The 144,179-nt window shown below is 42.1% G+C and overlaps 1 protein-coding gene and 1 long non-coding RNA gene across 6 annotated transcripts; one reads left to right on the top strand and one right to left on the bottom strand.

Moving 5' to 3' along the window:
- Nucleotides 1–26,875: 26,875 nt before the first annotated feature.
- On the bottom strand, nt 26,876–108,729 carry LOC134629522 (uncharacterized). 2 transcript variants are annotated; one of them, XR_010094065.1, is made up of 4 exons: nt 108,524–108,729; nt 107,429–107,497; nt 45,002–45,135; nt 26,876–27,354 (listed from the first exon to the last, which is right to left on the bottom strand). It is a non-coding gene; the product is annotated as an uncharacterized LOC134629522 (long non-coding RNA). The 2 variants fall into 2 exon arrangements; XR_010094066.1 differs by lacking the exons at nt 26,876–27,354; nt 45,002–45,135 and adding an exon at nt 84,729–84,995.
- On the top strand, nt 63,933–119,147 carry LOC134629521 (axin-2-like). Of its 4 annotated transcripts, XM_063476909.1 has the most exons (12): nt 63,933–63,950; nt 84,631–84,688; nt 104,205–105,148; nt 107,696–107,836; nt 110,511–110,613; nt 112,390–112,530; nt 113,137–113,558; nt 113,644–113,793; nt 113,880–114,113; nt 114,249–114,353; nt 114,730–114,855; nt 117,370–119,147. In XM_063476909.1, exons 3-12 carry the CDS (start codon nt 104,316–104,318, stop codon nt 117,494–117,496), a joined length of 2,382 nt encoding a protein of 793 aa, XP_063332979.1. In that variant the 5' UTR covers nt 63,933–63,950; nt 84,631–84,688; nt 104,205–104,315; the 3' UTR covers nt 117,497–119,147. The 4 variants fall into 4 exon arrangements, with proteins under 4 accessions (XP_063332979.1, XP_063332976.1, XP_063332977.1 ...); XM_063476906.1 differs by lacking the exons at nt 63,933–63,950; nt 84,631–84,688 and adding an exon at nt 102,540–102,801; XM_063476907.1 differs by lacking the exons at nt 63,933–63,950; nt 84,631–84,688 and adding an exon at nt 102,989–103,122.
- The last annotated feature ends 25,032 nt before the right edge of the window (nt 119,148–144,179 follow it).

Genomic DNA, 144,179 nt, shown 5'->3' with positions numbered 1-144,179 from the left:
AAAAACGTTCCGCTTCAAACTGTCTCACTCACTGAGTCGGTCTGCCTGAAGGCTACCCGGCATGCAATTCTGAAACAAAGAGGCCCCTTTTTGATTTCTACACAGCGTGACCTTTTTTGATTGGGTGAGATTGGTTGGCATGGAAATCAATACTGTGTTGTGCATTTGATGCAGCCTTATCTCTTCTCCACACTGTCTGCAGGTAGAGGCAAGGGAGGTTTGCGTTTGTGTTGTTGTGAGTGTGTCTGCGGGTATATGTGAGCTTAACACTAACAGTATCTCCCAGCGTGTAGAACATAACAATAGTACTACTTGGCAAAGTAAATTACTTTTGTGTAGCCGACAAAAAGAACAAAAAAGAAAAAAGAAAAAAAGCAGTTTGAAATGAGAGCGAGCAAACTGAAAGCGAGAGAAGTCAGTTCAGTTTTTCTGTGATTCTGGACACATGCTTGCACATTTGGTTGAGTGGTTCCAGCCCTCCCATTCACAGCTGTTTCCACCGGCTGAAGTCGTGACTTTATGTCCAACTTTGCATCTGCTCCTCTGGGTCCTGGAAATCAGTATAATCTTTCATTCAAAAACTCATTCATTTGTCTTTATGAAGAAAACCGAGACACGTTCTGTGACTTTGGGGTTCATATTCCTAGACAAACTACATTGACTAGAGTCACTATTGATTAAAATAGTTCAAATCACAACTATTTGGATTAATTAGTGACTTCTGTTTTGTCAGCACAGAAAAAAAGGATCATAAAAAGGATTTCAAGCGTTCTTAAAGGTACAGTGTGCAAAAAAGAAGCCGGTATTAGTGAAACATTTTCTGAAGTGGTTCCAACATTGTTTATTTGGACACTTAGCTCGAAATTCTAATATGATGTGAAAATGTAATCAAACTGTTGTCAGAGGGAAGCATGCATGTGTGTGGTTTTTTTTTTTTTTTTTTTTTTGGACGATCGAGCCTAACATAAGATGGCATAATGTTAGCTTACACCTAGCTGCTATCATTTGGCCAGCTCATTGTCAGCTATCACATGTCTAATTTGCAAACAATAAGTAATTGCAATAAGAATATATAAGCATGTTTATGCACATTTCTATGTTAGAGCCCTGATATCATCTCACACTTCAACAATGGGGAAGGAAACTTGGGCTTGCAGACTAGAGGGTCCAGGAATAATGGTAGTTGACACTGATTACAAAGTCAATCTCAGCATCAATGATTTCACAGCTTCCATATATCCATTTCTTAAATCTCATCACACCATTTGACTTTCACTTTGTTTTCTTTTTTTTTTTTTTTTAGCTTCCTCGTGGTTTCAGGGTATCTGTAAGCCACTTTGCGCCCCACCTTTAACCCGTGTCCACCTTCCATGCTGTGACTTAATCATATTCCTGTTTCTATCAGGCTCCAACTTAAATTTACTTACTTAAATTTACTCAAAAAAGAAAATGACAAATTTATAAATTGAGTGCAAATTGTTTCAGTTTTTCAGATTAAAATCCAATTTTTAAGTCTATTTTATACGTTTTTCATTACAGTATACAGTTACCATTAAAACATTGCAGCAGGTACAGGTAAATAAATGAAATAAAAATTTATTTTTTCATCATAACAGCATGTTAAGTGAACCTTATTTCAAGACATTATTTTTAGTTACTGGCTACCAATGTTCCCTCTAATTTTACATGTGTCTGAGCGAACACACAAACTCCCTGAGCGGTCCTTTGGACCACTGTGAGCAACAGCAGACGTGTGCACTGTGGTCACGCCAGCGTCGAATCCATCCAAGTTACATAGTTTATTAAAATAATCAAATTACAGCATTTACATTTATGTTAGACTACTTTTAATTAACTGCTTTAACCCACTAACAATGAAAATCATTACCTGTGTAGTATGTTAACACTATTGGAAGTAAAAATAACTTGAACTCCAATTTTGAAAACACAACTTTCCTTCTTTTCTTTGTTTTTTTATAAAGCTCTGACTTGTATTATGAGTATTAGTCTGTGGTCTGGGACAGAGTCCTGTAACTCTGTCTGCAAAATACAGTATATAATGACCAATGTTGGGCAATTAATTATATAGTTACTTTGTGGAGGTATGGTACAGTCGAGCTGTAACTTTCCATTCCGACTTTACTCATCTCCAAACTACAACTGGGCACATTGCGCCAAAAAACAGCAGAACCCCTCCTCCCGACGTGGGTGTGAGTGGAGCCCTCTGGTGGGCCACCACACATGCCCCCTCCCCGAACACCCAGTAGAACCGTCCACTAGTCCAAAGCCCGTGGCTTAAGCAAACGGCCAGAACGGCTGAACCGGGGAGGTGGAGAACTGGCTGTGGGCCCACTAGCTCGGGCCGAACCTGCCATAGGTTCCTTGATCACCGGCGGGCACGGTGCGCTCTCTGAGGAAGGGGCAGAATCCAACAGTCTGGCTGTAGATAAATAAATAAATAATAAATAAATTTTTATTTATATAGCACCTTTCAAGACAGAATCACAAAGTGCTGCACATAAGATTAAAAGTCATAAAAAGATTTAAAAAGAGAAAATAAAACAGGCAAATAATTAACCAAAAGCAGTTTTAAAAAGGTAAGTTTTGAGTTGTTTTTTAAAAACAGCTACTGAGTCCACAGTTCTTAATGCTTGGGGGAGAGAGTTCCACAGTCTCAGGGCCACATTGGCAAAAGCTCTATCACCCTTAGTCCTCCTCTTAGTATTTTTTATAGCAAGTAAGCCCTGATCAGATGACCTCAAAGACCTGCTAGGGACATAGGGCTGTAGCAGATCAAAGATGTAGGCTGGTGCCAGTCCGTGCACAGCTCTGTAGGTCAAGACCAGGATCTTAAAATCAACTCTAAATTTAACAGGAAGCCAGTGTAACTGAGATAACAACGGTGTCACATGCGAGTACTTGGAGGATTTTGTCAAAAGCCTCGCTGCAGCGTTTTGCACAACCTGCAGACGATCCAGAGAACCTTTGCTAAGACACATAAACAGCGAATTACAATAATCCAACCGTGACGAAATAAATGCATGTATAGCAATCTCCAGTTCAGAGCGAGATAAAATCGGGCTTAGCCTAGCCACATTTCTTAAATGATAAAAACAAGACCGAACCAGAGAATAGATGGGCGGCCGCGGCGAGGGGCCCGGGCCGTCACCAATGGATCATCCTGCAGAACGTGCGCAGGTTTAAGCCGGTCAACTGAAACTACTCCTGCCGACCCCCGAAGTCCAAAATGAAGTGCTTGTGGCCCGGCTTAATAACTCTTTATGGGCCGTCATAAAGCGGATGCAAGGGGGGTTGATGAGCATCGTGCCTGACAAAAACAAACTGAGAGGAGTCCAGCCATTTCAGAACAAAAACGTCAGCCAGGCAGTAGTGCACAGGGCCCGGAACAGAAAAGGGACCCCCCAGGGGGTGGGAAGACAGCACAGAGGTATCGAAACATGGGGGGGGGGGACTCTCAGGCAGAAACTCCCCAGGTACACGGAGGGGTGACCAAGGACCAGCTCAGCTGGAGAAACCCCGAGATCCTCCTTTACTGCGCTGCGCAATCCCAATAAAACCCAGGGAAGACAGTCAACCCAAGTGCCACCCATCAAAGAAGCCCGGAGCGCTGCCTTGAGTGACCGGTGAAACCGCTCGCACATGCCGTTAGCCTGTGGGTGGTACACCGTGGTGCGGTGGACCTTGACCCCCCAGGCCGTCAGCCATGGCAGACCAAAGCTCCGAAACGAACTGGGGGCCCCTGTCCGAGGTAATGTCAGCGGGGGAACCAAAGCACGAAACCCCATGTCGACACGAAAGCCCTGGCCACCGCCTCCGCCATCGTGGAGGCCAGGGGGATCGTCTCCAGCCACCTGGTTGTGCGATCCACCACAGTCAAAAGGTGTGTGAAACCCTGAGGCTGTGGAAGAGGGCCAACCAGATCGACATGCACATGGTTGAAACGCCGACCAGGGACGTGGAAGGGTTCGAGGGGCGCCTGCGTGTGTCTGTGGATCTTTGAACGTTAGCATGGAAAACATGCTGCAGCCGAGTCCTTCACCGATTTCCGCAGGCCCGGCCAAACTAACCTGGCACTGACCAGCTTGACTGAAGCACATACGCCCGGATGAGAGAGGGCGTGGACGGAGTCGAAAACGCGATGGTGCCACGAAAGGGGGACGACCGGTCGTCCGCGACCGGTAGAAACGTCACACAGCAAACACAGACCCCCCTCCCACACCGGCGTGTCCTCCAACACAAGGCCTGTCTGCGCGGAACGAAGCGCAAGGACGTCTGGGTCGGCGCGCTGCTCAGCAGCCATGGTGGCGTAGTTGACGCCGACATACACGGGAGAAACTAAAACGCTTGACAGACAGTCAGCAACCCGGTTGGACTTACCAGCCACGCGCTGAATGTCCGTCGTAAACTCCGAAATGGCTGCTTGCTGGCGCGCGCTCCAAGAGTCGGAAATCTTGGACACAGCGAAGGTCAAAAGCTTGTGGTCGACATACACGGTGAAACTGCGACCCTCGAGAAAAAAATGAAAATGCCGCGAGGTGCAGAGCCAACAAACCTCTATCAAAAATGCTGTACTTGCGTTTGGCGTCACGGAGCGTGTGTCTGAAAAAGGCGAGCGGCTGCCAGACGCCGGAGACGCGCTATTCCAACACAGCGCCCACTGCGACATCCAACGCGTCAGTGGTCAATGCGATCTCCACTGACGGAAACGGGTGGGCCAGCAGGGCGGCATCGGCCAGTGCTTACTTCGCTGCGGTAAACGCTTGGACACGTTCTGGGGACCAGTCAACAGGATCTTTAGCAGTCTTACCTTTTAAAGCTGCGTAGAGCGGCTGCAAAAGGTGGGCAGCTCTGGGGAGAAAACGATTATGAAAATTGATCATTCCCAAGAACTCCTGCAACGCCTTAACCGAGGCGGGACACGGAAAAGTCGCGACAGCCTGGACCCTGTCCGGCAACGGAACCACACCGTCAGTGGAAATGCGGTGCCCCAGGAAATCCAGGACCGGTAATCCGAACTGACATTTAGACGGGTTGATGATCAGCCCATGCTCCACCAAACGCTGAAAAACCTGGCGCAGATGAGACTCATGCTGGCTCATCAAACAGCTGGCCACCAGTATATCGTCCAGGCAGACGAAGTCAAATGGCAGGCCGCGCAAAACAGAGTCCATCAGGCGCTGAAAAGTCTGCGCAGCACCTTTCAGCCCGAACGGCATGCGTAGAAACTCAAACAAACCGAAGGGAGTGATGACGGCAGTCTTAGGAACGTCCTCGGCACGCACCGGAACCTGTTGATACCCCCGCACCAGGTCAATTTTCGAAAACACTGATGTACCAGCGAGGTGGGCGGAAAAGTCCTGAATGTGTGGAATGGGGTGACGGTCATTCTCAGTAACGTTATTTAAACACCGAAAATCCCCGCACGGACGCCACCGTCCGTCCGATTTGGGCACCATGTAAAGTGGAGAAGCCCAGGCGCTGTTCGAGCGCTGCACAATGCCCAGGCGCTCCATAGCCGCGAACTCCTCTCGAGCGACGGCCAGCTTCACGGGGTCGAGGCGGCGCGTGAACACCGGGGGCCCGACTGTGGGAATGTAATGTTCAAGCCCGTGCTTCGTTACCATGCTGGAGAAATTAGGAACGGACAGCGATGGAAACTCCAACAACTAACGGTGGAACACATCCCCGGAGGCCACTAAATTAGCCCGAATGATGGGGTCGGCAGGGGAGCGAAGAGAACGACAGGGTATCGATCAAATGTCTGTGAGCGACATCGACTAACAGTCCATGAGCGCAGAGAAAATCGGCGCCCAAGATAGGCACAGAGCTGGCAGCAACGACAAAGTTCCACTGTAAATCCCGACCATAGAAGCTAACAGTCACCAACCTTTCTCCAAACGATGCAATAGGAGAGCCATTAGCTGCTATTAGCCGCGGCCCGTTGTCAGGCACTAACCTGTCTGCTGCGGCCAGCGGAATTAGGCTCTTCTGCGAGCCGGAGTCCAGCAGAAAACACCTCCCGGAGCATGAGTCTTCAATGAAGAGCAGCCTCTCTGTATCGCTAACAACCACGGCCGCTACGGCGCTGGCAGCCCCGTCTTCCTGGGCTGGAAAAGAGCAGGGTGGAAGGCAGCGACGCGCTCTGGCGCCAAAACGCTGATAATAGAAGCAGAAGTGTTTCCAGTGGTGTCGTCATGTAGCTATTCCTGCCGTCAGCGCCAGATCGGCCGCTCCGGGGAAGGCAGATGGAGGTGCTGTCGGCGGGTCCACAGCTAGGGTTTGGAAGGTGGGGGAAGCCAGAAGGATGCGGTCCGCTTCTTCCGCCAGGGAGCGGTAATCCCTCGCTGCCAGAAACGGGGAGTTGGCGATGCCGGTCCTCACGGCCACAGGCAGCTGTCGGAGGAAGAGATGGATGAAGAGGAATCCCCCAGCAAGGACAACATGCTCTCCATCAGTTCAAGAGCCGTGCCCCCACCCAGGCCCGAGAGGGAGAGAAGCTTCTCGGCTCGCTCTGCATCGGAGAGGGTGTATTGCCGCAGCAGCAGCTCCTTCAGGGCGACATATTTCCCGTGTGCGAGTGGGTCCCGGAGGATGGTCATTGCATGGCGGGTGGCTAGCGGTTCGAGCGAGGCCACCACATGATGAAACTTCATGTCGTCAGCCGAGATGCCGTGAAGAGTGAACCGAGCATCCACGTGCACAAACCACGATGGGGCATTGTGGAGCCAAAAGTCCGGCAACTGAAGCGCCACGGCGGGAGGCAGAGGGCTCACCGGTGCATCCACGGTGAGGCCAGTGTCATCCATGGCCTGCGACATGTCCAAATCTAGGATCACCAATGTGGAGGTATGGTACAGACGACACAGGAGCTGTAACTTTCCATTCCGATTTTATTCATCTCAAAACTACAACTGGGCACATTACGCCAAAAAACAGTAGAACCCCTCCTCCTGACCTGGGTGTGAGTGGAGCCCTCTGGTGGGCCACCACAACTTCTTCAAAAAGTAACTGAGTTATGCAAACAACAAAGTTTTTTGCAGCTGTTTACCTAAAAATGCAGCCAAGGCGTTTTTTTAAATAAACATTTCAAACTATTCACAGAACAATCAGGTGTTCTGCATCAAATTTGATGCCTCACAAATTATTTGTGCCACTCCAAAAAACAATTTCTGTCCACTATAAAGGAGAACATCACAGTTTGATACCTGCAGGTGTGACAACACGAGATGTATCACTCCTGTAACACCTGTAACACCGCTCACAGGCGGAGAGTGCTTTTGAGTGTCTTCCCGCAGTAAATATAAACAACGATAGTATTCAGGAAGAAAACTAAACATTGCAGATATTTTTATCATAACTCTGGTTTTACGTGGCCTATCAACACAATTTAAAAACTGGTATAAAGTCCACATTTTTTCCGTCAATTGTTCCGTCTGTCCTGCTCACATCTCCAATGGTTGTACGTGTTGTCAGTAACGTGGCTTCACTCCACATCAGCCACGCCGCTTTGCTAGCTAAAACACCGGTATCGGCACATAAGGACGCTGTCATAGCCTGTCAACGACGTTGATTAGCTGCGTATATACTCAATAATGTCAATCGCATTATTGGCTGGACTATGGGATAAGGTGGTATCATTCTAATCCCATACGGGAGCAGCCAGTCACTTACTGACTAACACTGCAAAACAGAATTGTTAAAGTATTAATTTTAATTTCAATTCAGCTTAGACTTTTTTTTGTGCGCAACACAGATTTTCTGTGCACAGAGACCGTGCCAGCAGTGCGCAATTGCGCACACGCGCAGCTTAGAGGGAACATTGCTGGCTACCATGAAATAATGCCAGGCTCAGAAAAAAATATCTGTAAGAAAAGGCAAATTCAGTTACAGTGTATCTTCTTTCTGAATTCATTGTGTTGTTAAGCCTGCTGTTTAATAAAAAATAAAATAAAAATAATGTATTTTGTGAATCTCATTTAATTTCCTTCATGTTTTTTAGACCAGCCCTGAAACCAAATCACACAAAGCCTGGACAACAACCCTCTTTGAAAGTAAGTGATCATACATATCGTCTTTCATATGAGGACAAATATAGCTTCTTTGTGTTCTATCTCTTCTTTGTCTTCAGATGATATGTGAACATTAAAAAACATCTCAGTAGGTGATGCTAAGCTCACTGTTTCCTGTATGTTCAATCAGCTGGCTGCTGAAATTGACCTAGTGTTATGGTTGAACTACACATCCTGGCTGGATGTTCTTTCTGTGGTGGCATCTTTTTTTGCTCCCACTTACACACAGTTCACTTGGTCAAAGTCAAAGACCAGAAAAAAAGAATCCTAGATGAGAAAAAAAGTAGATTAAAAACTTCACAGACTTATGTTCTTGTTAAATGTGCTCCCCATAAGAGTCTAAGCACCATGAAAAATGCTTTTATGTTCCAACTATGCCTTCAAGTGCACTGATGATATAGAAATCGCACTAATGTATGGTATATTTCTGAGTCGCCATTATGTGATTTTTGATTTTTTTCCTCCTTTGGGATATCTACTAAAACCCCACGTAATCAAAAGCAATCTGCAGTCTTTCAGAAGATTTTTCAAAGACTTTTCTTAAAAAGAACTGAGCTGCAGACGGATGCTTATTGTTGCAGTTCAAAGCTCAACTGTAATTTTCACATTGCAATTTGACAGTATAATATATTAGTTCAGGGGGTTGGGTAAAAGACAAGGTGTTATGTGAAGGAACTCGTGCAAATCATGATAATCTACTAAAAACATATTTCTGCATACCAAAACATGATACTACATAAGGATAAAAGTAATGTTTTGGCAAATCCTGCCTGAATCCTGCCTACGGGGTGACTTTAACAGCCTCAACACTCTTTTTGTGCATATCAATAGCCACAGCAACCAGCTGTTTCTTACTGCACACCTCCAAAAGGCGCATCTGAAACCATTTAAATCAAAAGCAGTCACAGTTTCCACACTGCATTATATGCATTCCAGCATGGCCTTTCACTCCATGCTGCGTAGCCTCGCTCGGCGGGGGAGCGCGGCATAAAGTGGGCATGCAGCAACACAAATATGCGGCCCACTGCGTGATTCCCTCAGGAACACTGAAGGAGGGAGAGACACACATAGACAGACAGAGAGCGAGCGAGAGAGAAAGAGACAAAGGAGAGAAAGCGTAACAACCTCTAAGTTTCTTTGCTCCAGCTTCTCAGGTTAAAACCTTTTCCCTGCCTCAGATAAGAACCTTTCTCTTCCTTTGAACGCTTTGTCTTCTGGCCAGATCGAGGAGAAAAAAGAGAAGAAAGAGTAGCGCTGTCTTACTGGCACACCCCTGTGGTGGGTGCTCGTACAAAAAGGCAATGGTTCATGCTAGCCTGTGGAGGCGAGCTTCATTTATAACATGGCGTAATGGGCAATTAAATGTACGTGAGATTTATTATTATTAAGACCACTATTCTATGCACAGGAATAACCACTGTGTATCATTTGACTTATATCATGGACACTTACAAACATTATGTATGATCATCATGTAAGAATCATTGATGATCTAGAGTTTAGTCGTATCTACCGGTAAAATGACAAACAGCAACAAACTGAAAATCACTTCATAACCTCTTCTTCTCTTTAGAAAAATAGTCTTCTCTACATCCAGTGTTACACTTCTACATTCTGTGCTTCTTTAGAAAAATGTAAAATTACACAGAAACATCCTCCTGTGCTTATGAAACGATGAGAATCTTGTCACGCATTTGTTATAACATATGAATATAATACTTTATTTCTCTGGAAGTCACAACATGATGATCACATTATTGCTGATCCTGTGGCCACCAAAGTGGCTAACCTCCACCACTTAGCTGCAGCTAACAATAACCATTTTGAATAGAATTGGTGACAAAGGCTGATCCTTTTGGAGTCCAGCTCTCACTGGGAACAGCAACCCCATACTCTGAAACACCCCCCACAGGATGTTCGAAAGGATGTGACTGAATGCCTTTCTGAAAAAAATCCATATAGACTGGTTGGGCAAATGTCCACTACCCTCACACAACCTCAAGATGACAAAGAGCTGGTCCAGCGTTCCACATCGCTTCTTCTGGATTCGAGGTTGAACTAAGAGATAAACTCTCCTCTTCAGCACCCTGACCTTCCTGGGGAGGCTGAAGGGTGAGTGCCCACTAAGATTTGAGAGCACCCTCCAGTTGTCCTTCTTGAAAAGAGGGACTGAAGGACAGTCTGCCAATCAAAAGGTATTGTCCCCAAGTTTTACGCAGTGCTGCAGAGGCATGTAAACCAAGACTAATCAGATTGATGTGGAAACCCAGTTTGATCTTGATGGATTTCCCAGGTCAAATTTATAAGTGCAGGTTGTTTATCTTGCAGGTCATGTATCATTTCAAAACCTGCCCTTCAGGCAGTTTTTCCAGGACATATTTAGTGGTGACTTGAACAAAATTTTACTGTGGATACCAATTTGGTGTCTGTTAGGTTATACATTGGTGAAATACGCTGAACACATGAAAAAAAATCTAATGAAGAACGTAAAACATGAACGTTGGCTCTTGGCATCGACTTTTCCTCATCGACGTATTGATGGAAAAGGACGCCATGTGAGTATGTCGAAGATGCCAGTGGTTGTGACTAAAACTCCTACATTTGATACTCTCCAGTAATAGTAGCATGTATACGTCAAACGTGCTGGGGGATAAATTTACCCAGTGTGGCGCCTGAATAAAACACGTTAAATCATCATTTATATAATTAAAGGGAACATCTTCAGCCTACGCTGTCTTTACGTGAAGCCTTTGTGAATTCACGAATGCATAAAAAAAGCATGTTGCCTGTCTTCTGAGCACCTCTCACTTTAAAGAAAAGGAGTGTGGCTTTGTTCGTTAAACTGATATTAATTTCTCTAATGAGAAGTTAATTTGTCGGTGGAAAATGTTGAGAATAAAACCCCTCAGCTTTAGTATAAAGACAAGGCAGTTAAACGAGCTGTCACTGACATAAGTGATCACAGTAGGTTTGCTATTTTTAGTTTTTGATCACAAGACACTGAAGATCTGCTTGACCCATATCATCTCTGTTGCCTCAACATTGTGCAATCGTCTGAGCTTTGAACGTTAAAGAGCCATGTTATCTGAGAAATGGGGAGAGGTCTAACCACAAAACGAGAGTGGCCACAGACTGAGAGGTCATCCTTGGCTTTTCAACCTAAAAAAAATCGTATTACCTCTCCAGGCTAAGTTTAGGCCAGCAAATGACTCCAGTTGTTGCCTCCCCCTGGGGCTAAGGCATCCCATCTTCACCCCTGGTGGTCTGCAGTCATCTCATCTTTCATAGAGCACAAGTGGCAGGAAGTATCCACGGGGATCAACAGATGCAGGGGGAAAACCCGCAAAATGGCTTCCTCCCGAGCTGCCCATGTGGCCTGAGTGATTGTAAACCTTTGATTCTGCAAACAACATACAACACACTATGCTGTACCATGTGTACTTTCTTGAGAAATGTCTCATAGATAAGCAGATACAGGTGGGGTGAACGAACCGCGAGGGCGAAATTCCAAACATTTAAGCATGTGAATCAGCGTCGGTGTTTACGGGTGTGTAGAAAAGTTAGATTGCTTATTCACTTGGAGGAAACTTTTTTTCTTTCTGTAGAGCAGACGGTGAAATGATTTTAGAAAATGGACAGTGGAGAGAGCGAGAGAAACCTGCTGAATGCCAGAGTAAATAAAAAAAGTAAATAAATCGCTGGATAATGTGAAGCAATTGTAGGGGTGTGCATAATCAGGGATTTGGAGGCTGCTCACTCTGCTGCTCATCTTCTGACTACAAAACCAGGCCCGGCCACCCCTCCGATCCCCCCTCCCCCTTTCTCTCTTTCTCACTCTCTCCAGCCAGCGATAATCTGTTCCAGTACACTTGCCATGAAATGAGCGATGCAGGACTTGTAATGCACTGGACAGGCAAAGCCTAACAGATAACATAAGCCCCTTCGCTGCCCCCCCCTTCTCAAATCATCCGCCTCACCCCCCTCTCGCCATTACCAGCCCTCATCCCCCTTCCACTGGTAAATCGAGGCCCCTCAGCTGTAAACAAGAAGAAGAAGATTTGGTTCATTACAAGGGGAGTTGTTTTCTCCCCCCCGACTATTCATCTGATATGTAATATCTGTGGCGAGCTGTCTCGTCGCCTTATGCTTGCGTCATATTTCATCTTGACTCCCGTGACCTTTGCTGTCAGGCAGAAGATGCGAGCCAGTTGTTATGTTTTTGTTCTGCTCTGCTGTTTATCGTTGTGATTGTCGTTTGGCTAATGTATGCATGCATATATACACGTGGGCCTTGAAAGCAAAAGCCTTGCAGAGCTGACAGTGGTAGTGTGTAGTCTCACGGGGTGGAAGAAAGAAGCCTGTTTTGATGGCGATGAATATATAACTTTTTTTCTTTTTACTCTGCTTGAGCTGTCTGCCTTTTCTCCTTTTTCTTCTTCTTTCCTTTATTTTCTTTTGATCTGGCTTCGGTTTGAATGTCGTTCCATCTGGATGAGTTCACTCTGGATAAGTCTTGCTCCACAAATTCTTCAATAATTTTCCATATATTCCATATGTTCATGTGCTTTACTTTAAACCACATACTTTTCACTCCCACTTGCTCACCATGATAAGCAACACAGTTGTACCTGGAGGAAAAACTGCTTCCAACAAAGAACAACTGAGATGCTTTTATTTCGACACTGTATGGTTAAAATAAAAGGAGAGCTTTAATATGTTGCAGGCGCTATAATATGAGGCAAGAAAGACGGAAAAGATCTCTTCAATGCCCTTTTAAATTTGTTGTATAATACCCAAAGGTATTCACCCCTCCAAAGAAAATAAACCAAGCTCCACAGTACTTCATTTGGAATTAGTGTAAACATAGATCAAAAACTTTATGAGGGCAGGGAGTATATTCATCTCAACAGTTACATCCGAATGTTGTTGGGGACCTCCCTGGCAGCATGTTTGACAGGAACCAGCAAACAGCCTCGGCCGTGATCGATAGACTTCTTCCCAGCTGCCTCGTGGTTTTGGAGGTTCGGAAAATCCGCCACGAAGCAGGGCCCTCCCATCTCGTCTGTCCCAAACATTGTCCGGGTGGCTCCTGCTTCCATGCTCCTCGCTCGCTGGAATGCCGGCACTCTGAGGATGACAGGGTTTCCTAAGATCCGACCAGGACCTCTCTAATTTGGGCATCCACTCTTCCCACTTCCTCTGACCAGAAACCATTTTAAATTGGTGGCCACGTAGGAACTGGCATTCCCCTTTTTCCTCCTTTCTTAATGGTTTGTTCAATTCTGTGGCTCTTTTATTTCTATCTGTCTCCTTCCACCTCTGTCTTGGCTATGACTAGAAAGTACGTTTATTTCTGCTCTGTATTATTGTCCGTCACAATGAAATCGTGGGCTTCCTTTACAATCACAAAACCCCACCACCATCATCAGCGGCACTCCACATACACACAGGTACTATCAGTGACAGGCACGGCACAACAGCAGCAATGTGTTAGCGATCCCCCAGCCGTGTGCACGTACAAGCAGGTTGTTTCTGCCAGTGAGCGCTGCGAGAGTGACAGACCACCCACCTGCTCTGGCTCTCCCTATTGATGTCAGTTTGGCGTCAGTAGGAGGGCAGCTAATGGGATTTCACTATCAGCACCTCAGTGTAGCCACCATGTCAGCTCGCCCTCCTCCGTAGAGCTATGCACAGTCAAGCAAGGTAAAACTGCTCAGCTTGGAATTCTAAAAACTCACTGTGAAAGGCATAAGACGTTGGGCCCAACATAATACAATTTTTTTTAAGCAGGCACTGCAAAGAAAACCGAGTAACAAGCAACGCAGGTACTAAAAAGTAAACCAATCTGTAAACGAATTATCAGCTTACCACAGTTTGTGGGAGACTGTGGTAGACATCCAGCTGGTTTCCATTTTGGTTGCGAAAATACTGCTGTGCTGTTAGATGCAAAGGTACGTGCAAGATATTAAGATATGGTGTCAGATATGACACAACCGGCCACAGCAGAATCAGACGTAGAAAGGTCACTGTCCCCTCCTAATGAGCAATTAAGTTGTCACTGGGAAATTGGAAACATGGCAGTGAACTCAGAAGGTTGTCAGCCAAGAGCAACGCCCGTTTTGGATACTTTTATGTTTGTTTCACTCGTTTGCTTTTGCAGTGTTTGCTTTAGCCACCAAAGCTACTTAATGTTTAGAAAAAAGACCAAAGAAATATGCAACATCATATTACTATTAACGGGACGTGTTGAAAAGAAACTCAGTGTCACTCAATGCGTGCAAGTTTGAAGCTTAGTAATCCTCAATATGCTTTAATTATTGTTGCCTTAAACTCGATGTATCTCGCACTAGTGCCAAAGGACACCTTGTGCTTCACTTTGACAGATCCTTTTACAAAACTTCATGACAGAGAACGAGGACAGAAAGTTTTTGCACGATGCTCGTGCCTAATTTCCACCATGAAAACTGTGCGTGTATCATTGAGATGCCAGTGGCTTCGACAAAGCCCAAACCATAATCTAACCAAGTACTTTCTGGTTCCTAAACATAACCGAGCAATGAGTAAAAGGAAAAATAAAAAGCAAACAAAAACAAAGTGCAAACCACAAAGACCCCAAAGGGGTTATGAAACAGTCTCCTCCGCTCAAGTACAATCTTTGTCCATCTTTAATAGACCACCTTTTTCCTGCAATTTCTGACATTGTTTAAGCAGGTAAATGGCCCCTTGTGCGTAAGCATGACACCAGCAGACACAAGCAGCTTCGACAAAACAGCAATATATGACGTCCTTTAAATGAGAACAGGCTGTGATTCCTATTGTAGTAATAGTGTTTATATACTGTATATCAGTGGCATGCCATGAGGCAAGAAGTGACAAACAAAACAAACAGAAACATCTTCCACTACTTACCAATTTAACAAGCTGCCTGTCTCACTCTGCATGGACATTATCCTCTTCTGCAGTCCTTCCTGGCTGAAGAATTGTAAAATATAAATACATTAATAGAGTGAAATAAATATAATATAAATATTTATATTTATTAAAATAGAAATAAATATAAAATTTTCAAATAATACTTTTAGCAAAAGATGCACAAAAAACTATGAAAATACCTCATTACACATAAAACTGTATTACTGCAAATTTGGGCATAAACATGGTGGCCTGAGTGGCCCAAACAGACTGCAACTTAAGAAAACACCAGCAATAAGAAAAAAAAAGCACACAAAACACAACGGAAATAGGAAAAACGACAACGGAAATAGGAAAAAACAAAACAGAAATAGGAAAAACGACAACGGAAATAGGAAAAAGAAAACAGAAATAGGAAAAAACACAAGGGCAGTGTTTCTGGGGAGACAATAACCCGACAGACCAGTTGCAGGAAACAAAATATGCCAAGAATTGCGCTGGGAGACACTTAAAAGAAGTGGAGGATCTATCGGTTTTTGTGAGGAAAGAAAAGATGAGAGATAAGTGTGTTAGCCTAACTATTAGCCTAAAAATCCATCATCAGTATTATATGAATCATGATAAAACACGCCTACCATGTTTTGGGTTCCTGCAACTGGTCCGTCGGGTTATTGTCTCCCCAGAAACTCTTCCCTTGTGTTTTTTCCTATTTCCGTTGTCGTTTTTCCTATTTCCGTTCTGCTTGTGTGCTTTTGCAGTGTTTTTCTTATTGCTGGTGTTTTCTTAAGTTGCAGTCCATTTGGCCTCTCAGGGCCACCGTAAAGCATCAAAAGCGAAACAAATTATTATGCAGAAAAACGTTCCACAAAGTATTAAATTGATTAATTTTACTGCTACATGTATTTTAAGGTTGAGCACATTTAAATTAAATTATATTTTGTTTGATGTTCACCATAATCTTTTATAAATCATATGTTTGCAATGGCTGTGCTGTGAGGTACACCTATCTCTGACAGAAAAACATGTTGTTCATGAGTTCAGAAATAAAGGCCTATATCTGGATTTTTTTTAAAGATATTAAAATATATTCATAAGAATATGGTGCTTTTAAATGACTGGGCAGTGTGTGACGTGTTTAACTGTCAATATCTACAGGGGACATTAAAATATGAATGAAAAATTCAGTTGGCATGCTGACAAAGAAGCTGGTTAAACATATTACAGACAGTCTCATAGATGCTAACCTGAAAGTGCTAATGAGCCTGAACCGTGCCTGTTTTATTGGACCAGATGTGGGTAGAGCTGCTCCCTCTATAATCATCACAATTTTCCTTTTTAATGTACTAAAGAAGTTATTAATTTTTTGGCACTCCACCTTCTCTGCATCACACCAGTTTGTCAAAGTGGTTAGCAAGAGGAAGTACATCAACTTGCTAACGCTACCTGTGTTTCCATACAAAGCACAGTTTGTAACTGATCTCAGAACAGTGAAAGCTGAGCCAGCAGCAGCAGCTTGCCTCACAAGTTGGTCTTCCATCATTTTACCGTCAAAACCCAGCAGTTTATCTACAATGCACATGCACAAACAGCTGCTAGCCTCTCAGCTTGCACAGCACAAGTTATCGTTGTTAACAAGAGATGGACATGCCCGTAGAACAGGAGCAGCTACAATTTTTAGTGAGTAGAAAACAAACACAGGTTTTTAGCAAAAATAGTTAACTGCAACCACAGGATGGCTCTAATATAAAGAGTTGATACAAATGGGGGAGGCGCTTTATGAAAGCACTGTGTGAGATGAAAGGAGAGAGATTGATTTACTTTGGCACGTTTTAATGAATATTTATTTTTAGATCTGACATGGCAAGCACTGCTTGCCTTGCTTGCCCTGATGGGATGCCACTGCTGTAATGCTAATATTGCTATTATTACAAAGGCAGAAACAAAGTGGTCTGAGAAATTAAGTGAGAAGAAATGTAGGTGAAATGAAAATAAATGTACTTTTGTCTCGCTGTGAAATTAGTAAAATAGTGGAATTAATGAAACTTGCAGTCTAACCCAACAGCTGCCAGTGAATGGCTGAAATCACCCAGTTATACAAAGAGTAGAATATATAATTCTAAAGCTTCCAAATAGTCAAAAATCCACAAGCTGAAGTTTTGTGAATGGTGACTAATCAGTTCAAGGTGTTAAAAAGTGTGTCAGAACTGAGCGAGTGTGGAAGCAGTGAGTACCTCATTACTGAATCTAGTCACTACTTCTTCACCTGGCACTGTCATAACAGCACTGCACTTTTAAAGCCTCGCCTCACCCTCTCTCTTTCTAACAGTATTTTACTTTGTTCTTCTCTCTCTCTCTCTCTCTCTCTCTCTCTCTCTCTCTGTCTCTCTCTCTCTCTCTCTGTGTCGTTCGAAGTTTACAACTGTTTTCTGAAAGTTCACACTTCTAGTTTGGTGGCAGCCTTGCACATTATTTTCTTCCTCCTTTTTTCTTCTTCATCTTCCTTGTGTGTTGCTCCACATCAGAGATCCAGAGAGGGGCCTTTTGTGTCTGACTTTGCCCCAAAGGCAGTCGTCTTGCAAGGCAGATTAATAATTACAGAGTACACAGCATCGGGGAAAACAATTTCAACATCTTTGATGTTAAACATGAGAGAAACCAAAATTACAAAGAAAAAAGGATGACGAGGAAAGGTCTTGAAAGATGGTCTTTCTTTCTGTCTCCCTCTCTTTTGGCAGTATTTCCTGTTATTGTTGCTTTCCACTGTTTCGCTGTGCATCAAAAACATTAAGCAGGACTTAAAAGAGAGAGGCAACTGCCCCTGGAGGGCCACATTTGAGAAGGAGAATGGCAACTATTCTGTATGACAATGTCATAAAGATGAGAAGCTATATATAATGTTTCATAGGATTTGGTCCATCTGTTTTATGTCTTGGCACTTCAGCAAGATGTTGTTTGTTTAGTGTGGCATTAGGATAAATAGAAACCATGACCAAATATAGGAGGACAGAGCTGTCATGGCCCTGAGTTATGATTATGGGCTGTAATTGAAAGGTTGAGTGTATTCTTTCCTTTGCTTCACTATAAAACTCCTTTTAAGTGAAAAAGCCACTGATCATTGGAATGACAATTTACAGTGTCTCCTGTCTTATACTTTAGAAAACCATTTTTTTTTTTGCCTTGCGTATTGCAGAATATGCACCCTAACAAACATGGCTGATTACTATGCGCTTTTAATAACAATATTAAATGAATAATAACAAATCAAAAACACAACTGTAATTTAAAGATAATTCCAGAGAGATGGAGAGAGTCTCTTCAGACAAAAGATTCTTTATTCTGGGCTGATTGAAGTCTTGTAGTGGATTCAGAAAATATTCAGACTAAGCTGCAACCCCCAGGGCTGAAAATAAAGCCAATGCTCAAGTGTTAAAACCTGCATTTCCTTAAATGGCCACTTGAGGCTGCTCTAATAGCAAGTCAGTCCCATATACTCCCATGTTAAAATGTCCAACTTTACAGCACAAATAAACAGAGTCTGGTATAAAAAAGGTTTGTGTCTCTATAGCTATTTGCTGTGTAACAACTGCACAAGGGCTCACGTTGTTTGTAAATCATCCACTTAAATTGTATTAAGGGGTAACATGATACATCATTGCAGTAGCAATAGTAGGCGTCACCTCAGCTAATTTGAAATAGTCAGCTGGACCTCTTTTACCTGTTTATAGTATTTGTGTCTTTTGGTTCCCTTTAATGCATTATTCTAACAAATATGACTTGTGCAGTGCAACCAGAATTCCAAATCTGTGCTTCAATAGTGAAATGCAGTTGTCTGATGCTGACTGATAGCATCCCTCTTTCTCAGCCAAATATGCACACCACACTTCTCGCTAGAAAAATTCATGATGAAAGTTCATAAACATTATAACATACTGAAAGTATTGTCTCAAATGTGTCATTTAATTTAATTTCAATTCAGTTAAGATCAATTTAGTTTTATTTATATAATGCCAAATCACGATAACCTAGCAATCATGTGACCCCTGATGAGCAAGCACTTGGCGACAGTGGGAAGGAAAAACTCCCTTTGAACAGTAAGCATATAAACATGTAAATGAGTGAAGAAGAACTACTCAGTACACCATAGGAGCACCCAACAGTGTGAGCTTATTGCAATAGAACTAAGAGATGGTTCAGAGTCACCTGATCCAGCCCCAAGTATAAGCTTCATCAAAAAAGAAAGTTTTGAGCCTAATCTTAAAAGTAGAGAGGGTGTCTGTCTCCTGAATCCAAGCTGGGAGCTGGTTCCACTGAAGCATTGTCGGAAAGCTGAAGCCTCTGCCTCCCTTTCTATTTTTAAATACCCCAAAGACGAGAGGCAAACCTACAGTCTATGAGTGGCATGCTCTATTTGGACAATAAGGTAAATTTTGGTTTTTAAAATCTTCATTTCAATTCAGTTCAATGCAATTTTATTTATACAGCACCAAATCACAGCAATAGGAACTAACAAGGCACTTTATATTGTAAGATAGACCCTACAGTAATACATACAGAGAAAAATCCAACAATCATATGACCCCCTATGAGCAAGCACTTTGGCGACAGTGGGAAGGAAAAACTCCCTTTTAACAGGAAGAAACCTCCAGCAGAACCAGGCTCAGGGAGGGGCGGGGCCAACTGCTGCGACCGGTTGGGGCGAGAGAAGGAAGTCAGGACAAAAGACATACTGTGGAAGAGAGACAGAGATAAATAACAAGTATGATTCAATGCAGAGAGGTCTATTAACACTTGGTGAGTGAGAAGGATGACTGAAGAAGAAATACTCAATGCATCGTGGGAATCCCCCAGGAGCCTACACCTATTGCAGCATAACTACGGGAGGATTCAGGGTCACCTGATCCATCCAGATATCATAGGTCCTAATTATTCAAACCCATCTGATAACATAGAATCACAGTAGTCCAATCTAGAAACATCAATAGCACAGCATTAATGTCTGTTAATTTACTGTAATTTTGCAGAAATTACAGTTAATGTTTTCTGCATTTGGATCATTTATTCTTTTAAGACTGATCATCTGAGGCTCTGTCAGACAATTGTGAACTCACACCTTCAGGTCTCTGCATAAGTGGGTTTTAAATCTGAGCTCTGGCTGGGTCATTCGAATACAGTCAGAGACTTGATTGCCCTCCAGTGTTGTCTTGGCAGTGTGCTTCATATATTGTTGAGTCCTGATGGCTCCAAATGTCTTTCATTTCACAATTGTTGAGGTCACTGTGGTCCCACTCAGAGCTTTAGAAATGGTTTTGTACTCTTGCCCCGATCCACGCCTAACCACAATTGTACTGCAGAGATCTACAGAGAGTTCCTTGAAATTTATGGCTTGGTTTTGTTCTGACATGCAGAGTGAAAATAATTCTAAATCATGTCTATTGGAGTCACTTTGTTAAGGTGGCCTTAATCAAGAGACACAGCCCAAAGATAATATAGGCGTACACTTTATTGTTTTCAGAGTTATAAACCAAATCTTATTCACAGTAGTCGACACATTCAATGGAGTCTTTCATGTGGGAGAAGCAGCAGTGCTGACATTATCAGTGTTAAACCTGCCTCTCCACTTCAGATATTCTACAGACACTGCATTCAGTGTGACAGGTGTCAGTATGGAAAGACTTCTCTTTTCTTTCCATACTTTTCTTTCTCCCCCCCCCAAAAAAACCACTGCTAGTTTTACACTGTGTGCTTTAACTGTGACAAGTGGAGCTGAGGCGTCAAAGCTAAGATGACACAGAGGAGAAGCCACATCGTGCCTGAATCGTGACAGCGAGCGCCCACTTCGACGGATGCCGGCACGCAACGGCAGATGTACAGTCATCTGGAGTGTCGGTGACAGTTATAATGCATCTTCTTTTTATTTACTGTACTTGTTTATATCTGTAAATACAACAAAATAAATATTCTGGAACATCCTGCCACATGGAGTCCATCTGATGACCACAGTTGAGGTGAAAGGGTTCATCACAGACTCAGTGAACCTCTGATAGTCATAAACACAGACTGTAAGTTTGTAGATGCTTCAGTCACTCAGGTTGGTTTCCAATGCTTTTTATATCACTAACATAAAATAAACAAAATCTGTATTGGGATTTCAATTTAATGGTGGACCTTCACTTGAAATAAAATTATAATGATGCTAGAATTAGGATAATATAGATACTTATTAAACCTGAAAACCTTCTAGTTAAGAGAAACGTGTTAGTTTTATGGGTTAATGAATGATGCAGCTTTAGTACTGAACATTATGAGTGCTTAAAAGTTGCACTTAGAAAATGACATATCATGCAGAGGAGGCAGTGCAGAATAATAGGAATAAAAATGCAAGTAAACCGCTTGCTAGCACCCTTAGAGCACTGATGTTAAAGAGCAGTGCTGATGGGAAGGAGCTGAGTTTATGAGCAGTGTGGGCAGCTGTTCGCTCAGCAGGTACGAGCAGCAGTGAAACCACATGCAGCAGGTGTGTGAGTGCCGGGCAGTAAGGGAGCTGATGAGCAGCAGCAGGTGGGGAAGAAAAAGTTCCAGGTTTTAACTTTTAACACAATAATCTCTTGCATTTTGAGCACTTCTGTCTTCCCATCGACGGATGATAAGTCAAGGTTCAAAGCTCAGCTAAATTAATCTGTAATACCCTGCTGGTATGCACAACAGAGCCACACCATATGAAGATGTGCGCATTCAAAATTCAGTAATTTCAAGTCACAACAAATACACAGCTTTTTTTTCCACATTCTAAATTTTTATTAGGGCACCCGCTGTGATGCAACTCGGTCATTAATATTTAATTTTGAATATTTTCTTTAGACTAATTTGAGATGGAGTTAACCAAATAGATTTTTTTTCCAGTCCGTATAAAACCAGAAAGGCTTGCTGGGATGTTTTTGGAACCATTTTTATTTATTTAAATAGTTGATTGAATTTTCTGAAAAATATGACATGCTGTGCATTAGGTTGCACCAACAGACCATCAATTCAACCTTTACTCCAGTTTTTGGTGAAGTGCTGATATTTTACTTTATTCATTACCTGATAATATAGTATTCCATCCACACTCATGTCCTTTGTCACACCTGGAACCAAAAATCTGAGATTGAAACAGGCCAAAAATGCTAAAGTCTACAAACCAATGCATAACATCATAGTAGCTCTGTCGATCTTATAACTACAGTTTTTGGTGAAGAGATGGATAAACAGATTGTGAATGTTTATGATAGAAGTTAACTTTAATGTAGTTCAAAATATCCAATGCTATCTGACAGAAGTGCATTAGAGAGTCCTTGTTACCCACTGATATAGAAAACAATGATCTTTTCCACACCATTGTTCATAGTTTTATTTTCTTTAGACTGGTATCTGCTGATTCATGTGCACATGGCAGGTTAAAAAAAGTCCACATCTGGGGGATGAAGGGGATGGTAGTTGAGTGAATCATGAGCTTGTAATGCTGACCCTAGAAAGCAATATTTGAGTCATACATGTGATGCATTTTTATGCTTCACTTGTATTATTTTCATATGTTTGAAATGGATGGATATATGTTAAATATGTTCATTTAAATTCATGCTGAATTATGATTAAATACTGTTTGGCTGAACAGAATGCGCTTTCTGCGATTTCCTTACCTGGATGGCTCAGCCTGCATCAAGACACCGCTTGGTTTGGTTTAGAAGAAGGCTGCGATTTGAGTCAACATACCACAACTTACACTTCTTTCAAAGCCCTGTTGTCTCGGTTGCTATGGTGTCTGGTTGTCTTGACAAAATATATGTCAAAATACTGGTCCAGATTGACCACAAAAATTTCATCCTATAGTTGAAAGATTTAAGGCGAACACAGGGAAACTCCTTTTTTTAGCAGTCACGTAGGGACAAACCATTCAATTACATCATTCTGCTCAATCATGATAGGACAAACGAGTGAAAAATACAGTGCGTAGATACAGAAACACTTCCACTTGTGAAAGTTGACATAAACAAGTCAACTTCCAGGTTTTTTTTTTTGTTTTTTTTTTTGGGGGGGGGGGGGGGTGTTCAGATATAATGGGGGCAATGAAAAATGTGTCAGCAGCATTAGTCACACTCTAACTGCTCTGAAGATCAAACTGAGGCAGCACTGATTGCAAGCTTGACATCCATTTCCAAAGACATGGGTTTGCGATTGTGAAATTCCTGGTTTTCCCTGTAATGGCTGAAAAAGACATTCTCCAAAAATCCCATAGCAATTCTAATGTGTGTGTGTGTGTGTGTCGGGGGTTGGGGGGTGGGGTTAATGTCATCTCGTCAGGTGTGTGAAAACATCAGCGGATATATATGCAGAAAAGCTTTATTTCAACCTAGTGAGAGGGGATGACAGTGAGAGCAACAATGTCTTCTTCCTCAAATCCTGAAAAAAATGTGGATAAAAAAGAAAAAGGGAGGAAAAAAAGCTATAATTGGGAAACAAACAACAGGGATGCAGCTGCATTTAATTTCCTGAAGCATGCTGTTTCTATCACAAGGTCTTTTCAGATGCACCAAGTGAGCTGAGGTTGGGAATGGCCATGAATCTAAACCAGCCTTTCCCACTACACTTGGCTTAATGAGGGCTGCATGCAGGAATGTTGGTTCTCACCCCACACCTTTTTCCCTGAAGGCTTTTGCAGATTGATAAGGTAGAACCAATCCTCTTTTAAATCATTTTTCCATCCGTTGTGGCCAAAATTGAAAGTTTATCCACAAATTAATCTCAATCATTAGCCAAATCATAAACAGTTTTAATTTCTTCCACTGGAGCCGATGATCTAGCGTGGCAAACTGGAGCCAAATTTTTAGTCTGCAAAATGAGAAAAGTATCCTACTGACATGTCAAAACTTCCCCAAATTAGTTCCCAATCCAAAAAAAAAAAAAAAAAGTGGGACAGTGCATTTTCCATCCTTAAGCCTTCTGAAATGATCTGTTCCATCTGGCTGCAAAGAAGGGATTGTTTTTGTATGACCAGATGAAATTGCAAACATCCCGGCATAATTATTTCAAAAAGCATCCTGTTTTGAATAACATTGTGCTATGAAGGAAACTGAAAGCTGGTAAACAACAACATGCTCCTCACATGGTCCAGCTTTTCCCGTTAGGGGCCTTTATATCAAGTCCAGACAGCTCTCTTTATGAGATCACTGAGAACGCCTTGTTCAGCTCTTGATGGTGAAAAAGGGATATCATCAGTTATGGAGACTGTTGAGAACGGTTGTGTGTATCGAATGTCCCTGTCCCTCATTAGCTGGTGTCCTTATTAAGAGTCTCCTTGCTATAACCCAGAGAAGCCCAAAGACAGTCTTCCATGTCACCTCCCCCTCCCCATCCCTCGCACATTCCCTCTGTTTCTCTGACATGCCCTTTGAACTCCCCCCAGTCTCCAGCTCCACAGCAACGCTTTGATAGAGGCTTCCTCTTTTCTCTTCTCAAGGTGAAGTGCTGGCTACATACGCGAGTGTGTGCTTTTAAGCCTGAGATGGCCAAAACATGCATTTGGGCCCAATTATGAATCGTTACCTCTCTCATTATTGTGATGATGAGAAGTTGATCCTGTTTTCTTTTGTTTCCAGTGCACATTTTACGTTGTCAAATGAAAACAATGCTCTGGTTGGGGTGGGGGGGGGGGGGGGGGGGGGGGGGGGGGGTCTGGAGAGCCTGGAGCCTATTTAGCAGAATAATAGAAGCAGCTTTTTCCACCTTAATACATCATGACTTTTCCCAATTTTAACAAAACTCTATTAAATCGATAATTTACAAAGATTTTTACAACATTTTCTTTTCAAAGAAGAGAGTAATGGTAGGGTGGAGTGGGTGGAGACAATAGCAGTATGAGTCAAAGGGAAGATTTACAAGATGGGAGTGAGACCTGCTATGATTTATAGTTTGGAGATCATAGACTAAAACAAAAGGACAGGAGGCAGAGCTGGAGATGTTAAGGTTTTCATTGGAATGACCAAGATGGACAAGATTAGACATTCAGAGGAACGGAACAGCTCAGGTTGTGTGGTCTGAAGACAAAGTTAGAGATGCAAGGCTGACAAAGAAGAGGCAAATGGATACATTGGAAAAATGAATAATAATGAATATGTGGCTTAAAGGAGGAAAAGAGGAAGATCACATAGAAGGTTCCTGGATTTATTGAAGGACACACAGAGAGTTGGTGTGACAGAGGAGGCTGCTAGGGCAAGTGTGAGAGGAGACGGCAGATGATCCACTATGGCGACAGATATTAAATTGAAAGAAGAGTACAGAAGAACATTAATTTTCATATGGGAGCTAGATCTATAGAGCATTGTGTCCAGGTCATTGGGGGGGGGGGGCAGTCTAAGCAGCAGCACAACTCTTGGGCCTTCCCTAGGGTGTCCTTCCAGTTGCACATTCCTTAAACACCTCCACTAGGAAAAATCCTACTTAGATGCCCAAACCACATAAACTCGACAACTCAACACTCAAGTCCGAGAAGTTCCCGAATGACCAAACTCTTCACTGTATCTCTTAAGGAGAATCGAGACATCTTTCAGAAGAAGCTCATTCTTTCATTCAAAGACCACCACTCGTGGCTGTGGGTGACAGTAGGAACTTACACTGACCTGTAAATCGACAGCTCTCCTCGTCTCCACAAATCAGTACAACATCTGCAACGCTGCAGATGCTACACCAGCCTATCTGCCTGTCTATCTCCCGCTCTTTTCTTCCCTGACTTGTGAGCAAGAGCCTGAAATATTTGAACTCATCTGTTTGGGGAAGCAACTGATTCCCAGTCAAGAGTGGACAGCCTTCTCTTATGTTCATGGAATAAAAAGGTCCTAATTATACTATTTAGACCTGCAGATAAAACCAAAGCTAAATAGACTGTATAAAAGAGAGTCAGGCTACGCCCGCATGTACACGGGTATTTTTGAAAACACAGCTTTTTCCACGCTTTTGAGCCTTTCGTCCACACGTAAACAGCATTTTGGATGACTAAAAACAGAGATTTTTTTAAATACTCCTGCCAGGGTGGAGATTTTTGAAAACTCTGTTTTGGCGTTTACGTGTGTGCGATTTAGTCACACAACGTCAAAGGTGTGCGCCTTTTTTGACGTCACGCTGTGCGCCACGTTATTGTCTGCATGAGATGAATTTCTACAATGGCGAATATACACAAAATACTTTTCCTGTTAATCTTGCTATCTGCAGTTTTTACACACTTACATATACACACGTAGTTACTGTCCCTCCATATGGAAAGACTGCTTCTATGCGCCATCTTTGTTTACTCTTTCCCTCCCAGGCTTCAAGGCTTCTGATTGGCCAAAATTTCTTCACAGTTAGGATTATATCGCCACCTGTTGCTTTGGCATGTTCTTGACAGCGTTTTTTGTGTTTACATGTGGATGGGATGTTTTTTTAAATGAAAACGGATAATCTCTGTTTACAAAAATACCCATGTACGTGTGGACGTAGCCTTAGAATTTGAGCTCTGTTACGTCCCCCCCCCGAGGGCAGGAGGGAAAAACACAGCAACTCAGGAAACTCGGTAAAGGTGTTAAGAAAACAAGCTCTTAATCAATAATGACTTGAACCTGAGATTGTTTAGCTTTGTTCCCAACTGCTGACAGGCTGTTGATTATGTTTTGTTAGCTTTATTGTATTTTAACTGTTTGTGTGGGTTTTGTTGAAGTGTTCCAAGTGTTCAGTACCACCGCAGAAAACAAAAGATTCATACCACTTACAGCTGCAAACACACATTTCATGTGCGTGACAGGAAGAAGCCAGCCTATCGGGGCATGTATATTTCCAGGAAATGTTACAGTATGAATGATGTTGATAAAAATGTATGCTCTTCCGCACATATTTTATGCTTTCACATGAGCTAAAACATTAGCTCTTTCAACAACCACCTTGCGCCCATGTCTGCATTTGTACTTGTGAGGCAGAAATGCCAGCCTCATGTCAGTGCAGCAGAAATAGGTCAAGCATCCACACACGCACAGTCACACACTCACGTACACACAGATAGAGGAATTACTCATTCCCTTTCATGGCCTTTGTAGATGGAGGAAGTGGATACCAATGCAAAAAGATCAAAATCCCTCCGTGCGAGAAACAAGTGTCCTCCTCCCAGCAGCCGAGCAGGAGGGAGGAAGAGTCGCTCAACAGGTTTGTGTCACTCCTCTAACACTGCAGCTTTTCACCGCGTGTCCTTGGTTGCTCCATCCTGCCAGGTATCTGTTTTTGGATCCTTTCTTCATGGAAATGTCTGTGCTATCCGCACATCAGTTTGAAGCTGCCTTTCCTCTTCCTGCGTCTGTGGAAAACACAATCAAAGAGAAAAATCAATGTATCCTCAAGCAATAAAAAAGTCAATAGCTTTCATAGAATCTAAATTTAGTGCGGAGTGATGTAGTGATTCTCTGTTCCGCCCGCCTGAAATTTGCGATCCATTTTTCTACACGCATTTATTTATCAATCATTATTTTATGTTGTTGAACTGTATGAATCATACTTTTATTAACTTTATTTCATTTTGGCAAATAGAAGAAGAATGCATAGGTCTGGGTTTATGTCTGGGAGCTAGAATTGGAGGTGATGCCGCTGATGGTAATGTGACAATATCAATTTCCAGAGGAGACTTAATGCCTGCACCAATTATGGTCTTATGAATTTACCCAGGTTCATTAGACGAGCTATATTACATCCTGGACTTATCTAATATTAATATCGCCTAATCTTGATTAATAATCTTACCTCATTTTCTCTATGATTGAAATATATCATGCAGATGACTCTGTAATGATTCGGTGTAATGTAGAAAGTAGCTCTATTATTTGGGAAAATTGCTTCTTTTGATGGAAAAACTCCTTATTAAAATCCAGTTCTAACTATTACCTCAGTGCCCCCCCCCCCCCCCCCCCCGGGATAAAATTCATCAACCGATGAACAGTCATATTTTTGGTACCCATTGGCCAAATAATGCCATCTCCTACCATTTGCAGCCTGCAGATGCTTTTCTAACCATCAAATGTCGCATGTCTGATAGAATAACATTTATCGGTTCTATCACACCACAGACTTGGGGAGAAAAGGAGGAAAAACATTCAGCAACTTTAAAATGAAAAAGTCTTTTTGATGGGAAGAGCTCCAGCGAGGGTAGTATCTTTCCAAATGATACTTCAGATCTGAAGCCAGTTTATAATTTCTTAGCAATAAGTGTGTCAAATTCTTGAATTTCAGCCAAGTTAAGTTCAGGGCTGTGTAAATCTGCGCAGCTTTTTGGGTCATGTCCATACTCACAGCCACACGTCGTCATATATCCTTGCTTTTATTCTTTTAATAATTTTAAATGGATTACCAGAATGGAATGTAGTAAATACATTCAGATTTTAAGTGAATAATGCATCTTATCCCATCCCTGACGCTCACTGCAGCGCTCATCATGCTTCAGTTCAGTATGCGGCAAACATGAACTTCACATAGTGAAGAAATACAATTATGTTTAAACCCCTTTCTCACCCTAGGGTTTCAAATATTGTCATTCTGTCACATGTTGCTGGCCTTCTACTCATGATAAAATTGTTGAAATGTTTAGCTATGTTTATTTTTTTGACTGCGCCACAGAGAGATGTAGGGTAAAAAAATGACTGTAGTTACTGTTGTTACGTAATCTAACGGTCCAATGCATTCTATTCTGTCAAGGGTGTCATTTGCCATCACTCCCTCGATGCACGAACTGCACCAATATTGGAAAATATAACAATTTAAAGCTGGAAGGGTGGCACACGCCAAAGGTTTGTTTGCCTCGTAGTTTGTGTCCCATCCCAATTGGGAGTTCTTGATTGAGTTCTTTTTTGATTTGTGTAAGTACAATCAACTACTTGGCTGGGTTAACCCTAAACGTTGAGTGAGTTTAAATGTGATACCAAGAAGCCCTTTACAAGGACACTTTTTGTGTGTCATACCAGGAGCTTTGACAAAACAGGTTTTACAAGCAGGCATGAAATACCTGCACTGCTGGATACCAGTAGATGTAAGCCATTTTTTTTCTCTTTTTTTTTGGTGAACTGACCCTTTAACCCATGTTTTTAGTACAAACACAGCTCCTCTGATCTTCCTTAGCTTCGTGGTCAAAATGTCAAGAATAACAATTTTTACAGCCTAAATGTGCAGGCTGTCCTAAACTTTGCTGCTTTGTCTTAATAAAGTTCCAAGTTGCAGTCATTTGTGGTCCCTCGCTGCTAATAGCATCCCCTTAAATGAGCTCCCATTTCCTCATCTCATCTGAGCCCAGCATGACCCACAGATAGGCTCTTGTAAATTCTCCCCCCATCTGGCTCCTTTTAAGTCTATGTCAGACTATCCATAATCGCTGTCAAAATGGCATTCCGTCACCGCTGCTTGTTATGAGGTAGCACAGAGCAGGAGGCTGAGACATACCAGAGTCAGAACAGTCTAGCGAGTTTGCCAGCCCCCTTCATGTAACATGAGGAAATGAGTTTGTGTCAGGACTATTTTGGAGTTGCTTTGAAGTCTTATTTTACCCCCTTTGCCTCCAGGGGGACAGCACAGAAAGCAAAGGGGGGCTGGGTGGTACAATGTGGGGAAATTTACTGAAATGCCCTGATAACCCAAAAGGCAGTGCAGTCTTGATCTTGTGCCTGGGTGGTCAAATCACATATGCATCACCCCATCAAACCTGTCATCTTTGTCGCTGTGTCGCATGTTTGTGCTGCAAGATTTCATCTTTTTATGCCTGCTGTTGTACTCGTGTTCCTTTCTGCATGCATAAACATATCCTTAGGAGAAACTTTCATTATCCCGAGGCCTTCTTTTCCCTGTCTTTTATTTATGCTTTTTTTTTTTTTTTTTTTACATTTTCTGCTCATCAAGTCTATTGTAATTCATGTATGCCTTCAAGCCTAGAACTGAACAAACATATATGTTGTAGCGCAACAAAAACTCACATTGTTTGTAGAGTTTTTTGGCCCAGTTTGCTGTTCAGATGCATTCTATGTTGTATCCAACTCCTTTGGTACAATAATTGATAAAGACAAATGCAACAGACAAGGAAAAAAATTAAGACACATCACAATACCACCACGGAAAAAGACGTATTGTTATTATCATATTGTACAAATTCATAGATCAATAAGCAGCAGTGTGTCTGTCGATATGAGCCGGGAGGGACGGACTCCTCGGTGAAGAGAGGGGGAGGGGAATGATCCTTAGGCAGGTTGAACAATGATTTTTATTCACTCTCTGGCAAACACAAATATGTACACACGCTGGGGAATATCTTAAAATTGGTTTGTGTGCTGAGGCATATATATATAAAAGAAAAAAGCCCAGAAGTGGGCAGTTGGCAGCGCCTTGACCTTGAACAGCAGTTTTTAGCTCAGTGATGGGAGCCCATCTCAGAAGTCCCGTTTGCTACTAAACGGCAGCAGTAACAAGAGTGAAAACCTGCAGAACAATAATATTAACACAACGTTCATTCACACATGCGCACATGCACGCACACATCCACATGTACACATGCTTCCCACCCCCTGTTGCGTCCAGAGCGATGGTCCTGGAGTGGGACAGCGAGGAGGGCATCCCGCAGTGCTGTTTGAGCGTCCCTGCCAGCGCCAGACAACTTCACTATCGCTGCCCTAGCAGGGGGCGATAATCACATCAAGCTCCCCTGACAAGAGGCATTGAATTCAGCTTCGGTCCCCTTAAGAGTCTGGCATCCAGCAGTCTCTCGTGAACATGCTGCTGACGTTACATTGAGAAGGTTTGTGTTTTCATTTTTTCACTTTGTGGCATTGCTCTATTTTTTACTCTTTTTTTGTGCTGCTGCCGCTGAAATGCATTTAGCAGTATTTGGGATTCCATGTCACTGGGGCAACAACATTTAGCATTTAGCAGTATCGAGTGTTACCGCATTGGAGAAGTGTTATTGTATTGGTGCCTTCTGTTCGTCACGGTGAATGCCATACAATACATAGCTTATGTACCAAGGAATATTTATGAAAAGTTTCCATGGGAAAATTATTGCGTTATTATGCATGTCATTCAAATTTTCTATAGATTGTATCCTGGAATTGGTCCCAAAATGCTTAGATTGCTCTGTTAGCGACTTGATGAAAAGACCGAGAGCCATTAAGATGCTGATATAGATTTACATTCAGGCTCAAACCCATGCTGGGCGGTGGTAGGGGAAAAAAAGGATACTATCTCTTTAAGAGGTTTCCGTAATCTCCCAAACCACACTTGATCAACGTACGCTAGCTCCTCTGGTTAGCAGAGGAGCTATTTTCTTTTCCAGTTGTTGGCTTTTAGGGTTTTGTTGTTTGTTTGTTTGTTTGTTTTTTATTAAATGAGTTTGTGGCAGCAAATGTGTTGCATGCACGGACCGGTATCTCCGCCCTTACAAGGGTTGTGAATAGTTGTGTTTACATTTCATCAGCACCCTGATACTTTATCATACGGCTAAGTTGGCAAAATGTTATCCACTCAACGAGACTTAAACACCAAGGACTGATCCGGGGCATCCTTTTATCTTAAGAAATCTACAAAAACAGATGAGAGCCACACTGGACTGTTTTAAGCAGATTTGTGGGCCTACAGAGTTCCCCTGCTACCCAGGGAGCCTGGCTTCCAGCAGCTCTGCCCCATTCATCACCTGCTTTCAATGGCCACCACCAAGCAGCCTCTGGCTAGAAGGCCAGGTAGGGTGCTGGGTGGTGTACAATGTTTGGGGGATTAGCAATCAAAGGCGAACGGAGGCTAGGGCTCTCTGTCCTGGCTCGCCATTCATTCCTAGCAGGGGAGGAGAACTCCAGCAGCGGCCAAGGTCATCGTCTCCAGCTCGGCAGGAGGTAACTGGGAGAGAACCCTGGGAACCATTCGTCTGCTTGGTGCTAATCGCAGGCTAGCAGGCTAGCAGCACAGCGGGTGTCTCACCCGCCAAACATTCATCTGTTTGTGCTCTTGGTAGCATGGCTGACAACAAGATAATGCCTTGCTTTTACTTTCCTCTCACTTTCCCCCTCTTTTCTCTCTTCTTTCTGTCTTTTGTTGATGTCTTTTGCTCTGTTCCAGCCTGATTCTCTGAGATTGGTTCACTTTCTTTGAACTTAACTGTATGCTGAGTTAGCAGAACGATGAAGTGGTACAATAGTCTTTTTAGTCTGGCATAAGTTGGCCTCAAATTTTCATGGGAATGATGTGGGCGACAAGTATTGGGATACAAGGATAAAGGCCATTTGAGAATAGAAAGTAAAATGTCTTTCTCAAAAGTTTGTGTCAAGTTTCCATGGTTTCCAAAAAACTGTCTAAACTTCAGTTCCCTTTGTAATTTTGCCTTTGTGTGTGGATGGGAAATCATAATATGGGGAGCAGGCTTAAGACTGAAAAGAAAAGCAAACTTTTTCATTGGTTAGAGTTAGAAGCTTCACTTTGGGTTTGCCATCCATTTTCTCAATGTCATGTGACAGAATAGTGATTATACTCATCGTTTTAAGCTGATTTGGCATCCTGTGGTGCGAGACATTGGTCTGAGAAACCCTGATGGGACAGCTGGTTGTAGACTGACAGACTGTGGCAGCACAGTGGCCCATGCATTCTCCAAGATCGCATGCTACACAGATTAGCTTAACCCGCTAGGTCTGGGAAGGGGGAAGCGAGCGGCGGTGAGGTAACGATGATGTAAAATGAATCGCTGTCGCGTACCAGGCGTTCGGAGGTAAGAGAGCAGCCGTGCCCCGCCACCCCACCCTTCCACAAACACACCCCTGTTGGGATATTGGCAAGTTGTCATGACGACAGGGATGTTCTGCTGATGAAGTCTCGCTGAGCGCTGTCCAATCAGATCGTGGAGCTACAACCGCAGCGTGAACAGGGGAGGACGCACCTATTCCAGTTGCACAATGCTGAGAAAGGACAGGCGAAACCTTGGACCACCAGCGGGAAATTGGCAATCCGGGGGAGGCAGTCAATGGGCCGCCATGGTTCGAAAATACACAAACAGTGGGGGTCGTGGATACAGGGGCTGCCAGGTAGGGGGTCTCCATCATGTCTGATGCTTTTAGAGTCGTGATTCTTTTCTGCCATTAATACAAAGTATTAATGCATTATTTATTTTTACTGCCGGTATGCCATGTTCAACATTGCCATTAGCACGGTTAACATGATGTTTCAGGTTGTTGGATGGAGCTATCGGATTGCTCTAGGTGCACTTTAGCAAATTGGCAAATCACTCCTGCAGGTGGTTTTTACAAAATTTCCACAGCCACAAGAACCGTTTCAAAAAGCAAGGCAAATTTTGTGAAGGGGGGAAATGTCATGTAGCATTAACTTTAATGCAATTTTGTATTCATTTCACTGCGGGATGTGGACCAAGAGTAGAAGAGGCTAATATGCAGAAACTGCAGGTTGCAAAGTGGACGAAAAACTCTCCCGGTGTTAGTTTGATCCAGGCCTTTTATTTCAAACTGCGGGGAGGATTTTTCCTTTCATTTTTTTCATTTCTCTTTCTTTTTTTGCTGGCAGACCAAAGGAGAAGCTGAAGCTGTTTGTAGCTCTGTGAAAGATGGAGGGCTTGGTGGGGGCGCACTCTGGTTTTTTCCAAGCACTGCAGGTAGCCATTACGGACATCATCTCTTTAGCTTGTTATTCAAAAACCTGCAGAAACTAGAGCCGTTCACAAATAATATTGCTTTTCTTTGGAATATTGTCCTGTCCGTAAGATGGCAATAATTAGGATTTATTTTTTAGCAGTTCATTTGAGAACCAAACCTTATCTGCCCTCTCATTACCCCTCCCTCGCCCAGCTCCAGTCCCTCTATCGCAGAGTCTCTGTGGGACGCCATTTGACAGACTGACCCCCAGTAGTGCCTGTGTTTGACTCTTCAAACTTGAGAATTAAATGAAAGTTGTCAGCATGGCAAAAAGCACCTTTATTAGCTCCTGGCTGGATATCAGCATAGTTGACTCTTTAAAATGTTCACTTTAGTTCAGCAGTTTTACAAATGACGGCTCAACAGCGTGATGCAGCGGGACAGTTTTGGGTTTGTTGTGTGGAAATGTCTGGGAAAGTGCTGGCATCTCATTTCTAAAGAACACTTGATAATGTAAAACTGGGAGGACGACAAAGTATTTCCTATTCATTGTTTTAAACTGCACAAGTTGCTTGTTTGAAAATTATGAAGTGGGTCCAACTAACTGTGGGTACAATTGTTGGTTAATTTTCCATGTGTGGCTTTTTCAGCCATCAATGGTGGGACAAAGCAGTGGATACAACGGTTTCTCTTTTTTCGTTGTTTTTGATAAATAGTAGGTTTTATTACATAGTAATTTTGACTCAGCTCTTTTCTTGAGGAGAAAGTATAAAATCTTTTGTAACCAGAACCACATTTAGGGGAATTCAAAGTCAGAGGCTAAGAATGTTGGCTCTACTCAGATTAATGCCAGGCTTTAAGTAAAACACAGAGGTTACATCACTTTTTCCTCCAGGCCACTATTTCTAATCCAGCCCAACCGAGTGGCCAAACCTTCACCTTATAGTATTCTTTATGGGGCCTGGTCTGTCCATTTAGAATGAGCTTTTGAAGCATTTTGGCCGAAGCAGACCCGGCCTCATAATGGGAAACTGGATCCAGGCAAAGATCTAAACTACAAACTGATTACTGTACTATTATGTCATTTAAGATGATAATCAGCACTGCTAAAGGCATGGGGAAAACACTATTTACTTGTTTAACCTTCATGCAACCCCAAGCCAACTGCAATCCAAACAACGTGTTACTAAGATGGAGATAATGGGATCAACTGCAGATTGTAAACTCGAGCATTAACACAGCGACGGCTTGAAAAATAACTTCACAATGTCATCGTTATTTTTATCAAAAGTTGCCCAGTATCATTGTTAATGCTTTCATTTAGAATAGAATAATCCTGTAGATAAGTATGCAATATCATTTAGGCTTTATAATATCCAAGCTTAACATTTCCTATTAGCCTCCCTCTGTGCTCTAAAGCATCTTAGTGTGTGTCTCTGCTGAAGAAATAGTCAGTTACACATGAAACCAGCTGACCCAGTGAAATGTTGCTTATTCACGCTCACTTCCGAGTTGGAGAGAAGGGATTTTCCCATTGCTCTGGAATTACACACCACAAAAGTTCTGGAGAGTCTGCAGACAATGATGTCAGATTGTTGCGGGCCGAGAGGGCTTTTGGTCGGAAAGCCACTGAAGTGAGATGATTGCTGTTCTTGTGATGCAGATTAGTAACATTTTAGTGACTGGGGTTAGATGTGGTGAGCTTTGCACCGTCCTGTTTTCTTTCTGACCTTGAGGCCTGGGGAGATGTTAACAACTCTGTATTGTCTGAAAAGATTTATCGATTCATTTCAAATGTTATTAGTGTTTATTCGATTTTTGTTTTGGCTATTAAAACTCTGTTTTTCAGAAGAGCTCAAGTACCATAAAAGCTGGCTTGATTAAGTTGTCAAAGAAGCCACAAAGGCCCTTGGGAAACCCAAAGCAACCTGCTTGCAATTCATTTATGGCATCATGTAATTAACTGCTAATGTCCACCACTAAATCACATTTTGAAACATCTCAAAAAAGAGGAATAAAAAGCTAATGTTTCACAGGGTTGAAGTCGATTGCTAGAGACATATGTGTCAGTAAATGTCATCTTGATGCTGATTGGACCACCCAGAGGTTGCCCATTTAAAGCCATGCGGTTTCCATTGAAGAAGTTCCAGGACTGCGCCCCAAAGGCTGTTCCCCCTACACACCAACCCCACAGATCCAGATCCTGTGATCTGTGGCTGGGGTCCCCTTCCGCAAATTACTGTGTTTGAAAAGAACCCGAGCATGGACAAAAGAGAAACAAGGCCTTCAGACTGCTTGAGAGGAAACGTCATTCCCTACCAGTCAGCCTGCATTCTTCCCAAGAGTGAACCAGAAGTAGAACCAACCATCTGACGACAGCCATCCAGCAGACACTTCACAGCTCACTCAGACCCCAGGCTGGAAATTTCTCTGATGACCAAGTGAAGATGGGGGGAAGTGGTTGTGGAAATTAATTGCCTATCACTTGTCAGTGCAGTGCAGAAAAACAAGCTCTGTGCAACCGTCCTTCTGAAAATCTGTCAGCCAAGGACAATGAATGCATCCCTTTTCTTCCCCACCTTCCTACATCTGATTTAATAGAGAGAGACGTGGAGCACAGACAGAGCTGTGAGGGAGTGTACTGTAGCAATGTGGTCAGGTTGTAAACACACAGACATGAAGAGGAAGAGCAGGATTACAAACAGGTTTGATCTCCTCGGGGCTGTCCAGAACGGCTGACAGAGGAGGAGGGGAAAGTGGGGGGGGGGAGCGCTGGAGCGGCGATTCGGGCTCCTTTTATTCACTTCTCGTCCATCAACTACTTCTTTCTTGCCGGCAGCGTTGTCATTTGGGCTGTCCAGATATAACTGAAAGTCCGGCATTGAAAGAAACACTACAATGAAGCGAGAGACAAGCAAACAGGCAGACAAATGTACCTGCAGGCTGAAGTCTTGGAAAACAGCTGAGGCCCACCAATTTGTTAACAGCACAATTTTCAATAGAGTCATAACATTGCTCCCCCCACCCATCCCAATCTCCCTCTGTTTCTCTTTCTCCATTGTTCATTATTTTAAAGCACAGAGAGAGAGGCTGCGTTAACTTCTTCATCCAGAATGGTCAGTGGCGAGACCAAACTGCCAAACAAATCGAATTAAATTCCTCTTTAACGCTTCCTTTCCAAATGAATCAAACACTTGTTTTAATTCCAGTGAAATTGACTTCCATTTATCTTTATCCATTTGTAGTATTGTCCTCTTTGTTCATATCCTCATTGGTGTAGGAATGAGCAGAAATAGGCAGATCACGAGATAATGATGGTGGGCCTTTCTTCTGCTGATGAGGTCCAATCTGAGGATGACACGGTCTAAAGATGAAGAACCATCCTCCGGAGCCAATTTAGACAGGAGAATTAAAGGTCTTACGTAGCTAGAAAGTGAATCACGTCCTCCGAGGTAATGTGTGACATCTAATATCATTTGTGGCTAAAAGGCAGACATCTCGTCTAAAAAGAATAATTTTACATCTGCGGGAGAAATGTGACCCATCAGTTAAATCTTGTCTCCTTTAAAGAAGTTGTAAAGGGGAAAAAAGGATAATTTGGTGGTTTTATATAGTTTAACTCTATTTTCTTTATTGGCTGTGAATCACTTTTGCATTTTCAGCTCTCTGCAATACAAGTCTAAATGCTGTTCAGATATATTGAATAAAACATTTAATAATTTCAACTCACAGGTTCCTCAAAAAACATGCAAACTTTGATTTAAAGTTCAATAATATTATATTAATTAGATCCCTAGACACAGCTCTTTAGATGTAATACAAGTCCAAATGGCTTCTGGTAATGTAACAGAAGGTATTTTATTTTACTAGTTCTGAGTCATGTGACTGTATGTGTTGCACATGCAGAGGGGAAATCTGGTTCTTATAAAACAAAAAGAAAAAAGAAAAATTGAGCTCGTGATAGGTTTATGTATGTAAGCGCAGCCGTGATGGATCTGCAAAGACGGAGGAGAAGGAAATGACAAACGATAATGTCCTGCCAGTCAGTGCAGACACACAAACTCGTGGAAATGTACACACAAACACATGGGCATACACACGCACACATCAAATGGAGCTGGAACATCTGCCATACACCGGACCAGTGGTTTAGTTAAAAGATGAGGAGGGGTCTGGTGAATGCGCTGCTATTCATTTATCTCGCATTGCTGCCCATTGGTTTTAATTATGGTTGGCTCTTTCAAGTTAGAAATAGGCATGCTTCAAAAACAGAGATGTCCTTTTTGGTTTTTTGCCATTGTTTCTGTTGGGACTTTGTGCACTGGGGCATGGGAGCAGGGGGATATATGTGTGTGTGTGTGTGTGTGTCTGCATGCGTGAAATCTTTCTTTCTGTCTGCCTCCCTGTTCCTCCATCTGTCTATTTGCATGTGTACACACACTTTTGTAATTGATGAGCATTTCTTTGTGTGCGTGTTAGCATGTGCTCTGCCATGTATGTGTAGAATCGCTCTGTCTTATTTTCCCAGCACAGCTGCAACAGGACTGGATTGATGTGTAACCCAAGCCGGCACTTTAAAGGGCGAGAGGCCTGGACAGACGTGGTCTTGCTAGTATACCAGATGGGGCTTTATGATGAAAAGAGCATAATCCCCATCCAGGCGTCACTTCCATCACTTGTGCTCCACAAAGCCATTCAATTTATTGCAAGAAATAATCTTTTTTTCCAACAGTCCCAAACAGAGCAGAGGTTTTTTTTTTAAATGTTTCTCTTGCATTCACGCTATTTCTGTCTTTATCTTCCCTTTCTCACATCCCTCTGTTTCTCTATCTCTTCATATCTCTCCCATCTCCCTCTTATTCCCCCTCTACCCACTCACCCTTTGCTCTTGAAGACTTGCAAATGTGGCATTAGCTAATATTCAGAGAGCCAGGCAAGCGATCCCTTTTTATCCGCCAGGGCTCTACTGATTGAGCTACAGTGTGTGCATTGGAAATGAGTGCAGCGCCAATGCTGGCAAGCCCCATGCCTCTGATTGGTATTCAATATACATGTCACTGCAGGACATGCTAGTTTGGTTTTATGGGTTTACTTTAGCTTTTGCTCTCCCTTGCGCATCTTCCTCTAACTCCAACTATTAAAAATGTTTTTCTTTACCACTGCCACATACATAGACGACAGCAAATCAGACAAAGGGGCAATTAATAGTCCAAGCCAGTCTTGTACCGTAAATGTGGCCGGTATTTTGTAGCAGGACTGTCAGCCAGTCCACTAAATTTGGATTTATCTTCTCCCCTCACTGCTGAGTAAAAGGCTACATTTTTGCTCTTCATCTAGTGAAAACTTTATTACACAGCATAACACAGAATGTGGGTCTCTATTCCCCGGTGTATTTAATTCATGTCTCCCTCTCATTATTTCAGAAATAAATGTAATCATCACCCATAGTAATTGTTATTCACATGGTGCACTTTTGTAGACTTTCTGTTAATAACATACCTTAATATAGTAAACACAATAACATAGTATTTAAAGAGCATATATTATATTAATAATCAACTCCTTTTTTTATTAGACTCTGCTAGAGGAGCTTTGCATGAGTCACTGCACAAAAATAATCCTTATTTCACAAATAATGGGACTTGCTGTCATCCTCGGTCTGAAATAGGACAATTTAGGTCTTCTTCCTTCTTTTAATCCAACTGTCTTCTGATTGGCTGCCCCTCCTACACAAAAAAGTTTAACAGCAGGTGGGTGGGGCTCCAGTGCTCCTGTAGAAAACCTGAGCAGTCTGAAGCCTGAGCTTTAAGCTGATGTTATTTGAAGCTTAAAGTTCACTTCACATTAAACCCATGTTTAATATGAATATCCACCTTCGTAACGGTGCATATATATTATATATGAATTTGGTGTTGGCTCTCTCTGCAGTATAGTATCACTTCCTGTTCCTTTTAAATGGCACAGTGTAGCCCACTTAAATAAAAACTTAGATAATGGCTTATTTCATAATTTAATTTTCATATGTTTTTTCTCCAAAGCACACTCTTTGGTGAATAACCTGCTAATTATATTCACAGTATTCATTTACTGTGTCTAGGGATTCGCTAACTTAGCTTAATTAGTAGTTGACTCGTTAGCAGCATGGCCTCTTTACCTGTCCCTCATGCACTTTCCTGCTTAGTGTGTCAAGTGTTTAGCTACTCCTCGGTCTCATGTAGTTTAATTATTATTAATCTCTGTCTCTCTTACATAGTATGTCTTTTGTGCTGCCCCCACCCCCAACGCCCAACCAGTCACAATTTGCTCTTCCTGTTAAAAGGGAGTTTTTCCTTCCTATTGTTGCCAAGTGCTTGCTCAAATGGGGTTGTTTCATTGTTGGGGGAATATGATGGAAAATTATATATGGGTTATATATAATTAAGTGGTTATATATAACTAAGTGTGTGTCAGCAGTGTCTCACTTTGTTAAATCACAAATTTCTTTTGGGTTTTTTTCTTAAGTCATAATACATACTCAACAGATTTTCACTTATCCTTTCAATCGCATGTTTTCCTCATCCTAATTTTTCCCCACAAACACAGGGGAACTGAAGATTTCTTTCTGTCTCAGTCTTACATCACACTTACAGAATGTATCAGGGATTGGGCTTCCATTTACACGAGCTGTAGTGTGCACAAAAAATGACATGGCAGAAGTAGCACGGCTTAAAGACAAGTTATCTATGATATCCTCTCTGGGACTTATGCAGTGATGTACAGCAGAGCACCTGTGCGTCAGTAGTGGATTTGCCACTGTGATTTCAAGGGACTTTTAATCACTTCAAAAAGGGAGGCATATGAGGGGTGGTGCATAAATACATAAATATAATCTATCTGCACGGAGCGTTGAGAAGCACGCAATCAGTAAAACTCAAGGAAACACTGGAGTCTGTCCCATGTGACGTTGCTGTATGATCGGAAAAGTTATCAGAAATCTTAATAAGATATTTATGTGATGAGAGCACAGCATGTCTTAGTTTTGTGGGCCAGCAGACTGTTGAACACATGGATCTGTTTCCAGATCAAACTTCCTCTTGTACTCTAGGAGAGAGAAAAAGAGAACAGGGCGGTGTTGGTGGTGAGTCAATATTCCACTCCAGCCCAAGACACAATCTTTCCTCTCCTGCTCAAGTCTAAGGGCCTATCTGTTGGTTCTTTCTTGTGGGCCTTGTTCCAGATTTGCCTTGGCCCTGGTCCAGGTGTGGGAAGTGAAGTGTAAACAGTTTACAGATCTGCTGTGGCTGGGGAGGGCCGAGGGCTTTAGCTGAGAGGAATGTAACCTGAACACCACTTCACAGGGAAGCAGCGCTGCAAGATGGAGCATTCGTGCATATTGTGTCGGGACCTAACAGGAAACTGACCGAGCGGTTCAAGGGAGAGTCGGCCGGTGAGAGTGGCTGCTGACGTCAGTGAACATGTGGGGGGGGGTTTCTGGCAGCAGTAAGGGGGCTGCTTGGCTTTTACCCCAAAAGCTATCTTGGTACAGCCAACATTTAGATTGATTGTAGCGAGTTGGGGTTTTTTTTGCCATGCTTGATATTTTAGTGGAGAGTAGGAAGTAGAACGGGGTTACATAATTTCAAGAATTCAAAGCCTCATGCACAAAAATCCCTTGATGTTGAATTTTTGTGATAAAACTTCCACCATAATAACTTTGGCCTCTTAGAAAAGCAGGTTTGGGATCAACGTTGAGTTTAGTTAAACTTAATGCAAAACCTTGTGAAACATTTAGGCTGATTGTGGATCAAAGCAATCCTCCTACATGGTACTGCAATTAGTGCTGGACTTCTGTAAAGTTAAGGGATTCAAAAGAGACAAAAACCAACCTGTACAAACCTGAAACAGCTGTCACTACTGTGGGACAAGCAACATTTATCCTACAGGTATCTCAGTCATGTCTTTTATTAACCTGTTCGTACGCTGGAAACTACTTCTCAAGAGTTATGGGTTACACTGAACTAAACTTCATATGTTGGTGAATGCACCTTTGTGTGTTTCAGCACATCCTGCTTTAGGTGTGGAAGCAGCAGTTCTGTCTGATTATCTGGCTACCACTAACCCTATTTTGTTTCACTTCATTCATTCAGTCTGACACGTGTTCATGTTGGGAGGGAATTTCCTTTAATTTAACTCACCAGTGAGTCAAAATTTTAGACTTGTTTTTCTACAGGTCACCCTTGCAACAATTAGCGCAGACGTAACCGAGATCACGTCTCCATGTTCGCTGCCATTCTTCTATTGAGAGTTTTTGAGAATGTGTCTTGGCAGTGAAATAGAAAGATAACATCAATATCCAACAGATCTCTATCTCTGACAGTTAAAGTGCACCACACACTTGTAGCATCCACTTTTAAACTCTTGACTTTAGGATCTTTGTTTGTGCCATCCCTCTCTCTTTTTCCCCTTTTTGCTTCTTGGTGAAACTCTTTCTCTATAGACTGTCAGCTGTCAAACACTATAAACTCTATTAACACATATATGCATATGGATATGAATCTGCAGGATAGCAAAAACATGTTTTTTGATTGCATGCAGGTAAACAGTCAAGTCAATTTTAGTAGAATATTATTATGATTATTATTAGTAGTAGTAAACTGAAAAAGGAAGTCTTGATATCAGTTTACTCCACAGCGAGCTTCAAAAGACTGGCTGTAGGCTGGAGATGATAAACTGAGTGTCAAATGAGAAAAAATGTCCACATACATCACTATTAAGAGATTCCACTGAATTATATGTATAGAAAGCTAAAGGGATGACTTTGGCTATCAAATATTAACAAAAATGATTCGATATTGTTTTGATATGGTTTAATTAATGACAAGTTGGTTGTAAATTTCAAAACTCATAGAAATAGTTTCTGTACAAACTGTCTTCAGATGATTGTACTTCATCGACTACATTTATTCTGTGTGTTTATGCACACACACACACACACCAGTGTGTCCAGCATCATGCATGCTTAAAATCACCTGGTGTGTCATGATGTGGATGTGCCGTTTCTGTTGTCTGAGAATGAATGCGGCAGAGCCTGCTGTTGCTGTTGCACTAAACCTCAGCACAGGAAAATGAGGTGCTGGCAACAAAGAGCTTTGAGGAAGTAGACACATATCTCCAAGGACACATACCACCCAGCAGATCAAAGGACCTAGAGGACGCGTTTGATGGGGAAACCACACTGGTTTTCAAAGCATTGTAGTCCTGAATCTCACTAGCTCGCCAAGGCCCATGATAGAAATTCTAATACGTCCGCCTGTCAGTTAATTGAAGCCCCATTCTGTCCCTCGGGGGAAAGCAGTCTGGTCTTTGGAGAGCATCTTTGTCCTGCTGCATGGCCATCATTAATTATTATTCCTCGATCACCTCCTCAATGACACAGTTTATTGTTTGAGTGTGTTTTTTTCTGTCTTGTCACCATTCTCTTGTCTTGGGAGAAAACACTGATGTTTGACAGAGAAAAAGATCACAGCTATCCACATATTCACTCATATCATATCAGCCTACCTTTGGGGAAGTTGTGTGTTTGCTGAGGAGATGCTTGGTTGTCAGTGTTGTAACATTTGATCATGGGAAAGCGGGGGGGATTCGGAGTCTGTATCATTGTTAGTCTGCATAAAAGCAGAATATATGGTAGAGGACATGAGAAGGACATGAGAAGAAAATCAGCTAGAAGTTTGAAAGTCACTGTATTTAGCAAAGCGTTTTTTCTTTTTTGTGTGTGCATATTTTACTCTCGATAGAAGAGTAGATACTTGCTTCCAAAGAGCAGCCCTGTCAGTCTACAGACATGTCCCTTCTTCTGCACAGACAAGCAATGTTCCAGACAGACAGGAAGTCAGCCCTGCCTGTGTGCACAGTTCTTAGCGAGGAGGAAGTGATGAGCGATGGCAGCCAATCTGAGCTCATCCCCGTCTCGACATCTGGCAGATGTGCTGTGTGGTGTAAAGTATACATTTGATCTTATCAGAATATACTCGTCTAAGGATATCATGCTATCAAGATCAGGGTTATCTTGTCCAGAACTGTGTTTGACAACCACAAACCATGTATGTTTTTCAGCTTGACGTGGATGCGTTCCTAGTGAGCAGGGATGACGATGCGTTCTGCTGACAGTACTGACAAATTATTTCTCATAACCTTGGCGAATGGTATTAAGTTGCAATGATATCATAGCATGTCTGCAGCTGTGTCTGCCTGGAGCTCTCACAGGATGCTCTGTATATATATATATATATATATATGTATGACATATATGACACTCCAGTTATAGACACTGGCTCTCGCTTTGGGGGTCTAAAGAGCACTTGGAACTCTTGATCAGATCACCGTGGTTTATTGCTATGGCACACAGTGTTTCTATAGTTTCCCTCTTTGTCTTTGTGACCTCCTATCTCCAGACCAAATGACCAGTTAGGGCCTTGAAAGGGAAATTGCATGCATTCCTCCATAATCGTAAGAGGTATTTACATATGCTCTCTAAATAATTATGTGGTCCAGCCGGGAGCATCCAATGAATTTTTCACAAAAGCACTTTCTGTTATTTACATTCCTAAAATGTAATGTGGTTTACTTATGCAGCTGGACGGGCCAAATCAAAGCATTCGTTCCCTGGGACCAAGTGCAGGCAGAAGGAGAGGGAGAAAGAAAAAGAGAGAGAGAGACAGAGACAGGAGGGGGGCTGAGGAGAAAAAGTTCAAAGCGTGCAAGGTCAAGCTTGAGGGTCATTCTCTCAGTGCCTTTTCACAGCCTGCGTGAATACATAACCGGCAATTGACTTTCTAATCGGGAGGGACCTCATAAAATATGCGGTTTAATAATAACGATTATCATGGGCCCTTTTTTGTTTCCACCTTGTGTTTTAGTCTAGAAGCATCTAAAGTGAGCTGCATATGAAATAATGATGGAGCAACTGCTGGTGCTGGATTCCTTTTGGCTGCATGTTACGCTCCCGAAATACAAAATGACAGCCGACCATTTCCCTCTTGCCCGCATTCATAAAAGCCTCTCCCTTCTGGATTTTTCCTCTGATTGGATCAAAGCTTTGACCTGTGTTGCCAGGTGGCCTTTCCTGATCCCACTGGTGCCTCCAGAGTGGAGACCTTTGCGGGGGCACCTGGGAATTACTTGAACGGCGGCGTAGTCGGCGGCTGTCACCAAGCTCTTGTCTGTTTGATGTCACCTCTGACACCAGCCTCTGTAGCGATCACCAGGGAGATCTGACGCCCTTGCTGGGCTGTGAATAATAGAATACATCTACCTGTCTCAGACCACCGTTGTCACCTGTGCTCTCCTATGATGAAATGTTCCCATGCTTACCTTTGTGGATGATGTGTTCTTCCTGTCCGTTTCAGGGTACAAAGCGAGGTGATGGTGGCGAGCCATGGGAAGGAGCTGTCAACAAGGTGGCTTAGCTAGCAGTGCCCAGTGTTCCCATAACGGCCAAGGAGTGCCTGAAGAGGAGAGTGGAGAGTCAAACATGGCAAAGGATGACAACGGAGAACCGGGGGAATGGACGACTTCGCTCTCTGAGCAGACTCACTGGACTTCAGTCAACAGTGAGAGACACCAAGTGATGTTCAGTGTGCTCTCCTTTCCCATTTGTTCAATCACCAATCTCCCCCAACAACGTGAAACTCATCACAAATTTGTGTTTGCATTTTTTAGTGTAAGCATTTGGCTCTTTTTTTGTCTTAAATGTTTTTTTCCCTCTTTTCTGAACAAGTGTCTGTGTTTTTATTTCATAGTTATTCCTCAACAGTCTCCTTTCCATGAACCGTTTCTTTCCAATCACCTGTAATCAATGACAGCTCCCCCGTCTCGTCCTCTGGCCTGTCAGGCTTACCCCAACAAGACTGTGTAAGAGGTCAACACTTTAACATGTGAATCTGTGAGGTAGTTGAGGGTCGACAAGTGCCGATGCAAGTATGGATAAACGAACAGATAGATGGATGAGGATGCGGTGTTTATAGTGGGTGATCGAGCAGCCGTGAGAAAGCTAGAGCTGCGGTTTGGCCTGACCTGTTGCTGTTTCGGAAGAGTCTGTCACTCTTCGCATTAACTGACCAAGGCAGCACTCCTGCCAGTTGGCTGACGAGGGGATGTTTGATTTTTCTGAGATTGCGTCAAAATAAGGCGAATTTAGGGAGGGTTTTCCCCCAGCTCGTGATATCGGTCAGTACAAATATGCCACAGATGCACGTACAGTAAATCAGCACACAGGAAGTAATATTCATGGTAGCGTGGCTGCGGTGGTTTTCATCAAAGCCACTGTCCTCATGGAGCACACGTGTGTGTCAAGCATCATCTGCTGTGGATTAGCGAGGTCTGGGAATGTCTGTGGGTTGATCTGGCCCCCATCATTTTGTCACCATATGTCACTTGTTATTCCCTTTCTAATAAATTTGACATATTTTGTATCGTATGTATAACCCGTCACATATGGATTTCAGCTTGTTTGCAAATTCTTTCTGCATAACATTCTGAACTTTATATGCACATCGCTGTCAACATTAAGCTCAATGTCAGCATTTAAAAACAGGATTCAGCAGTCTGCTGTCAGGGCAGAGGTGCATTCCCAGTGAAGGCGCCGTACAATGCATCAGGGCTTCCTCACTTCTGTGCCTTTTCTTTCTTTACAAAATTGTCTTTCTCTCCACCACCCGTTTTTTCCATTTAATTTTTTGTCCTACTCTTCCTCCTGCTCATTCTAGCTATCTCTCCTACTCCCTCCTTCTACCCCCTCTTCCTAGCCTCTCTCTAAGCTGTTTGGAGATACATTCCTCACTCCTTGAATGCACACAGAAATGCTGGGTGCCCTGGCGTCAGCACTTCTTAAAATGGGCTGCTGCCACTGCTGCTCCAGCTCAAGAGAGAGAGAGTGAGATGAGAGCAAAAGGAAAATCCAGTAAATCGGCCAAACTCAGGAAAGTACTTTCATTAAAACAAGTTTCTTTGAGAAGGTGGAGGTTGATATGGAGCAGCCTTATCAGAAGTGATCAGGCCCAATGGCTGCAAAGTGCTACAAGCTTTAGAAAATAAGGATGCATTTCATGTGTACACATATGCAGGGTGGAGACTTTATTTGGCTGCAGGAATCTGCATCACTGAGCTGAGTAGTAAGCGCCTGTCTCAACTCTGTATTTCTCTGCTTGTTACCAGTTTCACTGAGAAACGGTTTCAGTCTGTGTGTGAACTGTGTGTGTGTGTGTGTGTGTGTGTGTGTGTGTGTGTGTGTGTGTGTGTGTGTGTGTGTGTGTGTCTACCACCTGCTAAGCCATTATCCCTATAGATCTCCTATTATCCAGTCCACACACGATGAGATTTATTTCTCACCCTGGTCAGTCTCCATGAGAGGTAATTACTAAGCAAGGAAACACGGGACTTCCTGGAAGAAGCTTATCAGAATCCAGACAGCATCCTCTTTCTTAAATGTGACTGCCAAGCTAGGACTGATAACACAGAGCTACACTATCCCTCTCTTTTTACATATTAACCACAGTTTCCTTCTTTTTCTTTTCTGGCTTTTTTTTTATGCCACGATTAATAATTTTAGATTAACTGGGTAATATGAAAGATGAAGCAGGGGTAATTCTGTTCTTTTCGTTTCTCCTGAATACTAGTAATTATCTTAGCATCACATCATCTAACAGTGCTGTAGAGTTTTAGCAGTTTTAAACAACAGAACCAGGCTCAGGGAGGGGCCAGGTTTCTTCCTGAGTCTTTCCTTCTCAGTGTTGCCAAGTGTTTGCTCCTAGGAGGTCGTCTGACTGTTTGATTGTTGGGACTTTCTCTGTATTATTGGTATAGGATTGAACTAAATTGAATTGAACCCGATGAATGGTATCCAGTGAACAAGACACACCAGTCAGTCAGATTTCAAGAATATTTGTGGTTTATTGCAGCATACGTCTTTTCACAGTGTTGACCATACTGATCGCTGGGGAAAAATGTGTATTCCGCAATCAGTTGGCAAGAGGTGGCAAGATTTTGTTGGCAGTCACTAGCATGGAACTGGGCAAAAAGAGGTACACACACACCTCCCTGCGATTGAAATAGGTAGTCATCTTATTACAATTTAAACCTGTAAAAATTTAGCTCTATATAGTGTAAGGAGCTTGGAAAGAAAAGCAGCTGGACTTCGGTAAGTTGAAGACGTTTCACCTTTCATCCGAGAAGCTTCTTCAGTTTTAAGGTCAAACATGGAGCTTCTTAGACTACGATGACCTGGATGACTGAGAACCTTGACAGACTTAGCTCTATATAGTTATAAAAATGAAGAAACTGGTCATACAAACTAAAACGTGCAGTCATTTTGTGGCTTTTGTGTCAGATTGTAAATATGTGTATTCATGCCAGTGAGGCGGCCATTGTAACATGAGAATCTCTGGGGGCTGACTTGCTTATGGAGCCAACCACAGGTGGCCAATCAAAGAGCTGCTTTTTTCACTTCGGTCTTGGCTCCAGGGTCTTTACCTTACAATATAAAGCACCTTGTTGTGATTTGTAGCTATATGAATAAAACTGAATTGAACTGAGTTGAATCGTTCACCCTTGCCACTTAGTTATAACTCACATAGTACATCACTAAAACTACAAAAACACAGCCTTTAATAAACTAAAAGTATTTGTTAATACGCAAGCCAGAAGTCTCTCTACTTATTTCACCATAGGGCAGAAGCATCAGGCCTTCTATTTTGCCTCTCTTCTTGAATCTGTTTCAGCACTTTGTTATCTGATAACTCCCTTGGGATGTACATTATCACCTAACAGACTGAAACTAGGAAGAAATTTATCAATCAATATCATGCTGTGGTTTTGGTAATCCCTGGCTATGTGTAATAGGTTGCTGAAATCCACTTTTTAACACGCTGACTCAGTCAGTCGAACAGACCCACCAGGCTCTTTCTGCTGCTCCTCCCTCTGCTCTGCCCTTGATCAACCCAGGGTGGTGAATGCACATGGGGACCACCCTTAGATTAAAGGAACCTATTGCTCCCTTGATCAGTGGGAATGAACTCTAAACATACTCAAACACACAGAGAGAACAACATATGTGCATGATTACATGTACACAAAACACGATGGAATGTCATATGGCAGTATAATATCAACCGAATTTGATGACACACAGGAATACACACAATTTTAAATAGCAACTCTTCACCGAGTACGTATATACATGTGCATAAAGTCACAGTTAGATGCTCATATTTCAAGGAGAGACGCCATGAAAACGTAAAATAGGAGACAGAGACAAGCACAGAGTGAGATCCCTCATTAAAATCAGTTGCAAACTATGGTGTGGTGCGCGCTGGTTTCACAGGCCGCTGGTGGTAGCTGGGTGTAAGCTGAAACCTTGATGTTGTGATGCTGCTGTCGTCAGAGGGCTGCAATGTGCCGGCCAGATGAGGTTTGCCATTAAGTCCCTATCACCATGTACAGTACAACTCCCAAAAGACCTTCTGAGCAGTCTCCTGTCAATCTGTCTCTGCTTTCTCCTCCTCACTCCCTCTCTTGGTTGTTGCCATGGGGTGCGGTAGTGCAATGGCGGGCATCTGAAGGCTGGTGCAGAGAGACGTGGGGTTAAAGATGGAACGGCAAGAGAAAGGGGAATGGGCCAGGCGAGAAAGATAAGGATGAAGGGCAGGGAGAAGGGACAGAAAATAAGATGGAGACTGAGAGAGATGAGAAGAAGGAAAAGGGGGTAAGGAAAACCAAAGAGAGGGGATGGTGGGTGTTTCTCCTTTTATTTTTGCTTCCTTAGAAAATAGCTTTGGACTCTGTGCTTGGCTGATAGCACTGCTACTGGCACACGAACACACATAACACATGCATACACAAACACAAACTCCTTTTGCTTGTTCTGCATGGCAATCACCATGGTAACACAATGTACAGAACACAATCGGGCTGGGATATTTTTAAGTTTCAAAGGAATGGAAACAACAATAGGGATGACAAAGGGAGGAAAAGATGAGAACTACAGAGAGTGAGAGAGCGAGGGAGAGAGAGAATGAGGGTTAAGCCAATCTAAGTGCAAGCAGATGGATACACGAGTGTGTGTTAGGGTGTGTGCGTGTCCAAGGTCACAGCCCAGAACCATCTGTATAGCAAAAGGCGAGAATAAGAGATGGTGCATAACAGGCAGCGCCTAAACACGTTACAACGTCAATGCAGGCAAATTACAATCTCATTTACCAAACAAAGAAAAGTAAACAAAGAATTTCTGCATAGCATCAAAAAAACTTTTATGAGCTGAGTGAACTGCAGGTAGTGCTAGCTAGTGAGCATACAGAACTGTCCTGCATTGATATGTTGTACTGTTGTATGTATTGTCTGGCGTGTCTGTTGTACAACATTGTGCTGTACTGTGAGACCAGACTGACCCTGTAACATCAACTGTGTCATACTGTGTCAATAGGATTTCCTTAATATTAATCTTAACCCTCTATATGTCTTTCTGTGTTTAAGATAAACAAATTGTGTTTTTTTAATTATCAGAAGTTTCATAAACACTCCAGTAGAATTTTCTGACTGTTATTTCATAGTTTAGGCTTTACAGGGCTAATACTTGAGGTAGCATCATGGATCACGTTAGCTGATTGAGGAATTTCTAAAGTAACCAACCTGCATTTTGCCATACACAGTATAAAATCTGTACATAGCCACCATGACTTTAGCCAATGCACATTATCCTTCTTTTGACACTGAAAAGGCTGAATAATTTATTTATTATGACCCAAAATGAGTGACTGAGACTATAAATGCATCAGGAAATTGTTTACAAAGGTCAGAGGTAGGAATTAAATTTCCCACAGACTTCCCATAGAAGTCTTAAAGCACTTTTACATGAGCCTTACTGTTCAGACACAAATTACTCCCACCTTTTATACTGTGTGTGGCTTTTACTAGCAACAATGGATATTCTATCTGTCTGTCTCTTTTTGCCTGGTGGGAGGCAACCCATCTTCGTCATGGTCTGATGGCAGTCATTCTCAGACAGGCTAGAGAAGGTCGACAAATTGTTGCTATCTAATAAAGTTAACGCAGACAGATTGTTAACACACTACAATCAATCTGAATCAGTCTGCACTGATGAGCGCAACTAATCTGCAACGATTTAAAAGACTTTTTTTCTCTTTTCTTTGTATACAGGGAAGAATGAGGGTGGTAGGACACATGCTCGTAATCTTGCGCGTGTGTTTATGGGTGTATTTGTGTATGTGTGTTCTCCCTAACAAGAATTCATCCCTCCTGTACAGCTGTAGATTTAGCAAGGACAGCTGAGTTCGTTTCAGAAGTTGAAGCAGGTCACAGGTCAGACACTGGAGTAGGTGGCCTCTTGTAGTCAGACCACCATCCAACAGTTGCCAAATAAATCAGTCTTGCTGAGTAGTTTGGCGAGCTTGACATACCTCCCTCCCTCGCACTCTCTCTTTCTGTCTGTGTCTTCTTCATGCTCTCTTTCTTTTACACACACATGCACGCACACTTATATCCAAACCAACAGCAGTCCATAAAGCCACATCTGTCCTAGTCGTCCCCACTGGACTTAAACAACACAGACACCTTGAAAATCCTTTCCCTTCACTGATGCTCACATTGACTTCTCAGCATCGGTCCGGCGTCATTTTCTTGTTGTTGTTTTTTGCCTTTTAAATTTCTTATGGCAAGATAAATCATGATAGTTTATTTATTTGTACGTCATTGTACATATCAGAATGTAATCGAGCTGCTCTGACTTGTACAGGGGGGCTTTGTGCACCACTCGTACTGGCTGATATACTTGTACAAGTATGTAAGTATGCATGCATGCAAATATGTGCACACGTGCTTTACACAGTTCAACTGCCGCCACCAGCACTTAGATCAGACTGCACTGCGTTCAAACTTGCACTGACGTAATGCTTTCCTCATCTACGTGCAGCTGTTCATCACACTTATCGAGGTGCAATGTTGATTTAGAGAATAGAGGAACAATGGGTAGGACAACAGAGGCATGGCTAATGAGAGTGTGACGATCTAGATAGCCTGCAATAGCCTTAAACAGAGCAACATCTTCTGTCTAATCAACAGCTAGAGTTTGCATCAAGTCAGGCTTTTAAGTTATTCTATGTTTATCCCTAAAGATGTTTTTGACACATATTCTGAAATAAGATTTCTTCAGTGGGAGTATAATTTACAGTGTGACTAGCACAGTTTGTGATGAGCCAGTCTCAGACCATCTGTCAGGTAGATTTAGGTGTGCTTCTCTGGTCTGGATTCAGATTCAGTAAGGATTTTTTTAGGTGAAGCCCTTCCAGATTTAATGGGCTGTCAAACCACATATGGAGCAGTAAATGTATTTACTCATCCTCGTGACATAGATGAAGCTGGAACCTTGGTGGCCCAGAAAAACCCTTTTCTCTTGAGACCTCTTAATTCTCTTTAGCGTTCTTCTTAATTTGGAACAGTTTTGGTTATTAAGTGATTTCTGTATTTGTGACTTTTCTCGTGTTGAACTTGGCTTAGCTCATTTGCAAAGGATGATGTGATATCATTCAGTGCACCAGTCAGGACAGAGTGAAATTTGAGTAAACATCTGATGACAGTTGTGGCCTGTTTGCTAATGTTGCCAGCACTATCAATCACATGTAACCAAATCACACAGCCCTCACGAGTCAAATCAAAGAAGTTTGGGAATGCAAAAGTCTCAAACAGGAACAGACAACCAGTTACTCTTATTTCAACATCTACAGTCAAATTAAAATCACTAATAAGGCACAGGGAGAACATTCAGACTGCATACAGAAATGTCCCCGGTAACCAAGAGGTTCAAAAAGAGAACCTCTGGCTGTGAGACAGTGCTAACCAATCCAGCAGACCATTTCTTAGGTTTAAAGTTGGCCACTTGCAACCAGAGATTGGGAAACTATCAGTAGTTTAGGATAACAATAAAAATAATAACATGACTCCTCTGACCTAAATCTTCAACTCAACAATAAGTAGAGCATGAAACAAGGAGACGATAAAAAAAGAGGAAAACTAAAATTACTTGATGAAGGGAAAACATGCAAAAAACTGTCTGCAATTCCAGCAAAGAAGAAAGTCTATAGAGAAACATCCTTGTTATCATACCGTGTCATATGAAGTATATATTGGAGTATCTGCTGAGGTGCATCGCAGCCTAGCGTTGTCATCTTACAGGCACGCATTAAAGTTGATGTCTCAAACATGTTTATTAGATCCATGTTGCAACTTTTGTTTGCAGATTTTGCATTGCTGAAATCTCAGAATGTGTAGGTGCGTTAAATACTAATCTAGGTTTTAAAAGTTATGAATTTGTGGCGGTCAGTATGCTTTGAACAATGTGTTCGTTGAATGATATCTTCCTGTCCAGCAACAAATATTCCCGGATTGGGTGAGAATTTGTGTGAGTATAACGTGATGAGTTTTGTAGTCAAACAAGTCAAACACTCTTACTTTACTCAGTGATAGAACTGAGCATATAAACTAGTCTAACATTAGAAATGTCCTCAAAAACTACATTTTACACAAGATAATAAAAAGTGCCAGAGTGAAAATAGCAATGCATACATGCAAACTGCAGTTCACGAGAGCCTGTAAGCAGCTTAGTGTCCACTCATGTGCCCTCATGATGCACTTAAGTTGATGACTCCTTCTGGAGATCTGGGTCGTAATGACAGAAACAAGACACAGAAGTCCTCATAGGTCTTCAGGTCTTCACAGGATCAAGCCAATGACTTCTATCAGCGTCGTGTTTTGTGGTAATGATCCAAACTGGAGACGACAGACCGGCGTTGTGTGCCGCTGCAGATAGGGCAGGTTGAGCTCCGTGTGTATGAGTTTCACCATGACGATATGCCTCAAAAGATAATTTGATGATCTGTGTGTTTTGCTGCCAGGTTATCCCACCACCTCCACCATCTCCTCCCAACCCCTCCTACTCTGATTCCTTTACAGCCGCAGTAACTTATTAATTTCTGTCAGCTGGTTTTCCCTGCCATTTAGAGATACTACCAAATCACATTATGTCTGTCATGGATTATGTGTACAGGCAATACATCTCCTTGAAGAAGAAAGGAGGAAAAAAAAAGATCAAAGATGTTCTTACAATCACCTCTAAGTGGATACAGGAGGTGGAAGTGTTTTCATGCATGTGCGTGTTTGCAGCCCACGTGTGTTTTATGGGGAATGCAGATAGTCGACAGAAAGGCTTTACATTTTGCTGACTACATACATCGATTTTCTTCATTTATTACAAACTTTGAGGAATATTAATCATCGGCTGGGGATTGTGTTGAGTGCAGTTTGGAATATTTAAAGGTCACTCATGCAAGAGCTGCTGAAGGAATGAAATAAGAGATGCTCATATAAGTGAGTCAAATAATAACAACAAAATCTGAGAGGCCACAGAGCCATATTCCCATATTTACCCATATTTGGGTGTGTGTGTGTGTGTGTGTGTGTGTGTGTGTGTGTGTGTGTGTGTGTGTGTGTGTGTGTGTGTGTGTGTGGTAGAGGATTTGAAGCTGTCACTTTGTAATTACCTCAGCAAATACAGGCTTGGAGAGAGTTGACTGAAGTCTTCCAGTTGGACAGCCCTGGGAGAAAATGAGAAGTGACAGGCCACATAACACAGCGTGGGACGTAAATAACTTTTACCCCCCTTTCTCTCTCTTCCTCGCTCTCTCTTCGTCATAGAAACATGGATGATACTTCAAGGATTTTGAAAGAGAGAGAGGGAGAGAGAGGGAGAGATGAGCCGAAATGAGAGAATATCCCTCTCTTTCATCTTTTGAAAAAATCTCTGACATCCTCTCTCACTTGCTTTGATGAAAGTCTTTGGGTTTTTTTTTTGGTGTTTTATCCTCTTACATGAGGTGTATGTATTATAGCCTGCGTGCTCCAGTGTGTGACGCATACACACACACACACGCGCACGCAAACACACACGCATTCACACTGGCACACACCGATATCATTTTCTCACCAGAATGTGTGTAGGTGGCATGAGGAATTGTGTTTTGTGTGCGCGTGTGTGCGCGTGTGTTTGAAGGACTTTTCTCAGAGCCTGTCGGCATTGGAGGGCCTGAATTTTTCATTCGGCGTCCTCGTCAAGTACAAAAAGTCCAGGGTTTTGTGTTCTACCCAGCAGCCGCTTGCCTTCATTTCTGTTGTCCAGGACTTCCTTCACTGTCCTGTGTTCTTTAAGCTTCAGGCAGGTTGTTACTGAGACAGAAACACTGTTGTTACAGTGCATGCATGTGTATCAATCACTGCCGTGTATGTGTCAGTGTGTGTCCTGCATTGATCACTGAAGAAGCACTTCCACATTGGCAGAGACTGACGATATGTCTCCGAGCAACTTCAACCCCCGTATATGTACATTGACAGTATACACACACACACACACACACACACACACACACACACACACACACACACACACACACACTCACACATATTCACACAAATACATAGTATACATCCTTTTATGCTTTACCATCCTGCTTCTGGCTCTTTATCATCAGTGTCTTTCTGCTGTTTCTTTCTTCTCTCCCGCCCTCTTTGCACCTCCACCACTCTGCCTGGCTCTAGTCCAGCTATAGATTGTTAATTGCGGTTTGTACGTGATGCACGGTCTCGCCTCCAAATACTACAGCGGTGTTCTTTGGCAGACATCAAAGTGTCGGTGTTTCATTCCATGGGGATTAGTGATGGTAGTGTGTGATAATGCCCCTGCCTGCTCGCTGAATTAAACGCCCATGGCTGGGTGCAGGTACCAGGAATCTAATGAACACGCAATCTTACAGGCAGTCATACACACTACGTACGCTAAAACAATGGGAGAAACACGCAGGTTAGGCAGATACACGTGGTAAAACCACTGTGAGAATCAGAGCCTCATTACGGAAAAATACATACATTAAACTGTGAACTAAACATCACGTCTTCCATCTGACGGGGAAAAAAGCTTTTTATTAGCCAATCTGTCCACAAAGATCCACAGTACATGTCCTTCATTCATCTCTCATCTTTCACCCTGTGGCAAACTGGATTTTTAAACGTCTCATTTTTGATCATTCCCCCATACTCATGATCGACTGTGGTTTTCTCTCTCACTGTCTGTTTTTCTCATCCTCTTTCTCTCTTTCTCACCAGCAAAGTTAATAAAAAAAAGAATTAGTAATAACATAACAAGATAGATAAAAAGCGCAGTCTCTATAGCAACTCTCACCATGATTTGTACAAAGGACAAATGACAAGTGTTTAAAGGGCTGCGGGGCGTTTTAATGTTCAGTTTATGTTTTCTCTCGTCGACTAAGAAGGTCTCGGGAGACCGCAGGAAAAACAGCCATGAAAGAGAAATTACAGAGACAGACCGAGGGAGAGGCCGAGGGAGGGAGAGTGATAGAAATACGTCCTTGGTGATCAATGCATGTGCTATTGTCTGTTCTGTTTCTTTGCCTGCAAGGACGAAAGCAGAGGAGAGGAGGCAAGTGATGCATACGAACAGGGTTTTAAGGGGCTTATAATAAATTCCTGACCAGACCACAAAAAGAAGTAACTGCACTGCTGCTAGTGTTTAGGTGTGTCTCTGTGTCAGGACATGTTTCATACTGTATGTATGAAAACGTTGCTAGACTTTGTCGCTGCTATTCAGGTCTTTTAATTGAATAGACAACCACACTCACAGGAGATTTAACAGGCGACTCACAGGTAAACCATGCAAGTACCAGGCTGGAACCCCTTTTGTATTTGGAATCTCCTGTTCCACAGCATCCCAAAAGATCTATTGGATTAAAATCTGGGGACTGTGGAGGTCCTTTGAGCACAATGAACTCATAGTCATGTTCAAGTAACCAGTTTGAGATGATTTGAAGGGTACACAGTGATCATGAAGGGATGAACATGGTCAGTGACAGTATTCAGGTAGGTTGTGGAGTTTCAGCAATGCTCAGTTGCTACTAAGGGGCCCAAAATGAGCCAAGAAAATATCCCTGACGCCATTGCAACACCACTAAATCCACTCGTGAGACTGGACCAGGAGTTTTAATCTTCTGTTTTCTGATTTTGGTGAGCGTGTGAGGATTGTAGCCTCAGTCTCATGTTCTTAGCTGAAAAGGTTTTATGTGCTGTGCATTCAGAGATGCTCTTACTCCTACCTTGGTTGTAAAGAGTGGTTATTTGAGTTACCATTGCTTTCCTATCAGCTCAAAGCAGTGTGGCCATTCTCCTTGATCGAGAAGGCTCTTCTGCCCAGAGAACTGCTGCTCACTTGATATTTTCGCTTAATGAGACGATTCTCCAAAAGAGGGAAACCTCAGAAATGGTCACGTGGGAAAAATCCCAGTAGCTCAACTAGGCCAACCCGTTTGGCACCAACAACCCCGCCACATACAAAATTTCTTAAATCACATTTCTCCCATAACCTGATGCTCAGTTTGAACTTGAGCAGGTCATCTTGACCAGTGGTCCCCAACCTTTTTTGCGCCACGGACTGGTTTATGTCCGACAATATTTTCAGGCCAGGCTTTAAGGCAGGGGTCCCCAATCCAAGTTTCAGATCTCACCCTGGGTCAACACACCTGAATCACATGATTAGTTCATTACCAGGCCTCTGGAGAACTTCAAGACATGTTGAGAAGGTAATTTATCCATTTAAATCAGCTGTGATGGATCAAGGACGCATCTAAAACCTGCAGGGACACCGGCCCTCGTGGACTGGGATTGGGGACCCCTGCTTTAAGGTGTCGCGGTAAATAAATACAACAAAATAAAACCAGTACCAGTACCAAACAAACCAAACCAAAAAAAAAAATTCATTCATAACAAACGGGAAAAGACCCAGGGAAACAGAGTTAATGATAAAAACAATAAAAATAACGATAAAAAGCGATAAAAACCCTGAAAACCATAAATTTCACACCAGAGCCTCAACTCTCGCAGCCCTGTACCAAACGACTCACGGTCCATGGCCCGGGGGTTGGGGACCACTGATCCTGATTATGTCTACATTCCTAAATGCCATGTGATTAGCTGATTAGCCAATAATGAGCAGCAGAACAGGTATATAATAAATAATAAATAATAAATACTTTCAGGATCTGTAAAAAAAATCATAACATAATGGTAAAAATTTGCAATTCTATAATGTCTAATTTGCCATAGTTGTAGTACCAAAAATTAATTAAGATAAGATAAAGATAAGATAAAACTTTATTAATCCCTCGGGTGGGTTCCTCTGGGAAATTCGGTAGCTGATTAGCTGATTTTGGCAGGGTTGTGTATGAGACACACACCAATATTCATGAAGTGAGCCAAATAATAACTGACAATGAGCTGATGAAGAAGAAAGAAATATGAGCACTTCCTGATTAGTTTAAATTCAACCTCCATACTGCTGAAATTTGCCTGGAAGACAAATTAACGATAATTTGTCATAAATACTACTTAGTTTGGTGTTCAATTTCAGCTTTAACCTGCTGCACTTGCTGTAGTTGTATTATTATCAGTATTAGATACTCACGTTTGGTGTTATAGTTCAGTTCATGTCAGACATTAGTACCTATATATCAGCCTATGTCAGAATTTGCAGTAGGTGTATTGCAGTTTTTATACAGAAATGTATAGTAGAGGAATTATTCCCTGAAAAATAGATAAATAAATAAAAAATAAGCCTCGAGCCCTAAAGGCTAAGATGGAGTTGGTGTGAAAGTGTAAACTGCATCACTTATGTGATTATTTCTGTTCTTCACGGGTTTTAAAATGTGTGTTTCTTACTGACAACACTTTAATCCTCTCCTCTGTTTATTATTGTGACATCCTCATCAGCAGTCTGACATGCTTCTTCAGTGTACAGGCTGTCATTCACACTTGCTTTCTGCTTTCCTCACACTGTAAATATCTGTAAATATACTATAGATATGTGTTGAGGTTCAAGACCAAAGCAAAAGAGGCAGACAGACAAATAGACAGAGACAGAAACACCTCAACAGGACAGAAAAATGACCTTTATTTGTCCTTATGAACTGGTTTAACAGCACGTGGTGGTAAAAGAAAGAAAGGCACAGATAAGGATGGCAACAACAAGGGGAAGAGGGGAGTCTGTGCCAGATAGCGAAAGAGGCAAAGATAAAAAAAAAAAAAGGGCATGCAGGAAAAAGAAAACACACCAAAAAATGAGAGAGAGAGCCTTAGCAGCCAGACAAACAGCTCTCTCCACCTTTAATCACCTCCTGCAGGTCAGCTTCTGCCTCGCCTTGACTTGCCACAATCTTCCAACTAACACTGAGCCAAGCCATCAAACAGCTATCTCTTCTTTTGCCTCCCCTTCTCTCTTTTCTCTTCTTTCTCTTTACACAGACAGAAAAGCAGAAAAGACCTTGATGTTTTTCCAATAATTGGCAGCAGAGGTTGACTTTTTTTCCCTCTACTCCCCTCCCTCTTTTTCTGTTTATCTTTTTCTTCTTTTTTTTTGCTCTTCCTCTTCCTTTAGAGATGAATAGTTGGCCCGGGATCAAAGGCAGACCCCAACCAGCCACTCTGACCACCACAAAGGGGCGTTGGGCGCTGGCTTGGGGCCAGGTGCTACACATGGCCACATAGCCAGGGACAAGCCGTGCAGATGGGGCCCGCAGAGCCCTTGTCGCCTCCACCCCCTCTGCTGCATACGAGAGGTCAGCGGCTAAAGTATCAGAGCGTGCGCTTCCTGTAAGACGATCTAGCCTCGTGCAACTGATTCCATTTTGTTCCCATCTGTCTTTGTCTTATATTCGTGTTTCAGTTTGTCAGTTTGTTTACTTCCTGCAACTGCTATGCCTTTGTTTCCTTCCTCACCTATCGTGCACTCTTCTTCTCTGACTCTGTTTTTCTTTGCTGTTCCAGAGTATGGATCTGAAAGAAACTGTCTGGCTGTACAACGGGAACAGAACCAGCAGAGGTAAACATTTTTGCCCTTGTGGACAGAAACATGTTTAAATGTTAAAGAAGACCCGACTTGAGTTTAGTCGAACACTTCCCCTTACTCTCAGCAGTCCTTGTTTAAATATATAAGTCCTGCAGCCAAGTCCGATGCAGCCGCAGCCAGTACAAATAAATTCTTGTGGAGGACACAAAATGTGGGACAGATAAAACAAATGAACAAGCCCTTGTAGTCCAAATATATATGCAACACCCAGCTTGCTTTTCAACTCCTTCAACTGACACGTTTGCAGAACTTGTCTGAGAATGGCCAAGATGATGTTACTGAGTCAGAGCAGGGCTATAGTCCACGTGTTTTACACGCAAATTCTTATTTTCTGTTTTTCAACAAGTCACGCGTGCCACTGTGCACATCTCTACACATTTATATCTGTGTTACATCTGAGCCAGTTGCGATATGCTGAGATAGAACACAGTGTGTGACCATCATATTGTTTCGACAATCCAGTTCTTCCCTTAATTATATTTTGTAAGCTGCACATGGGAATCAAGCAGCTGGCCTACTTAACTTGTGTATTTCTGTTTAGATATCTCAGTGTATCATTACTTAAAATAGTAAAATACTATTATCTGGAATTTCTAGAGCAGAAAAGTTCAACAGAAAACTATGTGACCAGAAGTGAGTGAATTTATGATTTTAGTAAATATTACATGGTGCAATCTTTAACTTGGTTATGGTTTGGGGAATGTACAAGTGTCTGAAACAGCGAAAACATCCAGGACATAAAAGAGCTGACATGAATTTATAGGGGTGAAAAAAAGACAACTGCAGTGTTTTTCCATACTCTGCATGCTGTCATCTGTGGATCCCCGGCTTCAGCCATATGTTTAAGATTAGATGTACTCTTTTGTTGGAGGAGAACACAGTCAACAAAGTTCTGCTGCCTCTCCCTCTGGTCATGAATCAACTGGGCTCTGTCCACACTCTCTCCTTATGGTCTTAATTCTATTAAACACAATGATAACACATTTACAGTATGATGATGATGATCGCATGAATAATGTTCCTCTTAATATTCTTGGGCATGTGTGTTTGTTATGGGGATGTTTGTGTTTAAACTTTGAGAGAAGAACTGGAAAAATTAGAATGACTGGACTGTTTTGTTGATACTTATTGTGCGTATGTATGTGCTTTCACCCCCACACCCTGTGCTACCTGTTCTGTTTGATATGAATAATGAAGAGTAATTACATATTACAAAAGTTGTAGTGAATGATCCAGTGATTAAAAACGTATTTATTTGAATTCTTGGCCACTTGGGGGCAGCAGATTAAATTGATAATCCAGCACTGACATATTATCTGTTATTATTTCATTTGTTTAACTGAAAATGGGAATTCAATCATCAGTAACTTGTTACCTTTCCTTTGTTCTTGAAGTGAGAAGAACATACAGAATATACAGTATGTTCATAATTTGTAAACAACAGAGATTTGCAAACAGCAAAGACAGCATTAGTTCTTACCATGCTTCAGAGCTCTGTTTTGTCCCTAGTAGTTTAAAAGAAATACACTGGATCTTTAGCTGCCAAATGCTTCACTCTGTTAACTAGCTAGATAACAAACTTTATCTGTTTGCCATTAGAAGCAGGCCAGGTAGTGTTCGCCTGGTTTGTAATGCAAACAGCTGTCTGATGGTGCTGAATGTGGGTCACAAAAACAAGAACAGTTCGGACTAAAAGATCCAGCCTTTAAAACTAACAGGATGGTAGAAAGAATTGAAGTTAGTTATATGTTTGTGGATCCCTATGATCGGCCCATTTTCTTGAAACCAGCTCAAATGAAACATCCAAGATATCAAACCAGAAGCCTACCTCACTATAGCCACTTTCTTTATGTGTCGTCATATCTGTATTTCTATTGTACTTTAATGATATGTTCCCAGATATGCCACTTAGACAGCTAACGCCTCAATAAGACCTTATAGCCTTTTATTGTCTTAGTAAGTGTGCAACTCTTGATTTGTATGCTTTTAGCAAAGTTACTAATGTCACTAGCTGGCAGAGCACTGCTGGTTAAATAGACCTATTCTAGCTGTTGCTCAACCTCAACCAACCCTTGTCCAACAAGAATAGCCTTTTCACTGCTATTCTTTAGTGATATTAAATATAATCACTTCTATTTAAACTATATTATGAACTCAGCCAAAATTGGATTTTAAAAAATCTGCCTGTGATATGAGCCACATCCCTCATATCACAGGCAGAATCTATTAAATTCAGGTACTGACCCAGATCACTTTCTAAAAACAAAAACCATGATGTCTTTCCATAAGACTACTCACAGACTAACGATCTAAATTTTACAAAATTGCATTTGGAAGGTGAAATACTGGCAAATTCAGAATTTGTGTGGTTTCATGCATTCAGCTTACTTTCTCTACAGTTGGGGCAGCCATGATAGTGGTTAGCACTGCTGCCTCACAACAAGAAGATTCCTGGTTTGAACCTCCTCGCCAGCTGTAGCCTTTCTGTGGGGTTTGTATGCGCTCTCTATGTCTCTGATGATGTCGTCGACTGCCTTTAGTCTCCAACAAGTAAGGCGTGCTTGTTAGGTTAATTGATGATTCTAAATTTGGTATTTAGTGCAACTTATCCAAGGTGTGTCATCTCTTTCATACAATATCAGCTAGAATAGACTCCAGAAGAAAGAAAAAATGATCATTGCAGTTTGAATCAAAATTGCAAATGCAGTCTCCTAAATACATGAAATATAGCTACTGTTATGAACACCAAGGAATAACTAAATCTAATATGGTCAAAATAATGTGCTACAGAGTATTTTGGAAAGATCAAACTAGAAAGTACTTTTGGCTACTCCTTTATCCACACAGGGTCACCAGAGCAGGGCTCTGTATGTTTGATTTGGCAGATTTTTACACCAGATTCCTTTCCTGACACAAGCCTGAGGGATTTTTAGACCTCCTCCCAGGACTGAATGAGGGATATTTTGCTTTTTAGGCAAATATGTAAAACAGCAAACTATGAAGCCACTTTTCACAATAAGAATAACACATTTTAAAGGACTTTTTAAAGTACTGCTACATGAGTAGGCTCACAGTATAGCTTAGAAAATGTTAACCCCTGCAGCGCAGAGGTAAATAAAGTTAATTAAATGAAACAACATGGCAGACTTAATATAGAAAAAGCAGTTAGTTCCAACTCAGATAATGGCCCACTTAGCACAGAGAGCTTACTAATTAAAAGAGCAGAAAAATTATAATGCAGTTACCTAAATAGGGTCAACTGGTTGGTTGTTTAGCTTCAGTGGTAACTTCTCAGCTGTTAGACAATTATGAGCAAAGAAGGCTGATGTTGTTTTTCTGTAATAATGGGCATTATTTTCACTTTTATGTGTTCCTCCTACAGAGAAAATAGGCCTGATCTCTCCCTTTGTGGTTGCTCCAACTGCTCACTTCTACCACCCACACAACACATTTTCCCAGGCAACAATGTTCCTCCAAAGTTTACACACAATAAATAACGATATGCCCAAAGCAGTTAGCAGTGGCCCCGCTCTCCGTTTCCTGGCTGGAGTTGAAATGAAATGGTAATTTTGACTTGAGGAGGATTTCAAAGGGATGGCCTCTACTTTTCATCTTGGTGCATACCACGAGCTCGCCGACACATTCACGCTGGGATTTGAGGAAAAAAAGAAGAAGAGAAAAAAAGGCCGAATTTTAAGTTTTTCTATGAACTTCCTTCTTTCTTTTTACTGCCATCTCCCCACAGAAAAAGAGATGTAACATTGTTGAGATCTCTCCCCCAGATGGACAGCATTTATATAAACAACCACCCCCGGTTCACAGAACGTTTGATTGATGTGTCATTGTCCAAAGATTGTTTCCAGGCATTTGAATAGATAATTCAGAGTATTTGATGTAGACATTTTTCTTCAAAGAGCCAAAGGTCAGATGTGGGGGTAGAGCAAGGGTGTCCTCCATCTCCCATGCTATTTTTGCATCCAAGGCTCCAACTAGCTTGTCTGCTTCTCACAGGGGAGATTGACTGACACTTGAATCATTCTTCTGCTTAAGATTACAATGTGGCTTCCAAAACTCAGTCGAAAAGAAATCTGCCTGCAAACTAATGCAAATACCTTTGTCTGAAACAGCAGATCGTAACACTGTTTGAATGTTTCTTGTGTCTCTTTGTTTTCTAGTTCAGCCTACAGTCAGATAGACTGGAGCGAGACCAAAGATACAGTGGATGGATTGGGGAAGAACTCCATTATCTCAGCAGCAAGGAATAAGAAATGGAATTAAAACAGCCGAAACAAGGTTTGTCACACCTCAGCAGTGCTGGCTCCTTTCTTCCAGAGGGTACTACACTATACAAAATGGGCTATGGCCATTTTCTCATATGAACTTAAGAAGATATCAGGAGAATGACATTTTAAAAAAAAAAAAAAAAAATCCTTAGTTGTTCTTTCTTATTTGTAGCACACAGCAGGAGATAGTCTGCTTCAGCCACTGTTGCATTATTGGAAATACTCTGTGTGGATCTGGCAAAGAAACCACTTGAAAGGAACTTGCAGGAGGTAGCACCAGACTGTTCTCTGTACTGTTAGCATATCAACTCAGCCCTACACGACACAGACTTTGTGTTAGGGGGCTGGCATGTTAAAGTCTGGCCAATGTCCAATCCAGCAGTTGCAGTCTCGCATGCACCTCTGTTGGATAATGCCTAGAAAAACATCCAGAACTGCAATATTGCAATAGGTGTGTAGAAAAAATCAAAACCATCTCCAAATTGTTCCGTGTCTTATCGCTTTCCTCACAGTCTTAATTATGTTCACCCAGCATTGACAGCAATATCGATGGGACGCTTTTTTGGTGTTGGCAGTCACATTCCAAAGTCAGTGAGCCTTGAAAAAAGTTTCCAGATGACAAATGCTGTGTGTGAAAAAAAGGAAAATAAATACACAGTGGTGTCTTCATTATCTCCAAGCTCCACGGCCCATGAAAGAGGCCAGGGTTAATTGCTGTTGATTAGACGTCAGTATGCATGGCTGAGTGAGCATGCAGATCTCACTGAGAGGGCCACAGAGGGAGAAGAGGAAAGGATGAGGTCACTCACACACATAGCGATATGAGATCAGTGTCAAGTGTTCCTCTGTTGTGGGTTTAGGTGACTGGGAAGCAGATTAGGAATATAAATGAGGCAATGTATTTTATAAGTCTTTGGGTGTGGTTACTGTAGCTGCGTTTGCTGATGGCTTTGGTTCTTAAATTTGTTTATTATTTTGCTGTATTATTCATCCATCCAGCTATTTGCCATTAAATTTGTGTGGCTCTCAATATTGTCCAGACAACAAACATAGAAGTGTTTGTTGGGAAAACACATTTATATATTTATCTAATAATATCTGAAATTAGTCGGAAATGTATTAAATTAATTATTCATCACAACTCATATGAATTTTAAGGAAATATCTATGTGGGTGTGCAAACTGCTGTCTTCAGCCATCTTTGAGTTCTAGTTAATCAGTGTGCTGCTACCTTTTCATATAAAAACTGTTAATTAAAGGGAATCTATTCTCATATCTGCTCATTAATACGCTCATTTCCAACTCCACATCTTCATTCTTGAGCTCTTCAACAAGTCAGTTAAATATGATCATTTAATATCTTATAGTGGTCATTGATTCAGCCACTACGTTTATCCCCCTTTTGGAATAAGCAGTTTTATGTTATACTGTTGCAAACAGAAGATTTGAACAGCAGGTGAGCTGTCTCAACTCTGCACTTTTAGGAATTGCTGAGTTTTCACGGGACAGTCCAGCAGATGGCCTCAGGTCTGACTCTAGAATTCTCTGATATACCGAGGAGTACAGGGCCAACTCAGTCACCGCACTGTGCCCGTGTCCTATTGCCCAAACCATTACTCTTCCACCACCATGCTCGACTCTAAGAAGGAGGATGTTTGTGCTGATGTGCCAAACAGCTCTACTTTGGTCCTATCTATATAAAAGACATTATTCCAGAAATCTTGTGGTTTGTTCAGCAACTTTGTAAACCTAAGCCGTATAGCCACGTTCATTTTTAGTGAAGCTGCTTTCTCCTGATAACCCTTCCAGACAGGACATACGTGTTCGTCTTTACCTGGTTGTCTGAGGCCTGCAGACTTTAAGGAGTAGCTCTTGTGTTTTTTGCAGTTTTTCTGAGCATAGCATGTTCTGATGTTCTATTATTGTGGCATTGTGTTAACACACACTTGGATGGTCCAGACAAGCAAACTGCTAAAGTTTCAGCTTTCTTAGAGGTGGTGACATTTGCTGTTGATCAGTTATTAAAGTGAACCTGGCTGCTACTTCTTCTTTTGATTCCGACATTAAGCATTTTATCGTGCTTATATTTGCATATGTAGCTATAACTATACTGTATAAGCAAAATACAAAATAAGAAAATGTAGTAAAGGTCATTTTAAAGAAGTAAGACATTTTGCTTGGTGACCTTTTAGAGTATCAGCACTTATGGGTTTGATTTTAGCCTCAAATTAGTCAAAAAAAACAAACTTCCCTCCAAAAGTTACCTGAATGTTCTTATTTTAGTCAATCAACAATATTCCAAGAGGGAAGCTTTAATACAGTTAGTTATAGTATTCCCACCATGGATTGACCATAAACCTTTGAGAAATAAAATTTCCATAACTCTAACCTATATAAAATGTTAACATCCTGACCTAATATGCTAAGCATTGCTTTCAATATACTATTGTGCGTGTAAAAGATTAGCATATTAGCATGATGTTAACATTTTGCCCAAAGTATGAGTGTGTTTAAACACAGCCACACGGCGCGGCTAGCATGGCTTTGGATTAAAGTTGAGCATTGAGTAAAGGTTCCTACTCTTGTGCAATGTAAACCGCCATCAAAAAGACTTGCGGGCTCTTGCTAGTATGTCTTCATAACGATGTCTGTCTCCTTTTGTGTGTAAAAGATAAACAAGCCCTTAGGTCAACCCTGGGTTATATTTGCTTTTCATGCTTGATTTTATCGCTCTGTTGCATTCGTAGCCAAAATAATAACCACAGTAGAGGTGATTTAGACAGAAGCAGGAATGACAAGCAGACAGTGGAGGGCAGGACGTTGTAACCTTCACACCGTTCAAGAGAGCGAGAGCTTGCTTTGTTTAAATTTCCCAGATCAAAGGCTGCAATGCAAATTCCTGCAGCTTCCACGCTGCCATTTGATGTTTCAGGGAGCCAAATTATTGTGGTGATTACAGTAGCTGTACACAACCGGTGGAGCAGGCCAAACAAGGGGCCTTGTTGTGACTCTCAATTAGTGGTGTGACATCTCAGCACCCAACGTCTGAGAAGCGCCTAACAATAAGAGAGGCTGTTTGGGCTGATAAAGTGATTTGGCTTGGTGCGGCCCTTTCATCTGCACCGACAGTGGGGTATTTGAGGCTTCTGGGTATTCTCCCTGCACATCCTCACACCTCCCTTTATTGTGACAATAGCGCCACTGTGTTCAGCGTTTCAAAGAGGCTATAGACCTACTTACTCTGTGAGCAACTTATGTCTGTTGTCACTTAGAAGAGTTTTAATGATTTCGAGGCATCTATAAAAATAAATTATAGATGATAAACTAAAATAAAGGCCTGCAGGGAAGCATTAATTAAAGAATACAGGATCGCATGTATTATTTTATAAACCTCTCTTTCAGAACATGCATTAGATACCACACCATTAGCAGAGGACCATTCAGCGTTCTCTGAATAACCGCAGACACACACAGCCTTCTATGAAGTTGTCGATGTTTTTTTGTTTGCGTGTTATTGAAAGCCACAGTGAGTTGAAAGGATAACTTTGCCTGTGGGAAGGACAGAGCACCCGAGGATCAGGTTCAGCTATATTTCTGATAACACTTTGCATTCTGCAGACACCAATGACAGCTCTGATGCCTCGCGTTTGATTGTCTCTTTCATGTTCTCCTCCTGCCGTCGGTGTAAGCAGCAGCACTGGAGGTGGAGGTGAAGCGATGGCAAGCGATGGAGGGAAGATTGAGATGTGTTTCTGCCAGTGTGAGGGACAGAGGCACTGGAAGGATGTTGGTTTTTATTCTTTTCATGGATGTAACAGCGAAATAATCCAAATAACCCTCGCGGAAAAGCTATGTACAAAAGGATTAAGACGGGAATCTTTCAGTGCGAGGTAGTACTGTACAGTGATGGGAATAACACCGTTACAAGTAACGGCATTACTTTTTTCAGTAACGAGTAATCTAACTAATTACTATTTCTATCGTTACAACGCCGTTACCGTTACTAACAAGAAAATGCGGTGCGGTCGCGTTACTATTTTTCAACAAACAGACGGTTAAAGCTGTGTTCAGCTTACTGAACCTTATATCAGTTGCACAGAAGTAGCTGTAAGTAATCTGGGCGCTACAGCTTTAAGCAGCAGCGCGCGCTCTTGCGGGTGGCAATCACTTTCTGCCCGACGATCACTTTTTTGCACAACACCTGGAGCTAAGGGGGCAAAACAATCGCATGAGTGCTGCTGTTTGGCTGAGGAAGAATAAAGTAGTCGTGGTAAGCCAATCACACGACCACTTCAAGATGACAAAGCAACAAGGTGATATATACCAGTTTTTAATTGTGTTAATAGGCCACGTAAAACCAGAGTCATGATAAACAATATATACACGTGTTTTTTCCTGAATATTTTCATCACGTTTGCTGTCTAAGGACAGCGCTAGCAAGCACTCTCTGCTTATGACCAAGAAATAAAAAAACAAAACAAAAAACAGCCCTTTCATGTTGGTGGAAAAATGCACCATGTCGACCAATCAAAAAATGATATGGCAACATGACATTTGGTTGTTTAGGAAGAGGGGGAAGTTTTAGCAGTGATGACGAGAGAGAGAGCGAGAAAGCAGAAAAAGAGAGAGAGAGAGAGTTTTGAGATGTTGAGAGATTTGTGACGTTTAGCGTGTTTGGAGTGTGTAGTTAGTGTTGTCTTGTGTAGTTAGTGAGTAGTGTTGTGGATAGTTTTGTGTTGTGTCAGAACAATGAGGTGACTGCTGTCTCCAGGTAGAAAACACATAATTTGTGTGGCATCTTATTGAATGCAGAACACCCGATTGTTCTGTAAATAGTTTGAAATGGTTATAAAAAAAGAGTAAAAGGTAAATAGCTGCAAATAACCTGTTGTTTGCAAAACTTGTGCATATGATTTTAAAATTCACAATTTATACTTGCATTTAAAGTTATGAAATATGATTCAATGAACATGTTTGTGGTTGTTACAGTAAAAATATAACTTTTTCTACTCGGATTTTATGTTTTTTGTCTGATTTTAGATCAATTGTGTTAATACAGTATGTCAAAATGAAAACACAACTGTAAATTCAGACACGTGAGGTTGTGCTGAAAAGAATGATACCAAACAAGGCAAAGTAAATAGTTTAAAGGTGAAACGTAGAGGGAAAATCAAAGGTGGTTAAAATGGCCAATTATACCCTGGACCCCAGAGGCTTAAACTTTTTTTTTTTTTTAAGTAACGCAATAGTTACTTTTCAAGTAATTAATTACTTTTAGAATCTGGTAACTCAGTTACTAACTCAGTTACTTTTTTGAAGAAGTAACTAGTAAGTATAATTAATTACTTTTTAAAGTAACTTGCCCAACACTGGTACTGTATGTGCAGGAGTAGACTTGGCTCACTGTTTCTCGTGGTGCTTCCGACACATGCTCCCTGTGGAAAGCCTGGAATAATAGGATGAGACTAGTGATAGTTTAGTTCATCCTCATTCTCAAGGCTTCAAATAAGGCAGTTTTATCAAGTTTTATTGTGGAGAAAAAAATGCCTGATCCCTATAAACTAATTGTATTACTACTATTACTAAATTTGGTTGCCATGTCCCCAGAGAGCCAATCAACAGCTGAAAATGAACCAAACATGTTGTGCTGACGTAAACATACAGGAGAGGTTCACAGCCGTATAAGAAGCAGTGCTATGAAACACTTGGCAGAAACAAGCTTCTTAAATCATATTTTAGGGCCAAGTTGCTAAACATAGAAAGACATTTTCTACGATTTCAGTTCTATTTGTGCATTTTTTATGTTTCACTGATCCTTGAAATGAAACGTGTGGTCGTTTATTTAGATACAGGTGTCAAAATTACATTTACTTTTGATCCATGTTTAGTGGTGAGCCTTCCTTCTAGAAGACCTCCTGGCTGCTATACCTGCCATTTACTCCACAGTACTTCTGCAGCCTCTTAATATGACCTCCACTGTTCTTTAAAAGGGGGCCATTTTCATGTGTCAGTCAAATATTTTCATGGAAATTGCATCAACTCACCTTGCGTGCAGTATTTGATGCTCTGGGATAAAAACACACGTTTGTTTCCTATGTTTTTCCTCTTTTAGTATAATCGTATCCTTTAAAAGCACATAAACACTGTGATTGTAAGAAAAGGAATTATAATCAGAGGCCGTCGAAGCTCAAAGAATCACAATTTTGCAGGCTGTCTGAGACCTGCAGTGTTCCTTTCCTATCGTCCCATACGCAGGACATTATGCTGACCTGGAAATTCGTATTCACCACTGTGAGAAAGAAACCCCCGAAACGCTCCTTCTTTCTAAAAGAAACATATAACAGTATTAGATCTAGTTTAATTACACAGGGGCTTGCGGATGGGCCCCTCATCTCTCTCGGCGGTGAAAATGCTTAACGTTTGTTGTTGGTTCAAGGCTCTGTAAAGGATGTGCTGGCATGTGTAGGGTTCTGGCAGAGAGGAAACTTGCGGTGGGGGGGTGAACTGTTATTGTTTGAAAAGCGTGTAAGCGGCCTTCACAATACCGCATCCACGGAAATGAAGCAAAGACAGAGCGCGAGGGAGAGAAAAAGGCAGAGAGAGAGCAAGAAAGAAAAAAAAAGTCTTGCGAAGCTTTGACTGACGACTTAACAGGCGAAACCGAATTTGTCTTTTGCCGGGAGATGTCAGATGCCTTGCCAGTGAGAGAGAGAGAGATGGAAAGAGAAAGACAGAGAGAGAGAGACCAAAAACACACCACAGAATCTCTCCTGCGTCTTTTTCACCCTCTTCTTTCTCCTCCGGTTTAAGACGGCTCGGTGAATGCAACAACATCAAAGGCCTAGCACTCAGAATGTACATTGTTGTTCCAGTAACCACATGAAACAGAAAGAGAGAGAGATGGAGAAAGGCTCAGAGAGATGGAGCAAGTTTTTTTTTCCTCTTTCTTCCCTTGTACATAAATAGGGAGCTATGGAGGGAATCGGTTTAGAAACGGTGGAAGATTAACTCTTTTATCTCTTCATTTCAAACGTCCTCCGTATCCACATCCTCCACATGCTAACCACCGTCAGGATCGTCATGCCTGACCAACACCACTACAAAGGAGAGGTGTCTTCTGTATTAGGACACGTATAACTCCTCCTCAAACAGAGCTGATGAGAGCAGAAATAGAGCCGAGGAGGAGGTTTGTACAGCTTCATTCCTGACTCATTGTCATTAAGAAAGCCCTCTGTAATCGGAGCTAAACTTAGAAAGGAGCAGGCTCTTTCTCTGCCGCAGACATTCCACATGTGTATGAAAGAGGAACATAACGAAACAGTCCCGAGTTTGAGCCTCAACGTAACGTAACAGGCTTTATTCCTGCCTGGCCTTATCTTTACACAGAGACCACCCAGGAGCAACAAGTCAGTTCTCACCTTTAGTCTGTGTGTGTGTGTGTCTGTGTGTGAGGTTTGTACTTTATAAGTGTACAGCTGTGTCTGTATACAAGTCCTATGCTTTTATGTGTGTGTGTTTGTGTGTCTGTGAATGAATGTGTTTTCTGTGTGTGTGTGTGTGTGTGTGTGTGTGTGTGTGTGTGTGTGTGTGTGTGTGTGTGTGTGTGTGTGTGTGTGTGTGTGCGCACTTCTACCTCCCACCATCTGGGCCCTGTTTGGAGAGATTTTCTGTAAAAATCACAGTCACGCCGTGGCAGGATTACCACTGTGAAAAGCAGCACCTGGAAGAAACTCAGTGCTCCTGCTCCTTTCCCTCAGATGCTCAAAGAAGTTTCTGGCTTCCCAGCTTGAGGCGCAGGATTTGTTTTTGACCTACATGGGCGTCCTAGGCCTCGTGTTCCCTTCCAAAAAGCAAAAAAAAAGAAAAGAGCAAAGAACACATCTGAAATTCACACTAGGCTACATTCAGCAAGGTTACAGTATCACCGCATTACAGTAGATAAACAACTGCATGTGTGTGTGTGACTGTGGATGTGCGTTTGCACCATAGAAATATATATATTTCAGTTTTTTTATAATTGCGAGCCAGGACATGGATGATTATCCACAGTGAGATGTAAGCCTGTGAATGAAAGAGTTCAATAATCCCAGATGGAAATTGAGTCGGAGCATCTTCACTGAAGATTTCCCATTAGAAAGAATCTTAGTCCAGGATTAGCCACAATTAAAACTGTTTTGATGTTCCCACACATACACACAAACGGGCCTTTCATATTTGCGGTGCCATATAGAGACGAATCAATTGCCTGAATACAAGAAGAAGTATTCGAGTGAAGAGACACGTAGCAGCTAGGTTGGATGTTCGCTTTTATTTCTACGCCATGCCATCCAGAAAACAGTTCTATAAATGCTCCTGTAACTGGAGTGAGACGTCCAAATTTTTTGATGGCTTCACTTAGCAGGTCTTAGATGCTATAAAGGAAATAACTCATTTTAAAAAGTCTCCAGAACTCCTCGAGCTACAAATACTGCAGATAAACTGTTTTTTCATTTCTTTCAGATTCTTATTTTTGCTGATTGGTGCAGAGGAATTACAGTTGTTCTTTATATCTCATTGCACACTTAAATCAGTTTTGCTTTTTTTTTATCTACAAAATGTAAAGCCATCATATAGAAACATTGATGATGAATATTTGGCAAAGTCCCTTGAAAAGCAAGTCTCACAACTTGACAGTCATCATCTGTGGAATCTGGGCATTTATCTTGAAATCTCTATCTAAATAAATCTGGTGATAGACATCATTTTAATTTCAGTGGGCACAGCGACATTGAATCTCCTGTCAGATCTGATAACATTTCAAAGGTTTCTGTCACTTTTACCTAAGAATCTGGTCTTTAAGTGATGGCATATGAACCCTGCTTCTGGGTCCAAACTACTCTGGATTTATTAAGGCTATTGTGTTTTTAACATATTTTAATGCTCTGTATCCTGAACAAGCCCCTGAAAGTCAGTGATCACTGTCCGCCTCTATCAGATTTTATTACTACTGTTCATTTTAAAGCTCAGTTTTTAAAACCTTACGATGTAACCACAGCCCAGCACATGCAGCAGTATATTAATGACTTGTGGATGGATTATCTCAGTTGTTCTCCTGACTGAAGTTTGGTCCATTTACAGCATCCTGCCATGCAACTGCATTTGTCCCTAACCGTCGGGAATCCACTTTTATCAGGTGGAAAAAAGTTAGCGTTCATCCTTCAGCTTCACTGTGTTTATATTATGCTAACATAGCTGTGTCGCTAGCCATCACATAGCACATCATTATATACCAGCCAGACTAGCGTGACCAACCGTCCTCTTTCCCCCAGACATGTCCACTTTTGATGTTCTGTCCGAGGCGTCCAGGGGGATTTTCGAGATTGATGAAAATGTCCAGGTTTTCCTACATAGGACTCATATGTGTGATGTCATCCCCGAGCTGCTGCTTTGTGAGTTGTTGTTCTGTACTCAGACAGGACAGACAGCGCGCAGCAGCGTGCCTGATGATGTTTAAAAGATGCCAAAGCGCAACTGCAGCTTTTCAGACGAACTGCAAAAGAAATTTCCCTCGTACCGTCCCGATACGGGTAATTTTTCTTATACAGATGAGGCCTAATTTCTGTACCATTGTTTAATTCCAGAGGTTTTTCAAGTTATTTTTTTTGCCCTTGTTGACTTGTTAAAGCTTATATGACATTTTTTGTTTCACCATACATTAACCGCACAGAGAAGGCATCGTTTAAATATGTTAACATTTTCTTTAAGCAAACAGTATTTTTAAAGTTCTTCATGTGTCCTCTTTTTTGGAAATCAAAATATGGTCACCCTAAGCTTGCCAAACTTCAGTAACACTACAAACCTCACTGCTGTTTAGTTTTCTGTCTTCGTTTATGTCGGAAGCAAAAGCAGAGCTATACGTTTTAATTTTTTCAGAGCGTGGTATATGCTTGGGTGGAAATTAGCGAGCTAACTTCCTGCTAACTTCTAACTCTGCTAAAATCTGTTTTCATGGATGCCTGGATGTTAAATGACTGTGAAACTCTTCCAGAGGTGCGCCTGTGTGCATGCTTCAGGGGAACAAAGAGTTAGTGTATTTTCGTTTTGACCATTTTCTTCTTGATGGTCTTAACGACCATTGTTAGCATTTCAGAATTTTGAGTGCGTGCCTTATCATGTCCTCCATATTAAATGATATAGTAAATACATGGATACACAACATAATGAGCCAAGATCTACTTTTAACTGGTACAGTATTTGTCTGTCCCATCCAGTTCTATATCCAAAATCACGACTTTATGTAACTGCTGTTAAAGTTTCCTTACAGGTTGTGTATTAATATGACTTGTTTTGTCTACTGCTCTGTGCAGACCTTCTTGCTGATCTCGTTGTCATCATTGTCAGCCCAGCGTGGCTATGTGGCCCTTAAGCCCTCATACAACAATAGATGCGCAGGGGGAAAGTTGTTGGCTTAAAGAAGACCCCAGTCCAAATGTGTGTGCAAATATTGTAGCATTACTGCATATAGCAGACAAAGCTGTGTCTCTAATTACTAAGACAATTAAGTGTGAGCATGAAGCCGAGGAGAGGAACTGCGGTTTAGGGTGAGTGGGTGGTTGGATGTGTCTTCTTTTCCCAGACCCAGTTCAACTAATATGAGGAGTTAGCCATGAAAACAAGTGTCAGAGCGACAACAGATTGTTTCATCCCACAGCATGACTGTGGAGGCAACCAGTAGAGTGAAGTCTCAACATAAAGACAAGCTTGTCTAAATGTTTTTGCTCAGTTCCACAGTGTTTCCTCCTCCAACAACAGCAGCTCTAAAAATACACATTCGAATGCACCTCAAAACACACTCTGATGCCTTTCTTGGTAGTTTCCCCTTCTTCTTCCCTGCAGCAGTAGAGACCAGATGCATAATTACACATTTTAAATGATCAAAACTGTGCAGTCTGGTGAGTCTACTAAATACAGCCAGTGTTTCATAATGCCAAGGAACTCATATTAGGAAGACTTTTTTTTATTAATTGTGAATATCACTTCACCAAATGCAGTAATATCCTGACTTTGAGTCCCCCTCAGACTGGACTTGTGTTATTTTACAGAAATAACCTGCGACACAGACCCAAAAAAGAAAAGGAAACTGATCATTGTGGTGACTGTGTACAATGTTAGTAATTGGTATTAAAGATCATTTGTGCTAAATCCAAATTAAATACCCAATATTCTCCACAATTGGCTGTTTTTCATGGTTATTTGCTGGTGGAAAGAAAAAGAAGTGTGACAGTAATTTGTATAACAGCACTCAGAAATATCAAAACATTTTTGTCATCACACAAGTGCCCAAATAGCAATTAGCTTATGCAAACTGCTGATTGAAGCTTGGTCCACCTACTGACTCCTGTTGCCTAGGTAACGCTCTAACGCTAAGGGTGCAACCCTCCACAACAGTCCCAGTTTCTCATATGACCCCTTGGGTAAATTAATTGCCCAGCCCTGATGGAGCCCTGTGATGTATTTACCACCCCCTCAAATGTAGCCTCTCCTGTAATTGGCAGTGCTTCAATTGCCCACCTTGAAGTTGAGAAAAGTTTCAAAACTTCACATCGCCAGCGGTTATTTCTCCTGTTGCTGCTTGAAGTCTCTGAATGTCATTGATTTTCTATGGTCTCTGGGCCCACGTCGCTTCTGGTTGCTTGATGTGTGGACACCCCCTTTAGCTTGCCTCGTGTGTGGTGTCACACGTCAAGCATGCCCGCCACAAAGAATTGAAACTCATAGATGTGCACCCTCCAAAAGCTCTGGATGTTTAATAACACACAGCCAACATTATTACTATTTCGTGTTTTTTCCTTTTTTACTAGCACCATACTGCTCCGTAGAAGCTTTTTCAAAATCAGAACGCAAGATTTTAACAAAGGCTGACACAAAAATTTGTCTAAGCCTGAGTTTTGCATAACCCTCGATGACATCACTACGACACAGTTTGAGTAAAGAGAGTAAAGAGAAATGCAGGGAAGAAATGGTATTGTAATGAGGAGTGGAATCGCCATTTTAAATGTCAGAAATAAATCTTTGATTTTTGAATACGTTTACGTATTTATGTTTTTTAAATTGTACTCTTTTAAAAAAAGGTTTTGAAAATCTATTTTGGGGGATTGAAAAAGGTTTTTGAACTGAGGTTTTGAACATGCAGTTAGTGGGGATAGGCTAATTGGTAACTCTAAGGCTACGTCTACGCTAACCAGGATAAGTTTGAAACGCTCAGCGTCCACACTATCGTTTTTCATCGTTTTCATCCACACTGAAAACACTATGTTCCTCTACTGCGCATGCGTGAAACGTAAGATCATTTACCTGCATCATTTCCATCTGCCGTTTATTTACTTTACGGCTCTTTGAAACGTCGCAGCAAAATGTCGAGGAAAAGTGCCGAGTTTTATCTGGAGCTATCTGGAGCATGTACAAACTGATATTCATCTTTAATAGGGCTGTCAAAATTGAGAGCAAACAAAACAACTGCTGTACAATGCCGTCCACCATCTTAGTTGAATTGGTCACATGACTGCATGACTAATATGCGTCATCATTTTCGATAGCCTCCGTTTTCGCAGTCCACACTGCGACGCGAAAACAGCGTCTTCAAACTTATCCACTTTGGAGAGCGTTTTCAAAAAGCTCAGTTTTCCTTGACCAAAAACGTGTGGACGGAAGGCCAAAACGGAGAGAAAAACTTCTTCACACATTAACACCTTCACACCTATGGGCACTTAATTGCCCATAGGTGTGAATCTGAGTGCGAATGGTTGTCTGTCTATATGTCAGCCCTGCAACAGAGGGGCGACCTGTGGAGGATGTACCCTGCCTCTTGCCCTAAGACAGCTGGGATAGGCTCCAGCTCCCCAGCGACCCTGGAAAGGATAAGTGGAAGAGAATGGATGGGATGGATGGGTTTTCATTTTAAATTAAATAATAAATTACTTTAGTAATGTTTAAATAAATATAATAATTAAGAATGAATTTACTGCTTTAATACATTATTGAAGCACAAAATGCACGTGGCTCTTTTGGTCCTCCAAACTTTGGAGTCCAAATCTAAGGCGAGGCTCCTAACAGAGGGATTTCAAATGCTTTTTATGCTCCTCAGGAGTATCTGGCACTTTTATTTCACCCCTGCTCTGCCTTTGGTTTAAAGTCTATAAAGCTATAAAATGAAACTCTCAGAATCATGATGTAATAGGATTATGAGCTCATTCTGCCTCCTAGAACCAGCTGAATTTGCATTATTAAAGATTTGGCTATAGATTATATAGTGAAGAAATATTTGAGTATAGTGACTGTTGCTCTACTCCTCTGAAGTGAAGAGGGTGGGATATACTATTGAAAGCTGTGCTCTGAGATAATATGCACAAATATCAGAGCACACACGATTGCTTTATCAAATGGCATCACTGCACTGCTGTAGTTAAAGTTCTTCTGGTCTGGGACTGCACGCATGACTGTTTTCTTTATTCAGAGAGTGTGTTTCTTTCAGCAGTACCAGGAACACTCACACAAAAAACACTCTCTCCATTCACATTCTGCACCCCCTCGACCCCACAGCCCCGTGTCACTGTTTACCATTTTGCTGTCCGCCCTCTCTCTTGACCCCACCACCCTCTGCTTGGTGTCTGGCAGCATCAGCGTCTGATGTTCCTGACATCATCTGTCACAATGACTCCGCTGCCACCTCCAGCTCTACTGTCCATTGTCCGCCTGACAGTGAGCGGCCTTGTTCAGGCCGAGGACGGCGCTGGTGCGGCACGCTCCCTCTGTAAATGATAAAAGAGAGCGAGGGAGTTGAGCTGAAAGCGCAGGCCTTGTTTGGCCGAGCGCGCTGGATGCACGATGGTGAGCTGATCGGAAGGCGCCTCTCTCCCCTGACAGTAACTTCTCTGATCAGTCAGATAAAAAAGAAGAAAGAATTTGTTTGATGTTGCGATTTGAATAAATACCATGATGTTAATCGTTTTACAGTGTTAATCACATTTGGTGATAACACATCTGTGGTTTGTGTGTGTGTGTGACTACATTTGTGCCAGCATGAGCACATCAAATCCGTAAATATGAGAGAGGTTATATGCATCAGCTTCAATCTGATGGTTACATTTTTTGACACTCTTTGTCTCTTTTGAGTAATAAAAGTACATTACTAAGTCACATGTGATTGAGATCCATGTATAGGCTTGGAATTGTCTGAAAAGTTTGCATTCAAGAGGCCAGTATGGTGCATCTCTGTCAATATTCACTGATGATTGAATCTTAACCAGCTGATTTTGAAGCATACAGTTTGAAACGTGCAGATGAACAGCTTAGTATGTGTTTCCTGGAATTCCGCAGGGATCCACATCTGGAATTGATTTTTTTCTTTCACTTTTACTGCACTATGAAAACTCGGGAGTCTGAGCTGAAAGTCGAAATGAGCAGCGGCAACTCAGATGTTGTGATTTTACCCAGACCCTCTGACTGTCAGGTAGCCTGGAGAGAAGCTTCAAGGTGGTAAACTTGTAAGCATCTGGCTAAGCCTCTAAACAGCTCTGAAAAAGTAAAGGAAAAGAATGTTTCTGAGCCCCAGCTGAGTGTTTTTAAACCAGATGTCTTGTCCCTCTTTCATGATCTGTTCTATTAGATATCGATGTTTGATATATTTGACCTGACGTGTCCATTTGATCATGCGTTACACCTTAACCGGCTGAGACAGTTTGGGGTCTTTTGTAATGTAAATTCGACATCCTATGGCCCATGTCCTTTGAAGGATGGAAGAGACTCAGACAGACCTAGACGGAGAATTTTCTCAGGAATTCACTGTAGGTGTCACACAGACAAAGCGTGCCCCCCTCCCTCGTCAAAAAAAAAAAAGAAGAATCCTGCTTTCTGCCACACCATATGGAGAATTGTCCCAATTTCTTTTCCTTTAAATCAAATGCAGCACTTCTCAAGTCAGACCTTTTGTAGCAGATACCACATGCGATTTGGGCTCTTGTGTGGCGACGCAAACTTTGTGACTTTTTGATATCTTGGTGAGTGCTGTCTGACAAGTTTCTGTCACTCACGCTCTCTCCTTTCTCTCTCCCAACCAGCAAGCATATTTTCTACACCATCGATTGATTAGCATACATCAAGCCCCTGTCGTCATAGAAAAACTTCATTTGAATCTTCAGTACTTTCCCTGTGTCTTTCAAGCAGCAGCTGTCAGCCACATCAACACTAGACATGCTCTGCGCCAGACAAAGTTAAATTGAAGCACACTCTAACACTATATATAGATAAAATGTCACTTCTTTCAAGAGACAAGGCACCTTCGAAGTCGTCAATACAGACTGCTTTATCACGGGCAAAATAACTTTGAAAGCGGAGAAGAGAGAAAAGATGAAACGATTATTCTCTCTTCCCACTTTGTGCTTGAAAGAGGGAAAAGGCGCGATTATTCTAAAGTGGGTAGAAGCGTTTAAGGGGCTTGCTTTTTGATCTGCCTGTCCATCAACGAAAACGAAGAGCACCTCCTGATGCTTCTGATCGTTAGGTGTCCTCAAAGTGTCTCAAAGTCTCTTTGTTATGGCTGAGTGCGTCGATTAAAGGGAGGAATATCATTTATTCATTTTGCCATTGAGCAAAAGAAAGAAAGGATTCAAGAGCTTAGCGTTCATTTTCGTCAAACTCTTGAGGTGCGGTGATGAAGTCAGCTTTCTTTTCAGAGACGAGCGGAGTTGAGGTAAAAAGATGTGGAGCGAAAGTTTTTGCTCGGCAAATTTTGAAAAGCCCCACTGATCTTTGAGATAAAGTAAATGGTGTTCAAACTTTATTAAACTTTTCTTTTAGCGGCACGCTGCAGGATGACACATCTGAGGAGGATTGTGTCTAACAAGGTGTAACTGACGGTTGTGGCTAATGCATAAACATATGCCCATCACCCCGCCCACACAATCTCTCTCCTTCTATTATGTCTGTATCCGTCTCATGCTGCACACGCGTACACAAAGGCACATGCCGACCGAGGAAATATCGGAAGATTAAGTATATGTTTATTGGGATGTGTCAAATGGATTTCAGGCATGTGGGTACACAGAGTGTGCTAGGGTGTGTCTGGTTCGTCTTTTCACCAGAAGACAATGCTATATTCATCTTTGCTCCATTTTTCAGTTGTGGTATCTGATTTTTAACATGCCTCTCGGTCTGGAAGTCCCTTCCATTCCTACTGTTTCGTTCTTTTTCTTCATTTCTTCTTTTTTTTTTTCAAATGCTCAATCCTGTTGCGAGGTATTTCTTAGAAGTTGAAAAGTTCTTTTCAAGCCCAAAGTTTTTGCCGTCTTCACTTTTCAACTGGCAAGATGAATATCGGTGGGACAAAGCGTAGAAAGGAAAGGCTTTTGACAAGACTTCTGAAGGCCCATGAGCTCGTCCTGTCTCTCCCTTTTGCAGTTTTCCCATAACTGGCTTTCTCGCACGGCTGCTAAAAAGACACAGAATCAAATGCAAACTGAGAAGTCGCAGTCTTTTAAGATACATCAGTGAGGCCCTTGTGGAGATGCTGCTCTGCTTAGGTTTTTCACAAGTTTTGAAAAATGAGAAATTGGTGCATTCTCTCTTGTGATATCAGAGTGGCTGACAGTAAGTTCATGTTCTGTACGTGCAGGAAGACAATGCAATGAATACATGACCTGGAGCAAAACCGAGTGCTGAGGTGCAACCTGGATTTATATGTCAGCTCTTTTAAGTGAAACAACAATTTTGCTGTCATGAAATCACAGAAGCAGTGCTTACTTTAAATGAAACAGACCTTTCCCTCATTCATAGGACTGTGTGTGATACGAGAGCAATGAATCAGCGCACTTATCACGTAAAGCAACATAAGTACCCGACACTTTATTTTCTTTTCTGACAGCCGTGCGTTGCTCTATGCAGCTTGTGCTGTCTGGTCAATCTGTGTTAGATATTTGAAGTCTAAACACTCAATTTTTTGTGTTCACAGAAGATGGGTGTGGGTGGGTTGGGGTGGATTGGGGGACTGTGGTTTAACACTTTCAAGAATCACTTTGTGGGGCGACATCGCCGGGCAGCCTCGAGAAAAACCTGAAATAGCTGAAACTAGACCTCTGTGCAAATAATCACCCTGGGCCTCTGTAAACCATCATGTTTATGCATTGTAAATTGTGAAAAGGAATGCTTTAACATTGTGTGGCGTATGTATTTCAAGGCTTTGAACATTGGATGGTATCCGAATTTCACCCACACAACCACAGGCTTTTGCTCTTGCCTTTGACTGAAATATCATTCAGATTCCAAAGAGACTAAAAAGAGCTAGTTTTTTTTTTTTTTTTTTTTTTGAGGCTGCCTAAAGAATGTGTCTGAAATTATTCCCAAGCTGCTTTCATGCATTTAGCTACCACTGCTGCAGGGTCAGAAACCCTCCACGGGCTTCTCGGTATTCTAAGTTTTGCTTTGGTGACCATGCATTTTTGAAATTACACAACATGCTTGGGAAGATTTGTGCCTCTGCTTCAAAAATGTTCTGAATCCAGAGAAGACATAATCTTTCAATCCACCAGTTCCATTAAACTAGACTTACATAGTGAGAACGAGGTGCTCGTATATACACACACAATGAGATATATTTAGATACTAAGAAAGGTTGCAGTCATTGCACCGGTCATCTACGTCCTACCTGTAAATCACTTAATTTGCAACACACCTTTTCTAATGTATGTTTTGGAATCCTCATGGACACTTTTTGGAAACAGAAACCTAAATGTCTGTCAACCAGTGATTGAGAGATTTATAGGTTTTATCTTCATAACTTCTCTTAAAACTTAGATTAATTGGTATTTAAGCAAAGTAGAGCAAAGTAGATTGAACCGATAAACCTTATTCTTTTTAAAAATAATACATTTAACATCTTCTCTGACTAAATATGTCCATATTTTGAAACATTTTTGTTTTATTTACAACATTTTACACCCTTTAGTAACCGTCTTGGCTAATGTCTGATAATACCACCAGATTCGCTGTGTTGGAGTTTACAGTGCCCCACCTGTCTCGTTTTGATTTCTGAGGCCAAAGGAAAGCCGCCTCTTCACTTGTTAAATACTCCGCTACATTCAAGTCAAGTCAAGTGGCTTTATTGTCATTTCAACCATGAGCAGTGGTACAGTACACAGTGAAACGAGACAACGTTCCTCCAAGACCATGGTGCTACATATAACAGACAATCAACACAGGACTACATAAAATGCAAGTGTGAAAAAATTGCAAAAAAACAAAACAAAAACAGTGCAATACCAGACAGAACAGAACGATACAGAAACAAGACAGTGCGATAGAAAAGTGCAACAATGACTAGCTAGTTGTCCGGTTTGATTGGGTGTCATTTGGTTTCAGTGGTCATAAAAACAGTTAAGGTGAACTGAGAGATGGTACAAAAAGGTCATTGGTGTTACCCTATGAAAATGACCTAAATTTTCATCTAATTAGTAATGCATTTATTTAATTTTTTTTTTTATTATGATAAGTTTTTTCATCAATATGCCACAGATGGTATGAGCCATAAACTCTTCCGAAGTAATATGAGCCTAGTTGATCACATGGTGATATTGTATTTAAGGCCCAGAAATCCAGGCTTTTAGCTCTGACAAAATAAAGGCTTTTACACAGTGAACATATAAAGCTTTTGCAAATATTTTGTGCATCAAATATGTTTGTGGCTTACCTACTCTTAATACAGCCATTCACGCCAACTGCATAAGTTTGCTGGACAAATGAATTTAGTTATTTATTTTGCTCCAAGCTCAATTTTGTTTTTGTTTTTTTAATGCGAATAAACAGATCTGTCCAATCAGATCACTACATTTGGCAACAAGTGGGCTCATAGCTCAGAATGTGCGCTGGTATGCACTGAATATACAATGATGTGGACCGAGTAAAATAATGCTATTTTACCTCAGACTCAAAGCTAGACACTGCTCTGGGTCAGTCGGCACTCTGAAATTATTCCTCTGCCTCAGATATGGTCCCATCTCTGCTAACAAGCGTTCAAACTGCCCCAATGACATCTTGAAAAATGTATGAAAGTGTTCGTGATACAGCTTCAACTCCTGGATCAAAGCATTAAATTCTCCCTGCTGGTGAACTTCTCATGAGATGAACCCAGAGTCTCAGTTTATTACTTTTCTTGTTTAGAAGCATTAGGATCAGATCTTCATCACTTGATGTTGACATCATTTTGTTCACATTTTTTTAGGATGAATTTTTCACAAAACGCAATCTTCTCTCTGTTTATATACATTTCAGGACAAGTATGTGTCTGAAAAATGTGAGTTTTGTTTCGTTTTTTTCCCAATGTGCTTGGCGAGTAATGTAATGGTGTCTAAATCTGCACGTATGTGGGTATTTTTTAATGGAAATTTCCACTTTTCAGTTTTCTGCAAGAAAAAATGTGAAGCATTGTTAAGAGCATGCCAAATCAACAGCAAAACCCTAGGCGTGTAGCAATTTTAGCTCCTAGCTTTTTCTGATTAACTTGATACCAAAATGATACTCTTTAAACCTGGTGGACAGAATTTCTGTTAAATCTGTTCTGTTAGATCTGTTAAAGTATTAGTTAATATCAAAAGTGCCTATTGATTGGTGCATGTTGGCATGGTCTATTGAGTCCATGACTGTGTGCTGTCTGCACATTGTCCTCAATTTCCATTTGTCACAACAGGCGACTGTTCACGAGAACAACACTGTCAGTTCTGGAAATAATCATTTGTTCACAGTTACCTTTAACTGCTATGTTCTCACATTGACTTAATTACACATAATGCAGTCTGTACTTATATGCTTGGAGGTTAAAGTCCATTTAGTGTCAGATCCAACTGATTCATACATTTCACATTTATAGCTCCACGGGATAATGCATGTCAGACTGTTATAGCACAAACCCTGGCAAAATATATTCTGTTAAAATCATGAATTTGTACATCTTGCGAAAAGTATGCTCAGCACTGTCCCAGTTTAATTTTAGTTGATTCAACTGCGTTCTGCTGTCGAGGAAAAAATGGCCGAAGCCACAAGTGCTTTTGTTACTTTGTCTTTTTGCTTTATTTTATTAACTATAATGCTCTAAGTAAATACTCACCATTCAGACAGACACCAGAGAATGTACTGAACTTTTGTTCGCGTTAGATCTTAAAACGCAGTCATGCCTGTACTGCTTTGATCTCGTCACACTGATAGATGTACACATTCATGCATTCCCATGAATGCACATGTATACACTTACACACGCCCAGGTGAAATCCTCTTTTTTGTGAAACAGCAAAGAGATTTATATCAGGCAGAAAAGCACGTAGCGACTTTTTGGAACTTTGAAGCTCGAAAGGGGCACCGAAAGGAAATATGATAAGTTATGTCTGTGGAATGTCTCTGCAACAATGTGCAAACATTTTGAACTCTCACCTCATTTGCTGGCTGCTGAACTCTTTTTGTAATCGCTCGGGTATTCCTGTGCATTTGATAACATGAATCTAGATTTTCTTTAAACCCTCAAGTCTGTATAGTATCACAGATTATCCCACAGCTCAGTGGCTTACAGAAGCATCTACACAAGGCCTTCTATATGGGACTACCTTTGATACAACATGCTGTAAGCAAAAGAGCATTTTTAATTTGTTGTTTACTGTGTTTGTTTTTTATAGGTGTTGGCTAAAATTTGGGGGAAGACGTCATAAGAACTGAGCTTAAATGCTTCAATAGGTAAGTCCATGTCTATGGCTTTAAAATGCACTCTGGGATTTTAAGTTGTTGTCACATTAAGATGCCACTGGCATTCAGTCTTTGAGCCAGTTAATTTGCATCATGAACCCTTTTAAAAGGTTTATTTTTGAAAAATGAATAATCATCCACGTTATATGCATCTGTAGTCACGCTGACAAATGAATCCCATTCACTTACCCTTCTTCTCGCCAAACTGCACATAACTGTTTAACCCACTTGATTTCAAGTTTGGAACTACAGTCATTCTTCTTTGTGCGGCTGGTTTGCAGTGAAGGGACGACGTGAACTGAAGGGGGGGAGAGAAAGATGGTGGATGACTCAAAACCTTGAGTTTTATAATCAGCATTTTCACAAATTCTAACACAGAAGAATTTGACATATACTTTTTTGAAGACTACCACATTCCCCTGTTGTTGTGTCATAGTGCTTCATGTCAAGCTACAAACTTTAAGTATTGTACAAACTGAACATTTCAAGGTTTTTATCTTGATATATGAGTCCACTTTATCTTATGTTGGATATTGTTGGGTATTATCATATTTTTAATTGTATCTATTGCTTAATTGGGAAAAGTTGGTAAAAACCATTATAAGAAATCCACTTGTTCATACAATAGACTAGTGATGGGAATTCCGGCTCTTTTTAGAGAACCGGCTCTTTCGGCTCGGCTCACTAAAAGGAGCCGGCTCTTTCGGCTCCCAACCACTCTTCAAGTTGTTTTGTTGCTTTAATTAATGTATTATCAACAACAATATAAAATTATGCACAAAAGGAATTACTAATGTTAAAAAAACGTGGTTTTATTTATATATGTTTATATATAAATATATACAGTGGCCCCTAGAGACAAAGCACGTGCAAACTCCAAAGCATGTACAAACTAAAACACATTGCTAGCGTTAACTGATCTTCCAAAACAGAGCTACCCTAGATCACTTAAATTACACAATTGAAAGCATATGTGTATTGTTCATATATATTCAAATATTTTTTTTAAAAAATGTTCATTTACCTGTTACCACACACCAAATCCGGTCGTTGGTACTTCCTGGCTTGTGTAGCCACTAAGTAACAAAAGGTCAACACTGCCCCTAGCATCCTGGAGCACTTCTGTTGTTTTTTGGAATTTGTATGTGGTTCGGAATTTGTACATGCATCGGAATTTGTTCGTGCTTCTGAGTTTTTACGTGTTTTGGAGTTTGTAAATATACTTTTATTTACATAAAATGTAATAAATAAATCGTATAATAAAAAAAACAACTATTTACATTTCAACTTTTAACTATTTAAATTTTTAGCTTTTTCCTTTTAAACAAAATTAAAGTGAAACAACACAAAACACTGCAAACCACAACACAATTAAATATGAATTAAAATATGAAAACAAAAAGAAGATGCACATTCTCTGTCATATGGGCCTGCATGAATAAACTTCCTGAATTCTTTATCATCCGCAACTGAAAATAGTTGTGGATGATTACTATACCTTTCTAATGTGACAATGTTGTCTCTTGTTGTTGTCCCTGGCTCTCTTTCTCTCTCTTTCCCTCCCGCTCTGTTCCTGTGCTACTGCAAGTGTAACTACCGCCCCTCCCCCCTCTGCTCAGCGCAAGCACAAGGCTGGCATGCGGAGTGAAGCGGGAAAAAAGTGCGAGAGAGAGGGTGAGAGAAAGAAAAACAAAAAACAAAACACGGCTCCCAATAAGGAGCCAGCTCGCATCGTTCACGTCAAAGAGTCGGCTCTAAGAGCCGTTTCGTTCGCGACTGACACATCACTACAATAGACCTATTCTTTAGTTTCTGGCCTCCTCTTTCAACTCATAGAGTGATCAGTGTAGCTCTTCCCAACAATTAATTGGAGCACCTGGGCTTCCATTAATAAAAAAATTGTTACACGTTAGCTTAAAGCTACTTTTGGGACCTTTAGGAACCACAAGTAGGCCTGAGGCATCTGAGGGCAAAGTACTCCATTAGGATAACATACATATGAGGTCTGAGATGATGACATGTACTACCAACTTGTCAATCACAAGGTAGGCCCACTCTAAACCACAGCCCTTTTGACTTAAATGCAGACCATTGTTTACAAAATGAAGATTTTGATAAAGGAAAGAAAGGCTTGTTTCCCCTTAAGCTTCTGTACAGCTAGACTTATTTTTGCAACCACAGGAATTGTCAACTGAAACCATTTTAAGTTATCTTACCCAAAAGCTACATCCATGTTTCAATAGATTAGTTTGCAACAGTTAACCAACTAAGACTGGAAATATATAGAGCAGTGTGATTTGATGATGTCGGTTGAGCTTCAGGTTCTCACATGTTGGCATTTGATTCATTTCTTCGTCATATTTTGAAATGATGCTCAGACCAAAAGAAACCTTTTCAAGATTTTATTTAATGAATAACTGGCAGATTTGAGGTAGTAGCGTCATGTATTACTAATATTAAATAATGATATAACTGTTTTGTTGACTACAAATTAATAACCACGAGACATGATGGCCAAAAATATGGCTCAAACATTACAGCTGTGCTAAACAAGAAATGCTTTCTAATGATAAGTCTGGAATTTTGTGACGGAAAATGTGCAGGGACCCTGATTAAGAGGGTTCTTACAGGCGTGAGTGCACACACACACACACACACGCACACACACACACACACACACACACACACACACACACACACACACACACACACACACACACACACACACACCATTAGTCCCCAGAGCTCCAGCTGCCCAGGGCTCTAAAGTCACGTTGTCCCAGTGTGATTGAAGGTCCAGCTGGTAGACCAGCCCTTTTGATCCCTTTCCCTTTTATGAGAAAGACAAACAGCTCCTCGTAGTCACCCACACTGGAGTGATTGATACACACACACACACACACACACGCACATACACACAAGCACACACACACACACACAGGCACACACCATGATTACATAGAGGCAGACACACATATGCAGACAGGGACATGTGCACACAAGAAAAGGGACATGCAAATGCACACACACACACACACACACACACACACACACACACACACACACACAGATATGTATATACATATATACACACACACACACACATGCACATTTTCTTAATGGATGGCCTCTCTCCCACTGTAATCACTCTGCTAATGACCTGCTTGAACTCTGAATGAAACCCAGAGGGTGAGAACAAAAGGTGGGGAGAGCTACAGTTGAAGTCATGCAGCATGTGAACACAGCTGGCTGGAAAGATTGATTGTGGTTTGTTGTTAGATTGTAATAATCTGAGAGTTTTGGTGGTACTGGCTTTGTAATTGGTTTAGATATTTTACTCCATCGTGTATAATCGAGTCCCTGCCAGTTGACAATTTGGCTAATGTTTGAATGAATTTCCAACACTGGAAACCAGAGACAGTGGTTTTATCTTTTAAAATACTACAAGATGAACACTGAACTGTTGAATCACCAGCTGAACTGTAGCATGCTTCAACCTGAACTCAACTTAAAAACAATAAAAACTGGTCAACTTTTAAACAAAATCAGATGATTGCTGTTTACATGGGTGTGATTAAGTGCATGTAGAATGTCCAGCCTATTCGGTTAGGGAGTGACATCATCACAACAAGATTCCTTGTCTAATCCCAATCAAACAGAATATGGTAGTAATAACTAAAGGGATGAATCATCTGACTAATAAGAGATGAATCTGAAAAAGCCATGCTGATTCATTCATGTCACCACCACAACCCTCACTTCTGAACAAGAGGTTTTGTTCGTATGTAAATCTGTGCAGGCTACCCATTAAGCATGGAAATGTAGAAGCCTAATCAGTATTACTTACAAAGTTACAGCCATATTCCAAAAAGTGTATCATGACATTGCAAAATCATTCATTAAAATGTTCTTATTTCTAGTCTGAAAGCCCAGGAATCTGTCTCTCTTTTACTTTAGCTAGAAAGATCTGTTGCATGTATTTTAGAAGTCATCAGTTGCTTGTGTTCATTGAGCTGTCCAGATTTTGTTGTGTGGGGCCAGAAAATACCTGATCTTGATATAACCATTTTTTACTTCTAGCATTATTTATCTGGTCTGCCGCTGGTGGGTTTTGTCTTGAATGGGTAACTTTAGCCTGTTGGTAGGTGAGTTCTATGCAATGTGATGGCATCATTAAACATCATGCATAATTTAACTTTTGTGGATACAAATGAGATGTTGTGAAATTAAGACAATGCATAAATGCTAGTCGACACGATGATAATATACTGTCTGATATAAATGAGAACCTTTAGGGACCCGTGTACCAAGTTTGGTTGCCCCTCCTGATGAGGAGTTGAAAAAAAATACAAGACGCATTTATTTCATATTGAGTAACAGAGTAAAGGCGCCATAGCACAGCACCTTTTTCCTGTATTTATTTTAGTTGTTCCAACCCCCAAAAATGGACTGAACTTTTCTAATGTAGTTTCTGTAGTTAAACTGATTTGGGCTAGCGTAAATGAATAATAGGAGTAAAGAGGTTTTATATTGCACAGCAAATTTAGAACCACAGCGCCAGAAAGATGCTTCTAATCATAGTTAAACTATTTTAAATTTACATTTACTTATAATGTGAAGCCACTGAAAGAGGAGGGCAAAAAGTGCTCCATGGAAACAATGTTGTGTAATAAATTTAAGAAAAAAAATATTTATTTCGATAGAAAGTCAACATATGAACCACTTAACACATTGGCAACCTTTTACCTGGTTTCAAGATAAAACAATCTTGTGAGCCAAATGACTTGTTAGGATCATTTCAGGCTACTTTAACAGATGAAGCGTGTAGCATATGGGTCTGGAGCTTTTGGCTATGATATAAACACAGTTAAGCATTAATATAACTGTTTATTTTATGTGGACAGCATGGATCCCTGTATTCCTAACCATGAGTCATTCTGTGATTTGCAAGGTAATATCCAACCTGAATGTTTAAAGTGGGGTTTTCCAGTAACTGCCTTCTTTTTTAAGTTGTGCCCCTTGCGCCTATTTTCCCCTTTGGCAAACTGAGAGAACAATAGAGGGGACAAAAGATAGACGATAATAAAGAAGAAGAGAATGTGCAGCCGAATCTTCATTTCCTTGGTGTCTACTGCCCTAGAGGCCGTTACAGGGCCTCCTTATATGGGACCGATCCACGCATGGGATTCAGAACTGAAATGAAACTGAACTTTGATGGGATTTCCCTGCAGCTAAAATAGTGGGCACTGCGCGGTGGATGACAAAGAGCTTCCGCACGGTGTCATCCTTCTCATTTTTGCACCACAGGGCGTCAGGATGTCTGGGTTTGTTTTTAGACGGGCAGTTTGTAATGATAATCTGAGTGAGCAAAGAAGAGACTAATGCGCTGATGGTTATTTCAGAGTGTATATATAGAAGAGTTGGAGAACTCAAGGGACGGGGGCGAGTAGATGAAGGACAAATGCAGACAGAAACAGAATATAAATAAAGATGGAAAAAATGAGTTGGAAATCCACAGGCAGACAGAACGGCAAAGGAAAATCAACAAAGAGATATGGGAGAGCAGAGAAGGACAAATGAAATAAAAAGGACAGAGATAGAAATAAAAAATCTAGATACTGGGAGTCCTTAGAGGTCAGACTCTTTTTCTCTCTCTCGCTCCGTTTCTCTTACGGTAATCCCTCTAGTAGCAGTTAGTTGTTAGGCTCCTCCATAAATCAACGTTTGTATGAAATACCAGCGGGAGCCAAAGGTCAAAGGAGAAAATTAGCAGCTGTCTTTTCCTCTCCTTTCATGTTAGCCGGGGGGCTAATCACCAAGTGCCGCATCAGCCTCATTTCCACTTTAAAACAAACTCCCCGACAAGCCAGGGAGGAGCTGTTTGCCCGCTCTTACATTTTATGGCACCGGGTTTTATTCTGAGATTGAGGAGGGTGGTAGAGGAGTTAAGGGTGAAAGGGTGGGCTCCTATCCCCCAACCCCACCACACTTTCTCACATCTTTTCTCTTACTCCACTTTCACCTATCACATCGTCTTCAGGTGTGGGAGGGCAAACAGCGGAGCATGCTCCTTTCGCACTGCTTTGTTGACACATTTGAGCTGCAGCCGGAGGAGCAGTAATAACTGACAGCCTGCTTTCCCCTCAGCTCAACTCCAAGGTGGTTTTTCTTGTTAATATGGGGCCCGGTGAACCTTGATGACCTTTTCACTCCCACAATCTCTATTATTCCTCCAGCTTACCGTTAGGGCTTCCCAGTAGTCGAAACGTTTGCATCTTTGGAATAGACATGGCATTATTGGCTAGCATTAGTAGACTGAAAGTTTCAGAAGTGTTTCCAAAAATGCTGAAGGGTGAAGTATATTAATTTATTTTTGTTCTTCAAGAACTGGAACGCATTGAAAATCATTTTCTTACTGCTGTTTTTCTCTTGCTGTGCCCTTTCCTCTACTGTGTTTAATTTTTCTTGTATGTTTTTCTCTGTACATGAGGTGGACAAAATAATAATGGAAATAGCGGCAAAGTTATATTCAGCCTTTTTTTTTTATAAAGCACACAGTCTCTTGGCTCACATGAGTACAATTGTGTTACATTTCTGTGGGATGGTCTATTCTCTGATGATAAATTCATATTAAACACAGCCAAAGTTTCAAGTAATGATGTCTGCTTTTTTACAAGTACTAATTATGAATCATAGCTTAATTTTTACTTGTGTGGACTCTAAGGAGAGCCAATAACATAGTTTTGCAAGTGACCATTGTCAGTTTACTTGTCCCAATGTGCCTCTGTTGTTCTAAACTAGTTGGCAGTGGAGTTTGTCATACTTGACTTGAAAAAGGGCACCAAAACAAAAAGCATCCAGACGTGCACAGGAGTGAATAATGGTACAAAATGGGCCAATCACAGTGATTGATAGCTGCATCAGTGCAATGTGTGCATAAGTAATAGCACAGAGTTTCAGAAGGGTTTGTGGTTATGACATACCTATATAGGTGTAGATTTAATCCAGCAGCATACATCTCATGTTAGGTTTCAGACTGCTCTAAAAAGTCTGTCTGGATGAGAACAGATATCTCTTATATGGTCATCTGAGGCACACTGCTCTACTGGTGACCCAGAGCCTCCTGCTATTCAAACCTTCTCTTTGTGAGGAGCAGCCAATCAGGAGTAGGCTGGAAAGAAAGCTAAAACAGCTTGTTTAAGAAACAGGATGACCTGATGGAGAAAAAAAAGGAGCAATTTAAGCTGTCAGTCATGGAAAGCTCCTTTATTCAGGTTTCAGAATAAATGGAGTAGAATAGAGTAGCATATATATATATATGGAGTGACCAAAAATGCTTAACAAATGCACTAAATTAATAACATCAGTGTTGTTATTGATCAATCACTTTTTCAAAATTCAGGTTCTAGTATCTCAGTCAGTTATTCATCTGAATATCCTGGCTGGCACACACACACACACATGTACACACACACATGTACACACACACAGATTCACACACACAAAACAAAAACAAAACAGAAAAATGATACCTAAACATGTGAAATGGAGGACTGAATGACGGATCATTTGATTGTTGGATGACTCATTCTACCTCCAGCTGCTCCTAAGTATTTCACACTGTTTGAGCTGAGATAGATAGATAGATAGATAGATAGATAGATAGATAGATAGATAGATAGATAGATAGATAGATAGATAGATAGATAGATAGATAGATAGATAGATAGATAGATAGATAGATAGATAGATAGATAGATAGACAGATAGATAGAGTCTCATTGAAAGCAAAACAATCACAGGCTTCAATAACATTTGCTTTTATAGCGTTTTACATCAATATCAGTGTTTATATATTTCTCCTTCCTCCTCCCTGCTGTTCTCCTCAAACATCAAGTTTCACTTGTCTTCTGGAATGACATGTACATTGTGATGCCAGATTCGCTGTAGTTAAAGCATATAAACAATACATAATACATGAATAAGAGAAGCAGACACATTTCTTCTCATTTTTCTCTCATTCTTCCATGCCTTCCTCTCATTTCTTTGACCCTCTCCCCCTTCTTCCTTTCCTCTGCCTTCACTTTACAGCTCTTATTTCTTGCTACGCACCCTTTCTCCATCTTTTTTTTTCTCTCTGTGGGAATGTTTTCCCTATCGGTTGTCAGAGCAGTCAGTGAGGTGCATAGCAGCAGCGCTTTGTTGATGTTCCTCTTTGCCTATCTGCTGTGCAGTGTGTTTTGAAACTCACCCTCCCTTTGCACACCTGCTGAGAAGCTGCATGACACTGGGAAACATCCCACAAAAGGGTCAAAACACTTTTATCTTAGTTTTGGTTATCGATTTAGAAACTCTCTGAGGAATAAATTAACAATATGCAGCTGGCCAGAGTTGAAGTCCCAGACGATCGCACTCTTTTGCTGCATCTGGGACTTCCTTTTTTCACAGTAGGTGGGCTCAACTCTTCATTTAGTAAAAATATTATAACCCCAAAGGAAACATTCAAAGCCCCGAATATTATAGTGAACCCAAACACACAGACTTATAGAGAAAACTTTATATGCACATATGTGTGAACATGCACTTGTGTAAACATCACACGGCCTACTTATTGTTATTGATCTGTAGCATAGACTGTATATAAAAGAAGGACATTGCCACCGGTGATATTTGGTGGTTTTTGTCCTGTTTTGAAGCCATTGTGGACTCTATGGGAGACCCACATTTAGATCCAACCTCAAGTGGCCATTGGAGGGACTGCAGTTTCACATCTGGTAATCGCTATTTCAACATGTGGATGTTTTTCCTAATTTCTTTCATCGCTTTGTGAACAAAGCATTTTTCCTCTCAAACATCCCCCCAAAAACTTGCTTATCATATAATCAGCTTTTCATTATGACTAATAACATGATCGTCATCCTCACAGCCTTCTACTAAGAGCTCCAGCCTTAGTGGATTTGATTTCCACTGTAATCACGAATTTCAAACCAAAAAAAAAGGAAAAGTTGTTTTTCTCATAACATTTTGTTTATGCACATATGACTCACAGTGGCTTCTTACTAAAAATGACTGAATGCTACAAATTAGGCTTTTGGGTGGCTTTGCTTTGTAAGTGCACTTTGTGATTTAACTTTTGGGGACTTTCAGAGTGTGAGGCACAATCTTAAAAGAGTGTGAGTCACACTGAAACCATGAAAGCATGCATAAGCACGATAAAAGCTATAGTTGAAGGAATTTTGTTGCTGTCGTTGTTGTGTTCTCTAACTTTAAATTTGATGTTACGGCTGGTGAGTTTATGCAAAGTTTAGCACACAGGCGTATATGTTACAGTGGGAAAAAAAATCAGCATGTGTTATAGATGTGCTACTTTCATGCATATTAGCACAAACCCTCCGCAACTGCATTAGAAATTTGAAAATATGTTTTAATTAAAAAAAACTGAAAAGGTTTTAATGAAATCAAATCGCTTTTCTAGCAGATCATGGTGAACATATATTCTAGGACAAATGAAAGACAAAAACCATCATCACATGATTGGCAGGTAAGTCATTTCATAAGCCAAAATATCTATTTGACAGCTATAATAAATCATGGATTCTCTCTGGCAAGCGTTTTTGTTTCTTCATGTTTTATTGGTGTAATTTGCATCTGAATGAGAGATAATCAGAGACTTACGTTTCTGAGTTTCTGATCTCTTGTACTGAAATATTTTTTCTGATTTTCTCTTTTTTTTAATCTCAAACAACTTTTGTTGAACACTCAAATGCAACAAGGCTGTGTTTTGAACAGCAAAAAACAATTTGGAAATGAATTTGCCCAGTAAAACTAGAGACTACAGGCAGAAAGTAGTGCTCCCTTTATGTACTTCAGAGCACAAAGTGTGTTTGAACTCTCCAAGCTGCTGAATAGGTTTACAGCTTTCTTGCAGTAGTTTGCAATCTGACACAAAAATGAAAGTGTTGTAGTTGCCTAACATTACGCAAATGACTGAAGCCATCATTTTCCTTTACTTTTCACTTAAGCCACTTTTGTAGCTTTTAACCTCTGAGGGCTAATGCCTTGTTTATTACAATTTCTGCAACTAATATATCAATGAAATCAAAACAAATCAAAACATGACAACCACACAAAAATCTAGAAGTGCACAACAAGTGGAAACACCAAAGCAAGGCTTGTCATCTTCAGTGAAGCTGCAGTTTGCAATGGCAACAACTGCAGGCATAAATAGATTTTAAGTCACTGATGACGATTGATGTTTCTTATATATTTGATACACCAGCAATTGTTTTTCTAGTCTAATGTCAAAGTATAACAAACATCCCCTCAGAGAAGTCCCCAAAATATATGTGGTTACAGTTACAAACAACATTAGTATAATAAGTGCCATTAAAAAAAAAGTAATTACGTAGCATTTTTTGTGGAAGATTCTAATTTTTCACGAGACCAGATTATGCAGTGTCAGTTAACTTTCACATTAGCTTATCAGCTAACCAGCTCGTCATACATGTGTTACAACTTGTGGTTCATGTGTTTCAGAGTTTAGGTCCTTTTTCATGTGGTGTTTGCATTAATGTGTTCTTCAGTAATTATGCTCCCTTAAATCCTGTGAGTGCCACTTTCGTTGCTGTGACAGGCTTCGTGACAAACAGTAGGAAGGAGCTCCAACCTTGCAGAGCTAAATGTAGAAATTAAAAAAAGGGTTTTAAAATAACAGGGAACACCAGTCCTTCACACAGGTGATGAAATATTTGTCCGGTTAATGTTAAGCCACACTGAATTGTTTCGTTTTGTCGCAGAGTCTGACACTGTGTTAGGAGATAGCCATACTTGTCTGTTGGAGCGTGTCAGTACTGGCAAGATGTGGATGTGCTGAAATCACAATGGCTATAAATGTTGTACATTAAACAATGAACTGCTGTCACATTTCTCTGCTGGTTTCCTTGTGTACTTCTGTCTCTTCTTGCTGTTCTGCCCAGAATTCAACAGCCGAGTGCCGGATCTATGCGGCAAATTCATTTTCCTTATCAGTGCATTGAATTTGCTGTCCAGCAGAGCCTCGGTTAGTTAGCAGTTGACAGTTTGAACTAGCATTTTGTTTGGCCTCTAATGGGTTTTAGTGCTTGTTGCTATCAAGCACTTTTCAGTATCATTTGTCTGATGCTCATTAAGGACGGCTAAGTGAGCTCAAAGTGAACACTCAAATATTTGCCTCGCTTTCGCAGTCACAATCGAGAATCACTTGATTTTTCATGCATGATAAATTAACAAACATAATTAATACTCATGAAATTGTTTTATGGAATTACAACTGCAGGAACAACTGACACAGCAAATTTAGCGCAGTATGCACAGAGTGTAGCATCAAGTCAATTAAACTTCTGGGATATTTATCTGGTCAGTTAAGTAGCAGAGGAGGTTAATCAGTTTCAGCTGCTTTGATGTTAATGAAATTAACAACAGGTGTACTAGAGGGGCAACAATGAGACAACTGCCAAAACACAAATGGTTTTCCAGGTGGACGCAACTGACATTTTTTTCTTTCTCAGCTTTTCTGACTTTTTCTTTATTAATTCTGCATTTTGCAAAGGTCAGCATCACTACTGAGCAATACCTGCACTTTAATGTGGCCGAACAGGTAGTCCAACTCCTCAAGGATGACAGATCAATACGTGCCTTTGCCAGAAGTTTTGCAGTGTCTCCCAGCACAGTCACAAGAGCATGGAGGAAATTCCAGGAGACTAGCAGTTACTCTATGATAGCTGGTCTTTAACCCATCAGCAGGACTGGTATCTGCTCATTTTTGCAAGGAGGAACAAGATGAGAACTGCCCAAGCTCTACAACATGACGCCCAGCAGGGTACTGCTGTGAATGTCTCTAACCAAACATTTTCAAATATATTTAATGAGGGTGGCCTCAGCATCCTCTTCTGGGCCCTGTGCTCACTACCAAGCACCATGAGCCCGATTGGCATTTGCCATAGAATCCCAAAACTGGCAGGTCCACAACTGGCGCTCGGTACTTTTCACAGATGAGAGCAGGAGAACACTGTGGAGAACATTAAACTGCCTGTAACATTGTACAGCATGTCCAGTTCGTCAGTGGTCAGTGATGGCCTGGGGAGACATATCCATGGAGGGACTTAAAGAACTCCATGAGCTCACCCCTCTATAGATCGATAAATTCATTTCCATTAAACTATGTGGCATCTTTTAGTTCCCACTTCATATCAGTATAGATATGCAGTATGACTTTTTCCCACAAACTGAGATCTGATGTGATTTCAAACTGTCCCTTTATTATTATTTATTATTGTTTTGGGTTTTTTTTTTTTAGCAGAGTAGTTTTTTTATATAGTTCTGTAGACACATGTAACAAAGCAATCCAGCAAGCAGATTGTTTTTCTAGCTGTGCAAACTGTCTTCCACCTTAGAAAGAATGAAAGAAACACAAACAGTCGCACACTCTGTCCGTCTGTACAGACTGGCTTGGCAAACATTTGCTCACATCAGATAGAGTTTGGGTTACCACAAAGGTTTGCCAAGCCAAAACGGATTAGGCCAAGCATCACAAGCATTGTTTCTATACATTATTAAACTTTTAAGCCACCGAAAAACAGGATTGTAAGAAAAAAAACGGGGAGAGTGGGAAGAGAAAGTAATTATTCATCCTCAGCACTCACATGCACCCCACAGCTTCTATAGCAAATCCCTCACTCAGCTTTCAAAAGATGACCATTCAAGTTTTATTTCTTATTTTTTACCTTGTTGGAAGCCTAACCTGATTGTTGTCACCCTTGATTTATTTAGACTCTTCCCGAAGTTGAAATTAAAGTTTATTTTCTCAAATTGGTTCTTTTTAAAGGAATGGTCTTAACAAGCCATAACAAGCAGATGAATGGCTGCCTTCTCAAACTTTAAGGGTGTTATGCACCATGTCCGACTTCAAAGCCCGTCTTAACTCCACACTTTAATTGTATCTTCTTCAAGCCTGTCTGCCTGACCGCCATCTGATTCTGCTGACAACTCTTCTTCATGCTCATCCTTCTATCTCTGCACTCTTCTCTCCGTCTTTCTCCATCTGTCATGGCAGATACAACTTTGCCCCCCCCGCCACGTCCAGCTCTTCCAAAGTCTCCTTGCTACAAGTGTCAACTCAAGCACGAGCCCCAAATTACTTTTTTTGGATGAGTGTTGACATCTACCACTCAGTCATCAGCTCATTCACACTGAATGATGCTATTTGCCCCCCGCTCATCCGCTCTATTTATTTCTCTACTGCCACTTTCTTTCTTTATTCTTTTTTTTTTTTTGGTATTTCTCTCTGAGCCTACAAACAGACATTCACGCTTCTCTCCATATGGGCTTTAATTTGCCATTGTCCCCCAAGATATTCCTCGCTCAGGCTTGAGATAAAGGGATAATCACTTCAAAGGGAAGCTGAGGGGGAGACTGCCCCCTCCCTCCCAGCTGAAAGGAGAAGTGGACAATACGCTAATTGAGAGGGGGAACTGATCACAGGGTCTGTTCAAAGGGACGCCTGGCCACGCCCCCTCTTTCCTCCGACGCACTTAATTTTATTAGTGTTTATGGTGATGCTTCAGCCAAAATTATCACTCAAACCCACCACAGCCTTTGAACTCCCAAATATTGGGTTATTTGCAATTATCCTCCCTCTCCACTGTTTTTTTTTTTTTTTTGCTTCTGTGCTATTTTAGCTCAAGTGTAGGATTTGAGTAGAGGAAGGAGGAATGAAAATGAGCTGTATAGAATTTATTGTTCGCTGTGATGTGATGCAAATCCAAAGTTTCTTATGAAAAAGCGACACAAAGCGGGTATAGAGACCTACTGTCTGAGTGATGCAATTAATGATACACCAGCAAAGACTTCTGCAGTAAAAGAAAAGAAGGAAAGAATGAAAAAGCTAAAATAAAGTTGTTTTAGAAAAATCATTCCTTAATTTCCACTGTTATAAATTTATGTCCTTTTTCTGTGAAAATACATACCTTGTCTCTGTCTTTAATATGAGCTACAATTTAAGATGATCTTCATCTATGTTCTATGCTGATGCACCAGATGCCTTTAATTTCTTCGGAACCACGAGCTCCCAATTAGCCTCCAGGTCACCCTGTTTTATTGGGGCTTTATAGCAAGTCAGTGGCAGCACTCTCGTCCTGTATTGTGCTTTTAAAGCATTTGGATCTTCCTGTGAAATGGTTAGGGCCTCAACAAAAGGGTCAGGGCAGGGTCAACTTCAAAAAGGGGCTTCTTGCGGCCACTTTACAGCACCCTCTCTCTTTTGGCACTGCTAAGCAGAAGAGCGCACATTCATAGGGTCAGCAGGTGTGGTCTCATGGGCTTAGAATCTCATGACACTTGTCAAATGAATTAAAGTAGGCAGCAGCTTGCAGTTTTTCTTCCATCTTTGTTGATCACAGCAGTCTGACTCGTAGAAAACTGATTAAAAACAAACAAATCTTCAATAGCCTAACATTACACATCATTAAAAGTAGACTTAGCAAAGCACGAGCAGGCTCTCGGCCTGTCAGCAAAAATTAAACTGTCTGCGGACTCCTTTTTTCTCCATTTCCCAGTGATATGTGCGGCCTAATTTAATTTGAGTGAAGATAGCATCTTATCCAAAATGTGAAATATCCTACTTTTAAGATTGTCCTGCACTTCAAAAATTACATTTTATAACCCCTCTATATCACAATTCTCCTTTCAAAGCTGACTTTAAAGATGTCAGTGTGCAGATAACACTACGGCTACATATTTCATGGCTTTAATTTGGACCTCACGATCAGCCAAATGCCACTTGAGCGTCATAGTGCCAATGCTGCTGACCTATTTCGCGTTCCATCTCGCAGACTGCAGGCACTTATGGAGCATTTTATGTGCTGGATTGTTTGGATTTGTGCAATGTTCCATTTACAGAATCATCCAGTAGCAAACTAAAAGCAATGATGAATGACCTCTTCATATTCAAACTGTCTCTATCACACACACACACACACACACACACGTATACACAAAAGAGTGAGACTCTGCTGTCTGCTGTCATGCAGCTTTCTGATAACACCAGTGAAAATTTCTTAAAAGCATGCAACATTCAGGAAGTGGTTGGCAGGATGTCAATGTAATCAGCTGGACTCCATTGCTGTAAAGAAAAAAAAAGAAAGTCCTAGTTTTCTGTAGAAAGCTGAACTATTTCAAAAATACACAACACAATATGTCAGAAACAAAATAGGGTTGCAGGGAGCAAGTATCTATAACAGAAACAGTACGATCTTATACTACTGCCGATGGATGAATGGAATTATGATACAGTGAATTTGCAATACTCAACACACGGCAAAAAAAATCATTTATGATATAACCTATGACATTAAAAATGTGTCATTTAAAATAATTACTTCTCCCGTTTGCCATTTTTCACCCATTTTCTTCTTCACTCCACTACTATGAAGCCATGCTGCTGTAATAAATGCACTATGCGGTTTAGTTTGGTATTGTCTTGCAAAAATATGCAAAGTCACCCCTGAAAAAAATGAGAAAATGATGCTCTAAAACTAGTTTATACCTTCCAGCAATGATGGTATTTCCCCAGATGTGCAACTGCCAATTCCATAGGCACTAATGCGCGCCCATTCAGCTTGCAGAGATGCAAGCTTTTGAACTGAGTGCTGATAACGAACCGGAGGGTCCCTCTGTTATTTTGTCCAGAGAACACAATATTCATGTTTTCCAAAAGGATTTTAAAATGTTGTCTTTCCAATTTTCCACTTTTCCCCAGTCCATTTTAAACAAGCTTTAGCCCAGAGGAGATTACAGTGTTTCCCCCATTAGGTACCTCTTCTTTGCATGATAGAGCTTTAACCTTTGTGACACAGTGAACTATGTTCACAGATGGTGATTTCTGTAAGTGTTCCTGAGTTCATCCAGTGATTTAAATGACTGTTTTTTTTTATGTAGAACTGCCTAAAAGCCTGAAGATCAGGAGCATCAGGTATTGATTTTTGGTCTTGTCCCTTGCGCACAGAGATTTCTCCAAATATTTTGATATTATTTACAGTAGATGACGAGATATTCAAAGGCTTTGCAGTCTTACACTCAGCAATATTATTCTGAATTTCCCAGTTTGAAGGTTTTTGCAGATTGGTGAACTGCTGCCCAACTGTACTTCTGAGAAACTTGGTCCCTAAGATGCTCTTTTTATACCCAATCATGTTAATGACCTGTTGGTAATTGTGCTAATTAATTTCAAAAAGTTCTGTGTTCAGGAAATGTCTGTTTCTTTTTTACTTTATTCTGCCTTTTGTTGCACCTATCCCAACTTTACTGAGACATTAAATACCATCAGACTCAAAATGAGCTACAATTTTCACAAGTATTATAATGTATCAGTTTAAGCATTTGATATGTTTTCTATGTTCTATTGTGAATAAAATCTGGGTTTGTGAGATTTGCAAATCATTGCATTCTATTTTACACAAAGTCCCAACTTTTTGGGAATTGGGTTTGTACATCCAGAAACCAGCAGGTGATGTCTCGATCGCCACACATATACATATCTATACATATGTTGTCTTGGGTTTATGGTTGCTGATCTTACTCAGCAATTAGTAATGCCAACCGGGAACATAAATGAATGTAAATACAAAAGAGATGCAGACACAACGGTGAATCCACATGGGATCTGGTACAAAGCATGCTTATTTCCCGATGTATAACATGAATTAATCACCACTTGGGGACCTCAGAGAAGTTGGATTTCATTACTTCTCTTGTCCTGTACCATCATGAGAGTTTTGTGAATTTGAATCCTCTGACTTATATAATTATATTCTCCTTTAAAGTTGATTTCCAACATCAAAGGGACAATATAGCCTTTGAAGTACCATGGGATTGGATCACTGTCTAACCCACTCTTTAAGATTCTGTCACAATGACATTAGGGAAGTCATGTGAATTAAAAGACTAGAGAACAGCTCTTGCCTTTGCTCTGTGTCCAATTTCAATCAAAATGTCATGCTGTGCCATTTTAGCTGAATGTGGAACTGGCAAGTGTGTTAGGTTGACATCTTTGTGGCTAAAATCCTGTGACTAATATGTAAATTATTTGACAGTTACACTCCATGGGATTATCAAAGCAGTGCTATAACCCAAAAGAATAAGTTTTAAATCATCGTGGACATTGTTTGAAGTCATATTTAAGCATAACTTATTTACTGTCATTCCCTGTACTCTGGGGAATCTGTCATTTAGACGGAATATGGAAAAAACTGTGAGTATAATGGTGCCATAAACTGCCGGGAATAATTAAGAAATATCCTGCTGTACAACAGGTGATACATAAAGGCTGCAGCAGTATGCACAGAAAAGTATTCATTATAATGGCTTCTGCTACTGCTGTCACTCCAAGGAGCCACATGCAACAAAAGTATCGCTTTTGTTTGCTTTGTGTTTCTGTTGAAACTTTGTGTAGTAACAGACAGTCTGTGAGAGTAACGCCATTGGCGCGGCAGATCACTTACTTCAAGCTCCAAAGCCTCGGGGAGTTGGCTCGAGATTGCTTGTCTTTGATAAGGTCCTGGCACACAACTAAATCCCGTCCCCGTCTAGAAAAGTTTAATAAGCCTTAATAAACGTCGAAACGCTAAAGTCTGCTGATTAAGAGCAGCAAAACAAAATACACGGTAAAATTGTCAGACGATCCCACTTAACTATCCGTCTTCCTACTCGCTTTTATTTGTTTTATTTTGTTGATTATTGCGAAGCCGGAGCGCTGGGTTTTTATGTATCTTCCGGGACCAGGCCAGCGGTTCATTACTTTGAAGTCCACAGTTAAACCTTTAGCCCAGTTGGTGTAGAAACAGCCCGGAGGATTTCTACCGCCTGCCATGACTTCTTGAAACACTACCTGGGGAGAAAAGTAGAGAGAAAAACGCTCTTCTCTTTTATTCGCATTTAAGGGTAAAAAAAACTGTCCGATGTGACGGGACAAGGAGCAGAGCCGGGGCTGGTTGTATATATGCGCAGCCTGTTGTTGGGACTACTTTACTTTCACGTTTTCTAATCGAAGAGGCTACTCGGGTACATGGATGGTAAGTTGTAGGAAAGCTGTTCCACAGGCCCCCTCTCTTGGTCGCTTTGATGTGCTGCTGCTGAGCTTTGAAGTTGAGAAATGCGGGCTATGTTTCTTGTTTGTGGGCGAGAAATACGGTGAGATAGATAAGAAGCTTATGTGTGCGCGCGCGCGTATGAATGTGTAGCCCAGATAAAAACCGAATATTTGTCGGATGGTGCGTCTTCTGACTGGGGAAAAAAAGTGGGATGTATTCGTCAGTCGGAGCCCCCCTCCCCTCAACCTCCAGATTTTGATACCCCCAGTGATCTACATAGGGACTGAGCCTGCCTACTCTGAGGTCAGTTGTTGAATGGGACAGGGTACATTAAACTACGGCGCTTGTTTTGCGGACACATGTGGCATGACTTGAAATAGCACGACGTTTTATCTCTATTGTGCTGGATTACTGTTCGGGGAGTTTTTGGAGTGTATTCGTCTCGACTAAAAAAATGGAGTAACAGTTTAACTTTTTAATGGGTTTCACTGTGTTTGGATCTGTCTGCGATGGTATGTTATTTTACGCTCGTTAATTCATCCATTGGATTTTAGTGTCGGTTTCACCGTGGTGTATACACTGGCTGTTAAGACTGTAAATGATTGTGTAACACTTGCAACAGTCTTTTAGCAGTTTGTCATTTATGGTGTCGATGCTTTAGTAGTCTGCATTTTTACGCTCAGGCTCCGATTAAAATCTCGGGCACGGGATCAGTTTTTTTTTCTTTTGTTTTTTCCCCTCCTAATATTAAGTGTTTCTTTTCGTGTTGGTAGTTTAAACACGTTACCGGTTCTGTGGCTTTATTAATGTGCTGTAATAACCTTCTAGATATTTAGGCGACTGATCGCTTCCATTTACGCATGGGCGACCGGATTCTCCCGCGGGGCTTTTTACCTCTCGCACATTACAGCGTTTTAAGGTCATTGTGGTGCGGATCAGGTGCAGTTTGGCTGTTCATTTCTGGGATAGTGAGGACAAGTGTGGAAGTGAGTGCGAGTGTGCGTGATGCAGGCAAGGGGTACAGTACGGTCGTCCGAAACAGATTGGGAATAAATTGGAGTTGAAGCCTGTGACATGGACTCGTTAGGAAAACACGTGTAAGCCACAGTTGTGAGAATACGGTTTGGTGAAGAGTGTGGCTGTGTGAGATGATTATTCTTGTAAAATGTGTTTTGATGTGGCAGATCAATGCACGTTGAGAATGTAGGCTGCAGTTGATCTCTCATTTAGATTATAAATAGATAAATGAAACGAAGAAAGCCTTTCATATTTCCTTTCTCTGTGAACCCGGCGAGGGTTTTTTTTGAAAGGGACTGTTTACTTGATGTCTTTCTTTGAAGTTCAGCAGGATCTGGCTTTGATTAGATCAATACTTTGTGTTTCAGAGTGAAGAGGAGCTGAGAAGCTCCCCTGCTGCTTTTAGAGAGTGAGGAGGATTAGGCTGGAGCTCAGTGGAGGCACGACGGCACTCTCACACGGCAACCAGAGCTGGAGCCATGAGCAGGGCGCTTACGGAGCACATCAGCAGTAGCTTCCGAGAAGATGCTCCTCGTCCTCCGGTACCGGGGGAGGAGGGAGAGGCGTCATGCTACAACCCCAGCAGATCTGCCAAAATGAGAGCCCAGAGCAAGGTTAAAGATATCCCCGCCGCCTCCGCGCCTCCCGGCTCCACACCGCGGAGGAACGAGGATGGACTCGGGGAGCCAGAGGGCAGCGCGTCCCCGGACTCGCCTCTAGTCCGGTGGACAAAGTCGCTGCATTTTCTCCTGGGCGACCAAGACGGCGCTCACCTCTTTAAGACCTTTTTGGAGCGGGAGAATTGCGTGGACACTTTGGACTTTTGGTTCGCCTGCAACGGCTTCAGGCAAATGGACTTAAAGGATACCAAAACGCTGCGAGTTGCCAAAGTTATTTTCAAGCGGTACATCGAGAACAACAGCATTGTCGCCAAGCAACTGAAACCGGCCACCAAGGCCTTCATAAGGGATAGTATTAAGAAACAACAAATAGACTCGTCCATGTTTGACCAAGCACAGACGGAAATTCAGTCCAACATGGAAGAGAATGCATACCAGATGTTTTTGACCTCTGACATATACCTCGAATACGTGCGCACCGGCTGCGAGAACGCGGCATACATGAACCACGGCGGTCTTGGCAGTCTCAAGCTGATGTGCGGATACCTTCCTCCTCTCATGGAAGAAGAGGAATGGAGTTGTAACGACCTGAAGGCAAAAACGTTAGGGTCTGTGGTCGGACTGTCTGCCAAAAACCTGAGGGCTACTGCTACCATCCGGACAGCAGCTGAAGTGCTGGAAAACAGTTGCAGGTAAGAGCAGCGCCCACCTAGAAGTGCATGCCTGTGTAATTACTTCTCAGTGCTTGTTGCTTTATTGAGCGTTGCTTACTGTGGTCATGATCGCTCATTAGTTAAACTACACTGAATATGTGGCAGGTATTTCACAAATGCCTGCGAGAGAGGTAAAGGCACTTGATCAAAGGGTCTCAGAGGAACATGCCTGTATATTTGTGCCCTCCTGCCTTGCAGTTAGTCAAGGGGTTGGAGGGGTGGAGGGGCGGGGTGGGTACAAAACATCAATGCATCTGAGCCTTCCTTTTAAGTAAATGGTGTCTTGCAGGCAGCCCTCTGCTGGCTTGCTCAAGTTTCCTGTGCTTTGAAACCCTTCCTCCGGTTTAGGAATGAATTTAGACACCAAACCTCATGACTGTTACAGCTACATTAAACAGTATGATGTGCTATTGTAAAGTTTTTCAGCTTTTTTTTCCTTCTTTGTTCTGCTCCATAACCCATAGAGCTGCTGTATACCGCCACAAAATCTCATTTATACATAGAAATGGTAATAGAGAGTTAAAAGAACTTGTGCAGTCAGTCTTATGCCAAGCGGAGATATTGTTCTCTTGGTCAGAGATGAAAGAACTGTTTGTGCAAAGTATTTGTGCTTTTATCTTAAGAGCTCGTCCCACACATTGTCCAACAGCTGAAATCTTTTCAAGCCAGGAACATTTTCAAAAAGTGGATTTTATGCATGAACCTCCATCAAAGGGTACTTATTTTTTTCCACTCAACTACTTTGTCCTCACATCTGGATGCAATTATTACTTAGAGGTTTGACAATGTCTTGTGGTTTGGTAGGAAAAGTGCAATTTATAGATAATCCATACTTTTCCTGTCAAGTTATCTAAACATTTAATGAGCTGAGATAAAAATTGTCTCAAGCCCAACTTTTTTAATAACAGTGTACAAAACTAATTGATTGAGTGCAATAAGTCTACCTAAGGACTCCCTCGAGGGTTTTAGCCTTCATGTGAGCAGATGTCAGATAACATCTTAGCACAGTTGCTCATTTGCTTGGAAGTGACCGTGTTGGGTTAGGAACCAATAAGCACGGGTTTTGTTGACATGTGGGCATATCCTGCTCTCCTGGTGTGATCCCCTGCATTCTTGTTTTTCACTAAAAGAAAAGCAGGGGGGAGAGAGAGCCCCTTTCTCCCTTCCGTCACCCACACTCTCCCCCTTTCCCCCTGCCTGCCCCTCACCATCTCTTTAGGTCAACCAATTTCCATCTCAAACATGTGGAACTAATTTTGCCACTGCACAGATTCTTTTTTCCCCTTCTTTTTGAGAAACCTCCAACACTAAACTCCAAAGTGATACAGAAACACAACAACAAAAACATCCTCAGCTCAGTTCCGCAGCTTCAACCACCAATCCCACTCTGCCATAGATTGTGTGTGTCAGTGTTTTCCTTCCTCTTTCTTTTTTGCCCAGCACTTTTATCTCTCCTTTTTAAAAGAAAAATCTGTCTGACAGAGACTAAGCATGCTTTGGAGGGAGACATGGAGAGACAAGAGGAGGGAAAGGGGGGAATACAGGAAGGGGGGGATCATGAAAGAAAGAAAAGAGATGGAGAAAGAGGGGGGGGGGGGGGGGGTGTGAGGAGAGCCCAGCTGTGCTAAATACCTGACTCTTTGCGTGGACCTTCCAAAGGTCAGGTTTGTGCTTGGGGCCTACGGCTTTAGTCATGCTGGGGTTCTCCTCAGCACTGCCGGCAGAAGGCATTCTCATAAAGAAAGGGGCCCTCCTTCCCCCTTTCCCTCTCTCCTTCTCACTCCCCCTCTAAAGCTCGTTCCCCCTCCCTCTTCTTCCCTCCTTCTTCCTTGTCCACCCCCTTCACTAGTGGAACAGGAATGCAACACAGCAGGAGAGAGTAAAAAGACAGAGAAAGAGAGAGACTTTAGAAAGGAAAGCAGGGGAGAGTTGGTAGAGGAGGGGCCCCAGACTGGATGATATCGAGAGAGAGAAAGAGAGAGATAAAAGAGGGAGAGTATGGAGGAGAAAACACTCCAAGGAACAAGAGTGGAGTTTCAAAGTGGAAAAGAGCAGGAGTATGGCCCACATGAAAGAGTGGAGGGATAGCAGAGGAGAGAGAAAGAAGGGAAACGCTGGTGTTCATTCACACACAGCACGGCTGCTCATTTCACCCACTCCAACCATAACCACCCCCCAAAACTGAATGCTTGTATTTTAGGGAGGCAAAACATGAAAGAGAGAGTGATACTAGACGAGGCAAGAAAAAAGAGGACTTACAGCTCCATCTATTGCACTGTTGTCACATTCCTCAGGCCCCAAACTCTCAGTAAAGTGACTCGGAGATATCTGCAGAGAAAAACGGCAAGACAAAGTCCAAGCAGACGCAAATCATTTTTATAAATATGATATAACAAACAACAGCAGGAAACAGCAAATAAACACAACCCCCATACCCCAGGGGTGTCACCTCTTTTAACTGTATTAATTTGATATCTAGAGACATCGCAATAACTCTAGGCAAATGTTTTCCTGGATCATTCACAGGTCCCACCGTAGAGGAGACCCTGCCAGCCCATACTTTGTGAACTCTGGCTACATTTTTGCCCCTGCCACCAGTGCCAACGACAGCGAGATCTCCAGCGATGCCACAACAGATGATTCCATGTCGATGACAGACAGCAGTGTGTAAGTGTTTGCATTTTTAAAAAAAAAATTGGAATCAAAACCCGATCAGTTTCATTTGAAACCCAGCTGGCTCTGGAGATGTAGCAGCTTCAAAAAGCTCATTTCCTTTCAACTCACAGTGGCCAAAGGTCTGGGAATTTTCTTATTTCCACCAGTATCTGAACGTGCCTGGTCCAGATTTCAGTCATCAACTTTCCAGGAAAAAATGTAGGGGTGTGAAGAAAAATATTTGGCCTTGTACTTCAACAGAATCAGCTTTTCTTGGGGCCAGGGGACTGCACTGTTGCAAAATAATGGTCTGTAATTTATTTCAATTATCCTCTATGATTGACTCCAGGTAATTCTATTAATGTGCAGTTGTTGCTGTGGCCTCCAGGGAGATAACTCTGGGAAAGTCATTATGTCTGAAGACCTTTTGAAGTTTATTCTGATGTGTTACAGGCTGTAGAGAGGAGAGGAAAAAAATGAGAACGTCTTGATGTGGGTGGGGGTGTTGCCTCATTTTCCTCAAAGTTGATATGTATCCATCCCACCCACCCTTCTGCCACAACAGACTTGTTTTTTTATATTATCTAATCGCTTTTTCCCTTTGAAGAGCTGAAGGAGAGGGGGAGGGAAATGGCCATTCGGGCCTCAAGACAAACTCATTGAAAAATGTTGGCACCAAATGAAAGAAGGCTTACTCACATGGTGGGTCGGTTTCCTGCCACTGGCCTCTGTGGCGTGCTGAGATCATGTGTCTGCGAGGCTTTCACAGGGGTTACTCATTTCTAGACTTTGGGACAAGACATAAGGAACCCCCCGCCCCTCACGGCCAGGCAGGGACACCCCTGAAAAAAATCACCTCCCAGCCCTTCACAGCTTCTCTCCTCCACTCTCCAGAGCCAATAGCAGGAGTGGTGAGGCTCGAAGTGCAAGGGAGTGAGAAAATAAAGTGCACGGAGTATAAAGGGCTTAACTGAATCGCTTTCAGCCTATTGTTAGGTGAGGGGAGCTTAGCGGGATAAGAGGGTGGCTGGCTGCTTTGAAAATGACTTGCACAACTGAATAGGAGATCCCCATAAAGTAAGGGCCCATGAAACCATGAAAGAGTATGTTTTCTCTTCTCCAACCTGGACAAAGCGCTCAGCCATCACATGGTTTGCTGGGGTGGGGACAGTTTGGATTGTTAAAAACATAGTTAGCGAGGGGGAAGTTGGCGAGCTTTGTTTGGGATGTTTTGCCTCTAATTTGGGGGTTCTTGTTAGCTCACGAGTTCCTCTGGGCTGTTGAGTTTTACTTTTGAAGAGTTTCCTGTGTTTCTTCCTGCGCCTTGAGGGATGATGGCTTGTAGTCTCAAGGGTGCAGTTTGTGAAGCATTGATTTTGGAAGCAGGTCCCTCTTACAAGAAGTTCGCTGGAACACAGGTGATATCGGCAGCCTGGCTTCACTGTCTGACTCTTCTTGACAATGTCACACTGAAAAGCTTGCTCAGAAATACAAAAAAATGTCTAATTGTTGAACAAGGATATGTGTCAAAGTCATCTCCTTTTAACAGTTCTTTACAAAGTCTTTGACATAGAGATCTTTCTGGTTCTTGTCCTGAGCTCTTGTCTCTCTCCGGCTCTCATTCGAGGGAACAATTTGATTAGTGTGTCCTTTTATAGTGGTTAAAAGACACACTGCAAATTTGAATCTCATTTCCCAGATAAAGAACAAGAAGAGAAGGATTTGGAAGGGGGTGGAAGATGGGGTGGGAGGGGGATTTTTTTCTTCTCTTTTTGCTTATATCTTATTTATGGATTTACTTGGACGCTGGGGAATGCTGCAGCACCAACTTCAAACATTACCTTATCTTACAAACCAGCCTTTTGATGTTGCTGAGATCAGAGGCTCACAGCAGAGCGCTTGCCAAACGAAGATGGCAGCGGGTGCATATGTGCATGAGTGTGAGATTTCAAAGAGGCAGCAGAAAAAGTAGCGTTTGGGCTAGGTCAGGCACTTCTGAGCAGCCAAAACGGCCAAGATAATTGGCCCAGCTTAAGTGGCAACTGACTGGAAAAGCAGACAGAATGAAAAACGGAGAATGAGATTCCCAGAATAAATGCCTAATTGTCCCGAGACTTCTAGCATTCCTGGCTCTATCTTTATTTTCATGTTAATATATCACAGTTTTGCTAGGCTGCTTTAGTCTGTTGTACTTTCTGACTCTTAACCAGTTGCTCAGTTTGGTGATAATTATTTTGCTTTTTGAATAACCACAGTCAGGGCTGACACGAGCCAATGTAATCTTATCAGTGGGGCTCTTCTTTTGAAGCCTACAGTGAGATGTTTTGCATATCCCTGCCATTGTCCTGGTGTGTTTTGTTATGTGTGTTTTTTATTTGTCTTGGCTTCAAGGGATCCCTGGCCTTTTGATTTAGCAGTACTTTGCCCAGTGAGTGATTTCTGGGTGGTGTCGGTAACTTCCATGATGAGCTGCTGCCAAATGGCCCTCCTCCGCAAAGACGGGCTAATAGTGCTAATGCACCAGTGGTTAATGTAGAGGTAGTGTGACATGTGTGATGAGTATCGGCAAACTATCCAAAACCGGGTGGATGATTGTAGTCAGCGACTTCTAAATAAGGTAATTTTGTGTGGTCTTCATTGTCTTTTATTAGTTAATGTAAATGTATGCCGTCTTTTTGTGTTACAGAGATGGAATCCCTCCTTACAAGCTGGGTACCAAGAAGCAACTTCAGCGAGAGATGCACCGCAGCGTCAAGATCAATGGCCAGGTTACGCTACCCCACTTTCCAGTAAGTCCTACTTCCTTAAGTTTCGCTTCCTGTCTTAGTGTTTCTTTTTTCGTAATCTGGTGAACTCAAACTTTTACACAGCTGACAGACAACTGGGTCCTAATCCCCTCAAGGAGTTGCACTTTATTTATGTATTTATTTTCAGAGCTTGCGTTGTGACAGAATACTATATTTCGTTCCCTCGCTAGTTTCACATTAAAGGCGGGTAAATGAAAGGCAGGGTTTGCCTATTACTTTGCTTCTTCTTCTGCTGTTTCAAATCCCCCTTCTTCCCACATCTAGAGTCACTTCTCTGGGGCTGTTAATGTAAACGCTGTCACGTCTCTGTCACTGTAGGTCACAAAGCTGATAGTGTTGTATGTTTTCTGGAATAGTAATAACTGTACGGCTATTGAAACTACGATTTAAATTCCAGCACATGAATAGGAGACACATCACTATTCAGTTCCAGTTTGCTGTATTCCCATCTTGTCCCATCAGTATTTGGGTCAGGCTGTGCGTGCTGATGAATTCAAGATATATATTTTTTGACCTTCTGAAGTTGTTGTGAAAAGGTTTAAGGAACTGGGTCAAAACAGATTGACACAGGTTAGGAGAGGCAAGAAAATAAATATTAAATTCTTTTGTCTTCATATCCAAACACAGGTGTGTGTTTGTGTGTGTGTGTTTGTGCATGCATTTGACAGTAATGCCCCCCCCCAAACACACACACACACACACTTCTCTCTTCCTCTCTGTCTTTTTTCTCTCTCAGTCTCTCTCTTTTCCTTTCCCACTTGCACTCCTTTAATGTCTCCCTCCTGATTTGGAGATGGCTCTGTCTCCCATGATGCACCAGCCCCAGGCAGCGGGGGCCCCGTGCAGGGCTGGCGCTCCTTTGCCAGCAGCTCCGCTTGCCTTTCTTCTTCTTCCCTTCATCGTGTCTACAAAGAGATGAGAGGAACAACAAAAAAAGAGTCAAAATCAAGAAAGCCAGTGTGCCAAATAACAAAAAAGTAAGAAAGGGAGAGAGAGAAGCCGGCGCATATAGTTAAAGAAAAAGGAGGATAATGTGACTAGAGTACCTCTGAGCTGCCCTGCATGCAGCCGGGAAATAAATTACTACTTCCCCTCAGATCTTCCCAGTATTTGACTCCTCTATCCTCTCCCTCCCTCTTTTCCCTCCTTCTCTGTCTCGTGCTCTCCCTCTCTCTCTCTGCCACCATTGCCACTTCACGAATGTACGTCTCAATCCTCTTCTTTTTTCTCTGTTAATTTTGTCCCCTCTCCCTTTTCTTCCCCTCTCTCCTCTCTCTCTTCTCTGTCGATATCTGGCTTTTATTCGGAGATTTAAAGCTGCATGTCCCTCCCACCCCTAGTGTGCGTTTGATGTTTGACAAGGGCCCTTTGAAGTGTGCTGACTTCAGAGGCTGCCTAGCTGATGGCTTGGTCGGGCTACAGAGGGTGCAGGCAGGGGGCCTCCCCTCCGAGCGAGACCAACTGCTACCCCGCCATTGCTACCCCCTTCTCTCCCCCTCGCCCAGCAGCCTGGCACTGCCAAGGGCACTGGGCATGAGAAGATCTAGGGAGGGATGGGCAGCGGAGAAGGTTCAGGTTAGCTCGAGGGCAAGGGCATGTGGATTAGGCCTTTGGAATAGTAGCAGGATTTTTGGAACAAGATAGGATTAGGGCAAGGGCAGTGGATTAATGCACCATATTGCATCCATCAGAAACACTAAGTAGTTACACTAGCACACACTCTAAAGTGTCCTCTTCTCTGTCTTGTGTACCCTGCAGAGGACACACCGGCTGCCTAAAGAGATGACCCCCGTTGAGCCCTCGGCCTTCGCTGCCCAACTCATCGCCCGGCTGGAGAAGCTAAAGCGAGAGCAGGAGACTATGAGCTCACTGGAGGAGAGGCTGCAGCAGATCCAGGAGGTATGGATGCTCTCAAAAATGTTCTAAGTAGTCTGACACTTCCACTTACTTCCACTTACTGCTATTTGGAAATTGTATCTTGTATCCAAGTTAGCTCAGGCAGTGGTTCTGTGCTGCACTACAAAAGCCTTTACTCCAGTTTGAGCATGTTGAAGAACGGGGTACAGACCAAGGGATTTAAAGTCTGTCTTGGTTTAGTTGCTACTTCGCTTTTCCTCCATGTCCTCCCCCATTTCATCTGGAGGAACTTTCAAACTTATGTTTCTAGACACACTTGAAGTTCCTTCAAATAGTTAGTACTTAGTTACTCTCCAGTGGCACGTTTGCTGAATATGTGTAGTGCCAGTCTCTTTGTGCAGCACAGGCACACTCTGCATTATAGATGAAGCGCACCCAAAGCCTGTTAGCGAAGATAACAGTATGGCAAAAAGGAAACTCAAATCAAGTTATCCAGGCGTTTGCTCTCACTGACTTCAGAGAACGATAGATATAAGTTGGTGTAAGCTGAGACATGAATTTCTCTGCTGGCTGCATTTCCCACATGTGACTGTATGAATGTTTTGTCAATTGCTTTAAATTGTAAAAAATTCTCTTTTCATTGTCCAGGAGGAGGAAAGGGAGGAGGGCAATGACCTTATCAGCAGCACCTCCCTCCAACACCCCCTGCTCCCATCTGCGAGCCAATGTGAGGAAGATCCTCAAGCTATCCTAGACGAGCACCTTTCACGTGTCCTCAAGACACCTGGCTGCCAGTCACCAGGAGTGGTTCGCCACTCACCGCGCTCAAGCTCGCCAGACCGGATGGGTGCTGTGGTGTCATCTGGCCACGGGCCCTTCTTTGGTGCTTATCCTGGGGCTTCTAAGGTGCTGATGACAGGCAGGCAGTCTACAAAGCACATCCACCACCACTACATTCACCATCACCACGCTGGGCCAAAGACCAAGGAGCAAATCGAGGCCGAGGCGGCTCAGCGTGTGCAGTGCCTCTGCCCTCAAGGGGGCGCCAATTACTCCGACTTCACACCTTCGTGAGTTTTACTTATAAGCCATCCCTTAAATGTTTCCCGTGATGAGCTGCTCTTCCTCTGATGCTAATTTGCCTTCTTCCTCCAGTCGCTGCAGCACTTTGTCCAAACGGCCAGTGAAGGCCTCCGATGAGGGCGTGTCTTCACCACGCCTTCCTCTAGTTGCCACCGACCGCTCTCAGAATGTTTGGCAGTGGATCCTAGAGAGTGAGAGGCAGGGAAAGCACAAGCCACACAGGTAAGTGTCTGTTTGCACAAAATTATCTTTAGAAAAGTGCACTGAGTTCTCAGCTCAAGAGGGTGACCCTTTTTTTGTTTTAACAGCACTCAAGGCCTGAAGAAGTCCAACCCGCTCGACTCCAAGACCCTGCCTGGTCGAACCTCCTCATCTTGGGGTGGTGGTGGCATTGGCAACGGGGCTCACCTCCGTGGCCATCACCCAGGCCACCCTTTTATTCAGGACCCAGCAATGCCACCCCTACCCCCTCCCAACACCCTGGCACAGCTAGAAGAAGCCTGTCGCAGACTAGAAGAGGTTTCCAAGCCACCAAAACAAAGGTAGGAAACCTTGTAGACAAAACAGTTGTGCACTTGATTTGCTACAACACAACACTCTATAAATGAAGTCCCGTTTGTTTTCTTTGTATTTATATGAAGAATATTGATTTGTCATTAATCTTGTGATTTTCACAGACATTCAACTGGAGCCAGCAACCTTCAAAGAGACAGGAACCACCCGGCAGCTGTCTTCCCCACGGGAAGCAACTCTTTAGCCAGCCCTGGAGTCCAAGCAGACGAGTAAGAGCTCTTTTATTTCTACTTTTGCTAAATCCTTTGTTCCTAAAGCTCAGTCTTTATTATTTTCACAATTACTTTCTAGTTTTCCAAACACCATTACTCACTTATTTTGTCATTCTGCCATTTATGAGTTTTCACCCTCAGATTTTCATTCTCCTCTCTTCTTAGAGAGTCAGCTTTGCTTTGTCTTTGAACTCCTTTCTTAAAGAAAATTAGGATTAGATGTGACATTCTACCTCTCTCCCACATTCCCAATAGCCCCTGGTTCTTCAAAATAATCAGCCCCCTTCATATATATGTCAGTGAATGTGGTGGATTTTTAAAGCCAACTGAAAAGCAAGTTTTAAATCTTACAATTTTGATTTTGCATGTTCAGGTCTAAGGAGCTGGTGGTCACCTACTTTTTCTGTGGCGAGGAAATTCCTTATCGCAGCATGATGAAGACCCACTGCCTCACCCTGGGCCACTTCAAGGAACAGCTTAGCAAGAAAGGCAACTACCGGTAAGCATGCGCCACTGGAAAGTGCGCACAGATCACACTAGCAGATACATGCTCGGATGTGTTTAGCGTCACGGCAGGGTTAGTCATCTGTGTTTGGATGTGCATTTGTTATTGTGCTTTTATGTGCTTGTCTGCTAAGTGGGAGTGTGAAATACTGGAGCCTGATAGTTGAAAAGAAACTGGGCTGATCCGCTGTATTCGAAGCTTACAAAAATCGGGGAGGGGAGCAGAGGGGATATTCTGCAGCAATTTTTTTTTCTCACATCTGGTACTGATTTCCATGCTTAGGCAGCCTTAATAAATATGGCTTTGAAGCCTGGGCCATTTTATTTTGTGCACAAAGACCATTGCAAGGCCCTCAAATTCCTCCTCCACACTATTGCATCAGGCATTAGAATCAAATGCTGGAGGCACCTTCTTCTTCTAATGACAGTTAATGCAGGAGAAATACCTCCTGTTTGAAATGATGAGGGGAAATTCCTTCACATAGTGAAGACTTAAGGTAGTTTCAAAAGTAATAGACAGTTTTAAAAAAATTCTGAATCAGGGGTTCCACAGTCCAGGAAGTTCAACCTTAATTTATCAAAAAAGTTGTTCCAGTGCCTCTGAAAACAAATGTAGCCTTGCATGCCCGTGACATCAACATCAGGTTTTAGTCACATCTGCTTGTTAGGCAAGACAGAAGAAGAAGAAGGCCTGCAAAACACAAGTCGTTGCACCCCTGCTATCCCATAACTCTTCAGCTAGCGAGTGAAAAGGGGGGGAGGTGGGGATGAAGCGTCTGGCTTCAATGGCAGCAGAATGTGTGGAGTTGGTTAATTTGGACATGGCAGCAGTACAGCTGAGAACAGTACGCCGCAGCTCTGCCAGACGATATTGGTGCCAGATGTTGTGAAGAGAGAAAAATCCTGCCACATAAAACATGTTCCAATGGAAAGACTCCTGTGTCTCTCTGTCTCACTCTCTGCAACAAAGTGATGACTTTGAACTATTTGTGAGTGAAAATGTAGCGTTTTCTTCTATTAATAATTTAAAAAAAAGGGTAACGCGCTTCGAGAGCTAGGAATGAAACAATGAATTAAACCAGAAAGTTAAATCAACAGAGGAAAAGTGTGCATAAATGTCAGATGATTAAAGAAAACTATCGCTGCTGTCGCACGCCTGCACGCTGTAGTACAGTTTTAAGTTTTGCAGCTGTGATAAAGCGGGCCCCTCTCTCTTTTATTTGTCTGTAACAATCAACATGGAAAGTACGGCTGCATGTGTACATTTTTGTACGCCCCTCTGTACATGTGTTGTTTGAATGACTCTAAGCTGAGCTCATAAAACAGTGAGCCGTTTCCCCCTTTTTTCTCCTTTTTTATATTCTGAACACAGGCACACATGGGCAAAATGAGGCATTTTTCCATTACAAAGCTTATCATTATATCCCCTCCTGCTGATCTTTTGCTGGGTTTAAAGTAGAGAGGAGAAATCATTAGGAGCTCCAGGAGACTTCAGTCACTGGAACCAAGCTATACCCTGTGAGTTATCTCTGCTTGAGAGAAGAAGAAGAGTGGGTTAGCTAGGTGACCCCTTGACCTCCAGGAGCCCGTCTGAGCAGTCGCCACCCTCCCTCCCCCTTCTAGGGTAAAGCCCCTCAGTCTCGGCACACATCCAACCCATCACACCCACTCACCGAGCCGGGGAAGGCCTCCGCTCTGCTTCCCCCTGCTTTCTTCCCTTCCTGTTGCCTCTTTTTTCCTCTGTTCTCGGCTGGTGATCGGAAAGCTGCCCGAAGTGTGTGTGCGTAACAGAGAAACATAGTACGTGTGTGTTTACGTGCAGACAGCAAAGCGCAGTCTTGCAGTCACAAGCAGACTCTCGGGCACCTGAAATGTCAACCTGTGTGACAGAAATGCCCTTCATTTGACAGCCAGCCCAATTATAAGCCATGGAGACACAGAGAGGGAGGGAAGGCACTGAAGAAGAGAGAAAAAGAGAGAGAGAGAGGCTAGGGGGGGGCCTTAAGACAGCCTCTAATTAACCCTTCAACTTTAATAAGGCCTTACAGGACAGAAAGGCATTTGCAGAATGGCTAGCAGTCAGGATGAACAAGTGGATGAGCACACATGGATGAACACACACACAAACAGGCTTTTTCTAGCAGCTTGAATTATCACAGGGAGTGTGTAAACGGAGAGTTCAACTCTGTTTGCGCAGCGGTGTGATGTGGAGTCAGGCTCTACCTTTGAAGTGAGCAGGGATGGCATTGAAGGCTATGACTAAGTTGTTTTGAGCAGGATCCATTTCTGGCTCTCAGAGTGTGTGTGTCTGTGTTTGATTTGGACTAAAGGGAGTTGTGCGCGAGCGTGTATATGTAAGTAGTCGTGTAGGTGCCTCAAAGCGCTTTAAAACGCGATGAAATACATCAGATGCACTCCTGCTGCCACTCTGTCAGGTTTTGTTTGAGTTCTCACCTACGCTCCGCGTTTTCTAATCACAAACCTCTCTGTTTTGTTTTTCCCTCCTCAGGTACTACTTCAAGAAGGCGAGTGATGAGTTTGAGTGCGGTGCAGTGTTCGAGGAGGTGTGGGAGGATGCCACTGTGTTGCCCATGTATGAGGGCAAGGTCCTGGGCAAGGTGGAGAGGATGGACTAAAGGCCACTTTGTGCCAACCAACTAATGCCCTTCCCCCCGCCCAACCAAAAGCTAAATCACTTGAGCAAGAGACTGTAATTTACAAGAACACTCTGGACTCCTTTTTTTTGGTTTCTTTGTTTGTTTCTTTTTCTTAATATTAAGCTAAACAGAGTTAATATATCCAGCACAAGAGGAGCGATTGAAGGAAGACGAGCCAATGAAGTATGCCGAACACAGAGGAGGCGCTGCCCCTCCCCGACTTTCTCAGCCAATCAGCCTTAGAAACACAAGGGAATGACAGACCAATCCGAGGATGACGATGATGACCGGAGGCCAGTGGCGGGCGCGAGACCCCGCCTCTTCTTGAATATAACCACTGAAGATGTAGATGACTGTTGTCTTGTGATGTGTGACAGACTGATGGACTTGCAGGAGGTGAATACGCAGCGCCACCGACCTGCTCTTAACATTACACTCCAACATCGTTACAAAAACGTCCATACGTGTGCATATACATACATGCATATATGTATATATACATGTATTATATATATAGATGCTTTTTGTCATGAGTTGAAAGTTTTTATTAAGTATTTATTGAAAATGACCTTCCCCCTGTTGTCCCCTCCCCCGAGTCTTCTTAAACCTGTGTTCCTCGCCCTCCCTTTTTTACAGCCAATGGGTAAGCTGCTTTGAATGTTGGGAGAATACTGTGGTGATATAGTTTAGTGTTTTAAGTTACACAGAGGACGTGACGCTAGCCTAGCACTTCCTATAGCCTTGTAGCCACGTCTGACCCAAACTTAGCGGTGGTCTTGTCCGAGGCGCACTCCCTCCACTCTTCTAATGGTCAATCCCAGTCTTATATGCTGCTGATAGTTTATAATAAGCAAGTTTTTCACACTAGCATTTCCTCTCCCTCGTCCTCTCGGCCTCCCTCCCTCCCCCTCCTTTTCGCTTTGTCTCGAGCGACAAAGTTCAATCTTTTTTGTTGTGCCTTTGTTTGTAAACCAGGCATTGCACAGGGATGGGGGGTAGAAACCGTTGTAGATTACACACAGAGACGAGACCCGGAGCACAAGTTGCACCACCTAATAATGGCAGTGTTTACAGCCCCCACACCAAAATAACTTGTGCTAACGAGAACCAGTTTGGGTCACCGAGAACGACTTCTTTGAGGAGTTCAGCTAGCGTGTCAAAAAACACAAAAAAAAGACAAAAAAGTGAACGTTGAAGAATTATGGCTCCAATATCTTTTGAATGTTGTTACAATAACACCGTATATAGCAGAGCTCCTGTATACATTGTAATTATGCATTCTGAAGTATGGATACCGACACATGTGATGCACGCATACACAAACACAACACGTACAAACACACGATCGCTGGTGTTTTATGAGTACAGCACCTGTGCCTACATGGATGCCATACCATGTGCTACCCTGTTTCAGGGTTTTAATATATATCCCTTGGTTTTCAGAAGGGTTTTATGTTGAAAAGATATTTTTATGCTTTTAATATCCTGTAATCATGTTTTTGTGTTTTGTTTTTACACCACAGCCTTTTTTTTGTTTTGGTTCATTCTATCTAAACTGTAAATTATACATTATATAAAGAGTTTCATTTAAAGATTTACATGGACCTATAATTATTGTAATTATTGAGAGATGTAGCCTTTATTAAAGTTTTATATTTTTCAAATGAAAACTGATGTGCTTGGAACTGCTTCTTTCCTGACTCAGAATAGCTTATTTTTATTACTGCTCTGTGAAAATGACTTATTTTCACAGCGTAGCCATATTTTTCAGACAGTTATTTAGACATGATACAAGTTGACTGGAGTGTTTTGTCCACTTAAAGAAAATTACAGTGCTCCAGTTGGTCTGGGACATGTGGTAATGCATAAGCAGGGGCTGTTTTTACACATGAACCTCGGACAGTGTGAAGGGAATTAGGTCGGGACATTGTCCAAGTTGCTTTTTCTCACGTGTAGCACACAGCAGGAGAGCGTCTGCTTCTGATGCGGACTATACTATTTCTAGTCAAGTATACTACTAGAAATACTCTGTGGTTTTTTTGTTTTGTTTGTGTTTTTTTCTCAGTGTGTGCTGCCTGAGTAAAACGTGCAGGAGGCAGCACGTTGCGGGCCTTCTCATTCGCTAAGAAGTCAGTTACCTGCTCTGTTCTCACATGGCCTTTGTACCTGAAAGCTGGCAGGTCAAAGAACATGTAATAGGCGTTCCCATTGACTCAGACATTTAGCATTCTCACAAAGAGATCCTCCTTTTAATGTCTTGAAAATGGCCATATATGCATAGCTTAGACACCGGGCTTCTTGAAGCTGTGCTTATCGAAAAACTCAAAACTCAGTAACTCGGCACCTTCACGTTTTTAAATAGCCGTATAGTTTACCATTTCTACCCCGGAGACCCCTTCACAGAAACCAGGCAGTAACTGTTAAGAAACCACTCCAAGAGTTCTACTGTAAATAAAACGGGTGCAGAATTTGTTGTGCTTCATTTCGGTTGAATTACATTTTAGCATTGTTGCAGTCGAGAATTGTGAGAACTGGTTAACATCAGCGTTCGGTTCAAAGTTTCCCCACACCCAAAGTTCTTCATTTTGGCCTCACAGACATGAAGCCATCACCAACTGAGTTTCTAGATGTTTTTGAGGTGACAAGGTCAAAAGGTAGCCTTAGGCTCAAGGTTTTAAAATCGCCCTTCAGGGTGTTTGAGTCACCTTGTAGTTTAACACTTAACAGATTCTAGTCAGAGACCTTTGTTGCATGTCATAGCTCTGCATGTGAGGTCAGGTCAAATGTCACACTCAGGTTTTGGTAGTTTTCCTTCCTGCTTTTGCTCTTCAACTAGAAATAGAGCAAATGTTACTTAAATAACAACCAGTGCTGGATAAAAGAAAATTTCACCTCATAGCACCGTACAGTTAAATGATGTACAACGATGATGGCAGGATTCCAATAAGTAGGCCAAGAGTGTGGAACCTGTTGTTAAATACTCAGAAAAATGAGTCTTGACAGTTACCTGCCTTCTCTGTAACCTTCACGTCTTAGTAATGAAGAACATAAGATGTTGTTATCACCATCAAAGAAGTACAGTATCGTAGCGCTGTGATCATAGCGCGGTGCAGACTGAAGGTGGAGAGGTGACTGAATTTGAGCCGAAAGTAAAACAAAATAAACGAGTTATTCTTGTAGTCTCTTCTCAGACGCATCACTTCCAGGAGTTTCAAAAACCTAAAAGACACAACTTTGTGCTGAAAATAAAATGCAACTTTAAATTCACAGATGCCAGCTGCTAATTCACAGCGCAAACAGAAATCACTGAAAGCTTGTAACCTTTTGATGTGCTACAGATCCTCAGTGGTTAAATGTGTGGGTCCCGTATTCAGCACTTAAATGGAAGACATTAGGCATGGAAATGAGGGCATGGGCTAATTGGTCCTATTAAAGAGCAATGAGGACCAGCGCTACTCTCTGACAGTCAACACAAACATTAATGAAGCACCCTGCATCCCCCATCAGAGGGCCTAGTCATGTTTGCCTCAATTAACTGGCGTTATTTCAGCAGTGGGGGGAAGGAAAGAAATCATTTAATACCAGGAATAACTCGATGGTGGGGAACGCGTCTGCTATGTGCACACTCACTCACTTGTTACAACTCAGTTGAAACTGTTGACATAAGCAGAGACTTGAAATGGTCAAAAAGGTAGCCACATAACAAAGATAACAGTCATTACTGACAAGCTTTCACTCTCACAAAATGATCTTCTCATTTTTTCCCCCTCTGCAGAAGGAAAACAGACAATGCTCGCCACATCTGCGAGACACTGCTTTTCCTTCCCCAAAGCCCATTTCTTTAAACGACATTTCTGCAGCTGAGCAGTTTGTATTTTTAACACAGCAAATAGCAGATTAATTCTCCAGCCTCATCAAAGGTACTGAGCTGTGAAACTTCAATACATAATCAATGCATTGCATACTCGCCCAACCTTGAAATCAATTCCTCCATGCTCTAAACTCCACAATAAGGAACTGTCTGGAACGGGGCAGGTGTAAGCCTCCGCCCTTCTACCCCCGCCCTCACCGACTCTTCCCAACTCTATTTTTACAGCTTCTTGGGGCTCCGGCTTTGAAGGGAAACCTATCCAGGCAAATTGCTTGCATTTTTCCCCACTGAAGCGCTGATAGATGGACATTGACTGTCGCATTCCCTCTCCTGCCCATCAGGAGCCCCTGCTTCTCTTTTCCCTCCCTGTCATCTTCGCTCAGCCTTTCTATGGCATTCCAGTCCTAATAGGTGCTTTGTTGAAGTGCTATGCAGGTTACATACGGGCTCTGAAGCTTCGGCTTTCACAGAAACTCGCCTTTCTTCTGCTGCTTCAGACTTCTTTAACTCAAATTTTAATTTCGTTGAAGCGTGCAACTCTTTCGGTATCTTTTCATCAGCGGGAAACTTTTCTGAGTTGTAACTCTGATTTTGGTTGGCAGCACTGCTTTTCTTTCCCGCCACCCTGTACGCCCCATATGTCCCATACGCTGCTACCTTCGTCGCCGTCTTTTCTCCAAACACTGGCATTCATTTCTCCTTGCATTGTGGTAATTGGCATAGCACGGTCGGGGCTATTGTAAACATGCCTGTGTGAGACTGGTATAAAGAGGCACCAGTCACTCCCCAGGCTAAGCTAGTGTGTGAAGCAGGCAGGGGCTGCTGCCTATTGTGCTGGTGAAGCCTTTGTAGATTTGCAGTGGGCCCCATTTTAATCGCCTTCTCATACACCGCCTGCCGACTCGCTTTGCATATTTAATTGCCAGGTAAAATCATTTTGTCGACAATCCGTTTAATTATTTGATTGTACAGTAACCGTAAAGAGTGAGCGAAGGGAAGTGGAAGGGATAAAGGGGGATAGAGAGAAGGCGAGAGACAGAGTGAGAGAGAGTGAGAGAGAGAGAGCAGCAGGCAGCGGAGAAAGAAAAGGGGTCTGTTGCCAGAATAGACATCAAAGCCGTGCCTTGATGTTGATGTTGAATGGGCATTAATGGTTTCTGAAGGCAAGAGATTGCAGAGGAAAAAAAAAAGAAAGAGAGAGAAGAAAAAATAAACCCTCCTTTTTCTCTGACAATCCCGCCAGCCATCTCAGTAAATGCATAAACACTGAAACCCGGTGCCAGATAGAAGGGGTTGAACAGAGAGAAAGAAAGTGAGAGAAGCCAGTTGGCTTGTTCACTTTCACTTTCATTTCCTGTAATGACTGAAGGGTGAGTAATGAAGAAGAGGTGGGTCAAATGGACTGATTGGAGGTGATTAGGAGACTGTCAGCACATTAAACCTTTAGGTTAAAAGACCAGAAGATTCAAATCAGCGTCTGCTCACTTATCACAAGTCACAAGGACCCAAAAGAACAATACATTGGGTTGTGTTTCATCCCACAGCTAACTAACGTCCTCGCTTTTTCTTTTCCCGTGCACTGATTTTGCAAATCCATAAATGCAGGGAATCTTCTAAGGGAGCACTTTAACTGTTTGATCCACATTTTAGAACTTCAATAGACTGCAATCAAAGAAGTGGACGTAGCCCGCAGGTCTGAAGAGTGAAGCCAGTGTATACTGCTTTCCACCTGCATCCTTTAAATTCTCAGGAAGAGAATCCCTGATTGCAAAAAGACGTCTGTACAGAAAGAGAGCATATTGCCCTTCCTGCTACTAGATTAATTGCCACAGTAAAGATTTTCTGTAGAGTTGAGTGCTAATTTCAGAAAGCTAAAGTCTTCTGCAACACAGTTTGATGTGTAAAGATTGTTCCCATTTAGACTAAACTGGATAAACAGAGCATGCTTTAGGGTGTTGTTACATTGTGATTGACAAGTCACTCCCACAGCAACCTGTCAGTCAGGTTTTAGGTACTGCAGTGCCTATCATGACAGTGCTTACATTTAAAATAGCCCTGAATAATTTTTTGGCTTTTGACTGTGCTTTTGTTTTAAAACTCACAAGTGTGTTTTCAGTTCAGCAGGGTTGACAGAAAATGTCAGTTGCTTGATTTTCTCAAGGCAAGCTCAGCATCTTAGTCAATATCACAGCTAATGCAAAATTAGATGTAGGTGTATGTATATAAAATGCAGTAGAGTATAATTCAGAAGGATCCGGTATGGCAAAAATGTTGCACACCTGTTGCAGAGGAGACTACAGTTGTGCCTCCTAACTTCAGTCAGCTGCAAAGCCACACTGACACAAACATAAGCCCAGGAATGTCAGATAGTTTGCCTTGTAAGTGACTGTAATTGTGTTCCACTGGTCTTAGGGCTGGTATGAAATAGCAGCTACAGCCGCAAACTGTAACCTAATAGGGTTAAAACAGTTCTGGCATTTTTAGAGTATTAATCTCTTTCTTTAAGTATTTGACATTACACCTGATTTCAAAAAATCAAACGAGCAGCAGCCACTTATGTGCACTCACTGCTGACCATCACAGCTACCTAGAATATACAAGGCCCTCTTATATCCTTCAGAACAACCTTAATTGTTCATGGCACAGAAAGATGTGTTGCGCCATAATGACTTTGATATTGTCTCACAGTTGTCGGCTGCACATCCATGATGGCAATCTTCCATTCCACCGCATGCAAAGGTGCTCAATTGGACTGAAATCTGCTTACTGTACAGCAAAGTTAAAGTTTTGTATTTTTTTTTTTACTTCCATTTTGGTTTTTTGGTTTTAATTAAGTTTAGTGAACTTTAGTAAACTAGTAATTTCTCAAAAACTCTATGTGTGACCTGTTTAAAACTAAACCTTTTGGAGAAGTTTACATTAAATAAGTTAATTTTTTTTTCTACGCTTTACTGCTGACAGCTGAAAAAGTGGGTGAATTGTGAAAGCATGTAAGAAACCACCAACTGTGCAGCAGCAACAAATTTAAAATCTCGCTTTACTCATTTAGAAAAAGCAATCAAAATAAAGAAATACAATTTGGGGATTTTTGTTTCTACAGCTGGCAACATTTACACACTGGAAATGATATGAAAGTAGGAAGATTTTGGCATCAAGTCAGTGGAGAAAAATATGAGACTACTTCCTCTGCAGGACTTAACAATGCAACATTTACATTCGTGAAACACACCCCAAACAGTGGAAGCTGTCCTCGCTGCTGTCACCAAACACCTGAATGCTGTCTCGTGTTTCATGATGTGTGCGGTGGGACTTGGCTTTTGCGTGTGAACGGTCCAAGCTAGCAGCTTTAACTGCAGCTTACCTCTGAAATTCATCCAAGACCACCTTGATCCTCTTTTGGCTGGCACTGTCGGAGATCTCTCTCTGTCTCTCTTCCAGTCTGTCTGTCTGTCTCTCTCACCCACTCTCCTCTTTTCTCTTGTGTTGTCAGGTTTGCTTATCTTCCCAGCTTCCCTGAACTATCTTGTTTCTCTGTCATTCTACTATGAGGGTGATGTGTATGTGGGTGATGAGGGTGTTTCTGTTATCTGGAGGGAATATTCAACATAACCTTGACTAGCAAGTATGCCTGCTGAGCAAGTACATAGCCCTACTTTATTTACTGACTTAACCAGACCTAAAAAAAATCCTGGTATGTACGACGATGTGAGAAAGACGGAGGCTAGAACGAAAGGGAATTTTTCTTGACTGTTGATACAATCCTTTTTTTCTAGTTAAATAATAAACTGGTAGCCCAATGACACCTGGATTTATAGTTCATTAACTACCTGCAAACAAATACATTTTCAGGAAAATACAGAAGCCTTAACACAATCTGTAAGCAAGGTGGAGGTGTCAGATTCCACTTGAACTGTGCTGATGTGCTTCACTGGTACAGCCAGCCCCATTTTTAAATAATCTATCTAATTAAAGGGATAATGAACTTTTGACAATTTTGGGGAGAATCGGATCGGGATATTTCACATAGTTGTTCTACTCACGTGGAGCACAAAGCGGGAAATAAAAACTTTAGATGCACGACTGGGAATACTCTTTGTGCTTTATGCCAGGATGCTGCCAGAATAGAGCATGCACACAATGCCCAATTGCTAGTAGTGAATGCACAAGAATATTAACTCCCCACTCACTCATTGCAACAAACTGACATCCCCTGGCCAGAGAAAAAAAAGAGCAGCTAACATTTTACATGCACCTCTGTCAGATAAGTCCCAGAAAAGTTCAGGAGTGCATGAGATAAAACATTTTGTCAGACAAATTTGCTGTCCAGAAAGTCATATTCTGATCTAAGAAAATTAAAAAGCTGATTCAACAGTTCTACAAAACAGCAAATGATTAGTAGCTTGATGGACCAGAATAGCTACTAACCAACTTTTCTGGAAGTTTGGGCCTCAAAGGATATCCTTTATTCGCTACTGGAAAAGATACAAGTATGGAACGTTTTGTCCTTGTAAGAGGAACTTGATATATTTCTTTTCTCGGAATTTCTGGAAGCCTGAACCTTAAATGCAATTACAACAATTCTCCAGAATTTTTTTGATGCATTAATTATCACTTTCTGTGCCTACAGTAATCACAAACTCAAAGAAGTGTATAGCAGCCTTCCGGCCCACTCGGCTCTGATTTAAGAGCATTCTTTTTGGACGGCATTCGTTCATTTATTTTGGGCTCATCCATCCGTCTCTTTCCCTTTCTCTCTACCTGTGCCAACTCTGTGTCAGCGGTGGATAGGCATTGTCTATTTTGTCTAACTATCCCCTGTTGGGTCTCAACCACCCCCAAGGGAAGCCTGTGTTCTTTGGGCAAGATACAGCTTCGGGCCAAAACCACTGTCAACAAGGGGAACAATTTGGCTGGCAAGGGCCATATTTACAGATTGGTGAGCCACAGCTCCATTTAGCAGTGTTCTTTCGTCAGTAAACACCACAGGACGGTATCTTTCTCAGATCTCAAAAGCAGAAACAGATAGAATTATGCCATGCGGCCCAAAGTTGGTCTACTCTGACCGCTGCTTGGACCGCCATTGTTTAGAAGTTCAGAATGGCCAAATGATCCGATAACACAAGTTAGTCATGGCACGTAACGTTGTCCACATTCCTCAGTGACCGAGGAATGCAGTCCCTCGAAAGGCTTCGCCTGTGGCCTCAGTTTGGAGGGTGTGTGGTGTATTTTGAATCCGTTGGACTCTTTTCTTGTACCGTCCTGAATATTGGGAGGCACTTTTCTAAAAATACAATGATTAAGGTATTGTGGTTTTTCACATGAACGCTTGACTCAAACTCCCTTAGGGACACTGTACATATACAAAGTATGTTAATGTGTCAATACATGGCAACCCAGAGTCTTGTTATCACATTGGCCTACATTACACAGTGGGCAGATTGGTATGCAAACAGAGAACTGGTTTGGAGTTTGGGGTCAGAAAAGGCTTTGAAGCTAAACATATTCTTACAATAAAGACATATTTGGGATGGATGCGACCCATAAACCAGTACCAGTCTGTCGCCTATGAAGTCTGCTCATGAATTGGTGGTGTAGACAAGAAGGAAAATGTCAATCCTTTACGGATAAAAGCTGCTTCTGTGATTCTAGCAGCATTTTTGGTTGACAAGTAATTGACAAGTAATCACTTGTAGAAAATTGTCTTTGCTGTAAGTGTAGCAGAAAAGCTGACTCAGATGTCTGTGACACAATTCTCATTCACTTGTCAAAAAGCCATTAAACTTTAGCAACAATAAAACTGCGGTCTCTTGGACAAGACTCGCTACATTGTTGCTTTTGTGGTTGTTGTTTTGTTTGTCTTGCAGACAACTCACAATGTCTTTTTTTTTCTTTTTGTTTCTCTTGCTCTTTTTGTACAAACAATAGACTGTATATAAAAGATGGACACAGCCCACTGGTTTGATGACCTGCTTGAAATGATCATCTTGGCTGTTGCCATCTTGCTCATAAGATTTTTTTCTTTTCTTTTTTTTCCTGGTTGTTATGTTTGAAAAAACTGGGGTGGTCTTGCATTTGAGCACTAGATAGAAACATGTTGACAATTATGGTCAGAGCACTGGTGTCATTAAAGATTTTGCATCTTTTATAGCCACAGAGGAAATAAATGAATCACAAGTGGAAACAAGTTTGTAGAATATCTTCAGCTCATGGAGCAAATCTGTCAATAGCCATAAAACCCAAACTTTCATACCCGAAAAGCACCAGACCTACTCGATAAGTCTGAAAAAAAAATGTTAACAGCTTGAGAAAAGTGCTTCAAGGCAGAGGAGGTGTGAGAGACGTGTATGGCTGAAAACAATAAAAATTTATTCAGGTTATGAAAACCCATATATTATGTTTCACTTGCATGAGAGAAAAAGGGTCAAAGATGTGGCAGTCCAAACTGGTTTTCTTCTGCTATCATCACATTACTACTATGGTTTTGCTTACCTTTATCAAAAGTGCAAAAAGCACACAATGAAACAGCTTGTTCTTCGCATATGTATACTCACACATTGGTTATACTACCTGTCACTTTGTTTCTGTTTTGTTGAGCTGTTCAAGATGGTAAGTGGTGTTGGCTAAAGTTACTTTTAAAAGGTAACTTGTTACATGGTAACAGTTCTGAGAGCTAAAAATAATCTGTTACATTGTTACCAACTGAGAAAGTAATTCATTGGAGTTACTTCTGAATTACCAACAGTTAATGCCCCTTCATGTGTTGGTGGATTTTGTTTTCATCCATCCGTTCTCTTCCGCTTATCCAATTCAGGGTCATGAGGAGCCTATCCCAGCTGCCATAGGGGGAGAGGCAGGGTACTCCCTGGACTGGTCGCAAGTGTATGGCAGGACTAACAAAGAGAAACAGACAACCATTCACACTCACATCTATGGGTATTTAGAATCATGAATGTACCCAACCTTAGACTGTGGGAGGAAGCCAGAGTACCCAGGGAGAACCCACAAAAACGCAGGGGGAACATCCAAACGCCACACAGTGTTGGTGGATTTGAACTCAGGACCTTCTTCCTTTGAGGCAACGGTTTTATTGTTGGGCTAACATACACAGACAGACAACCATTCATACCTATGGCTTGTTTAGAATCACCACTTAATCTAACATACATGTCTTTGGACTGTGGGAGGAGGCCACAGTACCCACAGAGAACCCACACCAACACAACAAGAACATGCAAACTTGACACAGAAGAGCCCCAGCCTGCCAGTGGATTCAAACCGGCAACACAACTTACCACCATGTGGTTATGTTATTTATCAGTTGCACATAAAGGAGGTTACAATGCTGCTTTTGCTCTTAGAGCTTTGATGTTGTATCCACAGCGGTGGATTGCTGTTCCTCGACTAAGCACAGTTTGCTCTTTAATGTCACGTTCTTGCCCCTTTGTACAAAAAATTAACAGTAATTGTCTCTCTCCCCAAGACGAGGATTATATACTCGGTTGGGGGCATGGACAAAGACCGCTGCAGTCACCATGGACGAGAAGTCATTCCTGTTATTGTTCTTTGAAGTCCACATGAAGGACATATATTTGGTGTCTCTGTGGATGAGTCCTCACGGTCGTAGAAATTAGTAGGCACCATCTGATGAGGAAAATTTATGTCCCACAGGCCCAAGCAAGCCTTGGCATAGTCATACATGCAAAAATGATTGAAGTTGTAGATGACTCTGTCATTTTTGTCATCTCTTACATGCCGTAAGGTCAAGCAATGGCTGCATCAGTGTACACAGAACGAAACAAGGGGTCTTTTTTTTCTATTGATCCATCATGCAGAAGACAGAAGAACACAACTCATCGATTAGTAACTAGAATATGAGTACTAAATTTAGTACAATGCATTCCTTTCAAATGTAATGTTACTGCAGTAACACCTCCCTTGAACACTGTTGATAAGTAGCATAGAAGAACTAAACACTGATGCGGTCACGTTCTAGATTTACAAGTCAAAAAAGTTTGTGTTCCAAGACCCTGAGAAAGAATCTGCAGCAGCGACCAAACATTGTTGTCCGTACATGTTGTCTTGCTTGGGTGTGGCTGCCTCAGACAATATTGAACTGCGCTTGTTTTTAGAAACTGGGGAATTTCTCTGCTTTCATCCTAAGACAGCCATAGTCCTTCAGTGTTGTGCCTCACACATACCTTCAGGTCCGCAGTCCATTCCCCAGACGGCTGTGGGAAATGTGGTGAGGCCACTCTGGGTTTGGAAGCCTCCCAGACACCACAGGGATTAAAAAAAAAACCTCTGTCATGTGATGCAGTCACGTGGTTCTTGCGGAACTAGAGTCCAGTAAAGAGGGGAAAAGACCGGGCAACAAGTGATTTTCATCAACTTGCTTAATATTATAATCTACAAGAAATTCTAGCACACACAGATTTGATTCCTGTTTAACAGTTCCATGACACTTTCATCTTCTGTCTTTTGCCTCACACTTAAGATTTAACTTGTAAAATATCTAAACTTACCTTTTTAAATTTATTTGATCACTGATTTCCATCATCCAAAACAAGTTAAGCCACACTAAGAGTTTACACATGCCTAAATGAACCTCTGAAAGCCACCTGCGTTGCGAGCCCTCAAGCCTGACTGTTTCCCACCCTAAACACTCTGCCTGGCAAAGCTCAGGGCTTAGCCACCATTGTTTACTCTTTACCCACAGAGCCCAGCACCTGTTAGAGATTGAGTTCTACACAACCCAGCTGCAAGCCATTTTCATCTAACACCCAAGAAGATAACTACCCCTGAAGCACAAACGATTAGGCTAATCGGCCTTGATGATGGGAAGGGACTAAGTTGGATGAGAAGGTAGAAAGTTGCGTGAACAAAATGGCTGTCTCTGAGGGAATCTTTCTTTGTCCAAACTAGACAACAGTCTTTTAATGAGGATTGCAGTGGCACTGTCTTTTCTGGTTTATGTTCCTCGTCTTTCGTGTAGCTTACTGATGGACCAGCATGGACTCCTTAGTTTAACGAGAGGCCACCATAGTGAGGAAATGGATCTGCAGTCAGCAGGAGCCCAGAGCAGCCCTGTGTGATTTTTTTTTTACTCCTCTCTGTCGCCACTTTGTCCCTCTTCTCCTTTGCTTTTCACACACAGGCAGTTAAGTCAGTTTCCCAATGCTGTGATTCCTCTACCAACATTCTTTGTTCTTGTTTTTGTTTTTTCCCTTTTCCTTTAAGTTTATTCTCTCTCGCCCGCTTTCTTGCGGGTTGGTTTTGTTGGGTGAGGAGGTCGAGGCTGGGGGTGGAAAACAGAGAAGGGGTGGGAGCGGGGGCTGCATTTCCAGCTTTATGACTAACCACATGTGTTTCTAGGTCTTAGTATTTACATGTTTCTCATGGAAAAGAGGGCGGTGGAAGAGGATGACGGAAGAAGAAAGACAGGCATATGGTTCTTGTTTGTTGAATTAAATTCAGAGCCGGACTGTTTCCTGCGATGAGCAGAGGGAAGTACGTTAGCCTAATCATCTTCAAATCTGACTTTTCCCCTGGCATTTGATAGAGTCTTCCTTAATGTGGGATATTTGGATTAGATCATATACATGTATGTATATCTTGTTGAAAGCACCAAAAATTTAGGTTGTCACTGTTGAAAGACATATTTTAGTTTTACTGTGAAGTCAACATGTTTTCTTATCATGAACTCTCATTGCTTCAGTGTCTCTTTTTCGCTCTCTGGCTCAAGTTCAGCGGTTCACACTCCCCTGCTGTAATCCTTTCACTTGCCTTGGGCACCTCAAATTGCTGGCACTGGCCTTGCCATTAAGGAGCCTTCATGAGAACCACACACTTTTCTCCTCTCCTTCTTCCTCTCCTGTGTCTGAGGTGTATCCACACCAGTCGGTGGTGGTCCAGTTGCCTTGTAGGAGAGGTAATGAGAGTCGGGGCGTGGGAGGCATTACTTTCTTCCTTTGTGCAATTGGCTTGTAATCTGGCGAGGACCAGACTTTACATGCAATGAGATCCTTTAAATCGATTGTGGGAGGTAAAGATCTTGGATGCCTGGTTTCATTTGGAAGTGCAGCCTTGAGCATTCCAGGTGTTAGTGTTGCAAAAGTGTTTGGGAAGCTGCGTGATTTACCCTTTTCGCCTTTACCTACTGCACTTCACCTGTAGCAGTTTATGATTCAAAGTTCAAGATCCTTAAATCAAACCAGATTTCCTTTTTAAGTCGTAACCTCTCTTAACCGTGTGGCTGTTTTGCATCATTTATCAAAATCAATACTTTTATTGCTTTTTATTGAGTTCTCACTTTATCATTGTTAGACATCAAAGCACAAATAACAGTCAACAAAAGTCATCCGTTCTTGATTATGTGGGACTGACACTAAATAATTTCACTACACATGGTTTTGATGTCTGAAAAGCTTTCATTTGTACAAGTGGCTTTCAGATGAAGTGGAAATATGGCAACAAAGTGTTGTGTCATGTTTTTGGACCTAAGCAAGAGAAAGTGTTTGTAATTAAGAAATCATTAATATATCCATCAGTGTGTCAGGAGAACTAAAAAACAAAAATGTGGTATATTTACTGTTTCAGGAGAGTCTCTTTCTTGAGAGAAGTGGTGATGGGCTTGTTCTGGCACGTATGGTTACGCCTGTCTTTGTTGCCTTTGTTAGTAAAGCTTGTTCAAAAGAGGGCTAACACACTTACAAAAAGGCATATGTTTATTTTTAAGATATTGATGAGAAGCAAAAGCTGTATGATGCATGGCAAAGTTGCAGTCACATTTGTCAGAACTGTATGCATGAAATTATTGCAAAACTTCTAATTCGAGATGAGAATAAAACACAGATTTCACACCTGCTACAAATATAGTTCTTTACGCAAGTATTTCAGTTTGGCTTCAAAATTTAGACAGTATAAAATTTATAGCTTCTGATACTGAAAGGTTTCTGTGTTATCTTTAATGACCAGCAGGTGGCCTCTTTTAATTTTATTCATTTTTACTAATTAGCAGGTGTTTGTGCAATGCACATCTACATCCATCCTTTATATACAGTCTTTGGCTGACTATTGTGGGAAAAGCCCTAATAGGTCATTGCCGATTTCCAGGTGTAAAATACTTACCGTAATTTGAAAATGATGTACAGTCTACAATCAGTCTACACTCAGTTAAGCTCTAAATCTGCAATCATTTCAACTTGTCAAAGTTTCAGTTTTTGGCAATGACAGTAAAATCTTTTGGACCTGATATGGAACCAACCTGGGACCTATTTCACTAAATTTGCAGCATGAGATGATTCTCCTCATTTTGACACATTCACAAATCAAAACAAACACCAGAAATGCAAAGACCACAGTGCAATCAGTCATTTGTGAACAGTGATTTTCATCCATGCACATGCAATGCTTATTCTGCCATTTCTAATGATTGTTTTGGGGAATCTGGCAGGGTTAAACATCTCCGTGCTCACAGCTGAAAGAACGTGAGCACGCAGAAAGATCCATGATGATTGAAAACAGATGATGACATGTCAGGCTAACAAATGTGGTACCAACAGATGTAAAAGGGAAAAAAAGAAGAAGAATTTTGAGCTTCTCACTGATAACAGGTGAATGACTTTGGCTTGTTTGAATTAAAGTTGTGAAAATTCATGTAGTGTTGGTTAATAGCAAATATCTCTTTCATTACTTTAACAGAGCCGGTACAGAAAATTTCAAGAACTTACAAAGTTTCCTCAAGTTGAATGTCAGAAAAGGATAAAACAGTGCGATGAAGCTGGCTCAAGGGCCACAACTAGAAGAACAAGTGTTACCTCTGATGAGGAGAAGTAAACACCTCAGATTACAGCCCAAATCAGCTTTCCACAGTTAAAGTAGTCGACACATTAACTGTTCAGAGGAGACTACACCGATCGGGCCTTCATGGCTGATACTGCTGCAAAGACACCACTGCTGAGGAAGAACAAAGAAACTGAAGTGGACATCTGTGCAGGGAAAACATGCACTTTGGTCTTTTGGTCTAATTTGAGATTTCATGTTACAGATGCTGCGTCTTTGTGAGACGTGGTGAAGGTTAACTTTTGAATATGTAGAAGCATGAGGAGGAGATGTGACTGTTGGTTATGGCCAATTTAAGGCAGCATTTAACCAGTATGGCTTCCACAGCACCGCTTAGGGATGCACAATCCCATCTAGTCTGAGCTTAATGGGACCATCATTAGTTTTCCAGCACTAAATCACATCTCAAGGCTCTGTAATGGCTATTTGTGTAAGAAGCAGAGTATTGAGGCCTCCAGGATTACATTGCTTGAATATAAGTGAGATAGTTTGGTCAAGAGTATTAAGTCATTATTATGACTGAAACACCAAAATTTGGGAAGTATTATACTGCTTTAACTAAATTTATAATGCAAATAAAAGTACATGTCCAAAGTAATACTTTCTTATTTGAACTACAATTTGGGATTATTTAAAATCAATTTGAGAGACTGAAAGAAAAAAGTAATAAATCCTCAAACAGTGATGTGAAAAAATGTAATTTAAAAAGTAAGTACATCCCGTGATTTAGCAGCGAGTGGAACCACCTTCAGCAGCAACAACTTCAGGTTATTGTTTTCTGTGATTTCATCAGTCTCTTACATTATTGTGCAGGAATTTTGACCCACTCTTCTTTACTACATTGTTTCAGTTCATTGAGGTTTGTGGGCATTTTGCCTATTTACAGCCCATGCCAGAGGATTTCAAGTTTAGGTCTGGACTGACTGGGTCATTGCAACACATTGTTACCTTTCATTTTAAGCCATTCTGTTGTACTTTTGGTGGTGTCTATGGGATAATTATCTTGTTGCATGATATCCTGTTATACTTTGATACTGAGAGGAGTTCATAGTCAATAGCTGCGAGGTGCATAGCTCCTGTGGCTGCAAAGCAAGTCCAAGTGTGTTGATATGCTGTATTTAGAAATCCCAAGTCATCCAAGAGACTTAATCTCTACAGCATGTCTGCCTTTTACCTCCTAGTCTCCTGCTAGCTGGAAGTCCTTCTCCACCGGGAGGTGTTATTCTGCGGCAGGTAAAATTGGACTGTTTCATAGGTGTTGAAATGAGGTAAGTAATCATGCCTGTCCTCCTGTGTTTGTTAGGTGGTTCAGCTGTAACTCAGCAGAGCTGCTAGTCCTCTAGTCAGGACTAGCTGCCCTGTTCTCAGACGTACAGGCATTTAAATAGAATTTGTCTTGCAAACTGAAAAGTTGTCTTTAACTTACTATCTTATTGCTCTAACCTGCACTGTGGGGAAAATGTTACTGCAGTCTGAGTCATTTCTTTGTGATTCACTTAATTTCTTAAGTTTCCATAGTTAAAAAAAGTGGCTTGACTAGCAACTACATTTACACATGAGGACAGAAATGTGCAAAAGTTACTAACTTCAGTTATTGCAATATGTAATATTCAACAAGTTTGTTCAAGATGCTTGCTTGTCTGTTTGTTATTGTATAAATGACTCCAGTCACTGGAAAATTACTGTATAAAACAATAGAACTATAAAGGCATGTCAAAACTCAGCCAAACATCAAAGAGACGTGTTCATTCAAAACAGTTCAGCACCAAATGAGTCACAGGCATCTTTCAGGAGGGATGGCCTGCGGTTTGTCGAAATGGGACGCTGAAAAGGCAAACAGATTATTTATTCATGTGTTGATTTGGTGGTTGTTTTTGTCCCTCTTGTCACACTTCCATTTCAAATGTCAAAGGACCTCATTTGGGCTGTGTCAAAATGCACCATGTGGAGACAGGGAAGAAGTTGTCAGTCGCTCTCGTGGATAGAGACGGCATTTTCAGAGGATCCAAGTTTAGCATTAGCCTTAGCTGTAAACTCTTTGGGATCCCTTCATGAATATGGACCGAGTTGAGATCCTATCTATCGCTTGGGATTGTTAGAAGTGCAAAATGAAAGTGAATGAGAGCATGTGCAGCGAGCAGAGGTGGGCGGTCATATGCGATGGCGGACGAGCGCAAGCCAGGAAAGATATTCAACAGTGCTTTATTTGCCTGGGTGTAGGCTGATGTAAACAAACACAGAGCTTATGCGAGCTTTTGATCTTGTGAACCGTGAAATCTTCCTGCTGAAAACAGGAAAATTAGGCCTCACTGTAGGGAGGGAGGAGGGGCACAGTGGGCAAAGGCTCATGGGAAAAGATATTTAATCTTGAGTCTGGAGTTCCAAGCTATTAAATGAACTTCCCCCTTCTGACTTAATTTGATACAGCTTAACACTGTTTTCCCAAAATGTTTAACCCGGAGGAACTCATAAGGATTGGTATTGGCAGAATTATTGTTCCCTCATCAAAGTTGTAATCCAGCCCTTTGTAGTTTAATTGTCTTTATTCAATGGCAAGTCCTCATGGCAAAAGACCATTCAGAAGGGGCAAAGTGTGGATAACGCAGCCAATAACCCGGCGATTAGTTCAGTTTTGTGATAGATGGGGCTCATAAAGAGATATATGAAGATCTCATGGAGCAAAGCTGATTTTCATCAGACGGCCATATTCTCAAACTCAATTTTGTTGACACTGCAGTAGCAGCTCAAGGGCATGGGGGTGGCGTGGGGCAGCTGGGTGATAAAAGGAGATGGAGGGGGGCTACTTGAGAGACAGAAAAGAGGGAATCAGTTGGTTTGCCCATGAGCTGCGCTTTTAATTTTTTCCCCCTCACGTAGCTCCCTGGTAGGATGTGTGAGCATGGTACAGAGGTGAGCACGCTTCCCTCCCTCCCCCCTGGAAAGCTTGTGCCCAAGAGCTATCCATTTGAACTTCAGTGAGAGGCAGCCTTCTTGTGAGGACTTGAAACAGGCATCTTTGGGAGGCTGTTAGAAGTGCCCAGGCATGCCTTCTTTATCTGATGTGATGTGAAGCTCACTTTTGTTTGATGATTCCATACATAGATACAAACTGGTATCCTTGGCTGGAAAAGAGTGAGAAAAGGAGCAGAGAGGGGAAAGGAAGATGGAAAGACAAGACAGGTCTGACATTATAGCTGCACCACACCTGTTACAGAGTGTTGCTGAGCCAAGAGTAGAAGGCAAACAAGATTTAGAGGGAAAGCTCTGCTCCCCCCACCAACACTCACATATGTTGAAAGAATTACTAATCACTATAATCATTTGTCATCTCCATATGGGCCTTGAAATACTCCTTTACTAATGAAATTATACTGTAAAATAGCTGAATACAAATGCTTTGCTTTGTTCAGATCAGGCAGCTGCAAGACTTTGTGAGCTTTATCGATGACCTCCCCATCCAGTGACCGAGCAGGAAGTTTGCTCTCTCTCCGTGGCTTTGTAAGGAAACACTGTGACTTAAAAAGGAAAGGGGAAAGGAAGTGAAAGGTACCCTGCTCTCCACAAACAGCCCAAAACAATCCAGAAGAATTCATTGCTGGGGAGTTTTGTAGCTTCACCAGTCAATAAAACAATTTACTGTGATAAATGAACTCCAGCTTGAACAACAGATCTATGAGTATGAAGGTTTTTCAGACAGTAAAAAGTCAGTTTTTCAATAAACTAAAAAGAAAACACAGCATTTAATAAATCTGGAAAAAATTTCTATCATTTGATCACCATGACATTTCGCTATAGAGAAAAATACCGTGTTGTCCTTAAGAACCAGGAACACACATTTGCATATATGCCATTAATACTTGTTCAATATATGTGAATGGTGATGTCCATGATGCATCATTGGAGTAGTCTGTTGCACAAATCATAGACTGAAATGATGTCCCATTGTTCCTAAAAATGGAGAAACCCTCTGAGATCTATCGTGTCTGTGAAGGTTCTCAGTCATCCAGGTCATCCAAGCTCCTAGACGCCTTTGAGATCTACATTGACACCAGTAACGACTCCAGGCCTAACCCTGTTCAAATCAAATCAAATCAAATCACTTTTATTGTCACATCACATGTGCAGGTACACTGGTACAGTACATGTGAGTGAAATTCTTGTGTGCGAGCTTCACAAGCAACAGAGTTGTGCAAAATACAATAATGTAAAACAAGCAAAATATAAAAATGGCTAATCTAAAAAGTAATAAATATATGTACAATATGTAAAGGTATATACATTACTGAATGTGTATACTAAATATGTTTTTCTACGTGTGTGTGTTTGAGTGTGTATATAGTATGTATATACATGTTTTACAAATGAAATAAAGTAAACAATAAAATAAGATATATAAAATATACAGAGGTTGGTATGTGCAAAACAGTGGTATTTATATACAGTATGGAGTGCATAATGTTGAAGTTCCAGTAGTGAGGGTGAGGTGTCTATGACGTGTTCAGCAGTCTGATGGCCTGATGGAAAAAGCTTTCTCTCAGTCTGCTGGTACGGGACCGGATGCTGCAGAACCTCCTTCCTGATGGAAGTAGTCTGAACAGTTTATGGCTGGGGTGACTGGAGTCCTTGATGATCCTCCCCGCTTTCCTCAGGCACCGCTTCCTGTAGATGTCTTGGAGGGAGGGAAGCTCACCTCCAATTATCCGTTCAGCACACCGCACTACTCTCTGGAGAGCTTTGCGGTTGTGAGCGGTGCTGTTGCCGTACCAGGTGGTGATGCATCCAGTGAGGATGCTCTCAATGGCACAGCGATAGAAGGTCCTGAGGATGCGGGGGCTCATGCCGAATCTTTTCAGTCTCCTGAGAAAGAAGAGGCGCTGCTGCACCTTCTTCACTGTTTTGTTTATGTGTACTGACCACGTAAGATCCTCAGCCAGATGTACACCAAGGAAGCGGAAGCTGCTCACTCTCTCCACAGCGGCGCCGTTGATGGTGATGGGGGTGTGTACTCCTCTGCACCTCCGGAAGTCCACTATCAACTCCTTTGTCTTTGCGACGTTGAGGGTGAGATGGTTGTCTTGACACCAGTGGGTCAGGGCGCTGACCTCCTCCCTGTAGGCCGTCTCATCACCGTTGGTAATAAGACCCACCACTGTAGTGTCGTCCGCAAACTTCACAATGATGTTGGAGTTTCTAGTGGCCGTGCAGTCGTAGGTGTAGAGTGAGTACAGGAGAGGGCTCAGTACACACCCCTGTGGAGCACCAGTGTTCAGTGTGATGGGGGATGAGGTGGTGCTGCCCAGTCTGACCACTTGGCGTCTGTCAGACAGGAAGTTAAGGATCCAGCTGCCGAGGGAGCTGCTCAGTCCTAGATCCTGCAGTTTCCTGTCCAGCTTCGAGGGAACGATGGTGTTGAATGCTGAGCTGTAATCTACAAACAGCATTCTCACATACGTGTCTCTCTTCTCCAGGTGTGACAGGGCAGCATGGAGTGTCAGGGCTATGGCATCATCAGTGGACCTGTTGTGGCGGTATGCGAACTGTAGAGGGTCCAGTGAGTCGGGTAGTGCAGAGCAGATGAAGTCCCTGACCAGCTTCTCGAAGCATTTGCTCACGATGGGGGTCAGGGCTACGGGTCGCCAGTCGTTCAATGAGGAGATGGTGGAGGATTTGGGTACAGGGACGATGGTGGCCATTTTGAAGCAGGCTGGGACTACAGACAGAGAGAGGGAAAGGTTGAAGATGTGTGTAAACACTCCAGCCAGCTGAGCCGCGCATGACTTGAGGACGCGGCCGGGAATCCCGTCCGGACCAGTAGCTTTGCGTGCGTTCACCCTCCTGAAGCACTTCCGCACATCCTCCTCAGACACAGTGTGCGCACTGACGTCATCCGCGGTGCGCACACTGTCCGGTCTCGTGGTGTTCGCTGTGTCGAATCTAGCGTAGAATACGTTTAGATCCTCACACAGAGAGGCCGTGGTCTGCGGTGTGCTGGTTTTCCCTCTAAAGTCTGTGATCGTGTTTAGTCCCTGCCACATACTCCGAGGGTTGTCAAAATGTTGCTCCACCTTGTCCCTGTACTCACGTTTGGCTGCTTTGATCGTCTTCCGGAGTTGGTAATGTGCGTGTTTGTAGTCCGATGTGTTCGCGGAGGCAAAAGCGGTGCTCCGTGCCGCCAGTGCTGTGCGAACATCTCCGTTAATCCAGGGTTTTTGATTTGGGAAGGATTTAACTGTTCTGGGTGGGACGACATCTTCCACGCATTTTCTGATAAATCCGCAGACTGAGTCTGTGTACTCATCAATGTCTTTAGCAGCCACGTGAAACATTTCCCAGTCCGCGTGATCAAAACAGTCCCGCAGCGTAGACTCCGATTGGTCCGACCAACGGTGCACCGCCCTCAGGGTTGGAGCTTCCTGTTTCAGCTTCTGCCTGTAGGCGGGCAGGAGCAGGATGGAGCGGTGATCTGATTGGCCGAATGGGGCGCGGGGGAGGGCTTTGTATGCATCCCGGAAAGAGGTGTAGCAGTGGTCAAGAAGCCGGTCTCCACGAGTGCTGAAATGGATGTGTTGGTGGAGTTTTTGTGAGACTTTCTTCAGGTTACCCTTATTAAAGTCCCCGGTCGTGATAAACGCCGCCTCTGGGTGTGCGGTTTCCTCACTGCTGATCGCGCTGTACAGTTCCCTGAGTGCTCGGTCAGTGTCGGCTTGTGGGGGAATGTAAACCGCCGTAATAATCACTGCTGTGAATTCCCTCGGTAGCCAGAATGGCCGGCACTTAATCATCAGGTACTCCAGGTCCGGTGAGCAGAAAGATTTGACCGGGTGCACGTTCGCATAATCACACCAGCTGTTGTTGATCATGAAACATACACCACCGCCTCTGCTTTTCCCAGTAAGCTCCTGTGACCTGTCCGCGCGGTGCACAGAGAACCCCGGTAGTTGTATTGCGGAGTCCGGTACCTTGTCCGATAGCCAGGTTTCTGTGAGGCAGATCACGCAGCAGTCCCGCATCTCTCGCTGGAATGAGATCCGTGCCCGAAGCTCGCACAGCTTGTTCTCCAGAGACTGCACATTAGCCAGTAATAAACTGGGTAACGGTGGTCTGTTAGTGCGCCGTCTCAGTCGAACCAGAACGCCAGATCTTCTCCCTCTGCGTCGGCGTTTGCGGCCTCCACGGGCCCAGAACAAAGGCGTCTCAGGCGAGATGAATGGGGGGTCTGCAAACGGAGGGTCCGTGTTGCAAAACTTGAACTCCGGAAAGTGATGAGAAAGTCCATCTTTTATGTCCAGTAAGGTTTGACGGTCGTACACAAGGAGACATGTGCTACTCGTGAAAAAATAAAGAAAAAGTAAAATTAAACACAAAAAACAGCTGTTGCTTGGGGGAGCTCGCGACGAGGCTGCCATACTCGGCGCCATCTTAAACAGCATGTTTCTAACCCTATGTAGTTTTTTCTTCAACAGTTCTCCCAAATCCTGGAAATGAAGGAATAAATAAAATGATTCTAGGTAAGATAAAAACTACTCACATTTTGTTTTCAAAAAAGTCAAAAAGTCACAGTTTTGACATTCTCCAAAATACTGGATTAGAGTTGCTATCTATTACAAGTTGGACCTCACTGGGTTTAAAATGAGAGATTAATCTCTCTACTGCTATTAAGGAGAAAAGTCTGATTTTTTCAGCCTACATAAAAGATTATAATACATCTACATCTATTGTGTGAGCATTCAGTCTTCACATTGTGGTTAGATAGAGTTATGGAAACTTGACTGTGAAAGTTTGATGTGCCTTTCTCTGTTTCAACATCCATATTTTCCTCTGATACTGAGATGATTTCTCTAGCAAATGTGCGGCAGATGTCTCAACACTCCATGCTGAATACCTAAAATTTCACAGCGCATTTAAGGTTTTTTTTATGGCCTTTGTCTGCAGCGGTTGCTGTTCAACTTTGCATGATAATATATCAAAGATTTCCCAATCTAAGTTTGTTTGCCTCTTGAAATGCAGTGTTTGTCTGTGCGCTTTGTAAAAATTCCTTTTTGAGAGGAGAAAAAGTAGCCCTGGGATGACAGGCATCATGTTAAAATGGCCAAGTAGCAAAAATGTCACCAAAAAGCGCTTTCTGCGTTACTTTTGATGGAGATCCGCCTTTTAACAAGTTCTGCTTTTAAGCTTGTTTCATATCATAAAGAGAGAGAGAAAGGGCAGAAGACAGCAGACAAAAGACCCAAACGCAGAGACTTCACTTCTCTCTTGAAGATGTTAAAATTAGTGTCTTAAAAAAAATCAAAGGCTCAACATTAAACGCAGAGAGATGCTTGAAATGTCGACACTGCAGTGTTTTAGAAAAAAGGACATAAGATGAGAGATACTTGCAACAGACTTTGGTGTCACTTCAAAGCCTGCGCTTTAAGAAAGTGGGCTAATATAATACTGATAGGAGAATCTTTACCTGGCTCTGCTGACCCCGTCTGAAGCTTCTGACAGCCCGGCCGCACATCTCGGGACAATGCCTTCACACCATGAGGTACGGGAGGAGGCGGGGGGGATCCGCGAGGGTCTCTGGGTCGAGGGGGCTAGGTTTGACGTGTAACCCCGGAGGTCGTTTTGGTCTCCTGCTCTGTGATGGCCTCTTTCTTTTCTTGTTACGCTTAGAAAAAGATGGCTGTCTTTGAACTCCACAGTAGCTATAGAAACGGCTGGAGTTCCTCCACTTTAGCGCTTGGCTGTCAGTGTCTGACTGGGATATCGTGATGGGCCAGCATCATTAGAAGCTGCCGCACATAGGACACACATTGACACATTTGCTGACACAGGGTGTATAAACAAGGCCCCGTGGACGTATGTATGTGCGAGTGTGTTTGTTTTTAGGGGGGTAGGGGGGTCACTTTAATTGGCTTGGCCTACGAACTTACGAGCATCAAAGAACCTATGAGCAACAGAGGCCTGATGTGTTTGGACAACTGAGAACTCACTTTTTCATGTCAGAGATTTAAGACTTTGCCAACAAAATAAAAGTTTCACATCTCTTGTTAGCGTTGAATCATGCTGAATCAGGGACAAAAACCCGTGGCAGCATATCTAAGCCCCCATAGTTTAGCTCTGCTGCCATAGGTGGAAGATCAAAGGTTATCGTCTGCTATACAGCACGATTATGACAAACAAGATGAATAAATTCATCCAACGTAACTGTAAGCACTTGACATCTTCAGCTTTGTGTTCCTTCACCAGCCCACTGAATCATAAAACCTTTCTCCTCCTCTAATTTTTTGTAAAGACTTTAATTTTCCAGTTTCTGGAACTTCAAAGAACTGACGATTCGCAAGTCCACATCCCTCTGAGCACTCTGTGAATCTCCATTCTTTCATTTCGACGGCCCCTTCAGTAAATATGTGCAATCGCCCCGCTTTTCAAACAGATTCGTTTCCCATGTATTTATTTTAAATGAATATTATTAGCTGGCCTGGCAAGAAAAGGTTCTTATGCTAATCCACAGGAATCGCAGGCATTTCCATTTAATGCCTACTTATAGGCCATTCTTTAACGACTATTTGCCTCACAGTCTTAGCAAATGAGCTCTGCACCCCAGACGCCACTGCGCTCCTAATTTCATTGGAAAGAAGAAGACCCCCCCCCCCCCCCCTCCACCCCCCCTTTTTTTTACTTTGATCCCAGAATGTGTTTTTGAATTTGCTGGTTGTGTATTCGAACATCAATGGAGCCACGGTTGCAAGTGCTTGCTTTCATTATTTTTCACAGAGATAAAACGAAACAACAGAGGGATGGGAGGGATGTGGGGGGGTGGGGGGGGGGGGGGGGGGGTGGAGTGGTGTATGTGTGTGTGTGTGTGTGTGTTGAGGGGGGGGGGGTGCATGATGGGAGGAAATGAGGGAGGGTAGGTGACTGTCCAGGACGAGCATGACATCGCCCGAGAGACTGTGTGAGTGTGTGCGTCAATGTGGAGTTGCATCCTTATCAGATTGTGTACCCTGCTTATTAAAAGCGCTGACCTTCCTGCCAACACTCCTGTTGCCTTTGCTGTACCTCTCCGTCTCTCTTTACAGCCTCATCCTTCTCCCTGAGCAGAGAGCCATTATCTTACCTATACTGTCAATTTGTCAAACTCGTTCTAATATTTTCCTAGATGGCATATTAAAAATGGAAGTAGCCATCATGCTGTGGCTTTATGATACAGTTTCATCATTATGTTTTCCCCATTCTTTTCTAATGAGCAAAGGGTGAAGCTTACTGGGTAGGTATAATACACAGACGCAGATAGCTGCCAATAAGTGCTCAGCAAAGTACACATAAAATATTAGAATTTCACTCATTAATCATCTGTATACTATTGACACAATTAACAACACAGATATTTGTCAGAAAATTGTATCAAAAATTATCAAAAGACAGAAATGCAACAAAACCAGCTGAGCAGTCAGTTTACTGAAGTTTTTGAGACTGAGGTAGAAGATACCCATCATCTTCAGCTGCCTATGTAAAAACCTGGCTGTCAGAGTGACCGTGTCCATAATGATGCATAACTTTAAGGTTTGATTACATTTAAAAGAGCAGGGAATTTAGCTATAGGCACCAAAACTGTTTTTGTGCTACGCTGTAAATATGTAATTTAATATTTGAAGTGTGACACATTTCCATTCTGACATAGAAGTCTGCAGGAGTTGACTCTTTTTGGAGGGAACCTCGAGTGGCCATTTGAAGAACTACAGTTTTTGATATTTACACACATGGCTCGTCTTTCAGCCCAGAGGTTTCTGGGTATTTTTTAGCCACTTTCCAGTCTAGCAAGGCTACAATTCTCTGAATTTTAGTACCTAAAGGCATAATATTTGAGATGCCCTCTTTGTGTTTGACAGATTTCAATCATTTTTGACCTCCACCTGGAATCCTCTGTCCACCTAGCGTGGCATTCGGTACCATGACTGTGGTGAA

Source organism: Pelmatolapia mariae, linkage group LG6 (genome assembly GCF_036321145.2).
Source record: "Pelmatolapia mariae isolate MD_Pm_ZW linkage group LG6, Pm_UMD_F_2, whole genome shotgun sequence".
NCBI lineage: Eukaryota > Metazoa > Chordata > Actinopteri > Cichliformes > Cichlidae > Pelmatolapia > Pelmatolapia mariae.
Note: the sequence above shows the minus strand (reverse complement) of the source record. Positions and strands in the feature narration are given on the sequence as shown.

Excerpts from the sequence above, each read along its gene's own strand:
- LOC134629521 (XM_063476909.1), top strand. The coding sequence starts at position 104,316 with ATGAGCAGGGCGCTTACGGAGCACATCAGCAGTAGCTTCCGAGAAGAT. Across the intron at positions 113,559-113,643 it reads TACTCCGACTTCACACCTTC|TCGCTGCAGCACTTTGTCCA; the intron begins GTGAGTTTTACT and ends TTCTTCCTCCAG. Across the intron at positions 113,794-113,879 it reads GGAAAGCACAAGCCACACAG|CACTCAAGGCCTGAAGAAGT; the intron begins GTAAGTGTCTGT and ends TTGTTTTAACAG.